Below are 133,734 nucleotides of genomic sequence, written 5' to 3' on the forward strand. Positions count from 1 at the left end.
TCCCTCAACCCCTGCCTCTACCCGAGCTTGGGGGCACATGGGCCCCAGATAGCTTGAATACAGTGTTAGTATATCCCACAGGCCCCGGGGCCTTCCGCCATTGTCTCCTGCCTCCAAGGTTGCCAGTGGCTCTCCAGACTAAACACCTCAGCCAGGAGATCAGGAGAGGGAGGAAGGGCTAGAAGGTATACAGTCATGCTCCTGCGCGGAATACTCCTTTCTGTAATGAACAGCCTGTTGCCAACTACCTCATCTTGGATGAACATAAAGGAATTGATTCACTGTCTGCCGCCTGTTATGTGGAAGAAGGTCCGACCACAACTCTGTCAAGTGCTTTCATAGACATGATCTCATTTTATCTACAGTAACCCAGTGAGGTGGATATTACTACCCCATTTTGCAGTTGGGCGAAAATGTGGTTAGGTAATTTGCCCCAAATTGGTGGCAGAATTTGGACCCAGGTTAGTCTGACTCCAAATAGTATACTTGACTCACTAACCCCACTTGGTTCTGAGCTGAGAACTGCACAAGTTCGGGAAAGTGTGTGCGGGGAGAACGGTTAAGGAAGTCTACGAGGCAGGTGAGGGCTTATGTTTGGGCTCCTGTTCAGTAAGAACAGGAATGAAAAAGATAGGAGGTAGGGTGTCAGAGTGAGCATGGCCCTGGCGTCTGCAGCTTGCACGTTGAGTTCGGGCCAGTGGGAAGACCCTTCTGTCTGGAAGAGAATACCCATCGGGAGCTCCAACCCTATGGCGGGAAAGGGAAGTGCCGGTGATATTGGAGGGGTAAGCCGAGCCCCAGCAAGCGGGCAAAGAAAACTTTGATTAGACATTAAAGTTTAAAGCTTCGTTGCAGTCGCATAAATGCAAATGCTCGGAAACTCAGGAGCAGACTAGACTAAAGGAATAAGGACGCTATCCTTGACCATACGCTTTTCAAGCCAAACCATAGGTATCTACTCGCAAAAATTCCCAAGAGCTGTCGCTTTAAGAAGCCCGACTCCTCGGCGTCACGTGACCCCATCGCGCCCAGATGGTTTTACAGCCCCTTCACAGAGGCCAACCGCTTGGCCGGAAGCCCCCGGGAGGGCGGGAACTTCGCAAGGCGCTCGCCGATTGGCTGTGCTCTTGGAGGGTGGGGCCTGCGCTCAGAGAGAGGGAATTAGGGTGAGCAGGGTGAGTGGGCGCAGCCGCCGCCGCCACCGCAGCCGTCTGGGTAGACACCTTCGCTGCGCCCGGAGCCCTCAGGTGAGCAGGCCCTCGCAGGGCCTCGCACTCTCGGTCCCGCTGTGGGCCGCGCACTCACCGGTCTTAGGGCCGGCTCCTCTGGGGGCCCGCCCCCTTCTCTGACCACGTGACCCAAGTTCGGTAACCCCTGACCTCTTCCACCCCACCCCGCCACTTCTGGATCGGGGATGAAGCGAGGCTTGGTGGGGGGATGCACACCCCCGAGGCCGGTGGCGGTCAGTTCCCACGCTCTTTCCCAGTGTGGCTAGTGGCTCTGAGGATGCAGAGAGGAGATTGGGGTGGAGGGAGACCTTGGTCAGAGCCTGGACTTTGTGCGTCTTAATGTGGACATCCAGTAGGGAAACTCCATCCGCGCTTCCCGCGTGGGCAGGACTTCATATTCTCATTTCACGGACAGGGAAACAGAAACTTCAGAATTATCCGTTGGCGGGTCTCCAACGCCAGGTCTTCGGGCTGGGAATGCAGGCCTTGTTCCCCACAGAGCCCACCACTCCTGATGATTCGGAACAAGAGTTGGTCCCTGCGCCCCACTTAGTGCTCGCTGGGTGGTCTTGGATAAGTCACTGAACATGAACCCCTCAGAGCTTTGATTTCCTTGACTGTGAAATTGACGTAGTACTTATATAATACATATAATACTTATTTCATTGTTAATGAGGATAAAATGAAGTATGAGCCATATAAAGCACTTAGCTTTGTGCCTCAGGCATTGCGTGTGTTTAGAAAAAAATCGCTGTTTTTTGTTCGTTTTTGCAGCAAGTGTTCATTGAGGGCGTATTATGTGCTGACAGTGTGCCCGTCGCTGGGGATGCAAAGGTGAGCAAACAGGCATGATGATCCTAGCTGGTGTGGAGCTGACTATCTAGTGGGGGAGGTAGGAGTTAATCGCAAAGTCACACAGATACGTAATTACAAACTGTGATAATTGCTTTGAAGGCAAAGTACCTGGACACTGGAGGTCTGAGGAGACTTCCCGGAGCAAGTGACATTTGAACTGTGACTTGAGGAAGCCTCTTAGGAGTCCACTAGACCTAGAGATTGGTAGTGAAGGAGGAGTGTTTCCAGTAGCGCAGTGTCGCAGTGTATGAACGTCCTGGTAGCAGGTGTTTTGCGGGGGGGAATGGCAAGAGGCCATGGTGGGAGTGCAGAACACAGGAGAGAAATGTTGCAGAAGTCGGTGGACATGCAGGACCTGGGAACCAGGTCTGTTCTCTATTCCAGAGCCAGTGTGGAGCCACTGGGAGGCATACGGGAGGCCAGGGTAGGATGCCCATTGGATCTAGGGACCTGGAGATCACTCGTGACCCAGTGAGCCTTGCCAGAGAGGAGGAGTGGGGCAGCCCCTGGGTGGGTCACCCTGGAGCTGGAGCCCTGCTGCCCATGGTGCTGATGCCTCACTCTGGCCCTTACGGGCCTGCCTTCTAATTGTGTCAGAGTCATTCATCGGCCACTGTTTTTGTTGGATTCTTACTCTGCCATATCTTGTGAACGGAAGAACAGGTTCCTGCCTTTGGGGAAGACCAGACACATGGGCAAAAAGCCCAGCTGCTGAAAGCCTGACAGTCCCCAGTGGCATAGGGTCAGGAAGACCTTACAGGCCTTCACCTTAGCAAAGAGGAGAGGGTGGGGGCTTGGAGTAAAGGGGGAGGCAGACCAGCCTGAGCGCTGGTGGAGGAGCACAAGGCAGGCGGGAAGACACTAGGCTGGTCTTCCTGGGAGGAGGGATCAGCTTGAACCGCTGTGGAGATTTGGGACCAAACACAGAATGTCAAGCCGGGGAGTTGAGAGTTTCTTTTAGAACCTGTGGGGAAGGACTGAAGGTTTTTGAGTAAGGGGGAAAGTACTGTTTTCATCAAGACTCAGTAGGTAGTGGTTGTAGCAAGAATCAGGGGGAGGAAGACATGACGTTTTTACTTGTAACTGACCATGGTTACATCTTCTGTTGTCCATCTGGGTACTGTTCTAGTCCCTGGCTTCCTCCTGCACCAGCTCATTCGTTCTCACAGCAACCCCGTGAGTTAGGGAGGGCGGGGGCGATTGCCTGTGTTCCCCAGGTTGGGACACCAGGGCTCAGGCTGACAGACCTCGGCCACGTTCACTCAGGAAGTGGTAGGGCACGGCTGGGGCCCAGTTCCGTGAACTGCCAAGGCCAGGCCCTTTCTCAGGCAACACTCCTGTCTGACCCGGCTCGTCTGTTTCTTGCACTTTGCCTCGGACGCTCAGAGCCTCCGTGGCGCCTTGTTGGGGGTTTCTGGAGCAAGAGCAGTGAGCCTGGCTCAGAAGGCCTTGAGGCAGGCTCCTGTGCTCGGAGGGGGCCTGGGTGGCTTTTCAGGCCTTCTCTCCCGACTCCCAGCTCCAGCGGAGCCATGTCCGAGCGGGAAGAGCGGCGGTTTGTGGAGATCCCTCGGGAGTCGGTCCGGCTCATGGCAGAGAGCACGGGCCTGGAGCTGAGCGACGAGGTGGCGGCCCTGCTCGCGGAGGACGTGTGCTACCGGCTCAGAGAGGCCACACAGGTCTGCTCCCCTTCCCTTCCCGCATGTTCCCGGCTCTCCCCTCCCCGTGGCCGCCCCCTCCTGCAGGGACGTATTACACAGGTATGGGTGCAGCCCCTACTCGGGCTTCGAGGCGAGGCAACAGAGGAGGCCTCGTCCCTGCCCTCTCCAGAGTTACCTTTGAGCCTGCGGGGCTTCCTGGCGAACGGTGCTGGCTGGGCATGGTCTCACGTGCCCATCTTCTTGACAGCCCTGCTGGGCAGGCCACACAAGGTCATGTTCCTATTTTGCATGCGAGAAACTGGGTCCTAGAGAGGGAACATCACCTCAAGGGCTGTTTGCACAAGACCAGCGCTGGAGTCCACACATTCTGGCCTCTGTGCTGGGGTCCTTTTTGCCTCCCAACTCTCTCTCTCCTCTGGGGGGACCCCATACCCCCTTCTCTCTGTCCCCTGACTTTGTTCCTCCCCTCTCAGAATAGCTCACAGTTCATGAAACACACCAAACGGCGGAAGCTGACCGTCGAGGATTTCAACAGGGCTCTCCGATGGAGCAGCGTGGAGGTGAGTTGAGCCCAGGCTGCGGAGGCCTCGGCTGGCACGACCCACCTCTCCTTGCCCTGCTCGGGGCTGGCACCACGGAGAGAGAGACACACGAAGACCCAGTGTGCGCACAAGGGAAGCTCATGGCCGCCACGGTGCTGGGGGGCCCGGAGGTTCGGGAAGCCTTCTTGGAAGAGCTGGGACTCGATGCAGGCTTTGAAGGGAGGCGTGCATTAGACTCCGCTAAGAGGGGAAGAGGGGGACGTTCTGGGTAAGGGAGGAGCCTCGGCACAAATGTGGATGTTAAAATGTCCTGCGTAGTTGTTGTGGGGGAGGGACTCGAAGGGAGGAGGTCAGGTTGGGAAGAGAGTAGTGTTGGGCCGCTTGGCTGGCTCGCTCAGTAGAGCACGTGGCTCCTAATCTCAGGGTTGGGAGTTTGAGCCCCACATCGGGCATGGAGCCTACTTTAAAAAAAAGGAGTCATGTTTTCAAAGTTGGGTGAGTGTGAGGACCAGCAGCAGAGGGCTGTGGGGCTCAGAGCCCATACAAATTGGGGTGGAGGGACCATGTTCTACTCCCTGACCCAGCGAGTGCTCGATGCTGCGGTCAGATTCCCAGCAATAGGCTTGAAGCCTGGGGCATCTCCCCTTTCTCGGGACTTTTGGGTTTGCCTTAGTGTAGACTCCCTGGCAGGATCTGTAGAGCACCTCTTCCCTCCCTGGATTCAGCCTGCCCTCTGGTCCTCTCTCTGCTCAGGCCGTGTGTGGTTATGGGTCCCAGGAGGCACTGCCCCTGCGCCCTGCCAGAGAGGGTGAGCTGTACTTCCCTGAGGACCGAGAGGTGAACCTGGTGGAGCTGGCCTTGGCCACCAACATCCCTAAAGGCTGTGCCGAGACAGCTGTGAGAGGTGACTGCCCAGGCCCTATGTGGGGCGGGGACAGAAACAGGGTCATCACAGGAGGGGCGATGGGCAGGCTGGTGGATGGAGCGGGACTCAGGGGTGGGTGGTGCTACCACAGGCAAAACCCCAGGCTCACCCATCTCTCTGCTCTGGTTCTAGTTCATGTCTCCTATCTAGACGGCAAAGGGAACCTGGCCCCACAAGGATCAGGTAAGGGGTGGTAGGGGGAATGGGCTCTGAGCTTTCCTTTCTTAGGAGCCGGCGTGAGGGGGGCACCCCATTTCTCTGATTCTTCATCTGACAAGTATTTACTGATAAATACTTATGGTCCTGAGGGGGCGCAGCCGCTGCCCAGAGGGCTTGGATTTGGAGATAGCAGCCCAGTCTTGGAACCAGTCACGTTGTGGGGTGTTGAATGCTGGCACACAAGTCTGGGCAGCTGGGGTCCCTGATGGGAGGGGTCCATGAGGGATTGGGGACAGAGCAGGAATCTGCCTCGTGGAGGACGGGTGGGAGGCAGAATACAGAGCACAGAGGTGGGGAGAGCGGGCAAGGTCAGGGCTGAGGTCAGGCTGCTCTGACAAGCTGATGGCTACGTGCTCTGGGAGTCCTGTCTGCATGGGCTCCTGGCGGGGAAGGGGGAGGGTGGAGGGAGGGTAGGGGGGGTGAGGGAGAGCAGGCAGGGGAGGCTGGGAGAGGGCTGGGCTCTCCACCGTGACCACCTCCTGCCCATCCGCGTACAGTGCCCAGCGCGGTGTCTTCGCTGACTGATGACCTGCTCAAGTACTACCAACAAGTGACCCGGGCTGTGCTGGGGGATGATCCGCAGCTGATGAAGGTGAGCGAGTGGGGCACAAAGACCAGCTTTCAGGTTCCCCGAAAACCCTTTCAGATGTCTGCTTCCTGTCCACTCCACACCGCCGGGCTAACGTGGCTGGAGGCTGCTGGCGGTGGCGATGTCATGCTCTCAGGCTGATCCTCCTCCAGGGCAGACTCTAACCGCTCTGGCAGGAACCCTTGTTCTTCTGGAACCGGCCACTCAGCTGGGGCATTTAGGGGACTCACGTGGTCAGTACCCCCACCCTTTAATTCTAGAGCCTACGCTTTAGGGTGACTGTTGACCTGTGGCCACGGGGCGGGGGGAAGGGGACAGGCACATGGCAGCTTTCATTTGCCTGGACTTGAGAGGGAGGAATGGGAAGTAGAGGCATCAGGTCAGGTGCCCGGCCGGCTCGGAGACCCTGCCGCTTTAGCCTGTGGGACTCCGCAGGGCCTGCGGGACGCGACCTGTGGTCCGTCCCCTTCTGTCCAGAATCAGGACAGCACTGGTTTGGTGGTCTGCTCATGCATGTGGCTTCTCCTAGAGGGCTTACATCCCCCACTTCTCCACGTGTCTGGCTGTCGCTGCCACTCCCACGGCAAAATTGGGAACATCGCTACCGTACATTCCTGCCTCAGGAGCACGGTTCTGCTTCTCCAGGAGCAGGGCAGGTGGCTGGATGGAGGGCCTGGGAGCGGAGCTCCTGCCTCGCCAGCATGTTGTATGCCTTCGTGATACCTGCTAAGGACCTTTATCCAGAAGAGTCTGGGGGTCACAGGTAGCAGAGATTCATGCCTAGGACAGTTTTTCTCATTTACATAACTTTCTTTCTGCTTACAAAAGTAAGACCAGTATTTCATTACAGAAGTATTGTAAAATAAAAGCATACAAACTGGTGAGGGTCTCTAATAGAAGCGCCTACCTTTTTTCCCCTATGTTTTAACTGTGATTACACTAGTATAAACCAAAGTATTATATTAAACATCTGGTTTTAGAACAGCTGCTTTTCTCCATTAAAAACGTGTCAGACAGGGCGCCTGGCTGGCTCAGTGGGTTAAGCCTCTGCCTTTGGCTCAGGTCATGATTTCAGGGTCCTGGGATCGAGTCCTGCATCTGGCTCTTTGCTGGGCAGGGGACCTCCTTCCCCCCCCCTCTCTGCCTGCCTCTCTGCCTACTTGTGATCTCTCTCTGTCAAATAGATAAATAAAATCTTAAAAAAAGAAAGCACAAATAATATTAAAAAAAAACCATGTTAAAACTTAGGTTGTATTCAGTTTCGTGTTGTCACAGACAGGGGTAGGAGTGGGTATGTTTGTCAGTGGGTATTTCTTTCTTTTTTTTAAGATTTTGTTCATTTATTGGTCTGAAAGAGAGGGAAGAAGCAGGGGGAGCAGCAGGCAGAGCAAGAAGCAGACTTCCCACTGAGCAGGGAGCCCAATGCGGGACTCGATTCCAGGACCCTAGGATCATGACCCGAGTTAAAGGCAGGCGCCCAACCAACTGAGATACCCAGGGGTCCCATGAGTGGCTATTTCTTACAGCAGGTTAAATTTACAGAAATACAGTTGCTGAATCAAAGAGTGAGAATGTTTACAATTTTACTTTAGAAATTCTCAACTGTCCTTTAAAAACTCTCCGTTTATCCCTGGGGCTGGTGGATCCAGGGCAGTCTGGCTCCTTCCTTTTCAGATCGCTCTCCAGGACCTGCAGACTAACTCCAAGATAGCGGCCCTCCTGCCTTACTTTGTCTATGTGGTCAGTGGGGTGAGTGAGCAGGCCGGGGAGGTGACCCAGCCCCGGGTAGGGCTGGTGGCGGGTGTCCGCAGAGCCGCTGCCCCCCCGCCCCCTCGTGTGCCCCTCAGCCGGGGTCTTCTGCAAACAGGTGAAATCTGTCAGCCACGACCTGGAACAGCTGCACCGGCTCCTCCAAGTGGCTCGGAGCCTGGTTCGGAACCCACACTTGTGCTTGGGGCCATACGTTCGCTCCCTGGTAGGCAGCGTCCTCTACTGCGTCCTGGAGCCGCTGGCTGCCTCCATCAACCCTCTGAATGACCACTGGACTCTTCGGGATGGCGCCGCCCTCCTGCTCAGCCACATCTTCTGGTAGCCACTGGGCCTAGCCCAACAGGGGGGCGCTGCCACAGCGCTGAGGGGGTTGTGGTGGTGGGGGGGTGGAAATGTTTGGCTTCAAGGCCCTATGTCGTGAGGTCAGGGAGCCTCTTTCCATTTAGAGCTTTCCGGTCACTGCGCTGTGGCACCCTGGGATTGTAGAAATGGATGGCAACTGTGCCAAGGGCTTGGTCCTTCAGCCCTTTGGGTAGTCTTCAGTCCCTGAACAACGAGCCACCTTGTTTGCTTACCTCAGTGTGCCAGGCACCGCCATTTTCTCTGTGTGTCCTGACTTGAGTCCAGTTGGGTGGTCCCGTGCCTCGTTCTCTTCTCTGACCCAATGCTGCGCCCGTAGGACCCACGGGGACCTGGTGAGCGGCCTTTATCAGCAGATCCTGCTCTCCCTGCAGAAGGTCTTGGCAGACCCGGTGCGGCCTCTCTGCTCTCATTACGGGGCTGTGGTGGGGCTGCATGCCCTTGGCTGGAAGGTGAGGACCCTGGCCTTTCCCCACAGACAGAGCCATAAGAGCTCCCATTTGTAAATAGAACAATGGTATTTGTGTGTCTTTTCTTATAAAAATGGTCCATGCTTGGCGTTTCCATGTATAGAATTCTTTCCTGAAGCCAGGCTAGTTGGTAGCCTGACTTTCTGTAGATGAGTGTCTTATGCTTTCAAAAGTCCTACGTAGGGACGCCTGGGTGGCCCAGTGGGTTAAAGCCTCTGCCTTCGGCTCAGGTCATGATCCCGGGGTCCTGGGATCGAGTCCCGCATCGGGCTCTCTGCTCAGCAGGGAGCCTGCTTCCCTCTCACTCTCTGCCTGCCTCTCTGTCTACTTGTGATCTCTCTGTCAAATAAATAAAATCTTTTATTAAAAAAAAAAAAGTTCTACGTGGCAAGTACTAATACATCTCCACTTCATGAATCCCTGCCCATACTGTGCTAATCATGTTAAGGAACTATCCCTCAAATCCTCTTGTACTGAGTATTTTTTTAAGCTTATTTATTTTTTGTAATCTCTATACCCACCATGGGGAACTCATGACCCCAAGATCAAGAGTTGCACACTCTACTCACTAAGCCAGCCAGGTGCCTCACTTTTTTTGTTTTTTAATGTGGATCATATGGTAAATATAATGATAGCTTTATTTCATCTTTTCTAAAGCTATTGCCTTTAATTTCTTTCTATTTTATTGCTAGGACTGCTAGTATCATTTTACATATAACGATAAGGGGCATCCTGTGTCATTTCCAATTTTTTTTTTTTAAGATTTTGAGAGAGACACAAAGAGATAGTGACAGAGAGCATGAGCACAGAGGAGAGGGAGAAGCAGGCTTCCCCCTGAGCCCAGGGAGCCAATGCGGGACTGGATCCCAGGACCCCGGGATCATGACCTTAGCTGAAGGCGGACACCTAACCGACTGAGCCACTCAGGTGCCCCGTGTCATTTCCAATTTTGAGAGAAGTGCTAATATCCTTCCCTTTTAGGCTGACATTTACCTTGTGTTTACTGGTAACCTTTCTCAGATAAATTACTTCATACTGCTTTATAGTCTTGATTTTATTTATGTGTAACTTTTATCAAATGCTTTTTCTGTATTTTTTGATTGATCCTAAGTTTTTGTGCTTTTATCTGTTCATGTGATTAATTGTATTTATGGATTAAAAAAAACTTATTTAGAGAGAACACTTGCACATTTGAGAGCAGGGCAGGGGGAGGGGGTAGGGGAGGGACAAGCCGACTCAAGCAGACCCTGCACTACATGACCCCAAGATCACCAAGTGGAAACGAAGAGCCCAACCAACTAAACCACGGAGGCTCCTGTTTATGGATTTTTAATAGTAAACCATCATGACATTTTTGTGTATAGACTCAATATAGTATAGACCTAAAGAAAACCTAAATCTTTTATTGGAATATAAGGCATTTTTTGTATACTTTTGGGCTTACTAAATTTTAAGATTTTGTTCTGTTTTCAGGGGTGAAATCAGTAACAAGTTTCTTCTCTTGTACTGTCCTTGTAGAGTTTTATTATCAGGGTTACACTGACTTCATAGACTGAGGCATGGTGGGAGCATTTCTTGTTTGTTCTTGTGAGATTGAGATGCTTTTTTCCTTGAATATCTGTAGACTGAATTTTAGCAATGATTTTATTTGTGGCTAGGTACCTACTATGGTTAGAGAATTATTCAAGTTTTTAATAGCTGAGCCAGCAGTTAAGTTCTATTTCTCGAGGAACTTGCCCATTTGTTAACATTGTCAAATCTTCAGGCTGTGGATGACCAGCTGGAGAACTCCCTCCCAGCAAAGTGCATAACGGAGGTCACCTCCTCTGTGAAGTCTTAACTTGATACATAATCAGAGACCAGGTCTCTGATCAGTTTTGGGGCAGGTGGTTTGAACTGAGTCCCAGTTTACATCTCAGCAAGAATAGCAGTTGCCTGCTGAGTCTATAGAGTAATAGTTGGCAAATTAAATCCGTCTGTTTCTAGCCCTAGGCATTACTCACATGCCCTCTTAGCCCCTGTCATACAGGTCAGTGACAGTTGGGTCACTTTATATTGTCTTTGTACCTGACCTTTATCGCCAGTGCTTAGCAAAGGTTTGGGTATAGAGTGGGTTCCAAATAAATGCTGGTTGAATATGCCAGGCTAAGAATTTCATATCGGAGATAGAAAGTAGGTCTTCTATGGGAAAGGGTACTTGAGAGGCCATAAGCAACAAAGAGGTGCCTACTGTGTTCCTTCTCTCCCAGGCGGTGGAACGAGTCCTGTACCCACACCTGTCCACTTACTGGACAAATCTGCAGGCTGTGCTAGATGATTATTCCGTCTCTAACGCCCAGGTTAAAGCAGATGGGCACAAGGTTTACGGAGCCATTCTGGTGAGTGCCTGCCCCTTCGGGCCTCTCTTCCCTGCTTGAGCTCAGCAGCTCGCTCACCTGCCTTACTTTGGAAAACTTAATGGGCCCCGGTTCCTCCTAGTTCTTGCCTATCCTGGTTCCTCTGCTCTTGCAGGTGGCTGTGGAGCGACTGCTGAAGATGAAGGCCCAGGCAGCAGAGCCCAACAAGAGCGGCCTAAGCGGCAGGGGGTGCCGGGGCTCGGATGATCTCCCCTGGGACAGCCTCCTTCTGCAGGAGTCTCCCTCCGGGGGCAGCTCGGAGCCAGGCTTTGGGTCTGTCCTCCCGCTGCCGCCAGGAGGCGCGGGGCCGGAGGACCCTTCCCCATCGGTGACCCTGGCGGACATCTACCGGGAGCTGTACGCCTTCTTCGGGGACAGCCTGGCCACCCGCTTTGGCACCGGGCAGCCCGCACCCAGCACTCCGCGGCCGCCCGGGGACAAGAAGGAGCCGGCGGCCGCCCCGGACTCGGTGCGCAAGATGCCGCAGTTGACCGCCAACGCCATGGTCAGCCCGCAGGGCGACGAGAGCCCCCGCGGCGGCGGCCCCGCGGCAGCCTCTGCGCCCGCCGCCTCCGAGAGCCGGCCGCTGCCGCGCGTGCACCGGGCGCGGGGGGCGCCCCGGCAGCAGGGGCCCGGCGCCGGCACCCGCGACGTCTTCCAGAAGAGCCGCTTCGCCCCGCGCGGCGCCCCCCACTTCCGTTTCATCATTGCCGGGCGGCAGGCCGGGAGGCGGTGCCGCGGGCGCCTCTTCCAGACGGCCTTCCCCGCGCCATACGGGCCCAGCCCGGCCTCGCGCTACGTGCAGAAGCTGCCCATGATCGGCCGCACCGGCCGCCCGGCCCGCCGCTGGGCGCTCTCGGACTACTCGCTGTACCTTCCGCTTTGAAGCGGCGCGTCCCCGCCCCCTCCTCTGTAAATAAAGCCCGGCGTCGGAAGTGACGTCTCCGCGCTCGCGTGCCGCGCCGGATGAGGCGGGGCTTGGGCGGTTGGCTTCCTGGTGGCGGGGGCGCCATGGCGCTACCCTGGCTGCAGCGCTTCGAGCTCTTGCTCTTCACCGCCGCCTTCCTGTGCGGAGCTGTGGCGGCCGCGACGCTGACCCGGACCCAGGTGCGGGGCGGGGCCGGGCCGGCCTGGGTGTCGGGGAGGTGGGGTGGGATGCTGGTGCTGCTGTCCGGGCCGGCCCGGTCCCGTCGTGCTGCCCTTCGGAGTCGGTGGGCCGGGTGAGGCCCGGCGGGCGCCGATCGTGCTCTGGCCTCTCAGGCCGGAGTTCTGCTTCACAGCCGTTTCCTCGCCGCAAGGACGAGTCCTCAGGAGTGACTGACAGCACCAGGCATAGTCCGGCCTGGTGGCTCCGGCTGTATAACCTTAGCCTAGTTCTGCAGCAGGATTCGGTCCAGGCCCTGCCTTCATCCTTTAAATCAGACACTGTTGTAACGAGCTCCGCTAGGAAATAAAGCCTAGGGTGGCGGAGATCCCGGGCTGCCGCAGGAATGCAGCCCAGTGTGTGTGAGTGACAAAACAGCCATGTAGAAAACCCCCGCCGAAAGCCCAAGGGTTTCCCCCCCCAGGCAGTCGTCTTCGTAGACACAGGTCGTGTAACCCTATGAATATGAAGTAGGCACTATTAGGTGGTGGGTTTTTTTAACGGATGGATGAGAAAACCTCGGAGATAGCTGAAGGTTACCCAAGCCCTGGTTTTACTTTAGGATTTCTGCAGAGGGGAGACCAGAACTTGTGAGGCATCTCCGAAGCTCACTGTCTTTTGTTATAACCACCGTCTATTTCCTGATCCTTCTGGCCACAGCAGGTTTGACTTCCCCAGCAGGCCCTCTCCATCACTACTGGCCCAGAAACAGGAACTGACAGTGCATCTAGAACTTCCTAGGGTGGCCCTCTCCTAGCTTATCCCTCACACCTGCTATAAGCCCGCGCTGAGGCGCTAACCAGACATCTGAGCAGCTTCTCTTCACAGGGCTCCTTCAGTGGCCGCTGTCCCCTGTATGGTGTGGCCACCCTGAATGGCTCCTCCCTGGCCTTAGGCCAACCCTCGGCCCCATCCCTCTGCTACTTTGTGGCAGGGGTCTCTGGCCTCCTGGCCCTCTACTGTCTCCTGCTTCTGCTCTTCTGGGTCTACAGCAGCTGCATTGAGGACTCCCACAGGTGACTGCCCTACCCTGAGGGCCGGGGGCTGAGCTGGGAGAAGTCCCATCTCACCAAGGCTGGTTCTCTGTCTCCTCATAGAGGCCCGATAGGGCTCTGCATAGCACTGGTCATCTCAGCTATAGCCATCTTCCTGGTCTTAGTGGCTGCCTGTATCCTTCGATTTGGCACCCGTTCTCTCTGCAAATCCATCGTCTCCCTGAACATTACAATTAGGTAATGGAAGAGGGAGGGAACCCTGGCTGGGGCTGACTGCCTTGAGTCCACGGAGGGGAGCCTCTGTGGAGAGAGACCCTCTCTCTGTCCCTGTCAGTTGCTCTCATCCTGAAGGGCACCTGGGCATGGGAGTGTCGGGTATGTTCCGCCCTTTCTCACCACTGTCTCTCTGACCTCACAGCTGCTCTGAAGCCCAGAAAATTCCATGGACACCCCCTGGAACCGCCCTGCAGTTTTACTCCAACCTACACAATGCTGAAGTGAGGTCCCGGGATGTGAAAGACTGGTTCGAAACCCAGGGATTCCCAGATTGCTATAAACACCTGTAGTTGTAAGGGTGCTTTCCAGTGAGAGGCTGTGAGGGGCTGAAGGGCTTTCAACCTGACAGCGAACAGAGAATGGTGGTTCGTGGGTGGAACTGGATTTGAGATGGCCACACTCCTCACACTCCTGTTCCTGTTTCCCACAGACCTCTTCTTGGGTGAATCTGGTATTGTGGTGTGTGGTCTTGGTGCTTCAGGGGGTGCAGTGGAAGTCCGAAGCCACCCCATACCGGCCTCTGGAGCGGGGTGACCCTGAGTGGAGCTCTGAGACAGATGCTCTGGTTGGGCCACGCCCTTCTCATTCCTGAAGAGGAACCAAAGAATGCTTCCTGCAGCCAAAGACTCTGCCCAAGTGCCTACAATCCTGCTGTCCCCTCCTGGCCCTGTTGATGCTGGGAGCCTGTTTTCCCTCCACGAGGGAAACATGATGATAGCCCCCTGCCTTCCTACAGCTCTTTTTGTACCAGAATATTATATTACTTTCTTCCTTCCTCTTGGTACTGAGTTCTTGGTGGTAAAGCACTGTAGACAGGTGGACGGGGGGAGGACAGAGCTCAACAGACATGGAACAAAAGGCAGAGGTTCTGTCAGTTGCCCTTTGGATGACTCCTCTTTTATTTGCTGTTCGTGAACCTTGGGCGCCCTTGTGTCGTGACCCGGATTGTCACCGTATCTCTAAGGTTCAGTGTTTAGTCCCCTCTGGGAGGGGTTGAGCGACCCACAATGGTTTCTTCACAAGCTGCGGTAGGCACCCACAGTATTGTCGAAGAGTTTTGTGTTGGGGAAGTGTCCAGCTTTGTCTAAGAGGAAGTAGAAGCGCCGGCCTTTGATCTTCAGAGGCAACATAGCAGGAACTTCACCACGGTGGGCCATGCAGGAAACCTGGTTCAAAGGGACGGTGAAGTGAGCACCCAAGCCAAAGGGGGCATGAGTGGTGAGGGTCACCTGCTTTCCTCCAGCCCGCAGCATCACTGAACGCACAGAACGGAGGGAGAAGAGAAGACCAGCACCGAGTACCAGGGTACCTGCAGGAAGACCAATGTTTGGGGTGAGGGATTTCTGTTAAAGAGCCAAGCAGCAACCTTAACAGTGCCCCGAATTAAAAAACAATGGCCATGACAGTCACATTTACCGAGTTCCTCTACCCGACTCTCGTGTTCCTCCTTCCTCCCCAACAGCTTTTGTGTACACCCCTGTTTTAAGGACAAGGAGACGGGTCCAGAGCGGTGTAACTGCTCAAGCTCGCAGTACCCCAGGCCTGTCCGAGGGCTTGGCTGGGGGGCCTCCAGGTCGGGAGCCCCGCACTGTCCTTGCTGGGGCAGGGAGGGTCGTGTCCAGCCAGCCCACGTCCCGGTGGTGGGAGGCCAGCCCACGCCTTACCGATGGCACCGCAGCCGACGGCCAGGCCGTAGCGCCAGAATGCAGAGCGCAGGTCCAGGCGGCCGCGCTCTGCGGGCTCCCCGTCTGGAGGCAGCGTGCGGGCTGGGGGTCGGGCCAAGGCTGCCACAGCCAGGGAGGCCCAGAAGACGCCCTGGCCGGCGCAGAACAGCCCGAGGACGGCGAAGAAGCGGCTCCGTTCATGCTGGAAGAGCAGGACGTCCCGAGGTGGAGCCGCGTCGTGCAGCGGCCGCAGTGCAAGGAACACCCAAGCAGACCACCGCCTCCCCAATGCAGCCATGAATCTGCGCAGCGCCGCTTCCGGGGAGGGACTTCCGGTCGGCAGCCCCACCCCCCGAGCTTAGCGGCCTTGCGCCTTCATCGGCCCCGCCCCGACCCCCCACTGCGGGCAGGGGCGAGGCAAAAACAATGTAGCACACCAGACACAAAATACAGTATCACTCTTTTATCTTAAAAAGTAGGGCGGGTTCTGGGGTTAAGTACACAAAGCACCTAAGTCCTTCGGGGAGTTTAGTGTCAGTTCTACAAAGTAGGCTTTGGCTTCCTGGCTCCAGTGAGGCTCAATCTTCCAGAAGTCTTCCAGAAGTCTTCCAGAAGGCAGGTGAGGAGAGGGATCCAGCAGCCCTTCCTCTGCGGTCACAGTCACGGGGTGGCCTTGGGGCCAGAGAGGAGGAGACAACAGCCACGACAAGAAGACATCAATATCCAAGGGCTATTTTACAAGGGCTTCTTCTGGGGCAGGTCTACCAATCACTTCATAAACGCCACTTCTGGGATCTCACCCTTGGCCTTAGGAAGAAAGAAAAGGTCAATAGAGCCAACCCCTTTCCCCCAACCCCCCTGGCTGGCTTGACCCTCTCAAGGCCCAGAAATCCCTGGTCTTTTTGCTGCCAAATTCCTGAAACTTACCTTGAGATGAGTAAAGGCCTGGGCAGATATGGTATAGTCCCAGTTATTGTCCTGAAGGCACCTTGAGTGGGGGAAGAACAGGCACCACAATCAGAACCAAAATGCACTCACCCTGCTCACTAAACGCCTCTTCACAATCCTTCCTAGAGAAACACTCACCGGTGTGTGCCAAAATTACATACATTCTTGCACTATGTATTACAAATGAAAAATAAGTAAAAATTCAAATGTCTATCACTGGTCTACTGGATACAAAGGATAAGCAGCTGTCAAAAAAAGTAATTTTTATAAATTACTAAGGTAATCTTTTTATAACAATAGGTAAGACATTCATGGGGTAAGCAAAAAAAAAAAAGTTGCAGAACTGTAAAATTGTTGCTATGCTGATTTAGGCATAGACCACATTTTTTTTACAGGCCATATTTATAAATTTGGGCTTTCAAAATATCAGGAGCACTCATTCACGCCCACCCGTACCTCCGTTTACCCCTACTCCTACACGTGCCCGGCACTTACTTCTGGGACCACTCCAGGTTCATGCCAGACTGGGTAGAGAACGCCTGCAGCATCTCCTGCTGCTCTGGGGACAGGGTGGGCACTGGGCTGGAGGAAGGGGTGGGTGCGGGCATGGCGAAGGCTCTCTGGATCTCGTCAGGGCTGGCGTTCCGCACAAACAGCTCGTCGTTTACGATGCACAGCCTTTGGGACAAAAAGCACTTTAGACAGCTGGACAGACAGCCAACCTCAACTTCCCAACATCATTTCTGTTCTCACGTTTGATACTTTTATAATACCTGACAGATTCTTTCAACGCCCCAAAGTTCCCGTCCCCACTCGTGGTCACGTTTTATCATTTACGCCCCTTCCCACAGAAACCGTGTGTGGGGGCAGACGCCAAACACACGGGAATTATACATTCCTCCCCAACTCAGGACAGTTCTTCTCCCCGTGGATCTTCTAGACAGAACAACGAAGTAAGTAGCTTATGCTAGTTTCCCGGTGACAAAACCTGCTCTTCGCTCAGACACCCAGACAGGCAGCGTGGCTCCCGAGCCCAGCTCACGGCCGTGAGAGCCGCCTCCTGATGCCCACTTGCCTTTCTGAAATTCTGAAAATATCCTGAGGACTTGTTCCCCTTTTGCGTCCCCCACCAGTTTCCACATGCTGGCCATGGGTCGGGACTGGGACCCCATGTGATAAGCCCAACTCTTACCCTGAGTTACTGGCAGGAACAGCCACAAACGTCCGGGTGAAGGCTCGCAAAGAATCCCGAGACTTTCCGTCCACTGTAACATCAACAACAACGACGACCCCTCAGAACCAGCTCCACACTAGGCTTACTAAAAGCTGCGCAATCCTGGTCTTACTCGATATGACTAAACTGAAGCAGACCAGACAGATGACCCCAGGCGTACAGGGGAGGAGAGGGGAAGAGGCGTGTCAGAGGCCAGGGCGAACCACCACCAGGTAGCCCAGCGGCCGGTGTCAGGCGCCCCCCCCACCGACTCCCCAGGGCGGAGCTCTTACTAAGCCCCTTCCCAAGAAAGAATTTGAAGCCTGCAGATACTGTAAGTTGTCCACACATCCATGGGCTCAAGGCTGGATGGAAGCCCAGACCTGCCTGACCCCAGAGTCTGTGTCCTCCTAATCCTCAGGCTTTTCCCATTTCCCAGACGGGAAAGACAGGTGAGGGGAGGCCTCATGAAGGTGGCTTGGGGGCAGAGGAGGAGGAGGTCAGGGACAGAGAGGGAAGGCAGCTGAGAGGGCCATGGAAAAAAATCTCGCTGTGGGAGACCCACTCTGCAAACTCAGGACCCCAAATATTCTTACCTTCTTTGAAGACCCCGTTGACAGAAAAACACAGCAACGTACTCTGAAAGAGAAAAGGCATCAGCCACCATGCGGGCTCCCGGCCAAAGCCCGAGGCCCCCAGGCCTCGTAAGTGCTCCTTCCTTCAGTTCTGGTTTTTGTGGGGAAGAAACAGATGCTTACCGTCTGCGCGCTTATGTCTACCACAAAGGAGTTGACGTCGTGCTGGGTTTTGGGCAGCTCATTGAGGAAGGCCACGACGTTAAGTCGTGTGTGCTTCAGCAGCCGGAACCGCAGGGCTGTGGGGGAGGAGAACCCAAGATCAGGGGCTGCCACTTGCGCTGGGCCCTGTGACGGAGTCCCGCCCCGCCCCGCCCCATTTCTCACACTGCTGTGCTCACGGCACGCACTTACTTGGGTCTTTGAGTTTCTTCACATTCCTGCTATCCTTGAAGTACTCGGCCAGGTTGCTTCTAGAGGATTAAGTGGAAAAGGAGGCCCGGGTCAGAGCAGCATGCGCGCCAGCAGGGGCTCGCGGGGGCTCCCGGGCGTGGTGCGGGGCAGGCAGCAGGTGGGGACACTCACCGGGCAGGGTTCTGGGGGGTGAAAGGAATGCTGAGGGAGCAGCAGGCCCCATCGTGGTAGGCATCCAGGAGCCGCTGCCGGTCCCCGGAGTCGTACACGGCATAGTACCTGGGCAGAACACAGAAGGGGAAGTCTGACTCCTGGGCTGGCTCCCCAGAGCGGGCTGTACTGTGCCCCGCCCACCGCTCCCCAGCCTCTGGGCCTGCGGTATACTTACTGCTGCAGGAAGTGCAGGACCAGACTCTTCAGGGTCTCTGTTCCAAAGTAGCTTCCCTGGAACCACACAGGTATCAGGACCGCGTAACTGATCCTTTCCTCCCCACCCTCGTCCTAACTGCCCCCTTCCTACCTTGCAGGGCGGCAACATTGTGGGGGCTTCGACATCAAAGGCAATTGGCGGGGGTAACTCATGGCCGTCCTGCAGGAAGAAGTGGAAGTCGGCCGCGTGAGCAGAGAGAAAAGGCTGGTTGAGTAATGAGGCGGGCGAACGCGGAACGAGGGCTCAGAGATCAAGTGTCAAGGACATGTGCAGAAGGTCCAGGAATCCAGAGAGGGGCAACTTTTGTCTACAGGCCTCTTTCTGAAAAGGATCATAGCCTTTGCCAGATTCTCAAAGGGCTCCATGTCTCCAGATTCCTGGTCATACAAACACATGAGAGGCGAGAGCTTCTTGCGCTCGTTAGTAAAACCAGAACGGGCCCCCGGGTGGCTCAGTGGGTTAAGCGGCTGCCTTCGGCTCAGGTCATGATCCGAGGGTCCTGGGATCGAGTCCCACATCGGGCTACTCTGTGGGGAGCCTGCTTCTCCCTCCTCCCTCTGCCTGCCACTCCCCCCGCTTATGCGTGGACGCTGTTAAATAAATAAACCAAATATTAAAAAAAAAAAAAAAAAAAAAAAAAGACAAAGGAAAGAACAAAGAGCTACAGACTTACCAGGCGTAATAACTTGGGAAATCGTTCTCGAATGGCGCTGTCAAAAACGGGACGCGAGTGAGTGACACTTCAGAGCCACCGTGCCTCCTGAGCTGCTCTAGGAGCAAATACTCCAATGCCCAAGGGACCGCCCACCCCATCCTGCTTGTCCTCTCACTCCTCCCCAGCCTCTGAGCCCTGGGGAAAGAGGCCCCACTCCCCACCTCACCCGGGGCACCCAGGAATGACCGCCTTGAAGACGGACTCTCTTCTTGCTGCCTGACCCGAGCGCCACGAGAGCAGCACTCCCAGCCCAGGCTTTAAGCCAGGACGTCCTTCCCCTCCCTGCCCCCCTTACCTTCCACCTACTCACCTGTGCAGCCCCGGGAGGAGGGAATGGGGTGGGAGCCCAGGGGCTCCGCTGCCTCAACAGGTATCCATCAGTTCTGCCCGGTCTGGCCGTGGCCAAGACCCGAACACACCACAGGGATGGCACAGGATGTTGGGGCAGGGAGATGAGCAAGGCGGGGGCAGGAAGAGGGGAGGTGAAGGAAGAAGACAGGGAAGGAAAAGAAGAGGAAGAGAGAGAAGGCAGGACGGGGCCAGAGCAAGGGCGAGCTGGGGAGACGGAGAGGAGCAGAAAGTAAGAAGACAGAGAAAGCAAAGCCAAGGCCAAAGAGCTGCAGACGGCAAGGAGGCATCCCCGAAACAAGGAAGACAAAGGGAAGAAGACACCCGACACAGCCTTCTCCTTTGGCTGCCCCTTGCCCCGTGGTCCAAGGTACAGACGGGAAACAGGTGCTTGCTGCAGCCGGAGGGCACATGCTGTTGGCCAGGTCTCAGTCTGGTACCTGGGTCCCGATCTCAGCTGGGCGTGGGAAGCGAAGCAGCCATGGGGGCAGGAGACCTCCCTCAGAAGGGGTGAGGGTTCAGGCCCCTGCAAAGTTGGGGGGGTGAGGGTCTGCGCCCCACCTCTGTTGGCCCCCAAGTTCTCTCCTGATGGCCCCTCTGCGACTGTGCCTGTCTTAGGTTGTTCCTTCCCTGAGGAATCTTACCCGTCTCTGGCTAACCAGCCATCCTCCGGGGCCAAGCAGGGTGACGTGAGGTGTGCGAGTGAGGGCGGGGCAGCGCCCCCCGAGAGGGTCAGTGCTCTGTCTCCTCAGTAGCCTATGCCCCCGTGGCCTCCACGCCCAGCGCCTGCCTTGGGCTTCCCTCGCCTGCTGGCGGGGCCCTGGCTCTGGTCACATGGCTTGGGGAACCCAGGTTTCTTCTCCAGGACGGGCCCGGCTCATAGCTCTGGGCAAGAGAGACGGAGTGCATGGCACCAGCTCCAAGAAGGCCTCAACCTCAGCATGAGGGGGAAAGCCCAAGCAACCACCTTGGGCATGTGGACCATGAGAAGAGTCCCTCTTGGCAGAATGACAAGAGGGCCCAGCACCAGACAAAGAGGGGAAGGCCCATCCACGGGAAGTCCCCGGAGGGACGCCATTCTCGGCCCAGGGATACCAGGCTCTTGGCACAAGGCAGCTCCACGTATGGGACACGTACGCAAGACACCCCCAGGTCACAGTAGAAAGCGGGAGATGCCCTTCCTGGAACAGCAGGGTGGGGAGACTCTAGAAAAGGCTGTGTTCGGGAAGAGGAAAGACCACAGAACAGCAAACAGGTAGTCAGGGGAGAAGGAAGGGAAGGAGACCTTGGGGCCAAGCTGGGACACACGGACAGACGAAGGGAGGAGCACGTGATCCTCCCAAAGGACACGTGGTTCAGCTCAGGGCTGCACATCTCCTGCAGACGGGCACTGGTCAGGGTGCATTATCTCAGCCTCCCGGGGGGTGAAGGTCCCCAGGAGGGGAGACAGAGGCTACAACTGACCTGATGTAGGTAGACTGGTCTCGGAAGGTGTCGCACAGTGGGTTTCCGTCGAGCCACAGCTCTTCCAGCTTCAGACCTTTTATCCTGTCCAACTCCCTCTCAGACTTCAACTGTGGAGAGCGGGGGAGCAAAGAGCGCTCAGGACACCCCGGTAAGGAGAGCCAGCGAGACCCCCAGCCCCGAATGTCCCTGCCCGAGCTTCTGGAGCCTCCTGCCGTCAGCCGGCGAGCCCTCCACTCACTCCGCCCGTGACACTACCAGGCCCTCAGGTCTCACCTCATTCCCGGAGAGGTTGAGGATCTTCAGGCTGGGTGCTTTCTGCACAAGGCTGGACATGTCATCCAGCCTGTACAGCCTGTTGTTGCTCAAGTTCAAGGACAAAAGCTGTGGGCAGGGAAAAGTTGAGAGGAAGCTCTGTTGACGAACCATTCAGAGACACACCTGCCTCCCGACCCCACCCTACCCACCCCAGCCGGCTTCTTCCTCCCATCTCAAAAGCCGACAAAGGCCTCACCTCAGGGATGTTCTCCTCAATGATTCGCAGCGTAGCCGCCATGCAGTTCCTGCGGTTCAGGACAACATCGATGTTCTGGGCCACCAAGTCTCCAGGAAGCAGAGAGGAAGGAAAGGCAAGTCTGAGAAGCTTTCCTTCCAGGCTGGAGCTCGTACCAAACCACTCTCAGACCCTCCCCACCCGACAGATCCCCCTCGGCCTCCACCTCCCTGAGGATGACGGCTACTGGCCCTACCTGGGTCTGAACGGAGCCCCTTGAGGTCAAGCGCTTGCTGGGAGCCATCATATCGTTTGCTCATGATTAGCTGCAGGGCAAGGAAAAGGGGCGGGGGGTCACTCGTGCTGTGTGGAGGGCTGGGGATGGGCGAAGTGGGAGGACCGGAGTGGAAACGCGTGACGGGAGCCTGCCTCACCTTTAGCTGCTCGACCTGTTCTGGCTTCAGTTCATTCTGTACCGAATGGGGAGGGGCAGAGGAGTTGATGATGATCGATATCTGGAGACGAGATGGGGAGAGCAGGGTGAATTCCAGAAAGGCCTGAGCTGGGGAGGGAGGGAATGCCCGGCTGAGACCAACCCCCAGGCAGGCCAGGCCCTTTAAACATACCCTTCTGTTTTCCTGATCCAAAATCTTATAGTTGACGGCCTTCAACGCAGAGGCAGTACTGGCATCTTCAACAAAAAACTGGGCCCGTGTGTTTTCATAGTGAAACTGCACGGAGAAGAAACAGAGGCGTGTGAGACTCGGAGCCCAGGGTCCCCCCAAGTCCAGCTGGCCCCTCGCCTTCCTTGGTGTCCCGCCAGCCACGAAGGCCTAATCTCACTCACCTCAATGGGGGTGAAAGGGACATTGCACTTGCTCTGAATCACGTTCAGGAGCCACGACTTGTCGTACTTTCTGCCATAGGGAATCTAGAGGACAGAGGAAAGGCAAGACCTGTACCGCAGGCTGACGGGCAGACCCACCCAGCGTACCTTTCGCACCTGCCAACTTTCACAAGATTTCCTGAAGAAAGGGCCAGTTAAAAGCTTTTTACTCAAGTCAGACACAGACTGCTTCCTCTCCTTTCTGTCCATTTAAACTCAGTATTCCTCAAGAAAATAAAACTTTTTGGGTCTAACAGGTCTAAGACATGATTGAGACCTGGCCCACCCCTCAGGGGCCTTAAGAGACCCCAAACCCCACATGTGGCTTGAGCCACGCGGAGACAGAGCAGTTCCTCCACTTCCCACCGAGTTAATCACGTTTTCCTTTAGCCGATGTCCCAATCCCCCTACCCCATCCTGCTTGTCACTTCGTCTCCTTTCCTGAACCTGCTCTTAGATGTTCTAGGAGAAAGGACAGACTACTGACTGTAGAGAAAACAGCAGAGAAGATTGACTTTGTCACGTGAAAAGTAAAGACCTTCACTCGGAGCCCAGCCCCCTCTCTCCCTTGCAGCATCTACTTCCCCGGACACTCACTGTAATGTTTTTTTTTTTTTTTTAGAGGTGGGGGAGGTGCAGAGGGTGAGAGAGAGAATCTCAAGCTGGCTCCACACCCAGCACGGAGACCAGGACACAGGACTCAATCTCGTGACCTCGAGATCATGACCTGAGCCAAAATCAGGGATCGCTTAGCTGACTGAACCACCCAGGCACCCGGACACTCACTGTAATCTTAAACCAGTTTCTTGAGGTCCCATCCTGGCTGGTGCCAGCTCCTCCTCTCTCTGGAAGAGTTCTGTCTCTCCGCACAGTAACATGAATGCGATCTCGATCGTGCCAACTGTCACCTCGACGGTTGGGTCGGGAAGGATAGGGGTTGCTGTGGGAAAGCAGAGAATAAAATGTCCACAAACACTAGGAATGTCTTCTCAACGGCTTCCCAAGCTGTTGTCAGGATTGCGGTTAAGACTGTTCAAGCATTAACCTGGCCCTGGCATCTCTCACTTCTAGAAGTGGGAAAAGAAAAGGTGTGGGCAGAAGAGAGCCAGATAAGTAAGTGGGTCACTAAAATCAAACCAGATCAACTGGTCACTTACTGTCGTATTCGGGGAACATCTTGGGCATCACTCATTGCCACATCTCTGTCATCTTCCTCCAGGCGGGAAGATCGAATGCCAGACCCTCCTCTTCCAGACCTACGGTTCCCTTCACCATACTTCCACCGGAAAGGACCCCGGCCTTTCTTTCTTCTTTGAGGGAAACTAACGCGGTCATCGTGCTCTGGGGTTAAAAACAACATCGATTAGAAAACATGTTGCTAGTCCGCCTACCCTGCTGTGGCGATCACAGCATCCAGCAGCCTGTGTTATCGAATGACATATACACCAACTATGAGCCCACTTCCACACAAACTTCTGTCTGTTGGGAGAGAGAACCCTCTCTGGGGCTTGGCAGCATGGGGGAAACATTACTGGAAGACAGCGTAGAGCTTTAGAAAAACGAGTCAGAAACTGAAACCTAGGGAGAGAAGAAGCAAGATGTGGAAGTGTGAGAAGAATGTGGACTCGGTGTGGAACCGTAAAGTCACATGAAATCTGCCTGCTCTTGGCCTCCCAAATCTATTACACCCCTCTCAAAATCTGGATGGTGACCTCTCTCACATCTCTTAAAACCAATCAATCATAATAGTTACATCAGCTTTCAGTAAACATGCTTCTTTCCTTTGCCTACAGAGTACAAATGTCGTATGGTTATAAATATAATCAATTTAAGGGCATCTTTAAAATTCTTGTTCTCAAACTGCCACACTGAAGTTTTGGGAGTGAGCTCTTTATTTCCTTGGCCAGAAATGCTTAAAAAAAATTTTTTTTTTTATTAGAGAGAGAGGGAGAGAGCGCACAAGCAAACGCATGCACAATTAGGTGGGGTGGGGCAGAGGTGGGGTGGTGGAGAGGGAGAAGCTATCTCCCCACTGAGCAGAGATCCCAACACTGGTCTCTATCTCAGGACGCTGGGATCATGACCTGAGTCAAAGGCAGATGCTGAACCAACTGAGGCACCCAGGCTCCCCCCAGAAATGCTTTTTTAACTGGAGACAACTCTTAAGATTCAGGTTCTAGTGGCAACTAGGGAGCTCAGCCAAGGGTCCTTGACTGCTCTCCAGGAACAGGACCCTCTGAATGCTGGTGTAGGAATGGCTTCCCCCAAAAAAGGTCCATGCAGGATGCCTGGGTGGCTCAGTCAATTAAATGGCTGCCTTCAGGTCAGTTCATGATCCCAGAGTCCTGGGATGGAGCCCCTCATCCGGACCTGCTTCTCCCTCTCCCTGATGCTCTGCCTACATGTGTTCTCTGTCTCTCTCAAATAAATAAAATCTTTAAGAAAGAAAAAAAGAATCGACTCCCAAGAAGGTGTGCCTCATGCCTAGCAGGCTGCAAACAATGAACCTTAAGAAATGACTACAGGAAGGAAAAAACCAAACAAACAGCTGAATAGCAGACAAGGCTAATATTCACCGACAACTTTCTCCAGGGCCAGGCACTAGGCTCCAGGAACTTGATAGGAATGATCTCATTTAACATACACAAGGGCAAACTTCGGAAATAAGAACAGTCGCTACCTTCTTAGGGAGATAGAAAGATGAGGCCTGGGAGTGGAATTCACTCAAGCTTGGTGAAGACAACTCAGAACTCAAACCTCAGCTGTCATGTGCTCCTAACCGCTTCTCTGGCCTGAAACCCTGCGCAGTGTTCGGACTAGCACAGCGAGTTGGTGTGGAGGTTTAAAATATTAAAGCCAAAGCCAAGGCCGCAGGGGAGGCGGGGCAAGAGACTGGACGCGGTGGAAAAGAGGACACAGGTAGCCGATGAGCACGGCACTGACTCACATTAAAGGAAGAGTCTGGCCGCCAAACTCAACTGACAGGCATCAACCATCCACAAAGTTCAAAGGAATCTCGCCGCCCCACTGCCCGGCCGCCCGCTCCGAGCCGAAGCTCCTCGCAACGCCAGGATTCCCGCGTCAAATCGCCCGGCTCCCAGCCCCGAGGGCGGCCAGGCCCGCGGGTGGCCTCGCCCCCGGCCCGCGCCGCCGCCGTCCCCCGCGGACGCCCGGCCTCTCGCGGCCTCCCGCCCCGGGGCTGCGGCCTACGCCGGCGCCGCCCACCGGGGGCCCCAGATCGCCTCGCTCCCCGCCCTGAGGCCAGCACTGACCGTTGTAGGACTTCCCCTCGTCCGCCATGGCACAGTGAGAAAGCAGGGCCGGCTCAGGCGCGGACCACAACGCCGCCAAACGACCGAACACTCACAAGCGCCCCGGCCGAAGCGCTCCTACGCCCGGCGCCACCGCATTTATTCTGCGAACTGCGTCGCGCGCCGCCGACGTCCCCCTGTGGTGGGCGGTGCCGCCGGAGGAGCGCAGCCGCCTGCGCGTGCGCACTCGGCGGGCGGCCGCGCTGGGGGCGGGGCCGGCCGATCCGCGTCCCGCCAGAGAGAGACCTGCGCTCTCCCTGTTGGACCAGGCCTGCCGCGCTGCCTGCTTTCTTCGGTCCGTCGCTACGCCAGCACCTCTGGGCTAGCGCTGGAGCAAAGAGCAAGCCCCTTGCTTGAGGTCTTTTGAGAGGAACAGGAAAGGGGGTCGCAGGAAGGGCTTCCGAGGAAGGGGAGCCCTGGGCTTTGGAGCGGTAGTGATGGTTCGGAGACCCCTAGCGGTGCACAGCCAGTATTGAAGTCTCAGCCCAGCCCTTTGCCAGCAACCCACAGAAGCTGTGCTTTCCTTGTCTATAAAATGGATTATCAGGGGAGAGAAAACTAAAACGTAAACTCCAAGAGAGCTGGAACCTTGACCAATTCGTGGCTCTTCGTCCTCCAGCTTCTGGCTCAGTACCCTGCCTGGCATGTACCAAGAACTCAGCACTTGTGAAATAAAATGAATTTCCGATCTATGCGTCCTCCCCAAGAAGAGCTGCCGAGTCAAACGAATCGACCATTTTTCCAGCTTTGGCAACCAACTATCTTCACAACCTCCCCACCCACCACCGAGGTGCTGTGCGAGAACTAAGCTTGCGTCAGTAGGGCACTGAGAATGCAAGCAAGACCACCTGCTGAACAGAAACCAGGGAGAGAGGAAATAGTACAATGCCTGGGCTAGAAAAGGCGAGTTCTCCTAGACTGCCCCCACGCACCTCCCCAAAGTTCTAGGGCCAGCTCTCAGGAGTACGGTGATGGTTCTCTCTGTAGCTTGAACCTCCTTTGGGGTGTGTGAGCCATGGGGGTACCCCAGGAACCTCAGAATGATGTGGTGGTGGCTCCTGGCCACGGAGTGTATTAACTTCCCTGGCGGGGCAGGAGGGGATTGTTCTGGGCAGGTGTCTCCTCCACTCTCCTGTGACTGGCTTGGATTTGGTGAGGGGCTTGGAGGGGACCAAGAGCCTCGGCTGGAGCTGGGAACGAGTTCTTCACCTTCTACTCCTGGCAGCAGGCAGAGCTTGTGCGTCATCCAGCTCAAGGAAAAACAGGGGCCAGCCGGCTGAAGCATGCAGCGGAAACAGGCACAGATACTGCTGGAGATGATCCTGAAAGTTGCCACCGATCAGGGCCCCATTCTGGGGTTGTGCTTCCCCCTCTGGAGGGAAGTTTCCAGGCTCATGAAGTACTGCTGCACCCAGGTGTTCCCTGCCCGGAGGCAGCTGTGTGCACAGGGCCCAAAGCTTGGCCCTCAGAGCCATCAGCCCAGCCTTTCAGTTCTGGTACTAGGCAGTGCACTCATTCCACTGGCTGCGAAGGCCCTTCGACGCTCCCACCCAGAAATGACGACATGGCTAGTGAGGCTGACAGTCTTGCTGTAATTGGGAGAAAATGGGCTGCAGCGCATTTGGCAGATTGAGTCACCAGCAGCCAAAGTTGGGGTTGTATAGGCAGCTGAGGGGCTCAGGGCCCCCTGCCTCACATGGTGGAGAGAGGAAGAAGAAAGAGGTCAAATTCTAACCCAGATGGGAAAGTTGGTCCCGGGGGGTGGCTTCACTTCCTCTCCTCCCTCTCAGGAAGGTGGGGAAGGCCATCATCTCCCCTTGCTGCCCAAGTTTCCTTTGGAAGAGGCTGGGGAGTTTCTAAAAATCTCCTACCTAGTGGAGACAACCTCCCCGACCGGCCCCCCAGCTGGCCTCTGCTCCCTTCCAGCCACTTCACAGCAGAGTACAAATCCAGAACTGTGTGTTTTGAGGGCCTGAGGGTGGTGAGGGGAGGACAGGGTGGCCAGAGGCAAAGGGGCAGGGGGCAGGGGCAGTGGCCATTCTCAGCAGTTCCAGGGAAACAGGGCCTTTCTCCCAAGCACCCTGCACAAGGCTCAGTGACAGCACTGGCCACCTGCCCTCCCAAAGGGGTTCCAAACCCCGATGGAGTGCCTCAGAGCGGAGAAGGTTCAGGCAAGGAAGACCACAAAGATGATGAAGAAGACAATGAGGATAAGGAAGATTTTGACCATGAGCCACCGGTTCGAGGTGACCGACTGGAAGTACTTGAGGATCTCTGAATGGGCGGCCTCAACATCCAGCTGGGCTCCGAGGACGTTCTCGTCGATTCTGGGGGTGGGGCGGAAGAAGAGGAAACAGAAGACCACGATTAAAAAGACTGCTGTTGAAGGAGATTTACCAACATGGAAAGAGGGTCGCGATAATGTGGGAGTGAGAAGTATTTCCATACAGTACGATCCCATTTTTGTGTATATATGCTTGTATATAGAAAGAGCTCTGGAAGGGTAGTGGGGATGAGGCTTGGCTCTGGTGTGAAGATCAGCTCTGCAACTTATTAGCTTGTGATTCTGAGCCGGTCATTTAATTTAACCTCCAGACTCATTTCCTTCCACTGCAAAGGAGGGAAAATGAGAATGAACCCAACGCTGCATCTGGGGTTGTTGTCGGCCTCAAATGGTTAACAAAATGCCCAGCCCACACTAAAAGCCCCCCACATGTCAGCTATTATAAATCTTCGCTTGTCAGTGTTTATTGATTTTTGTCTAATGAGTAACACTGCATTTGTAATATGGGAGAAAATGCTCACAGACCCCTGCAGTCAGGAAATCCTGGTTCTGAGTGAGACAGGAAGAAAAACTTAATGATACGGACAGGAAGTCAGGAGATAGGAAAAGCCCTACTATTAGGAGAACATGTTTCTCCCAGGAACGTCCATCTCTTGAGAGGGGCCTGAGGAAAAGAAAAGATTTCTTGGCTACCCGGAATAGGCAACAATCCTGAGAACCCAATACAAACCCGGGCTTTTGCAAAGGGAGGCCCCGGAAGCAGAGACTGCGGTGAGCTGTGAGGACAGAGAAGCGGGAGCCTGATAATCCAGTTGGAACAAGGAAAGCAAAGCCTGGGCCAGCGGCTGCAAGCCCCAGGCCCCCAGAAGGTAGTCATGAGGCCTGCGAACTACTCTGTCCAAGCGTAGGAGCCCCAAGGGTGCCTGGCTGGCTCGGTCAGAAGACCATGCCTTTCTGGGGGCACCTGGGTGATTCAGTCTGTTGAGCTTCTGACTTTTCGTTGTGGTTCAGGTCATGATCTCTAGGTCCTGGGGTCGAGCCCCAGGTCAGGCTCCATGTTCAGTGGCGTGTCTGCTGGGATTCTTTCTCTTCCTCGGCCCCCCTCTGCTCACATTCTCTCTCTCATGAATAAATCTTTTTTTTTTTTTTTTTAAGGTTTTATTTATTTTAGAGAGATGGCAGGGGGAGAGGGAGAGAGAGAATCTGAAGCAGATGCCCCCTCCGTGTGGAGCCCGATGCAGGGCTTGATCTCACAACACAAGATCATGACCAGAGCTGAAATCAAAAAGTCAGATACTTAACTGAGTGACCCAGGTGCCCCAAATAAATATATCTTAAAAAAAAAAAAAAAAGGAAGAGCATGCGACTCTTGATGTTGGGGTCATGAGTTCGAGCCCCATGTTAGATAGAGATTACTTAAATAAGTAAATAAACTTTAAAAAAGGCCCAAATATAGGAGTCTAGACTGTACGTGATGCCCTATTTGTATCCGAGTGGCTAACTGAAGTATCAGGTTTCCTACCTTTGGACTGTCATTTTATTTCTCATTATGGGTACAACTGACATTTCATATCCAAGAAAGCTCATCTTGACAATCATGAATGGCTTTGCTTAACAAAAACGTATACACAGTAAATGCAGTCTGGAGTAAGAAAGACTTTAAGTCAGAGTCCATGAATGTAAACTAATGGGAAAGGGGCGCCTAGGTGGCTCAGTGGGTTAAAGCCCTCTGCCTTCGGCTCAGGTCATGATCCCAGGGTCCTGGGATCAAGTCCCGCATTGGGCTCTCTGCTCGGCAGGGAGCCTGCTTTCTCTTCTCTCTCTCTCTGCCTGTCTCTCTGCCTACTTGTCATCTCTGTCTGTCAAATTAAAAAATAAATAAATAAATAAAATAATAAACTAATGGGAGGGAGCTCTGGGGAGGGAATTAGGGGTCCGTGGGACACTCAGAGATAGTAGTGGGGAGCAGAAGACAGATATGAGGGCCCACAAATGTGGCCTGAAAAGGAGAAGGGTGAAGAAAACAGGGAAAAAGTTAGCACGGTGAGGAGGCTGAAGGAATGTCTTATGGAAAGAAAGTAAAACTATAGAGGGAAGGAATCAAGCATTAAGAAGCTGGAGTCTGGAAGGGACGCCTAGGTGGCTCAGTTGGTTGAGCAGCTGCCTTCGGCTCGGGTCATGATCCCAGCGTCCTGGGATCGAGTCCCGAATCGGGCTCCTTGCTCGGCAGGGAGCCTGCTTCTCCCTCTGCCTCTGCCTGCCATTCTGTCTGCCTGTGCTCGCTCGCTCTCTCCCTCTCTCTCTCTGATAAATAAATAAAATCTTTAAAAAAAAAAAAAAGAAGAAGAAGAAGCTGGAGTCTGGGGTGCCTGGGTGGCTCGGTGGTTTAAAGCCTCTGCCTTCAGCTCAGGTCATGATCCCAGGGTCTTGGGATCAAGCCCCACATCAGGCTCTCTGCTCAGCGGGGAGCCTGCTTCCTCCTCTCTCTCTGCCTGCCTCTCTGCCTACTTATGATCTCTGTCTGTCAAATAAATAAATAAAATCTTTTAAAAAAAAAAAAAAGAAGAAGAAGAAGCTGGAGTCTCAGGGCGCCTGGGTAGCTCAGTGGGTTAAACATCTGCCTTTGGCCCGGGTCAAATCCCAGGATCCTGGGATCGACGCCCTGCATTGGGTTCCCTGCCTCTGCCTCTCCCCTGCTCATGCTCACTCTCTCGCTCTCAAATAAATTATTTTTTTTTTAAGATTTTATTTATTTATTTGACAGACAGAGACCATAAGTAGGCAGAGAGGCAGGCAGAGAGAGAGGAGGAAGCAGGCTCCCTGCTGAGCAGAGAGCCCGATGTGGGGCTCGATCCCAGGATCCTGGGATCATGACCTGAGCTGAAGGCAGAGGCTTTAAACCACCGAGCCACCCAGGCGCCCCTCAAATAAAATCTTAAAAAAAAAGAAGAAGCTGGAGTCTCAGGGTGCCTAGGTGGCACAGTCAGTTAGGTGTCCAACTCCTGACTTCTAGCTCAGGTCATGATCTCAGGGTTGTGAGACTGAGCCCCAAACTGGGCTCCTCGCTCAGCCTGGAGTCTGCTTGTCTCTTGCCCTCCCCCTCAGCACCTCCCTATCTCCCCTGCCCTTGTGCATGTGTGACCTCTTTCTAATAAATCAATCTTAAAAAAAAAAAAAAAAAAAAAACTAGCTGGAGTTTGCCTGACCGGCAAGGATAGATGCTCAGAGTGATGGAGAGGCATGAAAACCCAGAGGATGAGAAAGCTGAGTTTAAGTCAGGGAAGACGACAAAAGGGAGGTTGACTGGAGAAGGACGGTAAGCCCAGGAGCTGGAAAGACTATCTGACCGTGATTAGGAAAACTGGAATTTTAGCTTTCGGAGTGTCAATTTCCCAAAGGCTTCATAATGATTGATAGGAGTTGGGTCATATTCAGAGGATATGGAAGCTACTTTTAAGGGGCTCCATGTTGGGACACCTGGGTGCTCAGTGGGTTAAGCGTCTGCTTTTGGCTCAAGTAATGATCCCAGGACCCTAGGACAGAGTCCTATATTGGGCTCCTTGCTCAGCAGGAAGCCTGCTTCTCCCTCTGCCTGCAGCTCCCTCTGCTTGTGCTCTCTCAAATATACAAAATTAAAAAAAAAAAAAAAAAAAAAAAAAAAAAAAAAAAAAAGGAGCTCCACGTGGCCAGCTTTAGAAAATCTGACTCTATAATGAAAAATGATGATGGCTGGGGGCGCCTGGGTGGCTCAGTGCGTTAAGCCTCTGCCTTCAGCTCAGGTCATGATCTCAGGATCCTGGGATCGAGCCCTGCATCGGGCTCAGCGGGGAGACTGCTTCCCTTCCTCTCTCTCTGCCTGCCTCTCTGCCTACTTGTGATGTCTGTCAAATAAATAAAATCTTTAAAAAAAATTTAAACAAATAAATAAAATCTTTAAAAAAAATTTAAAAAGAAAAAAGAGAAAACGGTGATGGTAATGGATTACAGTACATCGGATACAAAAAAGAAATCCATTATTCCCAGTAATGTTTAAAGAGAGAAGGCTCCTGTTTTACAGAAGGGTGCAGCTAGTAAATGTAGAAGGGATGAATTAGAGGGGTGCCTCAGTGGTTCAGTGGGTTAAAGCCTCTGCCTTCGACTTGAGTCATGATCCCAGGGTCCTGGGATCAAGCCCCGCATTGGGCTCTCTGCTCAGCAGAAAGCCTGCTTCCCTTTCTCTCTCTGCCTGCCTCTCTGCCTAATTGTGATCTCTGTCAAATAAGTAAATAAAATCTTTAAAAAAAAAAAAAAAAAAAGAAGGGATGAATTAGAAAACTGCCACTTGGTCTCACACACAGTCACGCCTGTATCAGGCAAGGACTATCATGGGTCTAGGGAGGCGGACGTTCACAGGCATTCGAAGCGCCACTCTACAGATGACTTAGCCAGATGCTCACCGCATTAAACAAGTGACCAAACTTGCCATCGCCAATAAAGGAATAACCTCATCAAGTGCCCACTGGTAATAATCAGCTATGTAGCTGGCTAACAGTCTATAACCTAGATCCCATCATGAGGCAACACTGAGCTAACACACATGCAGGACCTTCTACAAGAGGCACTGGCCTCCTCCAAGAAAAGTCAGTGTCATGAGAAGCAAAACAGAAGGCAGACTAAAGAGACATATCAAATGACACGTGTGACCACTGCCTGGGTCTTAAATTCAAGGAAAAAAAGCTAAAAGCACTTGTTTTTAGAACAGCTGGGGAAATTTCAGTATGGACTAAACAGTGGGTAATGACAGAGAATTGTTTGTCATCTTAGGTATGATAGTGGCACTGTGGCTGTTCAGGAGAAAACCAATTCTGGAAGGGTGCCTGCTGAAGTCTTTAGGGATAAAAATGTCATGATCTTTGCACTTTCCGATGGTTCAGAGGAACAAAAAGGAGGGAAAGCAAATGTGAGAAAATATTAAGTGGGCAAATCTGAGTGAAAGGAACATAGTGTTCATTTGTATGATCCTTCCAACTTTTCTTCTAGTTAGAAATCCTGTAAGTTACAAATCGGGGTGCAAAGCGAAACAATGGAGTAACAGGTCAGCAGTTTTCATACCTCAGAAAAAAAATAAGAATCACGTGCTGAGCATCCCCAAAATGCAGATTCTCATGTCTTATATTCAGAAAGTTTAGAATGGGGCCCAGGAATCTACATATTGAAGACCTTTGGACTAAATCAGTGGTTTCTTTTTTTTTTTTTAAACACATCGTGCTTCTTTCTTTTTTTTTTTTTTCTTTAAAAAAGATCACAAGTAAGCAGAGAGGCAGCCAGAGAGAGAGAAAGGAAGAAGCAGGCTCCCCACTGAGCAGAGAGCCCAATGCGGGACTCGATCCCAGGACCCTGAGATCATGACCTGAGCCGAAGGCAGAGGCTTTAACCCACTGAGCCACCCAGGCACCCCTAAATCAATGGTTTCTAAAAAGGGTGTTCAAATCCAGATCCACTGGCATGCAGGAAGCAAAGAGAAGAATGTCTATTTAAAAAATTTCATCCTTGGGTGGCTCATTCAGTCAAGCGTCTGCCTTTGGCTCAGGTCATGATCTCCGGATCCTGGGATAGAGCCCAGCATCAGGCTCCCTGCTCAGAGGGGAGCCTGCTTCTCCCTCTCCCTCTGCTGCTCCCCTGACTCATGTGCACACACGAGCACATTCTCTCTCTCGCAAATAAAATCTTAAAAAAATAAGCAAATACAATAAAAAAAAAATTCATCCTTTCAAAATCTCCATTTCTTGTACACACAGTTGCCCACAATTTTTCTCTTTTGTTATTTCCCTTTTGTGTTTCAATCCCCTGTAAAACTGCTTCTGAGCCGTCCAACAGAAGTTGCTGCACTGATGCAATCACTCCCAGCCCCGCAGTCCCCTGGCTACCCTCCTCACCTCACACCTCCTTTTTCAGGGGCACCGAGAAACATCCACTCCTTTCGTCCTAAAATCCCCACCACCTCAGCTTCTAAAGACACATTTCTCTCCGCTTTCTTTTGTCATCTTTCTTAGCTGTCTTCCTCAGCCTCCTGGACAAATCCTTCCCCCTTCTCCCAGGACTCCTGGAGCCACAGGGATCTGTCCTGTCCTTTTTCTCACTTTACCCCTGTCTCGGGGTAGTCTCATCTATGTCCTCGGTTTCACCAGGAGGCCATTGACTCCCCCAAGTCCTTATCTCTAGCCCAGCCCTCTCTGCTGAGCCTCAGGCCACACAGCAAATGCCATTTGGAGGGCCCAGGGAGTCTGACAGTCAGCATGTCCCGAACAAAGCTCGTTCCCCTCCCCCAGCATCCATCTACTTCTCCCTGAGAATGTGGCACACAGGTCCTTTGTGATCTAGCTCTGCCTCTCCAGCTTCCTCCCTCCCCACTCCGCCTGCCTGCCTCCACTAAGTCTGCATTCCTGGAAGCCACCAAGCCCTTTTTCATTACTCAGCTGTTCTGGAATGGCCTTTCCTTTCCTTTGGCTGGCATTCCTCCTCAGGACTTAGTTTGCTATCTTTTATTTCTAGGAGAGGTACCTGGCCTGAGTTCCCTTACCTCCTTCTCTCTCTGCCCTTACCATACTGAAGTGTAACTGTCAGTGCATGTTTCTCCTACTAGCGCCGCAAGGACCGGAACGGTCTTTCACCCTCCTATCCCCAGATCCAGCAGGACTAGCTCAGAGCAGCACCAGATGTTTGCTAAACCCATAAAGAAATGAACACTAACACTGAAAGACTCTTTCAAGGAAGACTAGAATGTAAGGTTGCATGCAGATGCAGAGAATGTTAGCTACTTTTTTTCAGATTTTATTTATTTATTTGAGAGCAATCAAGAATGAGACAGATCACAGAGGGAGAGGAAGAAGGAGAAGCAGACTCACCAACTGAGCACGGAGCCCTATGCGGGGCTCGATCCCAGGACCCTGAGATCACGACCTGAACTGAAGGCAGACGCTTAACTGACTGAGCCACTCAGGTGCCCCTAATGTTAACTATTTAAAACACATAAAGGATGCAGAAAGAACCTAAGTAACTTTTTTTTGTTGTTTTTTAAGATTTTACTAATTTATCCATCAGGGAGAGAGCACAAGCAGGGGGAGCGGCAGGCAGAGGGAGAAGCAGGCTCCCTATTGAGCAAGGAGCCCCATGCGGGACTTGATCCCAGGATCCCGGGATCATGATCCAAGCTGAAGGCAGATGCCCAAATGATTAAGCTACCCAGACGTCCCAAACCCAAGTATCTTTTATGATTCCATTTCACAGAACCTATAACAATATTCTAATATACAAAGTACATCACAACCTGAGGAGCTACGGTGTTTACGGAACCAACCCAGTAAGGAGTTCCCTAGGTCTCAGCTGAACCAGGGAAGAATCGGTCTTTTGAAGCCTCTTGATTCCAGGACCATGATGGCTACACTCGTAGCACCTTAAAAAGGGCTGGTACTATAGTCGATGAATAAATAAACAAACAAACATCCTTTAAGTAGCAGGTGCCAAACTCCTCCCCCTCCCACATCTCGTCCCCCACCCTCCGCTCTGAGCGCTCCCTCCTACTGAACGGAGAACAGTGAACCAGTCTGAGGAATCGGGCACAGTCTGAGTCAATAACGGCCAAATGTCTCCGAAACGTCATGAGAGATATAGATATACAGATGCGAGAAACTCCGAGAACCCCGGGAAAGGGAAGTTCAAAGAAAACGACATCAAGAGACGTAATAGTCAACTGCTGAAAATCAAAGACAAAACAAACCCACACAAACAAAAAAACAAACATACAAAAAAACCCGGAAAAGCAGCCAGAGAAAAACACATTACATACAAAGCTGAAGTCATCACCACCTTCTCATTAAGAACAAGGAAGACCAAAGCTCAGTAGTGATACAGCTAAAGTGCCTGAAGAGTGAACCTGAAAACCAACCCAGAATTCTATATCCAGGGAAAACATCCTTCAAGAATGAAGGTGCAGGGGCGCCTGGGTGGCTCAGTGGGTTAAGCCTCTGCCTTTGGCTTGGGTCATGGTCTCAGGGTCCTGGGATCAAGGCCGCATCGGACTCTCTGCTCAGCGGGGAGCCTGCTTCCCCCTCTCTCTCTTTTCCTGCTGCTTAAAAAAAAAAAAAAGGAATGACGTTTAGCTAAAATACCAACAAAAAAATTTTTGAAAAAAATTTCCATTGTTCAAAAGATGATAGAGAAAGAGGAACAAAAGGACAAAAAAAAAAAAAAAAAAAAAACCCCAGGAAAAAAAGAAAGAGAAAGCAAATAGTAAAATGGTAAGCCTAAATCCAACCTTATTAAAAAGTACACTATTTTTAAAAAATTTATTTATTTGACAGAGAGAGAGAGAGATCACAAGCAGGCAGAGGCAGGCAGAGAGAGAGAGAGGAAGCAGGCTCCCTGCCGAGCAGATAGCCCGATGTGGGGCTCCATCCCAGAACCCTGAGATCATGACCTGAGACTGAGCTACCCAGGCGCCCCCAAAAGTACACTATTTTTATGAAATCACAGAAGACTCTGAGTAGCCAAAGCAATCTTGAGAAAGAACACAGCTGGAGGCATCACACGCCCTAATTTCAACCTATGCCACAAAACTAGAGTGAGTCACCAGGACAGCCTGGTACGGGCGCAAATACAGACACATAGATCAACGCAACAGGAGAGAGCACCCAGACATAAATCCACGCGTATGTGATCAATTAATCAGAGGAGGCAAGAATATAAACGGGGAAGACAGTCTCGGTGACAAATGTGTGGGGCGACTGCACAGCTACATGTGGAGAGTGACCCTGGACCACTTTCTTTCACCACATGCAAAAATTAATTCACGATGGATAAAAAACTTGAATGCAAGACCTGAAATCATAAAAATTCTAGATGAGAACACAGGTGGCAGGTTCCTTGACATCACTTAGCAATATTTTTGGACCTGACTCCACAGGCAAGGGCCACAAAAGCAAAAATAACAAATGCGAGTACATCAAACTAAAAAGCTTTGGCACAGAGAAGAAACTATCAACAAAGTTCTTTCTTACTGAACAGGAGAAAAGTTTGCAAGTCATTTATCTGATATGGGGCAAACATCCAAAATATATAAAGACTGCATATAGGGACACCTGGGTGGCTCAGTTGGTTGGACGACTGCCTTCGGCTCAGGTCATGATCCTGGAGTCCCGGGATCGAGTCCCGCATCGGGCTCCCAGCTGCATGGGGAGTCTGCTTCTCTCTCTGACCTTCTCCTCACTCATGCTCTCTCTCACTGTCTCTCTCTCAAGTAAGTAAATAAAATCTTAAAAAAAAAAAAAAAAAAAAAAAAAAGACTGCATATAACCCAACAGCAAACCAACAGAAAAACCAACAATCTAATTTAAAAATGGGCAGGAAATCTCTGAAGAGACATTTTTCCAAAGAAGACATCCAAATGGCCAAGAAGCACATCAGATGCTCAACACTGCTCATGATCACAGAAAAACAAATCCAAACCACAAAGAGATAGTCACCTCATACCTGTCAGAATGGCTATCATTAAAAACAAAACAGGGGAGATGCCTGGGTGGCTCAGTTGGTTGGACGACTGCCTTCGGCTCAGGTCATGATCCCGGAGTTCCGGGATCGAGTCCCGCATCGGGCTCCCAGCTGCATGGGGAGTCTGCTTCTCCCTCTGACCTTCTCCTCGCTCATGCTCTCTCTCACTGTCTCTCTCTCTCAAATAAATAAATAAAATCTTTAAAAAACAAAACAAAACAAAAAAGGGACACCTAGGTGGCTCAGGGGGTTAAGCCTCTGTCTTTGGCTCGGGTCATAATCTCAGGGTCCTGGAATCAAGTCCTGCATCGGGCTCTCTGCTCAGCAGGGAGTCTGCTCCCCCCCACCCTCTCTGCCTGCCTCTCTACTTGTCATCTTGCTCTCTGTCAAATAAAAATCTTAAAACAAAACAGGGGTACCTGGGTGGCTCAGTGGGTTAAGCCTCTGCCTTTGGCTTGGGTTGTGATCTCAGGGTCCTGGGATCGAGCCCCACATGTTGAGCTCTCTGTTCAGCAGGGAGCCTGCTCCTCTCTCTCTCTCTCTCTGCCTGCCTGTCTCCCTACTTGTGATTTCTGTCAAACAAATAAACAATATCTTAAAAAACTAAACAAAATAAAATAGCCAAAAAAAAAAATATATATATATATATGTATGTATGTATGTGCTGGTGAGGATGTGGAGAAAAGGAACCTTTGTGCACTGTTAGTGGGAATGCAAACTGATACAGCGACTCTGGGAAACAGTACGGAGGTTCCTCAAAAAATTAAAAATATAGCTATCACATGATCCACATGATCCAGTAATTCCATTTCTGGGCATTTATCCAAAGAAAAAGAAAACACTAACTCAGAAAGATAATATGCACCCCAATGTTCGCTGCAGCATTATCTACAATAGCCAAAACACAGAAGTGTAGGAGTCCACTGATAGAATGGATTTTTTTTTTTTTTAAGATTTTTTTTACTTATTTGACAGAGAGATAGAAAAGAAGCACAAACAGGCAGAGCGGCAGAAGCAGGCTCTCCGCTGAGCAGGGAGCCCAATGCTGGGCTCCATCCCAGGACCACCTGAGCCAATGGCAGCCTGAGCCATCCAGGTGCCCCATGATCCCTTTCTTAACATGTCATCCCACCATAATTCTCCATGTATATCTTATCACTACCTGAAAATTTCTTGTCAACTCTTTTATTTATTTTTTAAGATTTTATTTATTTATTTGACAGACAGAGATCACAAGTAGGCAGAGAGGCAGGCAGAGAGAGAGAGGAGGAAGCAGGCTCCCTGCTGAACAGAGAGCCCGACACGGGGCTCGATCCCAGGACCCTGAGATCATGACCTGAGCCGAAGGCAGCGGCTTAACCCACTGAGCCACCCAGGTGCCCCTTGTCAATTCTTTTAAACAGCTGTGCTCACCCACCCTCCTGAATCTCACCCCTACGCTATAGAGATGTCATGGTTCTACTCATCGGTGTATCCTCAGCACCTAGAACAGCACCTGACCAGAAACACACACTCCATGAACACTTGTTGAAGGAACCCCGTGGGTAGGCCGGATTCCCTCTGCTCTTTCGAAGGGCAGCAAGCTGTCCCTGGGGGCCTTTAGGATGTCACCCCACAGGAACAGAAGGCTCTTCTGCCCGGGGTAAAAGAGAGTCTCACCTCTGAATGGTTTCTTCCTGCTCCTTAACCATGTGTGCCAACTGCTGAAAGATGGAGCCCAGCTCGACAATTGTGGACTCGATGTTCTGCATGGTGTCTGCCCGGCTCTGGATGTAGGAATCCTTCAGGGGAGAGACAGCACCCATGAACTCTAGGAGCTTCCTCAGTGGAGGGCCTGCTTCTTCAGGACCCCTTCCCAGCGTGGCCACTCTACTCAAAGCACATTTCAAACACTTGCTAAGGATAGATGAGCATCTCCTCCCCAGTTCTGAGCCCAGGTACCTGCTCATCAATGAGCTGCAGCTGCTGGCTGGTCCGAGAGTCCATCATGTCAATGGCCACATCCCCGGAGGCACGAGACTCTGCCCCCAAAACCACAGCACTGCCCCCTGGGAAAAGAAAGAAAAGGCACTTTGTAGTGCTTGAAAGCAGGTTCAAAGCCCACATGCTCTGGGTTTGAATCCCAGCGCAGGCACTTCCTAGCCTTGTGACCCTGGACAAGTCATTTAATCTCACTGGGCCTCAGTTTCTTCCCCTTTAAATGATGCATAATAAGGGGCGCCTCAGTGGCTCAGTGGGTTAAAGCCTCTGCCTTCGGATTGGGTCATGATCTCAGGGTCCTGGGATCCAGCCCCACATCGGACTCTCTGCTCAGCGGGGAGTCTGCTTCCTCCTCTCTCTCTGTCTACTTGTGATCTCTGTCAGATAAATAAATAAAATCTTTTAAAAATAAATAAATAAATAAATAAATAAATAACTGGCGCATAATAATAGTGGCTTTCTCTGAGGTGGTGGTGAAAATTAAATCAGAGAATGTGAACGAATAATAAAAATGTTAGAGGCATTCTAGCGCACAGGACTGAAGTCAGCCCCGACAGTGAGAACGTGGGAGACTAAGTGTGGATCGTGAAAGCCAGCCGTGGGGTTTGACCTCTGAGAGAGAAATCCTGGCATCTCAAGGATGCCTGTCCATTCTACGCACACCCTGCCCTCGCGGGGTTAGAGGATGCCATCACAGACACAGTAACTGAGTCTTACCCCTCAGGGCTCCCTGCACTGCTGGTGACTTACCCAGGTGGTTGGGGGCCAAGGGCAGGGCTGACACAGGTGCCCGGGAGAACTGTTCCCGCCGATTCCTCTGCTGCTTCAGGTTCTGGGGTTGGGGAAGAAATGCAAAGGTCCCGAGGCCTCTGGGAAGCAGGCATGTTAGAGAGACCCTCCTGTCGGCCTATGACACTGTTACCCATACCCCTCCACTGTTCCTTCCCCATCTCCCTTGGGCCCTTACCCCGATTCCTATGCCTCCTACACAGATGCTTCTTACCTCTGTCCTCACTTCTAAAACTGATTTGAAGTCATTGGACATCGAGGCCAGTTTTGACTAGAACAAAAGGAGAGAGGGTTGGCCAAAGAAGACAGTCTCTTTCTCCCTTCTGCCTCCCCCTCCACCGACTCCAGGTCCCACCTGCAGGGAGACCACGATGGTGTTGGAATGGGTTTGCAGGTGCCGGCCGCTCTGGCTGCCCTTGGCCCTCACAAAGTCCTGAAGCTGGGCAATTTGTTTGTTGAGGCTGTTGATGTCCTACGGAGAGCCAAGAGAAAAACTGTTAACAAACGGGTCCTTGGCCAACATCTCTCCCTCATGGACAGCTCCAGTAAGGACGACAGGGTGGAAGTTACGAACGATGGGGAGGGTATTTCAAAGTCAGACCAGAAGGGGCTTCTGGGATGGTCCAAGCTCAGTCTCTGTGGAGTAGAGCCAGAAGAGGCAAAATCTGGTCTCATCCATTTCTAAATAACTGACTTTACCCCCTTCACCCTCTGACTCAACTCTACCTGCGAGGCCAGACACGTGACCAGAGAACTACTTCGAAGGCCATGATCTCACACCCAGTGCACGCTGGCCAGCAGAGCACCGTACGGCAGTCAGGAAAAGGGAAGAGTCAAAGACTCCGTGTGTCCCAGAAGCATCAACAAAACGCCTCTTATACACAGAACTCCTTTCAAAAGCCATTATAGCAAAAGAGTAAAAGCTGTGACTTGTCCAAGGTCACACATGATGAGGTAAAGTAGCACAGCCCGGCCTTCTACACCAGACCAAGGCATCCTCCACTCCCCAATCTGGCTTGTCAAGACAGAGACAAAGGAGATGGCTGGGGAGTAGCAGAGAAAGTCTGCCCAGGGGATAAGGGGGAGGAGGAGAGAGAAGAGGTCAGGAAAAGTGAGTTCAAGGCACACACTGAAGACAAACTAGATTAGGCAACTTCTAGAATTCCTCTAACAGTCCCCCCACTTAGCAATCCAGCCACAAGCATTCGAGAGCCACGGACGATATCCACAGCTGACTGGTCTGGCCCTTTGGAGCTGATACAACCTCCTTACAGCCCCACGTCCAAAACCGCACTCCACGGCTTCTCCCCATCAAATCTCGTCCCCCAGAGTTCTACCTCGGAAAAATGGTACCACTTCCCACGAAGGCACCCAGGCTGGAAGTTTCTAAGTCACATACTCATACCTCCTAAGCCCATCTCTCTGCCACAACATAACCACAGTCTACGGGTCACTTACCGGGCACCGAGCGCCTGTGTCTCTGTGCCACACAGCGCGCTAGGCAGCTTGCGACTTTCTTTGCCCTTACAGTCACCACAGAAGACAACTCCCAACTCCCTGCCAAAAGCTGTTCCCCCCTCTCCCTACTTTTCCCTTCTGGCAAATGGCACCACCAGTCGCCAGCTGCTCAGACCAGACGCAGGAGAGCCATCCCCATGTCCTCTCCTTCCCCTTAATCCATACGGAGCCTCTGCGGGAGCCCACAGAGAACCCGGCTGAGCCGGAACAGACTCTCACCTCCTTCCCCACGAAACCTGCCCTGGACCCTATTGTCACCTTCTCTTAACATTCGCCAAGAGCCTCCTAAGTGACTTTCCCCTTGCAGCCTGCCCTCGCCCATTCACCCTCGACACAGCGAGCAGAGTGAGCTTTTGAACCAGAAACGGAGCACATCACTGCTCTGCTTAAAATCTTCCAAGAGTTTTCCACTAAATTTAGAACACAAGCCAAACTCCTTCCCTGGCGGACGCAGACGTCACAGGCTCTGGCCCTGCGCATTTCCCTGACCTCACCCCTCCGAGTCTCCTCATTCACATTCGTTGCTGTAACCGCACTGCACTCCCTCTGTGTTTCCAAGGCGCGCTAAGGCGGCCGCCCTGCACAGCCTTTCCCTTTGCTAGTCCCACTTTCTGATAAGTGCTCCCGCCACATCTTTGGAAGATGCTTTTTCACCACCATTCGGGTCTCAATGCCCCTTCTCACGGGCCATCCTAGATCACCTCCATCTACTAAGACCCCAGCCGGAGGAACTCAATTTATTTCTTTAATAGGATTCACCACCCTGAAATTGTTTTTTCTATCTACTTGTCTAGTGTCTCTCCCTCTCCCTCCCCTCCCCCTCTCGCAAATAAATAAATAAATAAATAAGGAAGAAAGGAAAGGAGAGAGAGAAGAGGGAAACCCCCCAGGGCAGGTACCGCACCTGTCCTGCTCCTGCTCACTGCTGAATCCCCCAGAACCAGGCAGCTATAGGTCACTCAATAATGTGACTCCAAAAATAAACAACTGAATTCCCACAACCACCCTCCGAGGTAGGTGCTGCGACCATCATAAGGGAACCGAAGCTCAGAGTAGTTAGATGGCTTACCCAACGCTACACCATAGTTGGTGAACTTGGGATCTGAACTCTTCTGTCTGAAACCAGGCAGTGGTTCTTCAAAGCCTATGCAAGAGTGACCCAGTAGATGGTGGCATCCTCTCTCTACTCCCCCACAAGGCACCTCGTGAACACGGCTGCCCCCGGACAGCAGCAGAACCTCCTCCCTAGACTCTTTGCCCACCCGTGCTCCAGACTGGGTTTTTTTCCCCCTTTATGGTCATTCAACTTCAAGTTTCATGCTCTTAACATTGTGCTGGGAGAGGAAGGAATCACAACGGTACAGATTCTGCTATCCGGGGGCCTTCCAGATAGACTATGCTCCAGATTCTTAGCGTCCTTGTAACATCTGGCAGTCAGGGATTCCATGCTCCTTACCCAGGCCCACAAGGAGCTTCCCAACCAGCCACCGATCTACCTGCCCAGCCTCATCTCCTGTGACCAGCCAACCAGTCAACAAACACTGAGCACCTTCTCTACACCAGACACTAGTACGGGCATTTGGGATACATCTGTGAACAAGCAGGAAGAAAAATTAAAAAGTCTCTGTTCTTGTGGCACTTACAGTTTTTTCTTTTCTTTATTTGGGGGTGGGGGGATGAGGTAGATGGGAGGGAACAAAACCAATAAAGGTAAGTCAGTCAATGACAGAGAATGTTAGAAAGGATCCAGTGCTATAACCAGAAAAACAGCAAGGTAAGGAGATCACAGGTGCAAGCACTGATGTACTAACAGCACGCTCAGGGTAGGCTTCCCTGGGCAGGTAACAGCTCATCAAAGACTTCAACCTTCTCTGTTATAAGCTGGGCCACTGCACACACTGTTTCTTCTGTTGGAATGTTCTTCCACGGCCTGCAGGCAAGTCTTGAAACCAGTTCAGACTTCACTCCCTCTAGAAAATCTGCCCCAGGGTCCCCAGACCGTCTCATTCATCTTTTTGTAAGGTCTGGACCCCTTGCCTTCTCCTCACTGTAAGTCTGAGTTTGTGGGACTGGCTACCTTTTGGAGACAATAAGCCCTGAAGGCAGAAATCTTGCCTCGAGCTTTTGTACTGTGCTTTGTACACAGCTGATGGCCAACACATGAGCAGGATGTCTGGGGCTGGCTCTGGAAACTTGCTCTGGACCTCCGTGATAACGGCGACTTGCAGCGCGATCTGATGGGAACGCAGGATCCTGAGGGCCAGCAGCTCACCTGTTTGATGATGTAAGTCAGCTCCTCGATCTCCACCGCTTTATCATCGAAGAGGGACTTGCGCTTTGCCACTGCAGAGACAAAGGAGGCCACGACGGGGGAGGTCAGAGACCAGGCTCAGGGAGAACGGTTCCTCAGCCCTCTCTGGTTCACTGTCCCATCTCTGAAAGACCCCAAGAACACTCACAGATTGTCAGCTTCTCCAGCTTGGCAAATGTGTTGCTGAGGTCTTTCCCAATGCGCCTGGAAACGAGCATCAGTGAGGGCACCACGGGAAAGGGCAGGACAGGGCCTATTCCCACATTAGCTCCAGCAAAACTGAGCTGCGGCCCTCCCTCACAACCAAGGCCCCCCGAGGCAAGCCTACTGCTCCCGGACCCTGGAGCACCCCACCACGTAACCTCTCAACTTACTTGGCCATGAGGGTAAATTCACTGCGCTGCCGGACAGCACGCAGAGCCGGCTTGTTTGTCTGGATTCCATTCTGAAATACAACGTCAAGGAGTGACACTTTAGCTCCCCCTCCCCATTTCCAGCTCTCACTGCTTCTTAGGTATCAGCTACATTCTCCCAAGGACCTCCACCGGATGGTCCAAGTTTATCAGTAGCGGTCATTTAGAGATCAGATCTGAACCTGGGCAAATCTTGACTCCACCACTTATTAGCTGGGGTTTGGGGGAAGTGACTTAAACCATTCTGAATCTGTTTTCTCTTGCGTAAAAAGAAGACAATCCACACACCTCCTGTTGTTGCTGCTAAAATTAAACAGCATGAGGGCCATAAAGTATTTTAGTTAGATGCCTCAGACATTGTAAGCACTAAATAAATGATAGGCACCATTGCCATTTTAGTTCTCCGATCAGGAAATCAAAGAGGATAACTGGAAAGCTCTTGGAGATCATACAGAAAAGCAGTTGTTAAGACCTGAGCAGTAAAAATACTTAAAATTACAATCACTCAGGTCCCACTTTGATTCAAGATGTGTGGACTGAAAGGGAATCTAATTTGTAAAAAAGCATTCCAAAGTAATTTTGGTAAAAACTACTTATCAAAAAAAACTGTTTTAGGGGCGCCTGGGTGACTCAGTCAGTTGACCCTCTGCCTTCAGCTCAGGTCATGATCTCAGGGTCCTGGGATCAAGCCCTACATCCAGCTTCCTGCTCAGCAGGGAGTCTGCATCTCCCTCTGCCTCTGCCCCTCTGCCTCCCCCTGCCTGTGCTCTCTCGCTCACTCACACTCTCTCTCTGTGTCAAATAAATAAATAAATAAATAAAAGCAAGCTTAAAAAAAAAAAAAGGCTTTCATTTGATAGATGTAAAAACTGAGGCCCAGGGGCATCAGTTGGCTAAACCTCTGACTCTTTCTCTTTTCTTAAAGATTTATTTTATTTGACAGATAGACATCACAAGTATGCAGAGAGGCAGGCAGAGACAGAGTGGAGGAAGCAGGCTCGATGCAGGGGCTCGAGCCCGATGGGGGGGCCTCCGGCCCAGGAACCTGAGATCATGACCTGAGCCAAAGGCAGAGGCTTAACCCACTGAGCCACCCAGGCACCCTTAAATCTCTGACTCTCGATCGCAGTTCAGGTCTTGATCTCAGGGTTAGGAGTTCAAGCCGCACACTGGGATCCACACGGGACATGGAGCCTACTTTAAATCAAAAACAAAAAAGCCCTACACCTCCCTGCTCACCACCACCACCACCCCGCCCCCGCCAAAAAAACCCCTGAGACCCAACTAGACTAAGTTTCCTGTGGTCACAGAGCAAATTTATGGTAGGACTACTCCGGAACTAGAACTCAAAGTCCCTGTCTCTGAGCTAAAGGCTCTTTCTAGAACGTGTTCCTTACCCACTCCAAATATACTGCAGCCACCTCTCATCCTGAAATATTCCTTGGAAGATTAGCAACTCCTACCCTCTGGGGGAATTTCTCACAGAAAACTTTAGATACTTGCATCCAGATAGCTGACCCACCCCTTTTCTGTTGCTGAGTAGATCCTACAGCCCCTCCAAACCAGATCAGTTCTGCAAGAGGTCACCATCCCCCACCCCCAAATTATGTCTATCAACAGTGCTGGAGCACAGCCTCTCCCAGATTTCGCTAAGGCTCACTGCTGCCTTTTCCACTCCTGGTCCTTACCTGACGGCTCTGCAGGGACTTGCAGGCAGACAGGAACTCCTGGGTCCGATCCCGGCAGGACATGGTGTTGGGAGGGGGAGGGACCAGGGCCACTGGGGGGGGCAGAGGGGCGATGTCGCTGCTGCTACTGCCAGCAGTTGCAGGGGACAGGACCTGTGTCTTTGAGAGACCCAGGTAGACACCCTGATCCGTGTTCTTAGACCCGTAGCGTTTCCGCGGGATCATTGAGACGCATAACCTCGGACTGTTGTGGAGGGGAGAATGTCATTCCCCAGGCAGCCTCCTTCCCCACAAATCCCCCGCCCCCAACACACACACCCCAGTAAATCCTCGGGCCCCTTCTGCACTTGGCACGGACTTTCGCGCCCAAAGCCACCCGCAGATCCTGGGGCCGGCCCAAGGCGGACAGGTCCCCGCTCTCCAACCCAAATGGTCCCGCTCCTCACACTCTACCAACTTGGCTCCGGCGGCCAGAGCGCGGGCCGGGGGCCTTGAAGCAGGACAGGACCAGAGGCAGGTCCCGTGGCACCGAGGCGCCAGCCCGGCCTGTGCAACTGCCCCAGGCCCTAACCGGGCCCTCTCGTATCCGCGGATCCCTTCGACTCCTGAGGGAGAAACGGTGACCGACCTCCCGAGAGGGACCCACTTCGGTGGGCGGAGGGGGGCGAAAAAAAATCTCTAGGTGTTTATTTGAAACAGGAAGTCCCACCCCCGCCCAAGTCCCGCCTTCTGGAGGACTGCAGCCACTGATTAGGTAATGCCGACGTCTTTCTCAACAGGGACTTCTCTGATTGGACGGCGAAGTATTCCCTCACCCCGAGCCGGGCCGGCAGGACTGGCCCGCTCGCTCCAGGTTCCCTTCCCCCCTCCCGTCGCCGCCCCCGGAAAGCCGCAGCCCGGAGCGGACACGACGGCCAGACCCCTTCTAGAGCGAGTTCTACCTCCTGCCGCCGCCGCCGCTGCCACAGTCTCCCGGGTGGTCACCGCCTCCTCTCCAAGCCAGGTAGCCGCCGAAATCCGACCAGACTGGAAGCCGCCACGTCACCCACACGTAACCCCTCCCCCGGTGACGAGAGGGCGGTGCCACGCCTTTTGGAGCACAGGGACTCGAGAGACACGCCCCCCCACCCAAACGCAAGAGCGACCCCGCCCTCCCATTGGCTAGGCTGCTCGCGACCCCGCCCCCGAGGAACCAGAGCCGGGGCCCGGGAGGCAAGGCCAGCCCCAGGGGAGGAGCCTTAAAGAGCCCGCAGCCCCAGCAGAGAAGGTGCCCTGTGGGCCCGGAACCGGCGGCGGAGGCACTTGCACTCGGGCAGGTACACGTTAGAAACTTTATTCTCTGGAGGCTGGGGCAGACTGAGAGCAGGGCTGGGGTCACCCCTTCTCCGGCTCCTCCGGGATCCCCTCCCGGTTGCTCTTCTGTAACCCCAGCTTAGGATTCTGGGCTGACTGCCTCTTGACTGACCCCCGACGGCTGAACAGGGATAGCCGCCGCCACAGCACGGTGATCAAAAGGCTTTCATTGGACCTCCGATTCCCGCGGTCCTGCGGGTCCTCACCGATCCCTTCGAAGCCTGCGGGGATGACGAGGCCACTGAGCTCTGCTCTACCCTCCCCCGTCCAACCTCCTGGACGGTCCCCATCGGGGCAACCCCTTCTCCCATTCCCTGGGCCCCGTTGGTGTGTCTTGGGTCCCACCTTCGCCTTCCTCCGACTCGGTCTCCTTGGCCCGCTCATCGGAGGTCTGAAAGTCCTTGTCTTGGCAGCAGCCCATATCCCCGAGCGGCCCGGAACTCCGTGCCACCCACGCCAGCCCTCCAGCCTCTTGTGCCTGGCTTTTGTGACGTCAGATATCCCACTGCACCAGCGATGGGAGCAGTCACCCCTCTTTCCTTTCTCCCATCACAAAAGGCTCAGGGTCCTCGTGGGTGTTGAGCTGTTTATTTACAAAATGAGGGCAGGCTCTTCAGGGGCTGGTGGACCCAGGCCGCTGCTTTTTTCTTCGTCTGGTTTGGAGAGCCCCTTGGGTCCGCTCCAAATCAGGGAGCTTCCGCTTGGCAGCTGCCTCCAAGGAGGCCCAAAGTTCATCTGTCTCTGTGTCTTCCAGGGGTGCCTTTTTGGGCTCCTGGGGCTCTTGGGGCTCATCCTGGTGAGTGGGAGAAAACTTAGAGGAATGAGGGGTACAGTAACAGATGGACAGGGAAGGAGGATCTAGCTGGGAAATAATCACTTTTATTTCCTGCTCCCACCCACTATGCCCATCCACACTCCTGTGTCAACCCTTGGCAGTAATCCTGTTAGGACTGTTAACTATTAACACTCCTCGGAGAACTTAAGTAACTTGGCAGACAAGCGCAGTTCCAGGTCTGTGTTCCAGCTGCTGCTTTTTTCTCTCCCCAGGGAAATGCTCACATCTGTGCCCTTGCTCCCACATTCCTAGACCCAAATGCTTACCTCCCAGTTATCCCTGCCTGACAGGAGAAGGCAGTTCAGTTGAGACTTCAGATAAACCTGCAAAAGATCAGGGGTCTTGAGCCAAGCACACTGAAACAGAAATATGGATGGGGACACAAGGCGGCCAGATCTCACCTTATGCTCTAGGCCCCGTGGATTCCGGATCCTGTGTACCCTCAAGACTCTGTCCAAGCCACAGGAGGCTAGCAGGGGCTTTGAAGGGTGGCACTGTAATCCTCGGACACTGCCCGCCAACCCCTTCAGACAGCCCAGTAAGCGCCCTGGGGAAGGAGGGGGCACATCAGCACAAGCAGGCCAGCCAACAACCATTAAATATATATTTTTTTGTTTTTAAAGTTTTTATTTATTTGACACAGAGAGAGAGAGAGAGGGATCACAAATAGGCAGAGAGGCAGGCAGAGAGAGAGGGGGAAGCAGGCTCCCCGCTGAGCAGAGCCCAATACGGGGCTTGATCCCAGGACCCTGAGATCATGACCTGAGCTGAAGGCAGATGCTTAACCCACTGAGCCACCCATGTACCCCCCATTAAATGTTTTTTTTTTTTTTTTTTTTTTTTTTTTGAGAGAGGGAGTGAATGCTCATGTGCAGGTGGGGCAGAGAGACAGAGAGAGAATCTTAGGCTCCACGTCCAGTAGGGCCTGGGGCTCCAACTCACAACCCTGAGATCATGACCTGAGCCAAAATCAAGAGTTGGATGCTTAACCAAGCGGCCCACCCAGGTGCTCCAACTGTCTCAATCACTTTATGTTTCAATATTTATTCCTCAACATAGTGCTGGGACAGGAGTTATTATTGAGATCTCCATTTTACGTGTGAAGGACCTAGAAGTCACAAGGAGTTGAAGTAACTTGTCCAAGATCCTATAGCTTCTGGGGAAATCAGGATTTGAACCCAGGCAACAGGCTCCTGAATGAGGGCTCAACCACTCTAGCGCACCCCGAGACGGAATCCTGCCTTTCCTCCCACCCCTTGCCCTCCCGCAAGGCTCCCTGGTCCACTTACCTTGCCGAAGGTCGATTTCTGCCAGCTGCCCGTGAGTGTTCCCTACGATCACTGAACTGAGGAGGAGACCAGAGGCAGGTGGGGTCAGCAGGAACCTCCTGGAGTCCTCTCTGAGCACCCCCTCTTGTCCTCTCAATACTTACTTGGCCCCAGGAGTGAGGGTCATGGCCGTAAGTGGGTACTCTCCATAGGTGGCCTCTAGGACTGGCCGGCGCTGGGGGGAGGCTGGATCATAGACACGGACCTGGAAAACACAGGGGCATCACAAGAGCACGGCCCTCCAGCTTCTCCACATCGTTACCCCCTCCTTCACCCACCGCTTTCTTGTTTATGACCTACTCTTAGAGAAACTTTCTCATTTGAAATGTACCTCCCCTTCTCTGAATGTCAGTGGGGAGTGGGCAGAGGAGACCTGCTCAGGAGCATGGACGGACAGGACTGAGGGAAGAGGTCCCCCAGGCTGGGAGGGGGCAGCATTCCCATGGGCCACACGTGTGAGCATTCCATCCCTCTAGACTCCCATCTTGGGACGACAAAGTAAGCCAGTCCCACTGTCAGAGTACTGAATTTCAGAGAAATTTAGCCTAAACAACAGAGGAGAGAGGAAGCCCTCAGGGTGTGTTTTGAATGGAGCCATATCACCAAGATCAGATTTCCTTATGCAGGAGTAAAGGAAATGAGACAAATACACTGACCCAGTCCTGCCTGGGTCTTAGGACTTCAAATGAGGCCAGCTGTAAAGATCCCCAGTTAGACCCTCACTCCCTTCCTCCCTCCTATAAAGCCGAGGAACTGGAGGCCGGAGAGGCAAGTGTCAGGCCTGGGTCTCAAAGCAAACCAGAACCTGCATCAAGATCAGAATCCAGTTCTCTTGATGCCCAGTGTCCTCCCATCACACCTGTATCCTGTGTTCCTACAGTGAAAGGGGCACCATCTTCTGTCCTCCCTTCCAGCTGGGAAGCGAAGGAAGGCCCACAGTCCAGAACACACATCCTAGGAAGCACTAGACGGTCACTGGCTCAGCCACAGGACTGGGATGGATGGAGGAAATGCTGCCTCTGAGAACTCCGGGACGGAGCCCAGTGAGAACGGAAGCTGTGCCAAACGACGAGGGATGAGGACTGAGCCTGGACAGGGAGGCTGTTTCTCCAAGAGGCTGCTGGAGCCCAGGACGGGCCAGGGGCGAGATGGTGCCTCACCTGGTGGTACCCTGTGCAGGTGACAAGCTTCTGAGACTCAGGCAGGAACTGTATGTCCTGATCCCAGATGGGAACCCGCAGGTCAAGCCAGTCGTTCCGTACCTGGTCGGGGGTGGGTAGATGGGCGACAGGTTGTGGGAGGCTCATATGAGGCCCTTTCCTTCAGCCCTTCTGCATCATCCCCTAAAGCCCATCTGGTCGTCTCTGACTCAGTCAGTGGCCTCAGCCTCCCTGGACCTCAGCCCCAGCCCCTCCCACCCCCATCACTTACGTTCTTGGCCCTGAACACAGGCTCCTCAGACCCCTGTAGGTCCCACACCTTCAAAGCATTCTCTTTCCCGCCCGTGGCAATCAGATGGGGGTGTGCCGGGTCTTGGCGCATCCTACACACCCCAGGACCCACACTCAGTTCCAGGAGCTGAAAAGAACAGATGAGAGGGGAGATGAGAAGCAGTTCCAGAGATGATAATCTTCCCCCAAAGCCCTCACTTGGTTCCTACAACAAGTGATTCCTGGCCCCCATCTTCCCCAACCATCACCAGCAAGGCAAGGTCAGAGGCTTACTTACTGGGTCAGAGGATGCCTCTTTGTCATTGTCACGCCAGACGCGGACAATCCCAGACTCCACACATGTGATAAGGGTGCTGCAGGAAGAGAGAGGATAGAGTTAGGTTAAAAAAAAAAAAAAAAAAAGGTGTACAGGTCTTCTCTGGGCCCCAGTCAACCGACCCACCCCCAGATTCACATTAATGAGATTTTCTCCTTTTAGGTCTGTCATTTAATATCCTCGACGAAGGGAGGGGTTATCAGTTTTGGAAGTGAGGAGACTGTAGCTCCGAGAAATGACAAGATTTGCCCACACAACTAAACGTCAGAACCGGAGCTGGAAATAAAGTCTGTGACACTCCAAAGCAGAGGGCCTCTGCTATTCTGCAGCTACATCTGGAGGCACCCGGCTCTGCTGGTCTTTCTCAATCTTCATTGGGTCACCAGGAGTCAGGATCAGTAGTCCTGAAAAGACTGAAGTGGGACAGGTCTAAATTTAGGGTCTGGCCGAAGTCAACCACCAGCTTCTTCTCTCCAGTTCCCAGTTCAGGGCTCCAGACACTAAATGTTGATCTCTCCCTCCCACGAAGCCCAAGCAAGTTCCTCCCAGACTCTGGAGAGCCGGAGCCTATGTTCTTTCCCTCATCGGCCCACCTTCTCCACCTTGCTGCAGGCTGTGTCATTTGCCCGGGTTGTGGCGACAGCCTCCCAACTGCTCTTTCCAGTCCATTCTCCATACCCCTCCTTGCTCAAAATCCAATACCCCCACCACCTGCAAATCACAAGTGCAAATCTCAGCCTGGCTCTGAAAGCCTTTTCCATATCATCTCTACCTACCTTGCCCATTTGTATTAAAATGCATCCTCAGCTTCAACTTCCAAATGCTGTTTATCTTTCCCAAAATGTGGTGTAGCCCGACACCATCATGCCCAGGCAGTATCTTCTTTCTAGAATGCTCTTACCCCTTTCTCTTCCTGTCAAAATTCTGCCCATCCTTCATGGCCCTGTGCAAATGTCTCACCCACAGAACTTCTAGATCTCACATGTCAAACCACCACTAAACCTACACAGCCTATTCACAGCCTTCTCCATCTTTGAAAGAAAGCTAGGCCAGGGGGCACCTGGGTGGCTCACTCCTTGGGCGTCTGCCTTCAGCTGGGTCGTGATTCCAGGGTCCTGGGATCGAGCCCTGCGTTAGGCTCTCTGCTCTGGTGAAAGCCTGCTTCTCTCTCTCCCACTCTCTCTGTGTTCCCTCTCTCACTGTGTCTCTGTCAAATAAAATCTAAAAACAAAAAAACAAAAAACTAGGCCAGTTACCTAATCGCTAGCACCTTCCTGTCCTTTACCTTGGGAACTTCATATTGTTGGCTGTTGTTCGTGTCTGTTTTCAAACATACTCAACCCGGGGCGCCTGGGTGGCTCGGTGGGTTAAGCCGCTGCCTTCGGCTCGGGTCGTGATCTCGGGGTCCTGGGATCGAGTCCCGCATCGGGCGCTCTGCTCAGCAGGGAGCCTGCTTCTCTCAAACATACTCAACTGTTAAATGACTTGCTCAGGGTCATGCAAAAGGCTACGAAGCCAGGATGCAAAACTCTTGCGGATGCAAACTCCACGAAGGTTGGTACTTCATGTGTCTGGTTTACCTGCAGCCCTTGCATTTCGCCCAACGACTGTTACTCAGCAGGTGTTCAATAAATGCTTGTTATAGACAGGACGCAGGTCCCTGTCACCCAGCCCCGGCCCGTATCACCAGGGGTTGACCGTCATTATTCGGCTTTCCTGCGGGAGCCTCCATGCATTCATCGAGGGGTTCGGTCTTACCCGTCGACCTGGGCGAGGCCTCGGAACGTGCCCTCTCCGCCAGGGCAGTGCTTCTGGCCCTGGAATCGGCCTTCCTCCGTGCTGAAATACCTCACCGTTCTGTCGGCGCAACCCACCAGGATCTGCGAGCAAAGGAGAGCAGGATGGCGATCAAAGCGAGGCTGTCTCCTTTGGCTCCCCAGCTCGGGGCCGAACGGCGGCTGCTCACCTGAGTCTCGCCTCCCGCGCCCCAGCACAGGGCGCTCACCGCCTCCTCGCGCCGCGGCTGTCCCGCCGCCGTGAAGTTCGCCGCCTGTTTGCGCTGAAGGTTCACCCCTGCGGGAGGCGGGTATCAGTCGCGCCGCGGTCGCGAGCGGGGAATACCTCCCACTTCCCGACGCCGGGCCCAGCCACCCACCTTTCAGGATCCCGGTCTCCGTGCCCACCCACACATGATTCCAGCGTGCCCCTGCAGCCGCCATAACGGAGCCCAGCGGCCCACGGCTCGGACTTCCGGCGCAGTTATTACGTCATCCGCGCGCGCCGAGTCGTCTGGGGAGGAAACCCTCTCCGGGAGTTTAAGGAACCGGAAGAAGAGAACCTAGCTGGTTCGTTAGGTGGAGTTTGCAGCTTTTGGTGTCGCGGTCGTGAGTTTGAGACTCCAAGTTTCGTGTCGAGATGACTCAAAACAAAAACAAAAACAAAAACAAAACAAAGCAAGAACCTGGAAGAGTAAAGATCCCCTAACTGCGACAGCTGGTTTCGCTTTACGAAGACGAAATCTGGAGGTACTTGTGATCTGAAGACTAACTTGACAGTTTTGCTCTCGGAGTGGAAGCCGTCCTGACCGGACCGCGTCGCCTGGCAGAGCCAGGCCTAGTGCGTCTCCCCCCTCCATAGCAGCATGCACATCTGGTTTTCCGTACAAGAGAAGAAGGAAGAGCGCACTTCAGAAACAATTCAAATCACTAACGAGGCTCATGGCTTCAACCTCGAGTATAAAAGACACAAAAGGAAGAAAGATGGGGAAATTGAACCCGACGAACTTAAAACAGAAATCCGGAATGTGGAGGTGGGGGCGTCGTTTTTCTTTCCTCCTATTGAGGTTTGGGGATGGTAAAAATCAGCTCCAGCTGAGAGTAAAAGTCTGCAAAATTAAAACTATTCCTCCCAGGGACAAACGGCTACTATACAGTGTCATAAGAGCCCCTTCATTGAGTGACTGCTGTTTCCTTACAGAGAGATTTTTGTTCTCTGAAATTAGAGAACCAGAAACTGTTTGAGATTATATCAGTAAATAAGAAGATCCCACTCTTGCCTGCACAGAGAAGGAGCCTTGTTTTGCAGCTCAGCTGCAGAGCTGCTGGTGAGAGTTCTGAGCATCACATTCCACATTTATCTTAACGTTGTATTACCGAGGAAACAAGCGCCCTGGGTCTACTTCACAGTCCGCGCCTGAGACTGACCTCCTCGCGTCCCTCTGCCCTTGCAGACTATCACATTAAATTAAACCTAAATTCCCATTTGTCTTTAAAATCCTACATTTTGGGACATCTGGGTGGCTCAGTCGTTAAGCGGCTGTCTTTGGCTCTCAGGTCATGATCCTAGAGTCTTGGGATGGAGCCCCGCATCAGGCTCCCTGCTCAGTGGAAAGCCTGCTTCTCTCTTTACCAGTCCCCCTGCTTGTGTTCCTACTCTCGCTGTGTCTCCCTCTGTCAAATAAAATCTTAAAACAAAAATCCCACACTTAGGGGCGCCTGGGTGGCTCAGTGGTTTGGGCTGCTGCCTTCGGCTCGGGTCATGATCTCAGGGTCCTGGGATCGAGCCCCGCATCGGGCTCTCTGCTCCGCAGGAAGCCTGCTTCCCTCTCTCTCTCTCTCTCTCTGCCTGCCTCTCTGCCTACTTGTGATCTCTGTCTGTCAAATAAATAAATAAAATCTTAAAAAAAAAAAATCCCACACTTAAATCCTTTATTTTGTGACATATCCTCTGTTGTGCAGTTTCTCTCGTTATCGGCTTAGACTAGTCGGGGCGACCCAATGATTTGTTTATGGGATAAAATGGAAACCTAAGGGAAAAACGAACGAAGCACTCCCCACAACGCCAACAGTTTGTGAATCACAAGAAGTACACTTATTTCGAAAGAAGAGTAATGCCGGCGCGTAAAGTGCAATAGAAATCGTTACTCCAGGGGCGCCTGGGTGGCTCAGTGGGTTGAGCCTCTGCCTCGGGTCATGATGTCAGGGTCCTGAGATAGAGTCCCGCATGGGGCTCTTTGCTCAGCCGGGAGTCGGCTTCCCCTCACCTCTCTACCTACTTATGATCTGTGTCTGTCCAGTAAGTAAATGAAATACATTTTTAAAAAATTTCTATTTTAGGGGCGCCTAGGTGGCTCAATGGGTTAGGCCGCTGCCTCCGGCTGGAGTCATGATCTCGGTGTCTATTCAGCCGAGAGCCTGCTCCCCCCCTTGCTGCCTGCTTCTTCACTTACTGGTAATCTTTTTCTGCCAAATGAAATCTTCAAAGAAAGAAAGAAAAAGATCTGTTACAGCCTGTGGTAAAAACGCTCTTAGCTTCTTAATTTGCTTTCTATTTTTTGTACCAGAGTTAGTTCCCCCGAGGGGGGGTGCACCGTTCCTGGAAGTACTGCAATACCAGGTCGATGCGTGGAGTGGACGGAGCAAGCTCCTATTCCATCTCCTAATTCCAAAAATCCATTTAATATATTGTCCTCGGATAGAGGACGTATCAGATATTAAACTGATAAGAACAGATACTACACTTGATCTTAGCCAAAAGGCCGAGAAGCGATGCCAAGACAGCTCGCTCCCCGCAAGCCTTACCTTTAGTATAGCTTTTACGATTATGGTAACTTTGATGGCCTAAAGATTAGATCACTTTTCAATGTGCAGTACTTCTAAAATTCAATTTTCCATTATCTTACTTTATAATAACAGCTACATTTTTTTAAAAAAGGCCAAAATTTTGTTCTTTACGTCTTTGCCTCCTGGTTAGCTCTCGGTATGTTTTACATAAGCCCGCCCCTATACTGTTTTTACTTTTTGGGGATTGGTCCACATACAAGTCGGGTGGCAACGTGGGCGTGGCCTTTTCCCCCAGCGACTACCGCGTCTGTGTCAGAGCAGGTTACTCGCGGATGTGAGAAGAAGGTCGCTCTTAGTGGGTCGAAGACGGTGTGGCGGCTGCTAGCGCTCCTCTCCCGCGCCTTCATTTTTTGAGGCTGTGGCTCCCAGGCACAGGCTTTGGAGATCGAAGAACCGAATTGGTTCTTCACGCTAGTTCGTGACTTGACAACATGGGGCGCGTTGAACGGGGACTCACAGTCCAAGCGATTGCAACTTCCATCCCCAACACACTTCCACTTTGCGGTCTGCACCATCCCTCACCCACCGTGGGCTCTTCGCAGAGGGGAAAAGGGGCCCCGAGAAAGGCCTTTCGTATGGGAGAAAGAGGGTGCGGCCAGCGTGGATAAAACGTAAATGAAGCAGTTCTTTTGTAGGCTCCAAGCAGTCGGGCTGTATGGAAGGGATTGAGATCAGGCCAGGGCTGAGAAGGGACCTCGGTCCCGTTTACTTAGAAACTGTATTAATATAAATGTGGGACGATCTGTCCGATACCTCCTTAACAAACTCTACACCCCGCCTGGAAATAGAGACCGAATCTCTGAGTCGAAGGGACTGGGTGGGGACTTAGGTTCTCACTGATATATCGGCTTTTAATTAGCAAAATGTCTGTGATGGATGATTTTAGAGAACGGGGTTCTCAGCAGTGTGTCCCCGATGTTAATAAACAGAGGCAGTTTCACGGGTCCCCATAAGTAAACTCAGAGCCTCCAAGGAGGGGCTGCATTAAGAGGGCGTGGCCAGTAGAACAGTACCCCCAACCCAGAGGCCCAGGTCCTGGTTTTCAGGACCTCACAATGTATTACTTTGCATGGCAAAAAGTACGTTGCAGATCTGGTTAAATTAGGGTTTGGGAAAGGAGAGTTTATGCTGGATTATCTGGTGGGTGCCTGTGATCACAAAGGTCCTTATCAGGGATAGGAGGAGGCAGCGTCAGAGTGAGGCCGCATGGAAACATGGATGAGGCATTGCTGGCTTTGAAGATGGGAAGGGGGTCATCAGACGGATGTGGGCGGCCTTCCAGAAGCTGGAAAAGGTAAGGAAACAGATTCTTCTTGAGCCTCCAGAATGGAATGCAGCCCTGCCAACACAGCTTGATATTCGCCCTGTTGGATCCGTTTTGAACGTTTTGGACATCTGACTTCCACGACTGTAACATAACAAGTTGTTTAAAAAGTCTGTGATAATTTGTTACAACAGCAGTAGAAATACAGGGGCAAAAGCAAAATTGTTTCTTTTCTGAAAAATTTTTAAATTTATTTGAGGGAGAGGTCACAAGTAGGCAGAGAGGCTGACAGAGAGGGGAAAGCAGGCTCTGCGTGGAGCAGAGAGCTGGATGCCGGGCTCCATCCCAGAACCCCCAGTTGAAGGCAGAGGCTTAATCCACTGAGCCACCCAGGCGCCCCCAAATTGTTTATTTCAATCTCAACCTTCTTCAAATTCTGCAAGACCCAACCTGGGGCAGGCCACAGCCCCCTGAGTAGCCTTCACCTTCTGCCTAAGTTACAGAGCGGCCCAGAGCGCAGATTTTGGGGGTGGGCTTTGGGGGGTGGGGGGCAGTTCCCCAGGCGAGGCTGCAACACAACAGCCCTGTTCCTCTTCTGTAGCCAAGTGGGGAGTGTTTCCTTCACGGTGTCTGCTGTACTAGCCCTTCCTATCTAAGTCAGGACACTGATAGCACAGGTGCTATAAGATCAGAATTACATTCTCTCTTGGGAGGCTTTTTGTCCATTTGTTTATGCTTAATAAACAATGTTTATACAATGATAAAATCAGATGTGGCCCTTGCCTTCATGAATTCACAGTCTACTGGGGAAAAGAGGGGTTAGAATCCTGGAATCCACCAGGCAGGAGGAGGGGACTTGGGCGGGGGTGGCTCTGATGACAGAGGTGGAGGGAGTGGGGGAGTTCACAGAGAATGCCTTCATGACAGGCTTTGACGGACAGGCAAAGTGAGGCCAAGGGAAGAACATTCTTTCCATGTGCATACATTGTAAACATAGTTGATGCTTTATTTTCATGAAACCAATAGTGTAAAAATTGTCACATAATAATCAAAGGCTTATGATATTTCCCTCTCCCATTTTACATTCCCCCCCCCCTTTTTTTAAGATTTCATTTATTATTTGACAGCTTGAGATCACAAGTAGGCAGAGAGGCAGGCAGAAGGAGCGAGGGGGTGGTGAAGCAGGCTCCCTGCTGAGCAGAGAGCCCAGTGCGGGGCTTGATCCCAGGATCTGGAGATCATGACCTGAGCAGAGGCTTAACCCACTGAGCCACCCAGGTGCGCTGCCTTAGTTTCTTAAAAAACTTCTTTTAAAAAAAAAAAAAAAAAAAAAAAAAAGATTTGAAGCTGGGGGAGTTGGTAACAGAAGGTGAGGGTCTCATGCAGACTCCATGCCAAGCAGAGCCCATAGCCTGGCAGGGCCAATCCCAAGATCCCAAGACCAGGACCTGAGCCAAAATCAAGAGCCGGACACTCAACGGACTCCCAGGAGTCCCTAGGCTGCCCTAGAGTTCTGACACAGTATGCACACTTTTTTAAAATTTACCTATGGATGGGAATCCCTTTTTTCATCATTTGGTATCCATTCTTTCATTCTGAGATGTTCAATATGAAACTATTTCTGTCAACCAGAACTGCCTGTGGGATGGGGATGGAGGTTGGTAAGTGTGCAGACTTGAGGCTCCGGGTGTAGGCAACTATGCAACTGCTCTGGAGATTAACAACACACATAACCACCCCACACACACAACCAGAGCTTCTGCTTTGATAATTCCCTTTACTGTTCTTCATCCCCAAGGCCAGCCTGCCTAAGGACAATTAAAAAGCAAGACTTGGGGGCCCTGGGGTGGCTGTCAGGCCTTGGGAGTCCTGGGATCCAGCTTATGTTAGGTCAGCACCCAGTGGAGAGTCTGCTGAGATTCTCCCCCACCCCTGGCACACTGAAGTATCTTAAAAGAAAAAAAAAGTGAAGATTTGAAATTATCAGGTACATGTGGGGACAGTGAGATTATAAATTCTCAAGTGCCCATTCACATATCTTAACTCCCACTTCCTAAATGCCCAGATACAATGGCACACGTAGACAGAAAGTGGATATTCAGTGCAAATCACATTCATGTACGTGTTCACGGAGTACCCCACCAGATGTCCTGAATGAACAGAAGGGATTTCCCACTGAAAGAACAAATGCGAGGGGTGGCGGGGTGGTTGTCAATTAAGCATCAGCCTTAGGCTGGGTCCTGACTCCAGCTTCCTGCTCAGCAGGGGTTCTGCTTCTTCCCCTCCTTCACCCACCCCCAATATAAGCTGTGCTCTCTGAGATCTTAAAAAGCGGGTGTGTGTGTGTGTGTGTGTGTGTGTGTGTGTGTGTGTGTGTGTGTGCAGGGACAATGACCAGGTAGGATTATTGCACTCAAGGTGTATTTACGCCAACAGCATAGACAATGATTGGTCAAGCAAGGTAAGCCTTTTAGCAGTTGACAGAAAATACTTAATTTTATTTTTTTAAAAAAGATTTTATTTATTTATTTGACAGAGAGAAATCACAGGTAAGCAGAGAGGCAGGCAGAGAGAGGAGGAAGCAGGCTTCTCCTGGAGCAGAGAGCCTGATGCGGGGCTCGATCCCAGGACCCTGGGATCATGACCTGAGCCGAAAGCAGAGGCTTTAACCCACTGAGCCACCCAGGCGCCCCGACAGAAAATATTTAAAGATTTTATTTCTTTGGGGGACCTGGGGGGCTCAGTGGGTTAAAACCTCTGCCTACTGCTCAGGTCATGATCCCAAGGTCCTGGGATTGAGTTCAGCATCCAGGCCAGCATCAGGCTCCCTGCCCCCCTCTGCCTACTTGTGATCTGTCAAAAAAAAAAAAAAAAAAAAAGACACACACACACACCAAAGTACTGTATTATTAAAAAAATCTATATTTGTCAGAGACACAGCCAGAGAGGGAACACAAGCAGGGAGAGTGGGAGAGGGAGAAGCAGGCTTCCCGCTGAGCAGGAAGCCTGATTGGGAGCTTGATCCCAGGGTCCTGGGATCATGACCCGAGCTGAAAGCAGACATGTAATTGAGCCACCCAGGTATCCCCAGTTGACAAAATTTTAAGTAGGTTCCATGCCCAGTGTGAAGCCCAACACAGGCTTGATCTCAGGACCCCGATTCATCAAGCTGGATGCTTAAATTAACTATCCAGGGGCCCCTGAGTCACCTCCATAAAGGAACCCAGAGAATTCCAGAAAAAGGGCATGTAGCAATCCCGGGTTTCACTATAGGAACAGAAATGCAAGGGCTGTAGGCCTGATCCTACAGGAAAAGATGCCACGGAAACCATGCTGAAGTTTTGTGTGCAGAAAAGTGCAGCGAAACACCAAAATCTGACACGTTTTTTTAGTCTAAGGGATCCTTGATGGTCATGCCCCACCGGCTCCTAGTGCCTCAGGTAAGCCTGCTAAAGTCATCACCCAAACCCATTCCACACAGTATGGCATAGCAGTTGACGGTGGGGAACCGTAGATCTACTGAGGTTCCCTGAACAATGCTTCCCCCCAAGCCAGACCACAGTAGGCAACCTGCCACACTGAACAATGCTGACAAGGGCAAATTTCCCAAGATTACTTCCTTCTGCTCTGCCAGACACTCAAAACACATGAACAACAATAAATGTTAAACTTTTATTTAGAAAGGTTTAAACAACTGTATGCTCACTTCCACTAGGTTGTACAAAAAATGACCTGAAAACTTCCTTTTGATATCCCTGAAGAATTGGATTCCTGTAGAGGGGGAAGGAAAAAAAAAAAAAAAAAGGTGAAATTTTCTTTCTAGGTAATAATGTATGTAATATGTTCACCCTACCCTTTAAACTAGTTCACCTTAAAAAACCTTCCTCCAGGCATACCTTTTCTGCTTATCTTTCTCTATTAAATTCCAAACACCAACATTTAAATAGACACTAACCTAGAATACAGGCCTTGTTCTTTCTTCAGACCTGGAAAACAAATACATTCAACTTCAACAAGAGATTTATCACTCTTTCCCATATTTAGAACCCACTTATGATCCCTCAGACAGTTCCTTCTGGAACAAGTTTCCTCTTTTCCCCCAGCCAGCCCCAGTGGGTTCACCTTTACAGGCTCTGGGACTAGGACAGGAGGTAGGACATGTGACTGTTTCTTCACTGGGAAGTTCTAGTTTGGGCCACCCTGCACCTAGATTTACTCACCTCTGACTTCGACTGGAGCCCAGGAGAAAAATGGCTCAGGGTTCCTGCAAAAGAATAATTGAGAACTAAGCCTCTCAATCATCCCTAGGGGTCTCTGCTGCTTAGAGCAAAGGCTTTTTGAGTTTCAGCATGCATATTTTACAGTAACCACCAGGTAGTCCATGAACTTCCTACTGGCTTAAATGTCACTTGATAAAACTTTCCACTGCTGTCACTTCATTTTAAGACAAGCTCTCAGCTCAGAAAATACCTTTCAGTCACAGTGATCAGACTGGGGCGGTATTGAATTCATCACTGGTGAGGGGGAGCTTGTTGTGCAGGTGGTTCAGAATGGTCAGAGACAAGAGACAAGACTCCGCAGTAAGCCAGTCATGTCTTCTTATAGCTACCCAAGAAAAATGACACCCAACACACACACACCCCCACAGACCCCAAAACACCTGACAAATTTTATACAGCAGCTGAAAGACAGTGTTACAAAGGCATTTACCTCAAGTCACTCTTGGGCTCCACAAAACGTACTGGACCTGAAACAGTTAAGACCAGGATCAGTAATGCTTACCTCCAACAAAAATTGTTCCCACTTAAAATTACCATTCCTAGGAGAATCAGACTTCCGAGTCTCAACAGCAAGCCATCAGCCGAACGAGATTCCATGTAAGTCATCATGCATTTAAGGCCCTCAAAAGGCTATTTTTTTCTATCTGATATGTTCCACGTACTACATATATGAACAACTCACCTTTGAACTAGCAAGCAGGTTATTGGTAGCAGCACCTAGAAAAAGACGAAAGTGTAGGTGTATAAAAAGCCCTTCCACATAGCATCCCTCTGCTCCTGCCTTCACCAGTTTCTCAGGTGTTCACTTATTTTCATTGTGTAAGTCATAGTGAGCTAGTTTGATTCATCACAGAAACTGCCTATCTGGGGCATGAACCAGACATCAATCGACTAACCTGTTAACTCTGGAGGCTTTGGGGTAACACACAGGAACAAGCTGCTTCTGAATGAGAAAATTACAGAATTAGTAAAGGATCTAAAACAGCCCAGTCCATCCTAACTATGGTCAACAGATTTAAGCTAAAAAAATGCTACTGACAGGCATATGCTGTACCTCAGACAGTTCCTTATGGAACAAATTCTCATCCTCTCTCCCAGTTAGCCCCAGTGGGTTCACCATTACTGGCTCTGGGGCTATGACTGGGGTAAGACAGGATGCTTGCTCTCCTCACTGGCACATACTCTGCCAAGCCACAACCACTCAGGTTACAAGTACTCACCATCCTTAACACTTGCCAGGAGTTCAACGATGGGCAGAATCTTGAACATCTAGAGGAAATAGATCAAGGGACCCCTGGCTGGCTCAGTCTGTGCAACATGTGACCCCTGGGCTCGAGGTCATGAGTTTGATCCTCACGTTGGGAATGGAGTCTACATAAAATAAAAACATATCTCTGGTCACAACAAAAACAGCCACGATGATAAAAGCCATCCTTTGGATACTGATCTCCTATACATGCATATTTATCACAGTACTGTCGGAAGCTACTTACCGTATCACAGATAAATGTATCACCCTCAGGACAACCTGCAAAAGGGGAACAAACGGTTACCTAAAAATACAAAGTGGAATAAAGTTTCTTCGTTAACAAAAACTGCCATCAGAACTCTAACATGCTATTAATTGTCGCACCTCACAGAGGATCAGCATATCTATTCAAATCATCTGACAGTTGACATGGGTGAGGGAGAGCACACCCTCCCAAGAACTCTACTGTTGGGCTGCTCTCCCTCCACGGCAAAATCATTCCAAGAAGAACAAGCTGGAAGGAGCAAAAAGGCAACATGGCTCCACTGCCCATTTGCTCTCCTGGTTGTAGGCATAACCGAGAGGACACTCCAACCCCCCATTTCAACAGTTTAATTACCTGTATTCACCCAGGCAGACCATTGGGTTCCTCAGGCCTAGTGATGAGATGCTAGAGCAGAAAAGAAAGGCATGATGATGTACCCAGGAAGAGTCGCTCACAGACCCTGGAGTACTCCCGGCCCACTTCTCAGCAGGAAGATGACATCACTTTTTAAGTTCAGCCATATGCTTGTCTTTTTTATGTTCATCATTGAGTGGTCAGCACAATTTGGACGAGAGCAAACCCCACCAGACCCCATGCCCACCAGCACCTGCAGAAATCGCTTCATACCCACCTGGAGCATCACAGTGAGGCCTAGTTCGCAGGGATCAGGGGACAGGTCTTGTCTCGCCCTCAAACCTCTAAGTTCTTTAGAGCCGAACCGCATCTGAAAGAAACCGAGGAGCACCCCTCACTTAGTGCCGTACCTCGCAGTCCCTCTCACGTTCGTGCCCTAACACTTCCGGGCCGAAACCCCACACGTCTGCTGCAGGGCGGTGCTACTCAGTTTTTAGGTTTTCTCCACTGAGCCATCAGAAAGAGAGAGTTCAAGTTAAGTATCATCCCCGTAGCACCCCCCCGGGGGCCTGCGTCAGCTGCACAGCAGAGAAACAGCGGGAGAGGATGACCACGAACACCTACCCACGCAAGTCGGCTCTTCTCCATTCTGCGGCGTTCAAAGGTGCGCCCGAACCCTGCGGACAAAGGGACATTAAATCCACACCCGTGACTTCACGTTCGCTTTGTCTTCCGGAGCTGCGACTGTGCTGGGCTTGGGCTGGGCGAGGCCCGTCTCCTCAGAGAGTCTTTTCCTCACGGAGCTCAGTACAGGTCTGTGAAAAGGTTCTCATCACAGAGAGGGCCGCCGCCACGGCCCGCCGTCGCCATTTTGTCCTTTACAAAGCTCGGCGGCGGCTCCGCGAATTCAAGGCCATGGCCAAGATTTTAACCCTCCCGCGCCAACCAGTAAACCCAGCCTAACACCCTCAAGCGTGCTTCGCTCACTTGACTTAAAAAAATAATGCAGGGGGGGCGCCTGGGTGGCTCAGTGGGTTAAGCCGCTGCCTTCGGCTCAGGTCATGATCTCAGGTCCTGGGATCGAGTCCCGCATCGGGCTCTCTGCTCAGCAGGGAGCCTGCTTCCTTCTCTCTCTCTCTGCCTGCCTCTCAGTGTACTTGTAATTTCTCTCTGTCAAATAAATAAATAAAATCTTTAAAAAAAAAAATGGAGGAAAAGCACGCACTCACCGAACTCCGTGGAAAAATGAGACCGAAGGCCTCCCGCGAGATGCTTAAATACCACCTCGCAGAGGCCCACGGGACTTGTGGGAGGGACTATAGCGGACGCAGGCGTATAGAAAGAGGGCGCGCGGAGGAAAAAAAAAAAAAAGTGAGAGCGCGCGCGAGCCCGGGGAATTGTGGGTAGAGAATTCCAGGGAAAGCAGGAGTGCTGTGTGCACCCGCAGGAGCTGGGGCGGGAAAAAGACGCGCATGAGCTTTAGGGAAGGGCGCGGTCGGCTTTGTGGTTATGGTTGGGGTCTGGACCGCTACCTTTTTCTGGGACCAGGACGCCGAAGCCGAGGCTTCGCACCTGTGGTGGGCGACGCTCTGCTTCGGTCACCGGTGCCAGCACCCCCTGCCCCCCCCCACCCCCTATACCGGTGTGTAGGCTCTGCCTCCACAGATCCCGAACCTCCTGAAGCCTCGACCGGTGTCATCTCGGTCCCGCGCCTGCCGCCCAGCGTCCATTGCAGCGCTGGGGCGCAGGGTTTTTGCATAGCGGGTGGCTGTGGGGAGGTCCTTTGTATGGAGCCATTTTGGTAAAGTGAATCAGGCTGTAAGTGCTCCGTTTGAGCCTTCCGACAGGGTTCCGATTTTTCCTGAGCTGCCACCAGTGACCTGCTGTCTAGTCCGCTGTCGTTGGAAGCTTGGCTTGTAGTTGAGCCAATGTTCGCTATCCTTGGAAGCACCGTTTTAAGCACACTACACGACGTGATTACTTTAGTTCTCCCAAATCCCAAGAGAGCCCCATAACTAGCCCCATTTTATAGATACGGACCCTAGATGCAAGGAGTTCTTACAGAGGGGCTTGCAACTCTCACCTGATCCTCAAGGTGGTTCCAGTCACCTCTAGACCATTAGGACCAACTAGCTTGGTTCATCAGCAATTTGCGGTAAGTAGTCGGTATACTTGCCAGTTTCAGAAACATGGACTAAGCTCTGACTGTGTGCTCCTCTGTGTGACCTCACCTAACGCTGCAACCCGGGGAGGAAGCTATTAAGGTAATGTTACAGGTGAGGAACATGAGGTCTAGGGAGGTTAAGTAACTTGCTGCGTGTTACCCATTTAAGAGATAATCAGAGCCAAGCAGTCTGCAAATTCAGGCTGTCTGATTCCATGCCGGCACATCTGACCACTAGGCTTTACGACTCTCATCTTAGAGTTACTGCTCAAGGTAGTCAGGGAGCAGGCAAATGCACAGGAAACAAATGGAATGATCCCAGGGCTCTGTTTCTCAGTCTTTTTGTTTGTTTTGTTTTGTTTTGTTATCTCCCCTTCCCCAGGAGCCTTAAGAAGACATTTCTCTCTCCAGTCCCACTCATGAAATTTTAATACCACTGGTATGCTGTATATTTGCTTATGTACCATGGCCCTTTGAAGGGCCAGAAACCTCTTTAATATCTAAGATTTTTCCGTCTCTCCCCCTGCCAAATCAATTGTCACTCTCAGGGGCAACAGTGTCCCTATGTGTGTCCCAGGGTACCCTAACAAGTATTCACAACTGAGAGAATTCCAGTTTGAATACATTTAGGGACTGAAATAAATTTATTTATTCAGCAAATATTAATTGCTTGCTCAAATACATGGTTGAAAAATTATAACAAAGTATATAGAAGATGTGGGGGTAAATGACTGACTCAGTTGAAGGAGTCGCTGATTCTTGATCTTGGGGTCCTGAATTCAAGCCCCACGTTCAGTATAGAGATTACTTAAATAACTAAAAAAAGCCTGAAGTATTTTACATAGGTGTGTTTGTGTGTGTGTTTTGTGTATGAAACAGTTAAACTATGAACAATTCAGAAGGTCCACACTAGGCAGAAACAATATAGAGGGGTTGTGTGTGGAAATGGGAGTTGGGAAATGCTTTATGGAGTGCCTAGGCCTTGAAGAGTAGATTAAACAGACTACAGGGGTGGGGGTAGATGGGAATTCCAGTTAAAATTTGAGCACAGGGAGCACCTGCATGGCTCAGTCGTTAGGTGTCTGCCTTCTGCTCAGGTCATGATCCCAGGGTCCTGGCATCGAGCCTTAGGTGGGGCTCCTTGCTCAGCGGGGAGCCTGCTTCTCTCCCTCCTGCTGCTGCTCCCCCTGCTTGTGTTCCCTTTCTCGCTGTCTCTCTGTCAAATCAATCAATCAATAAAATCTTAAAAAAAAAATTGAGCACAGGCTTGGAGCTGGAGCAGAAAGGAAGTGTATGAGTGTAATTCATGAATGATGGGCTGGAGGGGAATCGTAGAATATAAAACTGGAAAAGATTTCCTGGGGAAGGCCAAATGAGGAGGGTCTGGAATGCAAAGATTATATGAACCGTAGATGATGAGGGGAAAAAGATGAAAGTTTTTGAGCAGGGAGGTGATAGGAAACTGAGAGAGAAGATGGAGACAAGGACATTAATTAGAGTGTCCGAGTAGTTTAGTCAACAGGGAAATGGATTCTGTACTAACAAGTGCACTGGCAATGGGAATGGAAAGAGGGGATTTAAGTCAGGGATCTCCAACTGACATATGTGCAGATTTGTAAATAATGCCCCTAAGTGATATGAACTGGTGGGGACAGTGGCAAACTAGGCCGCTTTTTAGCCCACTTGGTTGTCGCCTTGCTAAAATAGTGTCTCTGGGGGTGCCTGGTGGCTCAGTGGGTTAAAGCCTCTGCCTTTGGCTCAGGTCATGATTCTCAGGGTCCTGGGATGGAGCCCCGCATTGGGCTCTCTGCTCAGCAGGGAGCCTGCTTCCTCCTCTCTCTCTGCCTGCCTCTCTGCCTACTTGTGATCTCTCTGTCAAATAAATAAATAAAATCTTTAAAATAGTGTCTCTGTGTGAAAAATCTAACCAAGAGGATCCAAAAAATCCAGAACTGTTTATTAATTTGTCCATTTTATTATTTTTTTAATAAAAATAATTTTTTATTTTATCCGGCGCCCATGAGTAGGATTTTTGAAACAGAATTGGGGAGATTTTGTGTATGTCAAGGGGAGACTGAAGTTTGGTGGAAATAACGCAAGTTTCATTATCCACGGAATAAACACTGATTTTTTTTTCCTATGGATAAGAAAGGAGATTGTTCTGGAAATGAAGAATGTAGTAGTCACATGAAATGAAACTGTGTGTGTGTGTGTGTGTGTGTGTGTGTGTAAATACATTTACTTGGCCAGGATCAAAAGGCTTGGGTGTCAACTAATGAGAAATGGGAACAATGAGATGAAACAATTAGCGGAGGGTGTTAATGTTGTTATATTAACATCCAGGGCTCGTGGGTGGCTCAGTTGGTTAAGGCTCTGACTTCAGCTCCAGCCATGGTCTCACCGTCAGATGTGGAGCCCTGCCTCCAGCTGCCCGCTCAGTGGGGAGTGTGCTAGAGGTTCTCCGATTCTCTGCCTCTCCCTTTGTCCCTCCCTGCCCCGTGCTCTCTCTCAAATAAATAAACAAATCTTAGAAAAATATTAATATCCATTAACTGCTTCCCATGGCACCCGGGGAAGGTAGTATAGTAAGTGCTTTATGTGAAGTATTACCTCAGTTGGAAAATAATTTTTGGGTGCTTGGGGGGCTCAGTCAGTAGAGCGTGCGGTTGGGGGGTTGTGAATTCAAGCCCCACTTTGGGTGTGGAAACTACTTGGAAACAACGACAACAAAAATCTCATCCCTGGTGTACAGGTAAGAAAACTGGGGCACCTGGGTGGCTCAGTGGGTTAAAGCCTCTGCCTTCGGCTTAGGTCATGATCCCAGAGTCCTGGGATCGAGCCCGCATCGAGCCCCGCATCAGGCTCTCTGCTCAGCAGGGAGCCTGCTTCCTCTTCTCTCTCTCTCCCTCTCTGCATCTACTTGTGATCTCTCTCTGTCAAATAAATAAAACCTTTAGAAAAAAATGAAAGAAAACTGAGTATTAGATCGTTACTCACCCAGGGACACAGAGCTACTGTGGTTGAGCTGTGATTCAAACCTGGTCTCTACTTTTGACCCTGTTAAAATTTTTTTGCCTTTTTCCAAAAATTGGAGAGAGGCCAAAGTGATTGCTCAGCGTCCTTCTGATGCTGTAAAGTGAGCCAACACATCTTCGGGGTTATCTGATTTTCTAGGGAGTGTGTCCTTTTTTTCGACTTCCTATTTACTCTTGATTTGGTTATTTTATAATTCTGTGATATCCTTGTGTGACATTAGCCAGTTTTATTTTTTTATTAGCCAGTTTTATATCTACTTATGAGCAAATTCATATCAGCATTCTTGACTGATGGATTCGAAAATACTCCTTCCTAGAATTCTCCTTTGAACCAGTCTTAAATCTTATTTGTTCTCTCATTAGTAGGTTGCATAAAATCTTTCTTTTTAAAAGGTTTTATTTATTCATTTAACAGAGAGAGAGAGAGAGTGAGTGAGTGCATATGCAGGGAGAGAAGCGGAGGGAGACAGAGAAGCAGGATCTCTGCGGAGCAGAGAGCCTGATCTAGGGCTCCATCCCAGGACCCTGAGATCATGACCTGAGCTGAAGGCAGATGCTTAACCAACTGAGCCACCCAGGCACACCTTTCCTGTGGTTTTTACAACAAATTTTATCTGGCTCCCTGGATCTGGTTTCCTCCCTTTTAATCAATCCATTCTCTACCTTATAGCAGGGAGATCTTTCCAAATAAAACATTTGTGGTCAAGTCTCACTTCTCGGCTCATAATCCTTCAGTACCCTTTCATAGTCTTTAGGCTAAAGACCAGGCCATCAATATAGCTGTCAAGACCCTTGATTTCCTTGCCAGTTTCTTTCTTTTCTTTTTCTTTTTTTTTTTAAAGATGATTTATTTATTTATTTGACAGACAGAGATCACAAGTAGGCAGAGAGGCAGGCAGAGAGAGAGAGGAGGAAGCAGGCTCCCTGCTGAGCAGAGAGCCCGATGCGGGGCTCAATCCCAGGACCCTGGGATCATGACCTGGGCCGAAGGCAGCGGCTTAACCCACTGAGCCACCCAGGCGCCCCTTCTTTTTTTTTTTTTAAATCTCCTGTTCTCTCCCCAAGCCTGATTCCACCCTGCCGCCCATTGTAACTCTTTCAGGTTCAAGATCATGCCTGTGGAAATCATCGTTATATTCCTGTTGCCTGGCAGAATGCAAGACACTAAGAAGGACTCAATATTTTAGTTAATCTCCGTAAATTTCGAATGACCTTTTTCCAGCTCCAATTCATTGCGCTACAGGTGGAATGAACTCCTTGCTTAGGGGTCCGGCGAGTTCGCTCAGGGAGCAACCCTGCCCCCAGGTGGCTACGAGAGGTACTGCCTCCCTAAAGGGAGGAAGAGGTTATGCAAGTAACCACGGCTCTGCTAGGAATCGGGAGACCCGCCCGCAACCTCAGTGGAGAAACAATCAAAGTTTGAAACCAGAATTATCTGGATTGTGGTGAAGCATGACCTTGGGAAGCAATAGCCTGGTTTCAGGGAGATGAGGATGTTGAAAAGTATAACGACGGGCTCGAGTGCGGTGTTTGTCGACTCGAGGGAGGAAGGTTTGGGATGATGGAGGGTTGATACCGGTATTAGCGATTCTCGGCCTTTTGGCTAAGATCAAGTGTGGTATCTGTTCTTACCAGTTTAACATCTGATGCGTCCTCTATCTGAGAACAATGTATTCCACTGATTTTGGGAGTGGGAGCTGGAATGGGAGCTTGCTGTGTGTACTCCACGCATCATTTCCCTGGTCCCTGGGTGTTGAACAGGGTTGATGTACTTGGAGTTAGATGAACTTCACATCAGGTGTCCCGCCTGGGAAGAAGAGCTACCACAGTGGGAAGGACAAAGAGAAATCTCTGAAACTGCCCTTTTCTTCCCATTCTCTTCTTAACCCCTTGCACTCTGGCTCCGGTACTGGCCCCTCCACCAAGGACACTACTGATCTTACTCACTTAATCCCAGAAGATACTTTCATCTTTTATTTTTTTTTAAATAAAATATTTTTATTTTATTTTTTTTTTAAAGATTTATTTATTTATTTGATAGACAGAAATCACAAGGAGGCAGAGAGGCAGGCAGAGAGAGGAGGAAGCAGGCTCCCTGCCGAGCAGAGAGCCCGATGCGGGACTCGATCCCAGGACCCTGGGATCACGACCTGAGCCGAAGGCAGAGGCTTTAACCCACTGAGCCACCCAGGCGTCCCTTAAATAAAATATTTTTAAAAGATTTTATTTATTGGAGAGAGTGAGAAAGTGAGAGACAGAACATGGGCAGAGGGGAGGGTCAGAAGGAGAGGGAGAAGTAGATGTCTTGCAGAGCAGGGAACCCAATGCGGGGCTTGATCCCAGGAGCCTGGAATCATGACCTGAGCCGAAGTCAGACATTTAACCGACTGATCCGCCCAGACACCCCCTGCCCCCTTTTAAAGTAATCTCCACACCCAACGTGGGACTGGAACTCAGGACCCCAAGACCAAGAGTCACATGGCTCACCATGGCAGCAGTCAGGTGCCCCAATACGTTGTGCCTCTTGGCCTCTCAGTAGCATTTGACCCTGTTGACCTGCCTTTCTTTTCTTTTTCTTTTTTTTTTTTTTTAAGATTTTATTTATTTATTTTACAGAGAGAGATTACAAGTAGGCAGAGAGACAGGCAGAGAGAGAGAGGAGGAAGCAGGCTCCCTGCCGAGCAGAGAGCCCGATGTGGGACTCGATCCCAGCACCCTGAGATCATGACCTGAGCCGAAGGCAGCGGCTTAACCCACTGAGCCACCCAGGCGCCCTTGACCTGCCTTTCTTCCTGAAGTTGCTCTCCATCCTTGCTTTCTGATACCCGGCACTCTCCTGGGTCTCCTCTTGCTTCTTGGCCATTTTTCACGCTCTATCCCTACACGTTCTTCAGGGTTCTGCCCCAGTCCACTTGTTTTCTCACTCACTATGCTCTGCCTAGACCAACTTACCCAGAATCTTAGCCTCATTTACCATATACATATGCTGCCATGTCCCCAACATCGTCTCAACCCAGGATCTCCTGACTGCACACCTTTGTATCTAACAGTCTGCCGGACATCTTCACTGGGATGGCCCATAACCTGTTCAGCTTGTCCAAAACTGAATTCATCATCTTTTCCTACAAATCTGTTCCTTCTCCAATGGGCCCTCTCTTGCTCAGTGGTCTAAACCAGGTGTGGTCATTATCTCCAGTGTTGATAAACTGTAAGTGGTCTCCAGCCAAAGACTTCCAGGAATGTATTTGTATTGGAGCAACATGAGTTTATTGCTTGTTACAGGGAGGAGGAACACATACCATGGGAAACCACAGGGTATCTCAGTAGGAGGATGTTAGAACTTATTTTAGGATCTGGGCTTGTGTTAGGTGTTTGGGGGGAGGGTTTAAACAAGTGAGGCTTTACTTTGGATTCATTGCTTTTGGGAAGTGGCATCGTTTATTATTGGGTATCTTTTTTTTTTTTTTAAAGGATTTTATTTATTTATTTGACAGAGAGATCACAAGTAGGCAGAGAGGCAGGCAGAGAGAGAGGGAGAAGCAGATTCCCTGCCGAGCAGAGAGCCCAATGCGGGGCTCGATCCCAGGATTACAAGGCCATGACCCAAGCTAAAGGCAGAGGCTTAACCCACTGAGCCACCCAGGCACCCCATTATTCAGTATCTGAATAAGTCTTATCTAGAAGGAGGGAAGACAGTGGTCAGATGAGGCTAACCTATGATTGGTAAAGAAACAACAGTCACTCATATTAGCAGGATAGGGAGCTGCTTGGACTTTTGTGATTTGGGCAGTGTTCATGTTTTTTCTGTGTTCAGATGTTATTATAGAATGGGCTTATTTTGGGGCGCCTGGGTGGCTCAGTGGGTTAAAGCCTCTGCTTTCGGCTCAGGTCATGATCCCAGGGTCCTGGGATCGAGCCCTGCATCGGGCTCTCTGCTCAGCGGGGAGCCTGCTTCCTCCTCTCTCTGAATGCCTCTCTGCCTACTTGTAATCTCTGTCTGTCAAATAAATAAATAAAATCTTAAAAAAAAAAAAAAGAATGGGCTTATTTTGATTTGACCCATCATGATCAGAGTGGCCTTGTCTTATGTTGATATTCTGAAATTATGTTCAACAGGAGAACACCAAGGCCTTGGTGTAAGTGCCAGGCCAGCTTCTAGATATCAGCAGCTGCTTTTCTCCTTGTCAGTACCCTAGCTTAAGCCCTTCTCCCCAGGATTTCTGCTGCAGATTTCCAACCTGGTTTCCTGGGTCTGACTTTACCTCCTGCTCCTTCTTCTCTCTCTCCTTCTTCTTCTTCTAGTTTATTTTTAAGTAATCTCCAACCAACAGGGGGCTTGAACTCACAACCCCCAAATCCAGAGTCCTATGCTCTACTGACTGAGCCAGCCAGGAACCCCTGACTTTACCCCCTTCTAATCCATTCTCCATATTATAGCTGGGGTAGTCTTTTTCTCTCTCCTCCCTCCTGCCCTCCCTCCTTTCCATCCATCCTTCCTTCCTAAGATTTTTTATTTGAAGAGAGAGCTCAGAGGGAGAGAGGAGAGGCAAACTCCCCGCTGAGCAGAGAGCCCAACACAGGGTTTGATCCCAGGACCCTGAGACCGTGACCTGAGCCAAAGGCAAATGCTTAACTGATTGAGCCACCCAGGCACCCCAAGAATGATCCTTTTTTTTTTCTTTCTAAAAATATTTTATTTATCTATTTGAGAGAGAGAGAGAGAGAGCATGAGCAGGGGAGAGGGCCAGGGGAAGAAGGAGAAGCAGACTCGCTGCTGAGCAAGGAGCCAGACATGGGGCTCTATCCCAGCACCCTAGGATCATGACCTGAGCTGAAAGCAGACGCTCCACCCACCAAGCCAATCAGGTGCCCAGAGTGATCTTTTTTCTTTCCTTCCTTCTTTCTTTCTTTCTTTCTTTCTTTCTTTCTTTCTTTCTTTCTTCCTTCCTTTTTTTTTTTTTTAAGATTTTATTTATTTATTTAACAGAGAAAGAGAGAGATCACAAGTAGGCAGAGAGGCAGGCAGAGAGAGAGGGAGAAGCAGGCTCCCTGCTGAGCAGAGAGCCTGATGCAGGTCTTAATCCCAGGACCCCGAGATCATGACCTGAGCTGAAGGCAGAGGCTTAACCCACTGAACCACCCAGGCGCCCCATTTTTTTCAGTTTTAATGTCACTACTGCATTCCTTTCCTTGTGCTCCTTGACCCATTAACCACGTCCCCGAGGGCAGAAATCGCATCTGTATGATTTATTTTATAGAACAAGGCATCTGTTTTGTAGAACAAGGCATGACACTGGAATTCACTGAACGCCTGCACTGTGCTTTGAAGTAAGCTTCTGAAGAGGTTATTAGGAGAAATAGTCAACTGTAGACAGCTTCCTCGCCAAGGGCAGCTCTTGAGATGGAAGCAGTGTCTGCCTCCTCCTGGCAGCAAGAGGCACTGCCTCCGTTAGCGGAGAAGGGGCAGGCAAAGGAGCAGTGCTCTGCTGGGAGCTGGGACAAGGGCATTGACCTCTGGGAAAAATTCAATTTGAGAACAGAATGTCTCAATTCTGCCAGTGGGAAGGTCTCCCAGGGAAGGGTTAGACTGGTTTTTGGAAGAGTTGCGATGTGGAATTTTATCAGGGACAGCTTTAAGCCTGCTTTTATTGCCTTGAGTGAAAATTTGGGAAGCAAGGTCTGATGGGAAACTTAATTGTAGGTTGTTTTGTTTTTTTTGGTCCAAGATCATGAATAGCATGTGTTCTTATCATTTAATGTTTTGTAAATCCTCTACCTGAGGGTATTTTATGAAGTGGATTTTTGGAACAGGGAGATTGAGGGGAGGCTGGCTCCGTCCGTTCCACAGACCAATCTGAGAGCACAGTACCTCCGTGAATGGTATGGGTCTCCCTTTCGGGATAGCAGTCAGTTAAAATGCAGCCTGTCGGTACTCCATAGTGTCTTCTGGTTTTTGAAATAAAAAATTCAAGGTGAACCTGCTGTCTCCCCTCTCCCTTTCATGCTTTATTTGTGATGCACATTTTGTCTTTTCTGCCCTGGTTCTTTAAGATTTAGTCATTTGTAGTATTCTACTGAGAAATTTTCTACAAATTATTTTGTCCCCTGGTGATAGGCATTTTTTCAGATGACCAAATATTTGATGCTTTAACCAATGCTGCGTGAGATCTTTTTGTATGTTGCTTTGTGGACATGTCTGAGAGTTTCTCTGGGCTGTGAATCTAGAAGTGACATTTCTGGATAATAGCAAGGGTACTTTCAGTTGTATAGACTGTTGCAAACTGCCCACATATCCTGAATTGCAATTCTCTGCTATTCCTGCATAATCCCGTCCTTGCTGGCAAAATAACTGATAGTTTATTTTGAAGGTTAACAGTTGTTAATATAAATGGCAACTTAAAAAACTTGGGGGGGGGTACCTGGGAGGCTCAGTTGTTAGGTGTTTGCCTTCAACTCAAGTTATGATCAAGCTCCCTTCTCAGTGGAAGTCTGCTTCTCCCTCTCCTACTCCCCCTGCTTGTGTTCCCTCTCTCACTGTGTTTCTCCCTGTCAAATAAATAAAATTTTAAAATCTCAAAAAAATTTTTTTTCTAGTTGTTTGCTCCTGGCATGCAGAACAATTGTTTTGTGTCTAGTTTTCTTTTTCTTTTTTAAAAATTTATTTGACAGACAGAGATCACAAGTAGGCAGAGAGGCAGGCAGAGAGAGGAAGGAAAGCAGGCTCCCTGCTGAGCAGAGAGTCCAATGTGGGTCTCCCTCCCAGGACCCTGGGATCATGACCTGAGCTGAAGGCAGAGGCTTTAACCAACTGAGCCACGCAGGCGCCCCTTGTGTCTGGTTTTTATTGAACTCTTCTTCTAGTAATTTGTGGATTCAATTTGATTTTTCTTTTTTAAAAATATTTTATCTTTTAAGTAATCTTTCACACAACATGAGGCTTGAACCTACAACCCCGAGATCAAGAGTTTCTTGCTCTACTGACTGAGATAGCCAGGCACCCCTCAACTTGATTTTTCTGTACAGAATTTTCTGTAAGTAAGTAGAGAAAAACATTTAAGTGTCAATTTTTCTTGCAAATTGAATGTTAGTGGGTGCCTGGGTGGCTCAGTTGGATGGGCATCTGGCTTTGGCTCATGTCATGATCCTAGTGTCCTGGGATCAAGCCCCTGCATCGGGCTCCCTGCAGTGGGGAGCCTGCTTCTTCCTCTCCCACTCCCCCTGCTTGTGTTCTTTCTCTCTGTCAAGTAGATAAATAAAATCTTTTTGAAAAATTGAATGTTAATTACTTATAAAAGTGTTTTGTAAATTACTGGTAGTAAACTAAATGTGAGACCTGAAACCATAAAAAACTTGTAAGAGAACACAAACAGTAAGGTCTCTGACATCGGCCATAGCAACATTTCTTCTAGATAAGTCTCCTTAGACAAGGGAAATAAAAGCAAAAATAAACTACTGAGACCTCATCAAAATTAAAAGCTTCTATGCAGAAATGAAGGAAACAGTCAACAGAACTAAAAGGCAACCAACTGAGTGGGAGAAGAAATTTGCAAATGACATATCCAAAAAGGATTAGTATCCAAAATACATAAAGAACTTTACAAATTAACACCCCCCAAAACAAATAATTCAGTTAAAAATGGGCAGAAGATACAAACAGACATTTCTCCAAAGAAGACATTCAGATGGCCAACAGACACACGAAAAGATGCTCAGCATGACTCATCATGAGAGAAATGCAAATCAAAACTACAATGAGATACCCCTCACACCTGTCAGAGTGGCGGAAATCAGTAACAGAAGAAACAGCAAGTGTGGAAAGAAAAGGAACCCTCTTGCACTCTCAGGGGGGAATGGAAACTGATGGAGTCACGATGGAAAACATCATGGAGGTTCTGAAATTACCCTACAATCCAATTGCAGTGCTGGGTATTTACCCCTTGCCCCAACCATAAAAAAACTCTAATTCAGAGGGCTAGATGGAGTCCTAGGTTTATAGCAGCATTATTTACAGTAGCCAAATTATGGAAGCAGTTCAAGTGTCCATCGACAGATGAATGGATAAAGGAGATGTGGTCTGTACACACAATGGAATATTATTCAGGCATAAAAAAAGAATGAGGGGTGCCTGGGTGGCTCAGTGGGTTAAAGCCTCTGCCTTCGGCTCGGGTCATGACTCCCAGGGTCCTGGGATTGAGCCCCGCATCGGGCTCTCTGCTCCGCAGGGAGCCTGCTTCCCCCTCTCTCTCTGCCTGCCTCTCTGCCTACTTGTGATCTCTGTCTGTCAAATAAATAAATAAAATCTTTAAAAAAAAAAGAATGAAATCTTGCCACTTGCAACATTGTGGATGGAGCTACAGAGTATTATGCCAAGGGAAATAACTCAGAGAAAGACAAATACCATACGATTTTTTTTTTTTTTTAAGATTTTAATTTATTGGGCGCCTGGGTGGCTCAGTGGGTTAAGCCTCTGCTTTTGGTTCAGGTCATGATCTCAGAGTCCTGGGATCGAGGCCTGCATTGGGCTCTCTGCTCAGCAGGGAGCCTGCTCTCCCCGCCCCGCCCCCCCCCACTGCCTCTCTGCCTACTTGTGATCTGTCAAATAAATAAATAAAATCTTTAAAAAAAAAAAAGACTTATTTATTTGAGAGAGAGAATGTGACTGTTGTGGGGGGGGGGGCAAAGGGAGAGCAAGAAGCAGGCTCCCCACTGAGCAGGAAGCCTGATGTGCGGCTAGATCCTGGGACCCTGAGATCTTGACCTGAGCCTAAGTCAGATGCTTAATCAACTGAGCCACCCAGGTGCTCCAGACAGATACCAGAGGATTTCATTCATATGTGGAATTTAAGAAACAAGACAGATGAGCAAAGGGGGAAAAAACAGAGACAAACCAAGAAAACTCTTTTTTTTTTTTTTTTTTTAAGATTTTTATTTATTTATTTGACAGACAGAGATTACAAGTAAGCAGAGAGAGAGGAGGAAGCAGGCTCCCTGCTGAGAGAGAGCCCGATGTGGGGCTCGATCATGACCTGAGCCAAAGGCAGAGGCCTTAACCCACTGAGCCACCCAGGCGCCCCAAACCAAGAAAACTCTTAACTCTAGAGAACAAGCTGGTGGTTACCAGAGGGGAGGAAGATGGGGGAATGGGTGAAACAGGGGATGGCAATTGAGGAGTGCCCTTGTCTTTTTTTTTTTTTTTTTAAGATTTTATTTATTTATTTGACAGACAGAGAGAGCACAAGCAGAGGGGAGGGATAGAGCCAGAGGAAGAAAGCAGGCTCCCCACTGAGCAGGAAGCCTGATGCAGGACTTGATCCCATTTTTTTTTAGTATATGTGCTGCTGAAGCCAGCACAGGACTTGATCCCAGAACCCTGGGATCATGACCTGAGTCAAAGGCAGGCACTTAACTGACTGAGCCACCCAGGGGCCCAAGGACTGCCCTTGTCTGGTGAGCACTGGGCGATGCATGGAAGTGTTAAATCACTATATCATACAACTGAAACTAATATAACACTGTATGTTGGCTATATTGGAATTAAAAAAAAAATATTGGTACTACTGTTTTAAAGAAACTGGCTAATCAGTTCTAATGCTGCTTTCTAATTAGAGGATGAAAGGGAATCTTTGTTCTCAACTTGCTAGAAGATCCATTTCCTTTAACTTTTTTTTTTTTTTTAAGACTTATTTATTTATTTGACACAGAGAGAGACAGTGAGAGAGGGAACACAAGCAGGGGGAGTGGGAGAGGGAGAAGCAGGCTTCCCGCTGAGCAGGGGGAGCCCAATGTGGGACTCGATCCCAGGATGCTGGGATCATGACCTGAGCTGAAGGCAGACGCTTAACAACAGAGCCACCCAGGTACCCCTCCAATTTCCTTTCTAACTAACGCTCTTTTTTTTTTTTTTTTTTTAAAGATTTTATTTATTATGTGACAGAGAGAGAGCGAAAGAGGGAATACAAGCAGGGAGAGTGGGAGAGGGAGAAGCAGGCTTCCTGCCGAGCAGGGAACCTAATGCAGGGCTGGATCCTGGGACCCTGGGATCATGACCTGAGCCGAGCAGATACTTGATGACTGAGCCCCCCAGGAGTCCCACTAATGCACTCTAAACTGGGCCAGAAGCAGTAACTGTTTAACCAGCAGTTCCTCATAAAATCCCAACATAACGACTGGTATTTGAACCATAAAACTTGGAATTTTATGAGGAGAGAAAAGTTAACTACCGCATACCAAGAACAGTTTCAATTGATAGCACTAATAGAATCATCGATTAGATAGTAATCAAAAGTGTCTGTGTGTGTTTAAAGATTTTATTTATTTACTTGACAGAGAGAGACAGTGAGAGAGGAACACAAGCAGGGGGAGTGGGAGAGGGAGAAGCAGGCTTCCTGCTGAGCGGGGAACTCAGTGGAGGGCTCAATCCCAGGACCCTGGGATCATGCCCTGAGCTGAAGGCAGACGCTTAACGACTGAGCCACCCAGGCTCTCTGTTCTTTCTCATTAAAACCTCTTGCTTAGGGACGCCTGGGTGGCTCAGTTGGTTAAAGCCTCTGCCTTCGGGCAGAGTCCTGGGATCGAGCCCCACATCGGGCTCTCGGCTCTGCGGGGAGCCTGCTTCCTCCTCTCTCTTCCTGCCTCTCTGCCTAGTTGTGATTTCTCTCTGTCAAATAAATAAAATATTAAAAAAAAAAAACAAAACCTCTTGCTTAAACCAAATGAGTGGGACACTTTTTCTGGCTACTCTGGAATCTGTGCTCCCCAAGTTGCAATTCTGGGACCCCAATTTCACCTCCTTTTCTTGGTTGACATGACTACGATCTGTTTTCTGTTCAGAATATTGACACCACAGAATATGAGTTTCCACACCAAACAACTTTCTAATTCTGTGCCCCACACTGGAAGGCTTACCACTTCATTTGACTTGACATTAACCATCCTTGGTTTGCATAGACCCCACAGGTTAAGGGCTGAGTCCTACAAGAGTGCCCGCCGGCTACAGCAGACACCAATCTCAAGTTGTGGGTCCCAGGTTACCCACACTTCTGAGTTGGCTGTAAATCGGGGTTCTCACAAGCCCCTCTTCAGGTCTGAATTTGCTGTAACAGCTCACAGAACTCAGGGAAACACTTTACTTACTAGTACCAATTTATTATAAAGGATGCTATAAAGGAAACAAATGAACAGTCAGATGAAGAGGTACATAGGGTGACTTTGGAAGGATTCCAAGCAAAGGATCTTCTGATCCTGTGGACATGGGATGTGTCAACTTCCCTGTCCATGTTCATTAACCCGGAAGTTCTCCAAGCCCAATCGATTAGGGTTTTTGCAAAGGTTCCATGACGCAGGCATGATCATTGGCCTTTGGTGATCAACTCCATCTCCAGCCCCCTCCCCTTGCTGGAAGGTGGGCGATGGGACTGTCCTGCCTCTGTTTTTCTAGTGGGCAGTCCCCACCCCGAAGCTATCACCAAGATTGGCCTCCTTGGAAGGAAAGACTTTCTTATCACCCAGGAATTCCAAGGGATTTAGGAATTCAGTGTTAGGAACTAGGGACAAAGGCCATGTTTGTGTACTCTGTCTCTGTCTCTGTCTCTCTCTCTCTCTGCTTTTATCATATCGCAGTTAGCCATTTATAAAAAAGACAAGATTGGCCTTTCTACCTTATATCATAAATAAAGATCAATTAAAGATGGATTAAAGACTTAAATGTCAAAAACAAAACCTTACATTTTTGCATGGAAAGTGTTGATGAAAATCTTCCAGACCTTAAAGTAAAGAAAGACTTTTTTAGAGAAAAAATTTTTTTTGTTTATTTTTTAGTCATCTCTATACCCAACATGGGGATCTAACTTACAACCCTGAGACCAAGAGTTGCATGCTCTCCTGATTGACCCAGCCAGGGGCCCCAAGAAAGATTTTTAAAATAAGTCACCAAAAATAAAAACATGAAAGAAAACATCGATATGTTTTTTTTTCCCCCAAATCCAGATAACCTACCAAGACTGACAACAATTTTATGGTTAACTTTTGTTTATCAAAAGGTGCCTGAGTGCCCAGATCTTGGTTTTTAATACCTTTCTCCAATAAAAGAAACCAGGGCTCCTTGGAGAAGTGGCTGATTGTGGGGCTGGGGCTCTGGTGTACAAAGAAGATGAGCCCAGACCATTCTGTAGAGCCAGCACATAAGGAAGTGCTCAAAACAAGTGTGTCTGAGGGAGAGACAGGGGGACGGGGGAAGAGAAGTGTATTAAAGGAGCCAACCCGACAGAGCTCACAGTGGCCAAAGATGGAAAAATTTGAAGGAAGACCCCAATAATATAGTATTGAATTCTAAACCAAAGTATAAAATAAATATCCATGAGTCCGTACTGACATAAAGAAATGACTAGATAAATAAAGGAGATGAGACAAATCTCCTGTACAGAAAATCCCACATAATTCATGTAGATAGCGCCCCCTTGCCCACTCCACGGAGGGGGAGCTTAACTCCACACCTTGACTGTGGCTGTACTTAGTAATCTTCTTCCAAAGAACGTGATGAAAGAAAATTTTTTTTTAAAGATTTTATTTATTGGGGCGCCTAGGTGGCTCAATTGATTAAAAATGGCTGCCTTTGGCTCAAGTCATGATCCCAGGGTCCTGGGATCGAGCCCCGCATCGGGCTCTCTGCTCAGCAGGGAGCCTTCTTCCCTCTGCCTGCCTCTCTGCCTACCTGTTTTCTGTCTGTCAAATAAATAAATAAAATCTTTTTTTTAAAGATTTTATTTATTTGTTTGACAGAGAGAGATCACAAGTAGGCAGAGCAGCAGGCAGAGAGAGAGGGGAAGCAGGCTCCCTGCTGAGCAGAGAGTCCGATGACTTGAGCCGAAGGCAGAGACGTTAACCCACTGAGCAACCCAGATACCCCATAAATAAATAAAATATTTTTAAAAAGAATTAACTTAAAAAAATAAGATCTTATTTATTTATTTGAGAGAGAGAGAGAACAAGCCGTGGGGAGGGGCGGAGGGAGAGGGAGAGAAGCAGACTCATGTCTGAGCAGGAAGCCTGATGTGGGGCTCGATCCTAGCACCTGGACATCATGCCCTTAGCTGAAGGCATATGCTTCACGCAGGCACCTGACAGTAGAAAGTTCTGAAAGTCACAGGGGATGGGAAAATGATGTTACCCACCAGCATTGTGGGACTAGGATGGTAGAAGGATATGATGTTGGAGGGCTTTAGTCGTTTAAAGCTGAGTGAATCTCTTATTACCATTTTGCCTCTGGCATGAGATCAGTATTGTCTCTGATCAGATAGATACCTGATGTCTTCTATCCAAGAATAATATGTTAAAAATGCTTCTTTGTCTCTTCTGTAAATTGATCTGCTAGATCTCTGATGTTTTTCTCTTTTGATACTTGGTTGCATTAGAGAGAAAGGCTCCCAGCAGTGTTGTTCATTTGTCTGATTTACTTGAGTGCCAGATACTTTTCAGATGGTGTATTTATTTCTCTTCAAACAGGTGGCTTTAGTTGTATTTCCTTTACTCTTTCTGGCTTTTATCCCCCCTCCTTCTCTGCTTTCATTTCCACAGTGCTTTAACTTCCAAATGCTCAGGGCCTTACCTTCAGCCATGACCCAGTTTTCAAATGTCTGAACTCCCCAAAGCTAATGGATATTTTATTTAACTTACTTTTTTTTTTGGCATTGGGATTTAAAAAAAAAATTTTTTTAAAAGATTTTATTTATTTATTTGACAGACAGAGATCATAAGTAGGCAGAGAGGCAGGCAGAGAGAGAGAGGGAAGCAGGCTCCCTGCTGAGCAGAGAGCCCGATGCGGGACTCGATCCCAGGACCCTGAGATCATGACCTGAGCTGAAGGCAGCGGCTTAACCCATTGAGACACCCAGGTGCCCCCCCCCAATTTTTTTTTTTTATTAACATATAATGTAGGGGCACCTGGGTGGCTCAATGGGTTAAGCCTCTGCCTTCAGCTCAGGTCATGATCTCAGGGTCCTGGGATCAAGCCCCGAATCAGGCTCTCTGCTCAGCGGGGAGCCTGCTTCCCCCTCTCTCTCCGTCTGCCTCTCTGCCTACTTGTGATCTCTCTCTTTCTCTGTCAAATAATAAATAAACTATTAAAAAAACCCATATAATGTATTATTTGCCCCAGGGGTTACCTTACTTTTTTTAAAAAAAGATTTTACTTACTTACTTACTTACTTACTTAGAAAGAGAGAGAGAGAGGGAGAGAGGATAAGCAGGGGGAGGGGTGGAGGGAGAGGGAGAAGCAGACCCCCTGCTGAGCAGGGGGCTGGATGTGGGGCTCCATCCCAGGACCCTGAGCTGAAGGCAGACACTTCCAGCTGAGCCACCCAGGTGCTCCAGTGACTATTTCAGAAACAGAGCCTGGACGCTTTGTTTCTGGGTCTTTGGAATAATGCCTTGGGTTTTGGCAAAGTTGTAGAGTCTATTGGACAGACAGTCTCCTAGAGAATTTTAAACTGTCCTTCCACCTTGCTCTGACTTTGGAAATCCTTTTTGTATTTTGGCTCAGATCAAGTATAGTTGGCCCTTGAACAACACGGGGCAGTATCACATAGCTTATATGCAGATTAAAAAAAGTTTCCCTTTCTTTTCATTTCCTGAATCACGTTTTCTTTTCTCCAGTTTCATTGTAAGAATACAGGATATAATGCATATACCCTACAAAATATGTGTTAGCCGTTTACATTATTGGAGGGTTATTAGTGGTTAAGTTTTGGGGGAGTCAAAAGTTCCATGTAGGGTTTTGGCTGCGCCACTAATTCCTGCATTGTTCAAGGATCAACTGCCATCCTCATTTGCTGGCAAGCACGTGACATGAATTTTTGCAACGGGGGGTTAGAAAGGAATTCTCTCTGTACACTTGGCCCTCTGTATTTCAGGGCCCAACCCCCTGTCGGCCCGCCTGAGTGTAAAGTGCTGAAAACACATGGCCTCATGGGGCCTCTGGACCTTCGGACCCCTTTTATCTCCGCCTTGTTCCAGCCTTCTCTTGAAGGCTTAATTCTTCTTGACAAATGATCTACTCTGCACTCCTACGTAGATATTAAAATTTTATATGTATCAAAAGACACTGAAGGATCTGAGTCTCCCGAGCCACCTTCTGCCCCTCTTTCTCTCCACTCCTTCCCTTAGATCTATTACTTCACTTTGGTTGAACAAGCTATGGTTTGTTTTTCCTTCCTTCCCTCTCTTCTTTCTTCCTTCCCTCTTTACTTTTAAAGATTTTATTTTTTAAGTAATCACTACACCCATTCTGGGGCTCAAACTCACAACCCGGAGAGCGAGAGTCACGAGCTCCAAGGACTGAGCCAGCCAGGCGCCCCTGTTTTGCTTGCTTATGATAGCATACAGTGTTATTCACGTGTTCTTTCACTTCTCCCCATTTATCTTCGTCTGCTGCTTTTGTTGTTTCTAAGAAGGGAAATATTTGGGTTTGACTGGTGTAGTTCATCCCTGCATTTTCCAAACACCTGTGACGCGCCTACTTAAGCTACTTCTGTAAGTAGGCAGGGCCGTGGACATAGCACAAGGCCCCTGCCGCTTGTCCACAAGTGCGGACACTCAGAAAAGGAAATGTAATAAACAAACAGGGTATGTGTTGTAGCAGAGGTGGATGGAAAAAGAATTCTGTTGGAGAAGTTGAGAAAAACCGTCATCTGAGCTAGGTCTTGAATGAGCAGGAGCTTCTTGAGGTTGAGCAGAAGGGAAGGACACAGAATGGCAGGTGCCGAGATGCAGACGACTGACCCAGCTGGGCATGCTGTGGGACTGGCAGGTGTTCGAAGGCTGATGTCGCTGCGTGGCTAGTCCCCGTGGAAGGTGTGTGGGGAGGTGATAAACTTGGGGAGGTCAGTGGCGAGCTTCTTCACTGCACACAGAAGGAGTTAGCTTCTTCTGTCTGGAAGCATGGCGGGGGTTGGTGTGAGTGAGATGGTATGTTCCCAGAGATGTTATGTTGGACTGTCTTAAGCTTCTGACCCCAGCTCTCAACCTTGAGCTTTCACCCTGGAAATAAAGTCTGTTCAGCGCCTCTGGCTGGCACTTATCTGCCATGCCCAGGGCACCTTGGACTTACTATCATAGTTGCGCACTCCTCTGACATCCACCCTATACCCCCTGGCCTGCCTCCCTCTAGTTCTGGCTTTCCTAGGTGGGGGTGGGCTGTGGCATGCAGAACGGGAAAGGCAGAAGATGAGCCTTTCCACACCTTTGGCTCTCCTCTGGACCCCCTTTCTGTCTGCTGTTTCTTCAGATCTTGGCTTCTGCTTTCTTCCAAATACACAGCTATCTTGGCTTCCAGCCCAGGTGGAGAGGGAGAAAGAACTTGTTTCCTTCAGCTCTTTTCTGAAAATAACCCGGCTGGCACTGGTCAGGAACAATAAGTTCCCGGCGTCTGGGCCCCGTGCTGTTGATGTCCCGCAGTCCCTGTTACGAACCTGTTATTTTTTTCTTGCTGTGAACCTTGTCTCTATCCCACTTCCCCTCCATCCCAGGATCTCCGTGGAGGGAGGTTAGATGATTTTCAAGGCCTCCAAGGTTTAGAACAGTGAAGTGATGGGGGCGCGGGGGCGGGTGGGTCAGGGAACCCCGGGCACCCTGGGGAGATCGGGCTCCTCTGTGGGAGGCCCTGCAAAGTGGGGAAAAGTCGGTCTGTTGTAGGAAAATGGTGGATGTCTCTAACTGAGGCCCAACCTTGGAATGTTTGCTACAGGCCCGAGCTTGCCCAGCAGGCGCCCAAGGCTCTTCTGGATGTCGGATTCCTCGCCGCCCGACATCCTGGAGCCAGAAACTGGGGGTGGGGTAGGGTAAAACCGAGAGTGTCAGCTTCAACTCTCCTGTCCGAACAGATTCGTCTTAAAACATCATGAAGATCGGGTTAGAGTTCCTTTGGTCAAGTTAATAAAAACGCATTGTGGTGGGCGCCGAATAGTTGCAACGTGATGAACTGTCTGAACTGGACTCAGGATGAGTCTTGAAGGACGAGGAAGCCCTGCGGGGAAGCGGAGGTCTAGCGCCAAGTCCCAGAAGCTGGAGGAGACGCAGCAAGATCGGGGAAAGAGGGGAGCTCCGTGCCGCCGGCTCTGAGAGCGCCAGAGGCCATGCGAAGTGGGAACCACCACGCGGTGGCCTGAGCCCCAGGCCAGGGGCAGACGGAGGACCGCGTCCGGGTGCGCCCCCGCTTTCGGAGTGGGAGGGGAGGGGCCGGTCCCCCCGCGGCTCTGGACTGTCCCTCCAGGTCCCCTTCGCGGGGCGGGACAAATCAGACTCCGCCCACCGAAAAGCGGCTCAGCTCTCTGGGCTTTGGTCTGGAAGGAGCCGTAGGGGCCCAGAAAGAGCGATCCGGGCCGTTCCTCTTTAAGGGGCGGGCGGGGGCGGGGCTCCCCGGCCTCTTCCCGGAGGCTGCGCCCATTCCCGGGCAGACGCGGACGCAGTAGCCGAAGCTTGTGCGGGGCTCGCTGGTACCCGGAGCCGGTGCCGAAGCCGTGGTGAGGCCGGGAAGGTAGGGACAGGAGTCCAGCCACCACTTGACCGCAGGCTGCATCGTGTCGCCGGTTCCGCGGGCACCATGAGCCAGGACACAGAGGTGGACCTGAAGGAGGTGGAGCTGAACGAGCTGGAGCCCGAGAAGCAGCCGATGAACGCGCCGTCCGGGGCGGCCACGGCGGCGGTCGTGGCGGGCGGCGCGGAGAAGAACGGTCTGGTGAAGATCAAGGTGGCCGACGACGAGGCGGAGGCGGCGGCCGCGGCCAAGTTCACTGGCCTGTCCAAAGAGGAGCTGCTGAAGGTGGCGGGCAGCCCCGGCTGGGTGCGCACGCGCTGGGCGCTGCTGGTGCTCTTCTGGCTCGGCTGGCTCGGCATGCTCGCGGGCGCCGTGGTCATCATCGTGCAGGCCCCGCGCTGCCGCAAGCTGCCGGCGCAGAGCTGGTGGCACAAGGGCGCCCTCTACCGCATCGGCGACCTTCAGGCCTTCCAGGGCCCCGAGGGGGGCGACCTCGCCGGTGAGCTCCGTGCGCGGCGGGTTAAACCCGGAGTCCTGACCCCCTCCCTCCCCGCCCCGGAGTCGTCCCGCACCTTCCTCCCTCTCTTGGAGGAAAGCCGCCCTCACTCCCTCTTGGCGCGGGGTGTGGGTACCTGACTCAGCGGCTTCCCTTCCCCTGCGGCTCCGGAAGCCGGGCGCTGACGTTTCTCAAGTAATGTGCCGGGCATCTTACATCAGCACCCCTGGGTCTTGTGATGGAAGCGCACCCCCGACCCCACACTGAGTTCCCGGGAGAGGGGAGAATAGGGCGGATCAGGGGCCTCCCGGAGGGGCTTCACCTCAACCCTGCTTCCCGGTTTCAGGCCTGAAGGAACGTCTCGATTACCTGAGCACCCTGAAGGTGAAGGGCTTTGTGCTGGGCCCAATTCACAAGAACCAGAAGGATGACCTCGCGGGGACCAACTTGGAACAGATCGACCCCACTTTTGGCTCCAAGGAAGATTTTGACAGTCTCTTGCAGTCGGCCAAGAAAAAGAGTGGGTGTCCTGGAGTTGCCTGGGAAGCAGCTGAGAAGGGCTTGGCCTTCTGGCCATAGGAAGGACAGATTAGGAATTTTATTGGGTTAAAAAACTGACTGGGTCTGAGTTTTCCTAAGGCAGGTACGGGGGAAGTTTCTTAGGCTTTAGCCTAAAATTGTCATGTGGTTCGGAGACATAATTGCTTTGTGTCCAGCTCTTTTACTTCTTGGCTTCAGTGCCCTTGTTTGCAAAATGTAGGCTTTTTCTGATTCACTGGTTTATTTTTATTTTAAGTAGGCTCCATTCCCCATTGTGGGACTTGAGCTCATGACCCTGAGATCAAGACTCACATGCTTTACTGACTGAGCCAGCCAGGCGCCCCTAATTCAGTGGCTTTTAAACTTTCAGAGGAGCGGATCCTTTTGAGAAAAATAGCCACATGAAATCAAAGGGTACACTTTGGGGGTGGGGAGCCCAGGGCCCCATAACTCAGCCTTCTCCACTACAGTGTGTGCCTGCTGCCCTAGAAGATCTTAAGGCTGGGTTCAGATCTAAGCATGTGTGCCACATGATACATACCAAATAGTCTGCCGGCTTGCGTTTGTTGATTTCTAACTTTTCCCTCGCCCCAGAGTCTTTCTCATGACTCCGGTTTTCTCCATTGTTCCAGGCATCCGGGTCATTCTGGACCTCACTCCCAACTACCGGGGCCAGAACTCGTGGTTCCTCCCCACAGAGATTAACTCTGTGGCCGCCAAGATGAAGGTGAGTGTGTTGATGCTGCCGGCAGGGGCAAACTGGATGTTGGGGCTGTGTTGAGCCTCCTGGCAAGCCCTGTAAACGGAACCTGGCTCCAGCCGAGGGGACCCTGGGTCCTTGGAGCCAAACTGGCGCACTCCTCCCGCAGGCAGGATGGGTGGCCAACAGCGCCCCCCCCCTTTTGCTTGTTCCTTTTCTGACCAGTGATTTTTCTTGTTTCCTTGACTCTGATGGTAACAGTGCCAGGAAAGGAATTTCTCAGATGTCAATCTGGATTTGATTTTTCTTCCCTTTGGGAGAGGAAGCCCTTTCTCTGTGGGACTCCTGTTCTGTCTGGTTTCCCAGCTCTTGTTTGATGTGTTCTGGAGCAGAGCCCAGACTGAGCTTGTACGTGTCTGGGTCTGTGCCATGTGTTCTGTATGCGTTCTGAATTTCTCTGTGACCACACAGGGACCCTATCATCTCTTGTCTGTAAATGGAGAAGCTAAGGTTCAGAGGGGCTTGCTGTGTTTAGGGTTGGAGGTCCTAGATAGTCTCATTTCTGTGATCTGCCTTCCCTGAGTGAAGGTATAGGTGCAAAGACTGCCCAGCAGGCTGGGAATGGGACTTTGTCGTCTGAGCTCCTGGTGCCTGGGTTCTAGGACACTGACCAGGTCAGCAGGGGTGGAGTAAAAATGGACCAGACCCTGACCCTTTGTTGGCCCCTGTGACTCTGAGTTAGAATTCTTTACTCCTAGCATTTCCATAGGACCCTTGGTCATCCAGTTCAGCCCTTGCTAATTGCTGGAAGATGCTTTAAGAGTTATTGATGGAGGGGAGGGTGCGGGTGCGCCTGGCTGGCTCACTCAGGAGTGATTCTTGATCTCAGGGTGACTCTTGATCTCAGGGTCGTGAGTTTGAGCCCCACGTTGGTGGTGATAGAGTTTACTCTAAAAAAACCCAAACTCTTAAAAGTTATTAATGCAGGGATGTTTTTAGATGGTAAATGGTGTGGCGTGAGGTGTGGTAGCTTCAGATGAAAAGAGAGGCAGTAAAAAAAAATGAAAATGGAGGTGAGAGGAGAGAGCACAGGGCCGGGGGCTGTGGAGCTGGGGGCCCCGTGTTCTACATTGACCTGTTGCCTGGAATTCAGGCCTGGGCCTGTGCTGCAGAGCTGACTCCACTTTTCAGTGGAGACTTTCACTTTTAGACTGCCCCAGGGCTGTGCTTTGAATTATGCTCTTTCATCCTTGGCCTTGCTCTGACCTGCTGTCTTCCTTCTACCCTTCCCAGGCCTCAGGACGCTGGCAGAGGAGTAAGGACACTTGTGGGATCTTGGCTAGCATTTCGGGTCCCGTGTCCGCTGCTCTCGGACTGTGGTCTTGGGCATGCTTCCTTGCTGCTCTGGGAGTGTTGCCTCATTTCTGACCTGAGCATATAAGCATTCCGCACATTCTAAGGGTTAAATGAAGTTACGTTTACGAACGTACTTTTTCTCTTGGGCTTTTTCCTATAGGTGTCCAAAGGTGAACCTGTGCAATTGGCCCTGGGGAGGAACAGAGAAGTGAAATGCCGCAGCGTTAAGAATCAGTCATAGTTCAGAAGCGGGTGGGGTGGGGGTTAGGGACGAAGGCTAAACCTTTATGATAGAGGTGGTTAAGTGAGGCTGGTCAAGGCAAGTGACTCTCCCAAGGTCAAGGGGACGTGCATCCTGGACAGGGTTTGACGTGGGTGGAATTTTTTTTTTTTTAAAGATTTTGTTTATTTGACAGAGATCACAAATAGGCAGAGAGGCAGGCAGAGAGAGAGGGGTGAGCAGAGAGCCCGATGTGGGGCTCGATCCCAGGGCTCTGAGATCATGACGTGAGCTCACAGCAGAGGCTTAACCCACTGAGCCACCCAGGCGCCCCACATGGGGTGAATTTTGTAAGCCTTTGTCAGAGTATCAATACCTTTTCCCTGTTCTTTTGCCCCCTTCCCTGTAGGATGCTCTGAGTTTTTGGCTGCGGGCCGGTGTGGATGGGTTCCAGGTTCGGGACGTGGAGAGTCTGGAGGTGAGTCCCTTTCCATGTGAGAGGCAGAGCCTGGGTGAGAGCAGAGGGACTCTCGAGGGCTTGGTAGCATTCCCTTGTCCTTGACTTGGCTTTTTCTCCTCCAGGATGCACCTTTGTTCCTGGCCGAGTGGCAGAACATGACCAAGAGCTTCAGTGAAGATAGGTGAGGGCTAGACCTCTCCCGCCGGCTCTGCTGCATTCTGAGATGCTCCCGTTGAGGGCTAGGCCCCGGGACGAGGACTTCCCAGTCCAAAGAACCTTCTCCACCTTCATTCTTTTCTTGCTCTTTACCAACCTGGCCCCCCACCCCTGCTCTGTGCAGGCTGCTGATTGCCGGGACCGAGTCCTCTGACCTTCGGCAGATCCTGAGCCTGCTCGGGTCCACCAAGGACCTGTTGTTGACGAGCTCATACCTGTCAAGCTCTGGTTCCAGTGGGGAGCGCATGGAATTCTTGGTCACCCAGTATCTGAACGCCACTGAGGATCACTGGTGCAGCTGGAGCGTGAGTACCATGGTGTGGGGGGGAGGAGGCGCCAGCTGGTGGGCAGGGGTGGGGGCGCTCGGGGAGGCAGGGGTGTTGGCAGATGGAGGCAGAGGCGGGCTTTGGGGTTCACGTCCGTGCGTCCATTCCCGCAGCTGTCCCAGACAGGGTTCCTGGCTTCCCTCGTGCCGGCTCACCTCCGCCGTCTCTACCAGCTGCTGCTGTTCACCCTGCCCGGCACCCCGGTTTTCAACTACGGAGATGAGATTGGCCTGGAGGCAGCTGCCCTTCCTGGCCAGGTACGGCTTGACGCCTACCCCCCTGCACGCTGTGGGGAGGTTGTGTGGGTGGCAGCAAGCAGACGGGTGCCTTGTCTGAAACCGAGTCTGATCCCCGGTTAGTCCCCTGATCGGTTGCTGTGCGGCCTCGGCAGGTCATTTCCCTGCCGTCGCCTTGATCATCTATTCTGGGATATTGCGCTTCTTGTAGGATTCAGTGAGAGCCTATTTTAAGATGCGGTGGCTGAGCTGACCCCCGCTGGGTATTCGGGTGGGAGCCAGCCCTTGCCTGACCCCTCATTCGTTCATTCGTTCTCGCGTTCACGGGACTCTGTGCCCTCCAGCAACTCCTGGTTCAGGAGAGGGCCCAGAGGAGTCCGAGAAATGCAGGGCAGCCCTTGCTGTGGTCGGGGTAAGGGCACGAAGGCGCTGGCTTACCTTTAGCCATAGGCTTGGAGGTTGGTACCCCGGCTGATGTGCATGGAGCTGCCGTCTGGTTACTCCGCGGTTTTCTGGGGTCACTGCTCTGTGCCCCCCGCAGAGGATACAGCAGTGCACAGGAGAGCTGCAGGTGGTGAAGTTAGATAATAAAACAGAATGAAGGTGCCCGGTACTGCTCAGTGCTGTGCAAGAGAGAGCAGGGCCGGGGGCCTGGAGGACAGGGATGGGGGACGTTTTCTGTCGAGGGGCCATAGAAGATCCGGTGGGGCAGCAGAGCAGAGGCCGGAGGGCTGTGCGGGAGCTGGCTATGGCCGTCTGGGAAAAGAGCCCTCAAGGGTAGAGCCCTGTGTGGGCAGCGACCCGAGGCACGAGCCTGCCTTGCTTGTCCAGTCGAAGTCAGGCCACGGTCGGGCCACACTCGGGGACGGTGTGGGACAAGGAGAGGGAGGAGAAGGGAGAGCGGGCCCAGGCCTTTTCCAAGTCCTGTTTTCTCTGCTCAGCCTGCGAAGGCTCCATTCATGCTCTGGGATGAGTCCAGCTTCCCCAACACCTCAGGACTCGGAAGTACCAACATGAGTGTACAGGTAAGGGTTTTGGGTGGGCCAGGCCTGCTCAGCAGAGGGTGGGCAGGCGGCTTCTAGAAGCTTGCACCGAGGGGCGTCCTTCATCTTTTCCTGCTCTCCGTGGTCCTTTGCAGAGCCAGAGTGAAGACCACGGTTCCCTCCTCTCCCTGTTCCGGAGGCTGAGCGACCAACGGGGCAAGGAGCGCTCTCTGCTGCACGGAGACTTCCACGTGCTGTCCTCCCCTGAACCTGACCTCTTCGCCTACATCCGCCACTGGGACCAGAACGAGCGCTTCCTGGTGGTGCTCAACTTCGGGGGTGTGGGCCACACTGCCATGTTGGGGGCCTCTGGTGTGCCGGCCAGCGCCAGCCTGCCGGCCAGTGTCAACCTGCTGCTCAGCACCGATGTGGGCCGTGAGGAGGGCGTGTCTCTGGAATTGGAGCACCTGAACCTGAAGCCGTATGAAGGGCTGTTGCTCCGCTTCCCTTACGTGGCCTGACAGGACCCCCCTCCCCTCACCTGGGCCCTTCAGATCCTGGTTTCTTTTCCTGCTTTTTTTTTACTGTTACAGATTACAGATGAAACCCCAGATTAAAGTGTGTTCCGGCTTCAAATAAAAGCCACTCCCATCTGGTGAGGTCTTGCCTTCTCTCCACTTCTCTGTCGGGGCAGGGGCACCCCTCCCTGCTCCCCCTCCCCCTCCTGCCTTCCCCTCTGCCCCCATCCCCCCAGACCTGCCCATCCTGATCAGAGCCAGAGAGTTTCGTGCATCTGCTCTAGCCCAGGGAGGGAGGGGCCTTTCAAGCTCACAACAACATGGGGTCCAGGCTAGGACTAGCATCGGGCCGGGGGCCTCTCCTGGAGGTCTTGGGTCTTAACTGCTTTTTCCCCTTCTCCTCCTCAGCAATGGTCTCCAGCCAAATGTGGTCAGGTTTCCTTGTTTTTGCAGACTTGGCCTTTCAGGGAGGAAGAGGGAGAGGCGGGGGGGCTTGTTTTCCAAGAGGTACTTCTAAAGGATACTGGAGGGCATTCGTTCAACAGGACTCGCCTGTGTCCTTAGCACATTGACAGTTGTTTCCGGTGCTGGGGTTCCAGGAGGGAACAAAGTATAAAATCCCTCTCTCCTTGGGGCTTCTAGTTCAGTGCGGAGATGGAGGAGAAAGGTGAATGCCATTTAGAGGGCCGTGGATGGAGTGATGGGGAAACAGTAACAGGGGAGGGGGGGCGGGGCCCGGAGTGGAGGGAGTTTGGGGAGGGGCTGGAGGCATCCTCTCCTGGAAGGGGATGTTGAAATGGAAGGAGGGGGTTCCTTTGCCAGATACCTGGGGAAGGGGGCGTCCCGGGGCCCTTGGGCAAGGGTATGCCTTACTCAAGGATCAGGGTATGGGGTCTCATTGGCAGGGGTGAGGCAGATCACGAAGGTCCCAGTTAAGGCAGTCACAAAGAATTTGGCCAATAGCACAGTCTGAGGACACAGTCCCACATAACTGCCCTCACTTCAAACACCAGCTGCAAGTCACAGGCCTCAAACCATCCTCTGTGGATAGTTTGCTAGAATGACTTACAGAACTCAGGAAAGCCCCAAGATGATGGTTTTTTAATAGCGGAAGGATACATGTGCCACCAGAGGATGGGGTGTGTAGGGGGGAGTCTGGGGGGGGCTCGAGGAGTGAAGCTCTCAGAGGGTTGTCCTCTCCCCGTGGAGCACTGGACCCTGGTTTATGATGCCCAGTGTGGCCCAGCAGGGAAGCTTCCCTGAGCCTACATGGCCAACCTCGAGTCTCCACTTCCTCCCAGAGGTCGTGTGTCCCAAAGCACTTCTTGTAAGTCACACTGTTAGACTGACTGACGTCTGAGGGCTCCAGGTAAACACTCCTGTCAGGACATTTCAGGGGCTTAGATGTTGGCTAAGCTGAACTGCGCTCCACACACGGTCTGAGGGAGTGGGATGGCAGTTGGAGGGCTCCGAGCAGCCAGTGTGGTCCGGCTTTGATTTTCGAGGACTCCCGGGCTGTCCTGCTAGCTGGGAGGCTAGGTCGGGGGTGGTTAGGGCTGCAGTTTACTAGCCTTACGGGGGTAGCAGTAGTGGACGAGCTATGTGCACAGACTTTGCAGGTAGATCCATGGGATTTTCTGTAGGATCTTTCTCCGGCAGTCCTGATCCTTAGGTTGGCCTCACAGCCCTGGGGGTTAAGTTGGGCCCTCCCAGCTTTCTTAGGGAAAAGAACAGTTGATTCCTACAGGATGGAACTGGGCCTCTAAGGGGGTCCTAGTACAGGGGACAGGTCAAGAGACTAGATGCTCCAGTGAAGGCCTGATCCACGTTTGCTCACTTTGGTTTCCCTCACCCTGCACCCGAGCTAAGGCTGCAACGGCATACACTCTGGTGCCAAGGTCACAGTTCCCGTGAAGATGCCCTTGGCAGCCAGCCAGCTGGGCCTCGGTTCTTTCTGCCTTCGTCATCCCTTCTGCCTCCTACTTCCTACCGCCTCCGGGTTCTGGCCCTTGTCTGGTCTGGGCCGCTCCTCCCTGAGGCTCCGCTCCCAGGGGGCTGACTCCAGCCTCCCTGTTTCTCTCTCGCTCTGCCCTGGCCTCCCCTCTGGCCCGGGAGGCATCGCGGTATCACTTAAACATGGAACCTCATCCTGATTTCATGCTTTGCAATTTCCTGTAGACTTTCACTTTTTCGAAAGCCCTTTCCCTGTTACAGTGGGGTATTGAGTAGCCTAGGGGGGTTCCTGGATATAGAAAAGTCAGGATGATTATAAGGTTTTGGCCCAGTAGTGGGGAGACTGTTAGAGGAACAGGTTTAGTTTTTACAAAGATCATAAAATACACGACGTGAACTGTTTGAAGGCGTGTGTTCAGTGGCATTAAGTATATTCACGCTGGCCTGACCAACGCCACCATCCACCTCCAGAACACCATCATGTCGACCTAATGTACCCATTGAACAGAACTCCGTCCCTCTGTATTTTAAAATTTTTAAAAAAAGATTTTACTTATTGGAGCACAAGCAGGGGGAAAGGCAGGGGGAGAGGGAGAAGCAGACTCCCTGCTGAGCACGGATCCCCATATGGGTCCTGATCCCAGGACTCTGAGATCATGACCTGAGCCACCTAGGCACCCCCACCACCACCCCTGGCCCATATTCATTTTTATTTTTATTTTATTATTTTTAAAAGATTTAATTTATTTGACAGATCATAAGTAGGCAGAGAGGTAGGTGGGGGGTGGGGGGAAAGCAGGCTCCCTGCTGAGCAGAGAGCTCTATGTGGGGCTCGATTCCAGGACCCTGAGATCATGACCTGAGCTGAAGGCAGAACCTCAACCCACTGAGCCACTCAGGTGCTCCCATATTCGTTTTTAAAATAGAAAATGAAGAAACCAAACATTAAAGGAAGACACAGGAACTCCCAAAGATACTGGGGGACATCCTGGTCATGGTCAGACCTTGGTGCCATGGGGAACATGAGGAGATCAATGAGGGGCTCTGAGTCTGCAAGACCCGTGCCACGGGGGGCCTCACATTCACCCCTGTGTCATAGGAGGAAGGAAGTGAGAGGCAGATGTAGGCAGAAGCCCTCTCAGCCCCCCAACTACCCTGTGAAGGAGGAATTCTCACCCCTCCCCCATTATTATAGTCGAAGCAGGTGGCCAGGATGCAGAGTCCTCTGGAAAAATCTTAACATTCACTGTCCAGTGAATTGGAATCTCCAAGGGGGTGAGCCTGGGAGTTAATTTTTTTTTTTTTAAGATTTTATTTATTTATTTGACAGAGATCGCAAGCAGGCAGAGAGGCAGGCAGAGAGAGAGTGAGAGGAAGGGAAGCAGGCTCCCTAGTGAGCAGAGAGCCGGATGTGGGGCTCCATCCCAGGACCCTGGGATCATGACCTGAGCTAAAGGCAGAGGCTTTAACCCACTGAGCCACCCAGGCGCCCTGTGGGAGTTCATTTTTAACCCGCTTTCTCAAATGATTCCCACAGCACTTTGGGAATCACTAGATCAATGTTTTGCAAACTTGCTGAATTATATCTGAGGAGCAAAGAGGAGGGCCAAGAAGTCCCAGTTTTTCTCCTGAATGTCCTGTTCCAGCAGGATCTGGGAGAGGACATCAGAATCTCTGTAAGAAGCTGAGATAAGAACAGGACAGAACGTGGCTCTCACTGGTAGGGAGCGATATGATCAGGTTTGAGTTGCAAGAAGCTCACTCCGGCGCTGGTGTCGGGGAAGAAGAGGAAGGTGGCCAGGAGCCCTCTAAGAGGCTGCCCGAACAGCCCGGGGAGGATGCAGAACTGAAGGAGGCAGAGGCTGTGGGGTTGGAGAGGAGGGGATGGTTTGGAGAGATGTTTCAAGAGAAGAAGCTTCCGATTTCCTGAGTGCCTAGGAAGGATGGACTTGACATGAAGGAAGAAGGGAGCTGTGCAGTGATGCTGAGCTTCTGGCTCCGGTGGCTAGGAAGCAGCCCGGGGTCCTCGAGCTGGGTGGGGGAGGCAGGAAGAGAAGCAGCTGTAGGCAGGAAGGGGACCAGCTCTGCGTAGATATGCTTGGGTGTAGGTGTCCTTGGACTTGTGGGTGGAGGCTTCCGGCAGGGGAGGGTCTGCCGCTCAGCAGAGGGGTAGAGATGGGGTTCATACCGTGAGTGTGAAGGGCGCCCTGGGGAGCATGGGGGGGGAAGAGGGCGGAAGGGAGAGGTTGGAGCCCCGAAGCCTGGCACCATTTACAGGACAGACATGGAAGAGGGGCCCGGGAAGAGAACAGAGCCCTGGGGGTGTGCGGGTGGGAAGGCAGGACGAGGAGACCAGGCTGGTGTCAACTAGAGCAGAGCTGTCCCAGGTGGCCTTCAGTTTGGTGACGTCATTGGTGGTCTTCCGGCAGCCCCCTCCAGACCATTTCCAGGGGACGATGGGGAAATGGAGTTTTCTAATTCTAAGGGTAGGAGGGATTCGCACAAGTTTCTAGATAGTCTTAGTGGGTGCTCCTGGTTTTCTTCAGCAGCAGAGGAATTTATTGAAAGGCCATCAGGAACTGCCAGGAGGAGGGAGGACCAGACTTGGAAAATGGGCAGGAATCAAGTGCCAAGCAGCAGGAAGGACAATTGTCTTTTCACTGGAACAGCCTGAGAGGCTGCCACCAGGGGACACACTGCCAGTGTGTGTGCTGTTGGGCCCAAAGCCGTGGGCTGTGGGGATGGGGCGTGGGGGACACTGAAATTCAGACCCCAGGTCCCATGCCTGCCCAGAGGGGCACCCTTTCCCAGTTAACACTGGGGTGCTGGTTAACCTATGGTTAACCTAGGGGGAGTCCTGGATATAGAAGGGGTCAGGATGATTATAGGTTTTGGCCAGAGCAGGCAGAAGACAGGATGTACCTTGACTGAGGTGGGGAAGACTGCCGGAGGCACAGACTTAAAAGGAGAAATAAGCAGTTTGGCTTTGCTGCCTCTGAGATTGGACAGGCACCTGGTGGAAATGTCAGGATGTTAGCAGGGCGTACTGCCCCAGCATTAGCGCAGTGACCTGGGCTACAGATTTGAACCTGGGAGTCAGGGGTACAACTGGCATGGAGAGCCGCAGAATGGCAGGAGGAGACCAGAAGGGTAAGGGTAGAGAGGCCAGAGAAGAGGAGCAAGGGGCCAGAGCAGGTGAGAAGCCAGCAACAGACACCGAGAGCGAGGGGCAGCGAGGTGGATGGGAGGGGGTGCCCTGAAGACCAGGCACTGGGGAAACATTGGGTCCCACGCTGCTGGGGGGCCCAGTGGGAACACAGTGTCTAGGCTGTTACGTTTATCAGCATGGAGGCCTTTGGTGACCTTGATGAGAGCAGTTTTGGTGGAGGCTGCGGTAAAAGCCAACTGGAAGGGGCTCCGGAGGGTCCAGGGAGAGAATTCGGAGTCCGTGCCTGTAGACAGGGAGCTATTAAGGAAGAGACGGAAATGAGGGGGTAGCAGCAAGAAGAAGGGACCAGACGTCTTTGGTTTCTTAAAGATGGGAGCAGCGACCGTGCATTTGCTTAGGTGAAAAGGGAAAATGCCAGAGGGAGGACCCTGGAGGGGTGGATGCCTTGCGGGTGGGAAAGGGGGCAGGATCTAGGGTGAGGTTGTGGGGGGAGGAGGGCCTGCGATATCGCACTGTCACACGCGAGGCACGCAGACGAGGACGGAGTGGCGGGGTAGACGTGGTGGGAGTTTGTGAAATTCTACCCCCCAGATTGCTTTTTATTTTCTCGGTGAAATAGGAAACAAGGTCCTTGGCTGAGCGTGAGGACTGGGGCCTCCCCAGGGTGGGAGGTTTGAGGAGTGGGGACACGTATGAATAAACATCCAGGATGGTCCCATTCACAGCGTCTGGAGGGAGACTGACAGCAAGCACCTCATCTCCCGGTTAGATGTGCGGAATCTCGGGGACACCCCAGACCTCGGCAGTCAGCACCTGAATTTGCACGTTGGATCCCAGGTGACCCAGGCGAGCTCCAGGTGGACAAGCCCTGATGTAGGAGAGTGGGAAGGCCATGTAGATGGGCCGCCTGGCAGTGTAGACAATCCTTTTCGGACCTGCCTTTGTTCCTCTTGGTGCTAATGGAATGTCAGCACTTGGCCTTAAAAATTCCAGGTCCCAGGGCACCTGGGTGGCTCAGTGGGTTTAGCATCTGCTTTTGGCTCAGGTCATGATCCTAGGGTCTTGGGATCGAGTCCCGCATCAGGTTCCTTGCTCAGCAGGGACCCTGCTTCTCCCTCTGCCTACTGCTCCCCCTGCTTGTGCTCTCTCTCTCTCTGACAGATAAATAAATAAAAATCTTTTTTTAAAAAAAGATTTTATTTATTTATCTGACAGAGAGAGAGATCACAAGTAGGCAGAGAGGCAGGCAGAGAGAGAGGGGGAAGCAGGCTCCTGCTGAGCAGAGAGCCCGATGCGGGACTCAATCCCAGGACCCTGAGATCAGGATCCGAGCTGAAGGCACAGGCTTAACCCACTGAGCCACCTAGGCACCCCTAAATAAATAAAAATCTTAAAAAAAAAAAAAATCCAGGTCCGTCTAACTGGTGGAGATGAAAATAACCCTGGCTCAGCCTAAAAAGAAAAAAATGTTCCCTTTTTTTTTCTGAAGCCACGGAAATGAAAGCAGCTTCTTTCCTGCAGCTGAAAACCATCCTTGCAAATGTTACTGCTTACAAGAGAATCTTGTCAGACAATCACATGTAAGAGGCGGTTGCTTTGTCCTGTGAAAGTAACCTTTAACTTTTACAAAGCTTGTGATTCTGATCGCTTGTCTTCCTTAATAATGGGTTGCCCTGGCAATAATATTTAAATTCACTTCTCTGTTTTCTCGAAGGTATAAATACCTGTGAGTTTCTTTGTTAAGGCAGAAGGGGAGCATGGGGCACCTCCCTCTGGTCCCACACGCCCCACACGCCCCACACGCAGGAGATAATGGAATCCCGGTGATTGTGACTGTGAGGTCTTTACAACAGACTTCGAGGGTCTGGTCTCGTTCAAATGAACACCCAGGGGACAAGGGCACACCTTGTGGGGGTGGAGGGCAGGGGACGCGAGAGGTCCCCGTGTTAAGGATACCTTTGGGGAGAAGGCCAGGAAGCTGACTGAGGACGAGTACAAGGAGATGTGGGTGGCACCATGGGGCCCACTGGCTGATGGTGTCGGTCTACGAATGTGGCAGGACCTTTTCTCCAGCCATCCTTGGCTGTCCACACATGGGATCAGGGAAGCTGGATGGTGGGGTTCATCTGGGTAGTCTCTTTGCAGTGGAAACCCGGGGCCCGGGGGCCGTGGACAGCTGTGGCATGGATGAGAGATTGCCCGGTGCCGGCTTCTCAGGGGAGGAAGCTCGACGGCAGGGGAGGGGAGAAGCAGTGCCTCCCTCCAGGCAGCAGCTGAGCACTCTGGGATAGTAGGCTGAGGAGATCATGACATTGGCTCTGCCCCGTCTAAACCCATTAGCTCAGTTTCCTCATGTAGGAGATGATCTGAACTCTTTACTCACAAAACTTACGACACCAAATTGTGTGTGTGTGTGTGTGTGTGTGTGTGTATTTTCTCACACCAGCCAACTTCTCCTACAATTCAGTTCAATTCTTCTACAGTTCAATGCAATTCTGGCACTATCTACCAGGGTCCCTCTCAGATCCCACAGTTCTAAGGGCTCAGTCCCCCAGACTGCCATTCTTTGAGATGCCCGTCGTAAGTGCCAGGTTGTCCCCGGAAATTCTGACCAACGGGCTAACAATTCAAAGGGCTCCATGGGTTTCAGAATTCTCTAGGACGATGCACCCAACTCAGGAAAGTGCTTTCCTTACCATTAACAGTTTCTTATAAAAGTTACAACTCAGGAACGGATACATAGAAGAGATGTAAGGGGCAAGTTTCGGGGGGAGAGAAGGTGCCCAGGGAACGCCCATGCCCTCTGGGCGTACCACCCTCCCAGCACCTTGATGTGTAAGCAGTTCTGGAAGCTCCCTGTTCTCTGTCATTTAGGAGTGTTTATGGAGATGCCATCATGTAGGCATGACGGATCAAGTCCTCGGCCAGTAGTGATCGGAAGGAAATCTCCGGCTCTTCTCCCTTCCCTGAGGTCATGGGTGGGACTGAAAGTTGCAAGCCTCTTTTTAGGGGTTGGGTCCTCTGGCAACCAGCCCTCCTATCCCCCTCGAGCTCTGTAGGGTCCCTCCACACCAACGGTTTCATCGTTGTCATAAACTCTGATCCTGGTTCCTGACACAGAGCTCCCAAATCCCTCGGAATTTCCTGGGTGATAGGAATGCCTTTTTTTCTAATGTGATGGCTCTCGTTAGGCTCCTGGATAGCTTTGAGAGGGGCCTTAGGAGCTTGGAACTTTGAGCGCCCATTTCAGCTTCCAGGGAGAAGAGAGGGGCTAGAGGTTGAGTTAATAATCCACCACACTTACCTCCATAAAATCCCGGCAGTATGGGGTTCGAGGGGTCCCCAGTCAGTGAACACATTCTTGTGCTGGGAAGGGGGTGCACCCCACTTCCATGGGAACAGAAGGTCCTGACTCGGGACCCTCTGGACTTCACTGTTCCTCTGTCCATTCTTTATCGTCTCCATCATATAACCCGTAAATGTGTTTATCCAAGTTCCCTGAGCAAAGTATTGAACCAGAGGAGGGGGTTGTGGGAATTCCCAACTTGTAGCCAAATCAGACAGAAGTCTGGGTCCCCTCATGACCCACTACTTGAGATGGGTGGAATGAGGGGGAAGTCTCGTGGCCCTGAGCCCTTAGCCCGTGGGATCTGATGTTAACTACAGGTAGATAGTGTCAGAATCAGTTGTTGGACACCTGGCTGATGTTGGAGAATTAGCTGATGTGGAAGCAAACAAACAAACAAACAAACAACTGCTATTTGGTGTCAGAAATTTTGTGAGTAGAGTGTAAAGAAAACAGAATTTTTAGTGGGGCAAGAAAATTCCAGACAGAGGAACTAGAAGGAGTGAAAAGCATGAATGAGTGGGCTTGGGGCCTGTGTGAGGACCAGGGGAATTTCCGGGGCTGTCTAGGGTTCATGGGATGAGGGGGTCACAGAAGAGCCTGGATGGAAGGCTGCTGGAGGCTGATGGCCTTGCATTTTTATCTCAAGCTATTAGCCAGTTGTTAGCAAAAGATTGGCAGCATCGGATCTATGTTTTGGCAAAATCCCCTTGGCTGAAGCGTGGAGAATGAACGGGAATGGGATCAATTAAGTCAGGGGTTGGCAAACTACGGCTGGTTGGCCTGGTTTTGTACCCATTGTAAGTTAAGAATGAGTTTTGCATTTTTAAGTGGCTGGGAAAAAAAAAAATCAAAGGAAGAATAAGGTTTTGTGACACATGAATATTATATGCAATTCAAAGCTCAGTGTAATTTAAATAAAGTTTTGTTGGAACACGGCCATGTTCATTCACTTAGGTATTGTTTATGGCTGCTTTTTCCTACAATGGCACAACCAAACAGTTGTGACAGCGACTATAATATGTAAGTAACTGCATAATATCCTTAATATCCATAATATCCTTAATTTTGGTCCACAGAACCTAAAATATTTACTATCTGGCCCTTTATAGAAAAGGTTTGTTAACCCCCGAATTAACGGGTATTTTAAGCAGTTCAGGCACTGTTGCACTAGGGTGGTGATGGGCAGACAGGGAGCGCTGGACGAATTTAGGAACTGTTCAGGAGGTGGACTGACCAACTGGTACAGGGAATTGAGAAGGAGAAGGAGTCCAAGATGATGCACAGATTTCTGAATTGAGTGCTGCATGGATGGTGGTGCTAGCCAGGCCAGGAACACCGGGAGGGGGAGTAGAACTGGGGGGCGTACCGGGACCTGTAGGACCTACGGGGAGAGTGACGGTAGTTTTCAGGCTTATTTTGTGTGATAGTGTGATTCCTGGAGTTAGGCAGTTTGTGTGTGTTAAAGATGCAAAGAACAAAGGCATCACCTCAAAGTCTTTGGAGCTTGCGGCTGGTGTGGGACACCTGCCATTCCAAAGGCTTTGGTGCTGTAAAGGTAGGCGGTACCTTGTCTAAATGTCCAGCTGGATCAGTGTCTGTTCTGTACAATCAGAGCCCGGCTCCAAGAAATGAAACTGATGATTCCAAAAGCCTGGGGGGAGGCCCTGGGAGAACATGGGGGGGCTGGGCTGTCCCTCCATGCCAAGCACCCCCCCACCCCCCTGCCGTCTCTTACTTGTCTGGTGAAGCCGGCGTACAGGAGGACAGGCTTGCCCCAGCAGGTTTAGCCTGGTAGCCAAGTGAACTGGTCCTTCCCGGGCCTCGGGTTCCTGCCAAGATGTGGGGCAGTTGCTGAGGTGGCCAATGATCTACTCTATCTTTTGCCTTGGGGTCCTGCTCTCTGGGAAGAAACCCCTGGCAGGTATTAAGCGCCGAGTCTCGGCAGGGCAATTCCCTAGGTTGCCAGCAGATGGCGCTCAAGTGATACGGTGAGAACCGCGGGGTGGAGGGGAGGGGGCAGCCCGGACGACAAAGTCCTACCCGGTGCCCCTTCTCTAGGCCCGCTCCAACTTGGTAGGGGCAGGAGGTGGCATTCACAAAGCCACCTCATTCTTTCCTCACTTCCTGTTCACGTTGGAAACAGCCCTTGTTCCCAGGGCCAAGGAAGACACCTTCAGGGCAGGGTGGTGGGGGTGGGGGTTGCGGGGGTGGTTTGGGATGTTTGGGGTGGACTGACGCCATATCCAGCCACCTTCTCCTGTCAGCCTCAAGCCATTTCCTCCATCTTCTGGCAGCTGGCTTTGAAGGACTCTTGCTACAGAGGCTTGCAGGGCCCAGGCCCCATGTTTGGGATGCTGCCTTCGTGGACTGCAAGTCCTCCCCGACCCTCCTTTCGGCAAGATCCGCTTCTCCCCCCACAACACCCCCTCCCAGGCGGGGGTGGGGGATGGGCCTCTGGACTCGGTAAAGGCACGGCTGGAGGTGTAGGGAAATGTGTGGGTCCCGAACAGCCTCGAACTCTGGTAACACTGGTCATTGCTCGCAGAGCCTGGGAAGGGCTTTCTTCCTAATCTCTCCAGCCATCTTCCCTCTTCTGCCAGGAGCTCCTTCCCCTTGAGGAGACTGAAAATAAGAGACTTGCCTAGGGTTGCCTGGTGGGGGCCATGGGCAAGGTAGGACTCGCGCTTGCGACAAGGGACAAGTGTGAACCGCTAGCCCCATTCCTGATGGGAACACCAGCTCTGACCTCCCTCTCCTGGCTTCCGGATTCCAGAGCTCCTCTCCTCCTAAGGCTGCTGCTCGGCTTCCTCACTCTCTCTGCCACCAAGACTGCTTTTCCAGTGCCTTTGCCACAGGGCCGGGCATTGAACCCTAAAGGGGGCTCAGGGCTACAAGGGAGCAGTGGTGAAGAATGGGTGCTCCCAGCGTCTAGAGGTGACATAGTGTGGGAAGCTTTCCTTTTTCTGGGGTGCTGACTGCTGTGTGTGGGGGGGGTGACCTTCTATGCCCTCTCTGTAAAAAGTTCAGCCCACCCAGGACCTCATTCCTTTAACCAGCATTTCTCAAACTTTAGCCTGCATCAGCACACCCAGAGGGTTTGTTGAAGCACAGGCTGGGCTCGCTCGACCCCTAGAGTTTCTGGATCAGTAACCCTGGGGTGACTCCACTTAGAGATCTAACAAGTTCCTGAGTGATACTAATGCTACTGGTCAGGACGGTGGTGCCTTCAAGGATTAACTCGGGAGGTCTGGGTGGTCCAAACCCGGCACATTCTGGAGAAAGGTTTGGTCCTCGTCCAGGGTCCTGGGAGATCACCCCAGGCCCTTGGAATATCCCACCTGATAAGAGTTTCTTTGTTTACCTGAGGGCCCTGGGTCTCATGGTATCAGATTAGCCTCGGAGGGGCTGGACACTGAGTAACTAAGGCCAGCCAAGTGGGTCAGCCAGGCTTACATGAGCAATTTCCAGTAGAAACATTGGACATCAAGGCTCAGGTAAGCTTTGTGGTTGGTAATCTTTCATGCATATTGTCACACATGGAAGGCTTAAATGACTTCTTAAATGACCCCATGACTCCTGCTGGGAGAGGACAACTGGAAGCTTGCACCTGGTCTCTTTTAGACTCTGCCCTATGTGTTATTAGCGTTTGCTGATTTTTTTTTTTTTTCCCCTAAAGAGGGGGAGTCAGAGTATACAGAGAGAGCAGGGGAAGGACAGACGTGCCCAGTGTGGAGCCCAGCACAGGGCTCCGTCCCACAACCCAGAGATCATGACCAGAGCACAAATCAAGAGTTGGGATGCTTAACCGACTGAGCCACCCGGGCGCCCCTCCTTTGCTGATTTTAATTTATATTCTTTTACTGTAATAGATTTTAACCATGAGTGTAACAGCTCTGCTGAGTTAGGTGTGTTTTTCTAGCAAATCATTGAACCTAAGTGTGCTCCTGAGGACCCCGAGAACCACTACTCTGTGCTGTGGGGCTGACCTCTCGAAGATTCCTTTGCTTTAAGCTTTAGGGCCCCCTCACCCATGAGATGCCTAGAACCTGGCCTGAGGGTCCCCTTTATGGAGTGCTTTGGTCTGGACCCCAAGTGTCCCCTCTCCCTAGTCCACGGGTCAGGAGGCTGTGAATTGCCTGGAAGGCTGGGTGTTGCTTTGTAGGCTAACCCTGAATGGTCCTCCTGGGTCAGTGGGCCCTGGTCTCCCCATCTGTAAATGGAGCCTTGCAGCAGTTCTACTCTCTCTGGTTCTAGTAGGCCCCCAGAGCAGCCACATATGACAAAGCTGATAGAGCATATGCTGGGCTACGGGCAAGGGCAATGTATTTTACTTGGCCTCCCTACCGCCCATGAACGACCTACTCACCTGAGCCGGGGACCTTGGAGTGCTGGGGCCCACGGGTTTCAGGAGATCGAGACACTCAGTGCTGCCCCTGCTGGGACTGCCTGTTGCACAGTACTTGGGCCCTCTCTGTCCCATTCTGCCCTGGCCTAAGCCCAGGCCCACGATCCAACACAGGGAAGAAGGCCCCAGAGTGCCCTCTGGGTATGTGGCTTTATTCACAGACTCAGCACTTGCTGAGAATAAAAGGAAAGAACATCGGGGGTGGGGCCAGGCTGGGTCCGGAGATTAGGGCGGCTGGGAGGCCATGCACGGGTTGGACTGGGAGCTCACAGGAGAGGACCCGTCGGCTGGGCCAGGCCTGTGTGGGGCAGGCTGGACGCAGGCAGCATGCGGGAGACCTGGCTAGGCCTGCGTGGAGCAGTCCATCAGGTGGCGGCTGTGAGCCAGGGAGCGAGGGAGGGACCGAGGGTTTCTCTGGGGCAGAGGGTATGGGTGTGGGGCTGGACAGCAGGCACCCCTGCCCCTCATTCCCAGGGAAACGACAGAGTGGGACAGTCAGAACACCTGGAGCCTGGTCCTGCTCCTGTCTCGGGACTTGGTGTGTGACGGCAGCCAAGCTGGTCTCTTCTGGTGACATTGTCCTGCTGATGCTTGGACGTTTGCTGTGGGGACACTCTGGGGACATCTGTAGGGAGTTCAGACAACCCTGGAGAGTGTGCCTAGGACCCAGCTTGGGCGCGGCAGGGGTGGGGTGGGATGGAGTGGGGGGGTGGAGGTGAGGGTTGTGGGGGGGCTGTGCCCGGGGAGAGAGGGGATACCCAGTATCCAGCCAGGGGGTGCTGCCTTGGAGCCAAGCTTTCCTTTCAGTGGTTGGCATCAGCTCCCTGCTGTTGGCCCGGGGGGTGGGGGGGGTGGGGGTGGGGTGGGGCCCGGTACCATCTCCCACGGCCATCCCCCCATGGGGCCAGCCCCTGGGCCAGGGATGACTGAAATGTGAACCTACTTACTCCTGGCCTGGCCTGCTGGCTCCCCACGGATTTCCTGCCTGAAGGCAAACAAGGGATCTAAAAGCTTGGATCCTCCCCTCCCCTGCCTTCTTCCTGGTGACAGCCCATTCCCACCCAGCAGGGAACAGAAAAACCAGTTCCCCCGGTTCAGGTTCGTTCCCTGCTTGGGAATAGCAACAGTTTGGAAAGCTGGCAGGGTCTGTCTGGGCTGTCCAGGAAGGTGACCTACGGCTCTCCCCCGCCCCCTGGAAGCCTGGTGAGGACAGAGCAGGGCCCTGGGTCTGAGGTCGCAGCCCCTGCCTGCTTCCTTCCTGCTGGGCTGTCCCAGGGCCTGGGGTGGCGGGCCTGGATGCCGGCTAGGGGCCCTCAGCACTGGCGGGAGGGGGTGCGGTGCACAGAGCCCGGGCGCTTGGGGATCTTGCGCCAGCGACGCTTGTCCCAGCGGCAGAGCAGCAGCAGGCGGAAGGTGTCCCGGAAGGCTTTGTTGCAGAGCGCGTAGCACATGGGGTTGATGGTGCTGTTGACGTAGCACAGCCAGTAGCCCAGCTCCCACAGGGTCTCGGGAACACAGTTCTTGCAGAAGGTGGACACCAGCACCATGATGTTGTACGGCGTCCAGGTGACGATGAAGGCCAGCAGAATGGCGCTCAGGGTCCGAGCCGCCTTCTTCTCCTTGACCAGCGAGAAGGTCTTCCGCTTGGCCAGCTGCTCCTTCCCCCGGGGCTTCTGGCTCTTGCCCGCCCGCTCGCGCCCCTTCCGGGTTGGCCTCTTGACCGTGTTGGGGGAGCTCCGGGGGGGCTGCTTGGCCGGGGCCTGGGCCTCGGGGTCCACCATGGGCATCTTGATCACCACCTCGGAGCCGGGCTCCTCCCCCTCGGAGGACGTGAGGGACTCCATGGAGCCTTCATCCTCCTCCTCCTCTTCCTTCCAGCTGTAGGCCTGCAGCAGCCTGGGCGCCCGGCAGCAGCGGCAGCAGCGGCCCGGAGGGGTCTCTGGGGAGCCCTCCGTCCCCCGCTGGGACCGCTCAGAGCTGCTGCTGCTGCCGCCCCCCTTCCCGGGCGTCTCGGAGCCCTGCAGGGCTGCCAGCTCCCGGGCCCGGTTCTCCGTCTCCCGGTAGATGCGCCAGTAGAGCGTGCACATGACCGTGACCGGGAGGTAGAAGGCGGCCATGGCTGTGCCGAAGGTGATGATGGGCTGCGAGAGGAACTGGATGTAGCACTGCCCGGCCAGGACCGTCCGCTCCCCTACCAGGTACTGCCAGAAGAGGATGGCCGGAGCCCACAGGATGAAGGAGACCAGCCAGGCCAGGCCGATCATCAGGGCCGCCCGGCGGGGTGTGCGCTTGGCTCGATAGCTCAGGGGCCGGGTCACGGAGAAGTAGCGGTCGAAGCTGATGAGCAGCAGGTTCATGACGGAGGCGTTGCTGGCCACGTAGTCCAGGGCCAGCCAGAGGTCGCAGGCCAGGGTACCCAGAGCCCAGTGGCCCATGAGCAGGTACGTGGTATAGAGGTTCATGGAGAAGGTACCGATGATGAGGTCGGCACAGGCCAGGCTGAGCAGGAAGTAGTTGTTGACTGTCTTGAGCTCAGTGTTGACCTTGAAGGAGATGAGTACCAACAGGTTGCCTGTCACTGTGGCCAGGGACAGGAGGCCTGTGGTGATCCCAATGAAGGCCACTTGCCAGGGTCCTTTTCCCGGTGCCAGGACGGTGATGTTGGGGCTGACGGCGGGTGGGGCCGAGGTATTCATGGTGGTGGGCTGGGGTTGGGGGGGGACAGCCCCTTCCTCTAGTCGCGGTACAGGGCTTCCTCAGGGGGAGGTCATCACCTGGAACAAGAGGACACGAGCTTTGGTTGGGTTGCTGCTCGTCTCTGATAGCTTGGGGTGGAAGGTGCTGGGGACACGGCCTCTGCCTTCTTGGACCCTTAGCCGAGACATCATCCCTTCTCACCCGCGGCCACTCGCAGTCATTCATAAGGCACCTTCCCAGCCGTGAATGGATGTGCCGGCAGCCCTGGGGGGTGGGGATTTGGAATCCAGAGATGGAATCCTCCTCCTGGCTTCACCGTTCAGACTCCCAGCCTCAATTTTCTCATTGGGAAATTGCTACTAATTCCTGTCTTGCTTCACTCCTGTGGCAGGAGTCGGGAGACTGGCTTTGTATACAACACTGCCAAATTTTCAAAGCACTTCACTCAATTTTATTAAAGCTCTCATTTACTAGGTAGTTACTACATGCCAGACACAGGACTAAGCACTTAACTGAATTACCTAATTTAACTGTCGTACATCTCTAGGAGGAAGGTCTCTTAGGCTCCCCATTTCCCCGAGGCAGCCGTGGCTCCAAGCGGCCACTAGAGCAGGCCACAGCGACAGAGGAGGTGAGTATGGTTAGAACCCACGTCTCTCTTTTACTTTGAGCATGTGGAGCTCCAGCAGGATTCTTCCATCAAATAAGGCGAGATGGGAAGGCCGGGGCAAGGCTCTAGAGAAGATAAGGGGGAGGTTATGTTGCCGTGACTGCATGTTTCCCTGGGTGTATGTGTGCGAGCACGCGCATGTGTGTCTGTGTGTGACACAGAGATAGAGAGAGAGAGAGAAAGAGAGGAGGGAGGCAGAGTTTGGAGCTGGATCAACCCCTCTCGGAGGGCAGCTGGGTAAGTTGCTCTGGGTCTGAATGCTTGTCTGGAGGTAGAAAGTCTGGAGGGACAGGCTCCTGGGTGGCTCAGTCGGTTAAGCATCTGTCTTTGGCACAGGTTATGATCCCAGGGTCCTGGGATCGAGTCCCGAGTTGGGTTCCCTGCTCAGTGGGGAACATGCCTCTCCCTCTGCCTGCCACTCTGCCTGCTTATGCTCGCTCTTTCTCTGACAAAGAAACAAAATCTTAACAAAAAATGAAAAAGAGTCTGGAGTGAATGCAGGCCACGGTAGTGGGGCGCTGTTGGCAGGGAAACTGAGGGCCTCAGCTCCCAGCAGGGATCTGGCCCCTGATGAGGTGTGGGAGCCCCCTTCTGTCTCCCCACTCTCTCCCTGGGTCCAAGCTGAGTGAGGGGCAGCAAGGGGAAAAGGAAGATTCCCCCACATTTTTCTTGAAACTGGAGTCCAGCCCAGGCACTAAAGGACTAAAGGTGTGTAAAGGGAAAAGCCGGGTCTCTTAGCAACCTTAGCCGGAGAACCCCACCACTCAGCCACCATTTTGCTGTTTTTTGTTTTGGCAGGTCCCTTCCTGTCCCGGGCCTCAGGCATCCGTCTGTCCTTGGAAGACTGGGGTCTCTCCCCACATGCTGCTATGGTTTCAGGGGTTGTATCATTGGAAAAATTTCAAGGGACAGACATCGGGCACCGGGCTCTGGTGTTCCTCAGGAACTGGTCTCTGACAGAGAGATGAGGGCGCTGTGTGCCTGTGAGGAGGTCAGGGCATGACAGGCGGCTGTGACAGCCTGTGACCGAGGGTGTGTGGCTGAGGTCATCTCCACCGGTCACGGGGTCGGGGCGTGAGAGGGACTCTCAGGATGGCAGTCGGGAGTGTGACAGAAGGAGCGAGAAGGACCGTCGCTGTCAGCGTGTGCTTGTGCGTCTTGGGCCGTTTGCACGTCAGGAGGACACAGCACGTCATGGTGGAAGGGCCTGGACAGCCTGAGTCACATTGGCTCCGCTGGGACCCAGGCTGTACCATTTATTTCCAGGGTATGGGATCGCTGCTGGCGGTGTCATTGCTGGGTGCCTCAGTTTCCTCAGCTGGAAAACAGGAATGACACTAGTCCCTGGCGAATAAATCAAGGAATTGTGAGGCCGAAATGGGTCTATAGATGAAGAGTGCCTGAGGCAGGCCTGGCACCACAGGCCTGAACTTGGTTCCCAGCATGTGTGCCGGTGAGGGCTTCCTCCTACAAGGGTTTGCTCCTTTTACTTTTCTTTTCTTTTTTTTTTTTTTTTTAAGATTTATGTATTTGAGGGGCGCCTGGGTGGCTCAGTGGGTTAAAGCCTCTACCTTCGGCTCAGGTCATGATCCTGGGGTCCTGGGATTGAGTCCCATATCGGGGCTCAGTGGGGAGGCCTGAGTTCTCTCTGCCTGCCTCTCTGCCTACTTGTGATCTCTGTCTGTCAAATAAATAAATAAAATCTTAAAAAAAAGATTTATGCATTTGAGACAGAGAGGGAGAGAGGGAAGGGGGGGAGGGGCAGAGGGAGAGGAAGAAGCAGACTCCCCGATGAGCAGGGAGCCCAACATGGGGCTCCATCCCAGGACTCTGGGATTGTGACCTGAGCCGAAATCAAGAGTCGGCTGAGTGAGTTTCACTGATGGAGCCACCCAGGCACCCCAAGTGTCTGCTCCTTTGAATAAAAATTTCTTGGGGTGCCTAGCTGGCTCAGTCGGTGGAGCATGTGACTCTTGATCTTGGGGTCATGAGTTCAAGCCCCACGTTGGGTGTAGCGATTACTTAAATAAACTTAAAAGAAATTTTGAATACTATGACAATAGCAACTGCCAACGATAATGATCATTGTTACTATTCAGTGTTCCCTGAGTGGCAGTCGCTGCTGAAAGCACTTTTGTGCATTACTGCATTTAATCTTAACTGGGAAGCACGTGACCTAGGGGTCGCTCTTCTCTCCATTTCCCAGGTGAAAAACAGAGGTTGGGAAAAGCAAGATCAGGCAGGTAAGGTAGGAACCAAGATCTGAGCCCAAGCACTTCATTCCACTGAAACTGTATTTATAAAAACTGATGGCTGGCTTGGAGGCTATCATAGTTTGCCAATTGGAATTTTATCTGTCTTTTCTTTAAAAAAAAAAAAAAGATGTTATTTATTTATTTGACAGAGAGAGAGACAGCGAGAGAGGGGGCATAAGCAGGGGGAGTGGGAGAGGGAGAAGCAGACTCCCCACAGAGCAGGGAACCCGATGTAGGGCTGATCCCAGGACCCTGGGATCCCGACCTGAGCTGAAGGCAGATGCCTAATGACTGAGCCACTCAGGTGCCCTTGGAACTTCATCTCTTAAATTGTGGGTTTTTTTTTTTTGTTGTTGTTGTTGTTGTTTAGTAATCTCTACACCCAGTGTGGGGCTTGAACTCATGACCCTGATATCAAGAGTTGTGTGCCCTTCTGATTGAGCCAGCCAGGCGCCCTGCCAATTTGAATTTCAAAAATATTATGCTGAAATATTATTTGTCTTGGGGTGCCTGGGTGGCTCAGTGGGTTAAAGCCTGTGCCTTTGGCTCAGGTCATGATCCCAGCGTCCTGGGATGGAGCCCCACATCGGGCTCTCTGCTCAGCAGGGAGCCTGCTTCCCTTCCTCTCTCTCTGCCTGCCTCTCTGCCTGCTTGTGATCTCTGCCTGTCAAATAAATAAATAAAATAAAATAAAAAAAAGAAATATTACTTGTCTTGCTTACTGAAATTTTTTTTTTTTCTGAATTGTTTTTATTAAAGATTTTATTTATTTATTTGACAGACAGAGATCACAAGTAGGCAGAGAGGCAGGCAGGGAGAAAGGAGGAAGCAGGCTCCCTGCTGAGCAGAGAGCCCGATGTGGGGCTCAATCTCAGGACCCTGGGATCATGACCTGAGCCGAAGGCAGAGGCTTTAACCCACTGAGCCACCCAGGCGCCCCTTGCTTACTGAATTTTGTTGCATTATCTTCCCGTAACCAAAGGCAGGTGCTGGGCTGGAGGCTGGCATGGGACTGTGCCCACGGAGGCTTTCCCTGGGGAGGTACTGGTGGATGTCAGCAGCTGTGACACTGTTGCCCTGCACAACTCCTGCCCCTCTCATCTGAACTCAGTGCTCTTTAGTGCCCATTGCACAGATGGAGCAACTGAGGCCCAGAGAAAAGGGGGAAGAAGGCATGGTGTATCTCCAAAGTCTCTTGGCTCTTATCGGGTGCCGGCTCCATTTCCCAACCCCTCAACCTCCGGTGCTTTGGGGCAGCTCTGGAGCCCCCCGTAGTTCCCTGGGTCAAGATGGGAAAAGACTAAGTCAGAGTCAGACAAGATGAACTTGCTGACCTCAGAGGCCGCACCCCAAGCAGCTGCTGGGGCGTCCTGTCTGCCGGGGCGTGGTGTGGCCATCAGCTCTGCGTCAAGGCCTCCCATCTGTCTGGTCCCACACCACCACCCGGCTAGGCTTGGGGTTGTGGGGTGAGGGAGACAGTTTTGCCTCAGGTGTAAAGTCAGAGGTGCCCCCAAACTCAGAGTTCAAGAAAGTGGATATTTTAATGCAATATTTAAAAAGTTGATGGGGTGCCTGGCTGGCTCGATGACTCTGGATCTCGGGGTCGTGGGTTCGAGCCCCATGTTGGGTATAGAGAGTACCTTAAAAAAAAAAAAAAAAGGAAGCTGATGCACAACCATCCATCATGAATAAAATTTTAAAGAAAGGCAGGGTCCAATCTTGCACTTGCACAAACCATCCGATCACCCATGACTCACCCTGATCTTGGCCCTGGTTTCAATGAAACTTTATTTATAAAAACAGACGGCTCGCCTATGGGCTGTCTAGTTGCTGATTTTTTTTTTTTTTGTAAGTTGATTTTTAAAAACGTAACATTACAATATTATTTATCTCGATTAGTGAGTTTTTGTGTGTCTTCCCTCAAAACTGTCTCTTCCTAGCGGTGTGATCCTCAGCAACCGTTTAACCTGTCCTTCCTCGGCCACCATCTGCCAGCTGCTGGGGTTCACAGCATCCAAAGCACGTCTCTGGACTTATTTCTGGCTCCTCAGTCCCACCCACAGCCCAGCCCCCTCTTGCTGTCCAGACCCCAGCACAGCCCCGCTCCAGTCCTAGATTCCTCATTTGTTTTTTTTTAAATTTCTTCTCTTTTTAAAAATGTGTTTTTATTTATTATTATTACATATATATATATTTAAAGATTATTTACTCATTTATTTGAGAGAGAGAACAAGCAGGGAGAGGAGCAGAGGAAGAAGGAGGTGCAGATTCCCTGCTGAGCAGGGAGCCCAATGCGGGGTTCCATCCCAGGACCCCCGAGATCGTGACCTGAGCCGAAAGCAGACACTTGACTGGCTGAGCCACCCAGGTGCCCCAGCTTTGATGAGTTTTAAAAGGGCTTTCGGAATGGAGGATCTATGGGAAGTGGTCCTTGGAGGCAGTCCCCCTCCTTAAGGGCTAGAAATCCCTCCCACTAACTCATTTTTCTTTTAAAAATATTTTAAAAATTTATTTGTTTATTTATGAGAGAGAGAGAGAGAGAGAGAGCACACACACAGGTAGGCAGAGAGGCAGGCAGAGGCAGCGAGAGAAGCAGGCTCCCTGCCGATCGATCAAGGAGCCCGATGCGGGACTCGATCCCAGCCTGGGATCGTGACCTAAGCCGAAGGCAGTGGCTTAACCGACTGAGCCACCCAGGCGTTCCCCGCTCACTCATTTTAACAGCCACGCTGATAACCACCATCATGAATCACGTCCTGCATGCCAGACACTGGATGTATGCTATCATTTCCTGTACTCCATGGGGCACCCCAGCGGGGGTCTTATCTCTGTTTCACAGACGAAGACACTGAAGTTCGACTTGCTGATGGTCTCACAGTGGTGAGAAGTGGAGGACCTAGGATTCGGCCCCGGGGCTGCGGCTCCTAGGTCTGCGTTCTCCCCGCTTGGCAGACTCCTCTGTACCCCAACTAGGAGCTGGAGGGACTAAGGCCTCCCAGGAGAGCAGGGGCAAAGAGGAGGTAGTGGTTCTGGGGAACTGGACCCCGATTCTTCCACTGCCTGGATCTTCTGAGCTCTTGGGCTACTGCCCAAGGACAGAGTCATCAATAACTCTGCCTTTCCTCCCCAGTCAGAAGCAGAGGCCGCCCCCCAAACCTCTTTCAGACAGAGATTTGCTCAGGAGAACATTCCCAGGGGCCTGCTCTGGTCCCTGCGGTGTGACCTTGGGCAAGTCACTGTCTCAACCTGGTAATCCTTCTGTAGGCTGATGGTGTGTGAGGATGTGTGCATTGCTGAGCGGGAATAAGAAATGGTGGTGGGGTGCTGGTGGGGTGCCTGGGTGGCTCAGTCGTTGAGCAGCTGCCTTCGGCTCAGGTCATGGACCCAGGGTCCTGGGATCCAGCCCAGCATCGGGCTCTCTGCTCAGCGGGAAGCCTGCTCCTCCCTCTCCCACTCCCTCTGCTTGCGTTCCCTCTCTCGCTGTGTCTCTCTCTGTCAAAAAAATAAATAACATCTTAAAAAAAAATGGTGGGGGTGAGTCTCTCCTCTGTGGGTGTCACGTCTGGGGTACCAGAAGGAGGCGAGGAAGCAGGAGGCGCTTTTCTGCTCAGGACTGTGGCCTCCTGCTGAAGGCTGTTGGAGCTTTTAATAATATTATTAATATTATCATAACAACTGGCATTCACTGATTGTTTACCATATATCAGACCCAGCTCTAAGCTTTCTAGTTATGATTAAATTGACCTGCTACAACTCCTTGTGAAACAGGCTTTATTGTCCTCAATTTGCAAAAGGGGTGACACAGGTTTTGAGGCCTTAAGGACCTTAACTCTTTATTGCAACCAGGATGTAGACCTCTTGGACCCCTGCTTACTCTGATCTGCTCTTGTGGGAATGGCGGGCTCCCCAGCCTCCTCGCCCACCTTGGCTGACTTGGCCAACCCAGAGTTTGAGGTTTGAGTCAATGAAGAACCAGTCCTTCCTTTAGAATCTGGCCTGGGTTTGTGTATGTGTGTGTGCTTGTGCGCGCGCGCGTGTGTGAGTGTGTGTGTGTGTGTGACAGTGTCTGTTGTCGATCTGCGTGATGTGTGATGACAGCGCTATGGAAGGGGGAGGTCTAGCCGTAGCTCTCTGAGGAGCAGGGTAGGGGCTGCGTCTGCTCTCATTCGCTGCTTTATCCCAGTGCTTGGCACACGTAGTTTCTCCATAAATATTTTGTGGAACAAATAAGTGAGTTTGTACGTGGGGTCCTCCTGTTTCATCTCAGGCTCAGGAGCATGCCCCCTACTCCTTCTGGCTGTTGCTTACCCTCACCTGCCGGGTCCCTGTCTCCTGGGTGAGGCCCTGTCTGGCTTGAGAGCACAGGAGAGAAATGGCCAAGAGCATCCTCACCTGTTCAACGGACCAAGGAACCTCCTGACTCACCTGCTGCCGGGAAGCTGAGCACAGTGATAGGACAGGCGCGGGCGTGGGAGGGAACCTGTCAGTGCTGGGGAAGGAAGAAGTCAGCCTGGGCTTAAAGGGTTAAGGGATGAGGTCAGAGCCTCTAGAACAGCAGGCCAGACTACTGACCGCCAGAGCCTTGGATGGATCCCCAGGGGCTGGGGATCTGGCTGGCAAGAGGAAGGGGGAGGCCGGGAGCGATTGCTGGGGAGAGGGATTCCTGAACACTGGGGTTCCTGAATCTTACCCCTGGTCGAGTGGTGGAGAAGGGGAGAGGGAGAGTGAGGGGTTGCTGGGGAAGAGACTCAGGAGGGAGGAGCGAAGCCATCTTGTGGTTCTGGGCCTGGAAGCTGGCGGAGCCCTGACTGGAGAGAATGAGCAGTACTGGGGAGAGGGAGATACAAGGTAGGGTCCGTGCGGCTGGGCTTCTGGGGTTTCACATGTGCAGGGAGGGGGGCATTCTTCCGGCCGGGTCTTCTGACGGGTCCCTTCTGCTGGGCCCTTCATCCAGAAGCCAGCCTGTCACAGGCAGCTTTCTCCCCCTGGGTTAACTTTTCTCTAAAAGTAGCTCTTGACCCATTAAAGGTGCACAAAACTCCTACCTCCAATGCCTGGCCTTGGCAAGGAGGGGGCAAACACATGCAATTTACCACATTTTCAGGCTCAACAGTCACCACTGGGAATGCCAACTAGCCCTGGGGAGAGCAGGAGCCATCAGTTAAAGGCTTGTAAGTGCGCTGCCGAGCCGGAAGAGGAGCGTCAGCCCTAGAACCACTGCCAAACACACTCCCGGCTGATGGACTTTAACCAGTTCCCCGACTTGAGCCAAACCATGCCAGAGCCAGGCAGTCGGCAGGCTGGGCCCTAGACCTCACTCCGCCAGGTGGCATCATCAGAGCTCCACCCCTCATCCACCTCTCCACTTGCCCCCTGTTCTTCCATCCTTGAATTCTCCTCCCCATTTCCTTTCTTCTCTCTCCTTCCCTCCCCCATCCTTCTAGGCATCACCATGGCATCACAGCAGAGCAGAAACCCAGCAAGATAGTCACCCACCTCTCCCCGCCCGCCCTCCCCTCCGGAGCCCAAGCTCCTGCCTCCCAAGGCTTGCTGTTCCCCTCACCCCGTCATCTTTCTCGGGGAGGTGGGGGCGCAGTGTTGCCCTGAGGGTGGGGGGGGAATGGGGTCCCAGCCCAGGAGGAACCTTCGATGTCCCTTCTGGGACCATGAGCATGTCCCTTCTCCTTCCTCAGCCTCAGTCTCTTCATCTGTTCGATGAAGAGGTTCCTTTTTAGGGCTGACGTGACCTCTGCCTAATCCCTTCTTGACACTCCGGACGCCTCTTTGCCCTTGGGGATCTAGTTCTCAGACCTCCAGGCCCCAGCCCTGGAGACAAGAGTCACATCTTCCACAGCCCCGTTTCACCATCCCCTCCCCTCCCCACGTTCTGTATCACAGCAGCGATCATGGCTTGCCCAGTGGCTAAGGTCAGGGGGCAGAGAACTAACTCTTATCTGACAGTTCAGTGAGCAGCTGATTACTCAGGGATAGGAGACTGTCCGGCTACAGGAGACAATCTGACTCCTTCCGGCCAGTTGGGAGAGGGGGGTGGGTGGCTGGTGGTGGTTGGGTCAGCCTGGGTGGAGCTGTAGGTCTGTTTTGTGGCAAGAGGTGAGCCTCTCTTGCTAGCACCGAGAACCCCTTAGCAGCACTTGTCTGAATGACCGAATGGGAGCTGACCACCCCCTTCCCAGCTGCCGGCCCCGGGAGCTGGCGAATCTGCAGAATCAGAGCTGGTGGCCTCCAGCCCCTCCCTCCGTACATCGTGGGGTCTGGGGGCTCCTGGGATGAGTCCCTGCATGGGTGCCCATTAGTACCGATGCATTAAGAGGCTACAGGACTGAGACCTACTCTGAGGGAGCCCAAGATACTGTGGACATAGGGAGTGCTCTCTGGGCCCTTGCACACGTCAGGGCCACGTACCCTGACTGGTGTGGCCTTCCATGTGCCCATTTGTTCCCGGAGAGCCCTGGGGCTCTTGGCCTGGTCCCCTGCTGGCTTCTGGCCTAACACCCACCTTGGCATCCAGCTTGTCCGTCTGGCCAGCAACCTGGTTCAGTCCATCTTGGGGGGGTTGAAGGTGGATGGGGGTGGTAGGAGTCAGGGTTCCCTGAGGGAAAAGAGGAGGAGGTTCTGGGACGGGAACCCCGATGCTGGGGGGGGGCAACCTCCCACAGGATGCTGGTGGCAAAGGCTGCCCTCTGGCCCCCTGCCCTTTCCACTCTGTCTCTGGGATTCTGGGTCCTCTGCCTGCTAGGGGGCGGCTTAGTCCCTCTGGGCTCCAGGTCCAGTTTCCTAAGGGGAGGGGTCTCCATCTTCTCTGCCAGCTGAACCCCAGAAAAACATCGGGTGTATCTGTTCAAAGCCACGACACCGGGTGTTTGGAACAGCCACTGTCCAGTGCTGCAGAGCCCCCTTGGTCTCTAGACCCCTCCTCGGCCCCCTCCTCTCTCCGGAGTTCATCCCCATTTCTTAGTCCTCTGTCTCTGCTTTGCTCCCAGGACCTGCTCTTCCCGCCCCCATCTCGGTGGAGCCCCTCCCGAACCCTTCCAAATGTACTCACCATGGGACTGGAGAAGGGTCTGTAGGGTCCTCAGCCCCACTGCCTCCCCGGGGGCCGGCGGCGTCTCCAGGGACCCAAACACCTGGCTCCCGGGGGGGAGCTGCGCCCTGTGCTGGCAGCCGGAGAGGCACAGCCAGTGATTGGCATGTCCCACCCCCTGGCACGCCAGCCTTGGGGGGGAGGGAGGAGAGGAAAGAGAGGGAGGGAGGAAAGGGAGAAAAGGAAGGGAGGGGGAGCTGGAGGGAAGCCTCAGGCAGCGTCTGGGGTTGGACTGGGTCCTGGAGCATGCCCCCCTCCTCCACTAGGGCACCTAAGTCGAGCCCGGAGAGGGAGGAGGTAGGACATGGGGGAAATGAGCCCAGGAAGGCTAAAAGTCCAGAACGGGAGAGAAGGCGGATACAGGGAGACAAACACCCACACCCACTGCACACAGACTCAGCGGCACACGCGCGCGCGCACACACACACACACACACACACACACCCTCACAAAGGCACACTGTTTCCCCGGGGCTCCTTCCCCCACCCACCCTTAGAGCCCCCAACCGGTGCACACCATGTCCCGACACACACAGCCTAGCATTCACATGCTTGTTTCCCTCATACACGCCCTGTGCCCTGCACATGCCCACGCGCCCACCCACCCACCCAGCCCCACACCCTGCCCTTCCTCCCTGCTGCGAAGGAGCTAGCTAGATTCCTTCTGTTTGGAAATGACACATTGGGCCTCACGTGAGAGGCTCCAACTTGGAACAGACCCAGAGGGCTGGCGCACCCGCCCCAGGGGCTGGGCAGACGTGTCCGCGTGCTGGGCTGCGTGCTCTTGTGCCCGTCCCTGCTGCAGAGCCCGGGTGTGAGGCTATACAGGGGTCTGGTTGGAAGGGAGGAGCGGGGGGGGGGGGCGTGTGCTCACTACACGTGCTGAGTGTCCCCCCCACGCGAATGTCCCCGAATACCGTGCAACCTGTGTAAATGCAGGTGTCGCCCGTTGGTCTGGAACCAGGACGTGTGTGTACACGTGTATCTGTATTCGGTGTGTGTCTGAGTGTTGCCCAACTGTGGAACTTGCTAATTCTCCCTCCCTGCCTCCACCTCCCTGCCTGCTCCACCCCCACCTTCCACTTGGAAGACAGACAGACAGACAGGCAGACAGACAGCTCTCCTCCCAGCTTGTCAAATTCTGTCTCCCCTGACTCCCACTCAGGGCTCACAGGTGTGTTCCTGGGAAATGACAACCATGCCCTTATTCCCCACCCGCCTTAGTCCCACTGCTTGGTCAGTACCCCCCTGCCCCCCGCCGGCTTTTGGACTTCTGTGCTGAGTTTCCTCAGAGATAGAATTCTGGGGGCCCTTTGCATAGAGCCCAGGGTTCTGTGTGGCCCTCACTTGGCCCTAGAGACAGTCCCAGGGGGCGGGGAGGGGTGGGGGAACTGACCTGGGGAGGGAAGCTGGGGAGCCCTCTGCTGGGCTGCTGTGTCCTCTGCCCCACTGGGCCATGCCCAAGCTCTGGGGTGGAAGATAGAAGGACAAGGATCATCTATTAGTCCCATTATGCAGATAAAAAAACTGAAGATCAGAGGCGTGGTTAATACGTGAATGGACTCAGGTCCCTTGGCTCTGAGGGGTTGGGACCTGCCCCCCACTTTTCCCCTGCCCATTTCCCCACCAAACACCCCCTCTCAATCAGGAGGCCTGTGGATAACCCAGGGCTTCCTCAGGCTGCAGCCCAGTTGCCAATGGAGCCAGGTGGAACAGGCACGGGAGTCCCCGGGGCTTGGCCAGCAGCCATGGGACGCCAGCGGTGGGCACACGTGGCAGGTACATGAGGGGGATCTCTGCGTCTCAAAGCCAGCTGCGGGTAGAGCAAGCATCCAGGCCACCTCCCTCCTGAAGCAGAGGAGACACGGCAGCTTGGAGACAAGTCCCAGCAAACCCTTCCCACCCCAGGGCCGACCAGCAGGTCAGGGGTGGGGTCAGAACGCCACAGGTCCCTGTCCGTGGGCGCGGACTCGGGCTGCCCCCTGCTGGGCGGTCCTCGGGTTGCGCCTGCGGCTGGCGCGCGCGGTGGGGCTGCGTGTACTTGTGCGCGTACACGTGGCTGAGTGTGGGGGTGTTAGGCCTCCGCGCTCAACATCCATTTCCGAGTCTGAATCAGGCTCTCTCCTTGCCCCCTCCCCCCAGTCTCCTTGGTCTCCCTTTTCTCTTCTCCCACCGCCTCTGCACACGTCCCTTTAGAAATAAAAACACTTATTTTGTAGGCGGGGGTGGGGTGGAAGGGGGAGGGTGTCCAGCTTTCCCTTGCCTCTTCTTGAGTGCCCCTCTCTGTCCCAGGCGGTTTCCTCCTTAAGTCCGTGAAGCTGCGGAGGCAGGGGGATGATGTCCCCCCAAACCCTCCTCCCCCCCTGCCTGTATGACTCTTCTCCGCCCAGACTTGGCTCGGTCCCCTTACCAGATGGGGAAACTGAGGCAGGAAGGGAGGGAGGGCCTGGAGAAGCTCTCCCACCCGGCTCTCTCACCGCCCCCGCACCCGCGCCGGATTTAGCCGCAGGGAGGCTGGGAACATTGTCTTTATTTTAAGCCGCCGAGTGAGGCACGAACGCTGCTGCTCGCGACAAAGGGCTTGGCTAAGCAGCGGCAGGCGGCGCACGTGGGGGTCCAGCCCCACCCCCGCTCGACGCCCCCCAGCAACCCGGGAGCGGCCCGGCCTGACCTCAGCCACTTCTCGCTTCTGTCTGGCCGGCTGGGTCGCCGCCTGGCGCAGGACACCCGGGTCTCGGCTCCTGCGGGTTGCTATTTTTGGTCCCTTGACTGAGGAGTCACTCCTCCGGGCCACCGAGGGAGCGCGGGGCTGTCGGCGAGCGGGGCCGGGCCCCTCCCTCAGCCTCCTTCCGGGGAGGAGGAGACAAGCGGCCCTGGGTGCGAATCCGACTCTGCCTTCTTCCCCGCTGAACCGCCCCGAGCAAGTTAGGGCCCCTGTCTAGGTCTGTTTCTTTATCACCTGTTTCCGGTCACGGAAGTCAGGCGTTTGACCCTCAGTGGCGGGTTAAACGGGGCACTGTCGTTTCGCCACCGGTGAAGGCCATGATCGTCGTTATTTATAACCCGCATTGAGCACTTACTACGTGCCCGGCGCCGCTAAATGCTCTACATTCATTAACTGGTTTGCTTCTCCCCACAGCTCCCTGAGGGAGTTTCTATTATTATTCCCATTTTACAGATGAGTAGGTTTACAAGCGGTGCGTAAACCCGGGGCTCCGTGGCGGGTGCGGTCAGCGTGTCTCGGGCCACGCTGGGACTGGGGTCGCAATGGGGGTGCGCCGGCTGCAGCTCCAGGAATGGCAGAGACCTGCTGGGCGACCGCGTGGGTTGAAAGGCGGGGGCTCCTGGGGGAGGGCTGCGAGGGCTTGGGGACAGGAAGTGAGCGTGCTCGGGGAGTGTGCTGGTGCTCCGCGCCCGAAGCCCCTCCGTTTAAACCCTCCCCTCGGCTTGTACACCCCCAGAAGCTCAAAACCAGATACATTTGCCACTTGTCAGTGCCGCTTCCTCTGTCCTGGGAAGAGGCTGGAGTGGGCGATTCTTTTTGTTCCCACCGGACCACCGGACCTATGAAGTCGAACCGGTTGGGTCTCAGTGCCCTGAGGAATGGGTGTGGGTTGGAGGTCTCACCGGCCGTGGGAGGTGACCTCGGTTCTGAGCGGGGGGGGGGGCGGGGGGGACGGGGTCAGGGAAGGCAGCTGGTCATCCTGCCGGCCTCCCTCCTTGTCCACCCCCCACCGCTGCTCTAGGCCTTCAGCCTCTTTACTCCCTGACAATTGGGGCCCGGGAGAAAGTGGCTACAACAACAAGCGTCATCTTGGGACAGGAGATCGAGGTTTTCCGATCCCGTTCCGAAGTTAAGGCCTCTGTTCGAGAAACAATCTCCCTCTGCGCCCCGGACGCTTCACTTACCTGGCGGGGCAATTTGCAGGTACCTACAGGGCAGCGCCAGGGCCCCGGGCAGCCCAGCTCTACCCGCCCCGAAGCCTTGAGGTCGGCTTCCGGAGAATGGATGGGTTCCGGGAGACCCAGACTCTGGTTCCTTGCGCGGCCTGGACCTGGGCTGAGCGCCGCCTGGTCATTCTGGCGGCTGGAGCGATAGGGGCCGCGCCGGGATGTTGAATGTGGGAACAGAGGTGACGCATCTTGGACAAGTCTGTGAATCTCGGTTGCATGGGGCTCCGGGGGGGGGGGCAGCGTTCCTGTTGGGCGTCCCTAAGCGCTCTCTGTCCCGCCTATGAGGACAGGACCTCGGAGTCCAGGTCACTTGCTGCCGCCTAGGAGTTGGACGCACAGTGGACGAGCGGCCCAGACCGAGGGAGGGGGCACTTTCCCCAGCGCTATGGAGGCTGTGCTTCCCACTCAAATCTCTCCGGTCAAAAACGTTTTGGAAAATCTGATTAACGGTGTCGATTTTGCTCCGCCCGGTCAGCGGACACCAGGTTCCCAAGTTTGCAGCAACCGGTATATGCGCCCTAGCCTTGGACTTGACCCGATGTGAGACTGCTGGAGAAGTGGTGTAGAGCTTTGGGCGGGCGCGTCGGGCCGGATCCCCAGAGCTTCTCTCCAGCCCCCTCCCTTCCCATAGCTGAGTCCACGTGTCCGGCGAGTGAGCCGGGTGAGGCTGGACTGATGTCAGGGTCCCCTGTCCCTGGCTGGGCTAGATTGGCTTCCCTGCCTCCTAGCACCCCCTCCCCCCCGACCCCCGTGAGCTTGTACGCCTTGTCCTCGAGTCCCCGCCAGGACAGAGACCGAAGCTCAAAGCCCACAGTGGCGAGGAGTGGGACGTAGCAGGGCGAGAGGAGCCTAAGCCCGCTCTTTCTCCTGCTCACCTCCCCCGCGAGACCCTCGCCCCGGGCACGGGCCCAGCAAGTACGTCAGCTGGCAAGGCGCTGCCCACCCTCCCGGCCTGCGGGGTGGTAACCCTGGCGCGGCGGCTCTCCACAGTCCTCCGCCTCGGTGCCGCTGCTCTCGACCTACCGGAGGTACCCTCCGCCCCTCGCACCTCCGCCGCGCCCCCTAGCGGCCGGGCTACTGGTCCCGGAGGGGCGGGGCGAGAGGCTGGGCGGGGGCGGGGTTGTGCCTTCGCAGGGAGAGGAATAGTAGTACAAAGGCCTCTTTCTTGACCTACAGCGCAGGTCCTTCGTGTGCAGGGGTGGGTAGGGATGGTGCAGACCCCTCTCAGAAGTACCTTTCATTGCAGCACTTACCCTTGGCTAACGCATTCATGAGCGCTTTACGTGCACTTGTCTTATGTAAACTTCGTGATATCCCCACGGTGTGGGTGCTGTGATTTCCATTTTACAGATAGAAAACTGAGGCCCAGAGAAGTTAGGCTAACTTAGTCGGCCCTCTGGACTCCCTCACAGTTTGTGGATCTTGGTCCCAGCTTCCTACTAGTTGAGAATTCTTCTGGGCCCTTTATGAGGAGAGGTATCCCGGAAATTTGCTAAGCCAGTGTCCTTCCAACAGTTCTTCGTCCAGCTGCCCCGATTTAATTTAACAAATACGTAACTTTGTTCTCCATGTTTTACATTAAAAAAAAAAAAAAAGATTTATTTATTTGGGAGAGAGAGCGCCCGCGGGAGAGTGCATGAACGGGGGTGGAGAGAGTGGGGAAAGAGGCAGAGGGAGAAGGAGAAGCAGGCTCCCCGCTGAGCAGGAAGCTTTATGTAGGGCTTCAACCCAGGACCCTGAGATCATGATCTGAGCCAAAGGCAGATGCTTAACCCCTTAACCCACTGCCCCTCCCAGGCGCCCCTCAATGTTTTACATGTTTTAACCAATTTAATTTTTGTAATAACCCAACATAGTAGGTAGTATTATTATACCCATTTCACAGATAAGGAAACGGAGGTACTGAGAGGTTCAGTAATCTGTTTAAGGTCGCTCGGCTTGTGGGTGCCAGAGCTAGGCCAGTAGACTCCGATCATCGCCTTTGCCTCTATCCTGAAGTTCCCCCAAATGTCAGCATCAATGCATCCACATCGCCTTCCCCTTCTCCAACCTTCCCCCCACCCCGCTCCAATCCCTGACTGTAGGCAATCAGTCTTTCTGCTAGGGTCTCGGTCCCCCCCTTCCTCGCCCCCTTGGCGCCTCCGGCCAGCCTCAGCTGCTGAAGGCCTGACCCGGGCAGGGATTGATAGCTTTGGGCGACCTCGGAGGCCGCCTGTTTACTCCGCCCGTCGGCACACGCTGTGATTAACAGTGCACAATCGAGTTAGGGCCGGAGCTCCGCGGCTGTGGCTTGGGGAGGGGAGGGGCCTCCCAGCTAGAGTCGCCTCTCCCCGGGCCGCGTTAGGCGTTTGCAAGTAGCCGGAGACCCCCGGAAGACCGAGAGGGTGATGTGCCCGGCCAACGGGGTTAGGGCGCTTGTGTCCCTCAGGGGCTGGGGACAAATCTTCATTGTCTTTCTTGTCCTTGCCCTTTCCACCGAGGGCGGGAGGCTCCGAAGGGGAGGGGCTGGGTGCCTATTAGAAGAAGGAAAACCCTTCTAGCAAAATGGCGGCAGCACTGAGCGAGGAGTGGGAGGGAGCCAGGCTGTCTCTTCGTTGTGGAAGGTGGAAAGCAGCTCTGTCTGGACCTCTAGTGGCTTAGTTCTGTGGTGGGTATGTTTTCCTTCTAGGCCTGTGGTCCTCTTCTTGAGCATACGTCTAGCCTGCTTTAGCTTTCCGGCCATCACCAGCCAGGGGGGTGAGTGTGCAAGCCACCTGGGGTGAGGGAAGACAGGGATGAAAACCCAGGTGGGCAGCCCTTTATATGGGGATCCTTTGCTCCCTTACCCTACATTCCAGGGATAGGCTTCCAGAGTTTTGTTTTGTTTTTAAGATTTTATTTATTTGTCAGAAAGAGAGAGAGACAGAGAGCGAGAGCGAGTGAGCGCACAAGTAGGCGGAGAGACAGGCAGAGAGAGAAGCAGGTTCCCTGCTTGGGGAAAAGGATCTTGGACTCCATCCCAGGACCCTGGGATCATAACCTGAGCCGAAGGCAGATGCTTAACCCACCGAGCCACCCAGGTGTCCCTGGCTTCCAGAGTTTTAAACCAGTAGTCACTGTTTGAAAATGACACAGTGCAGCCTGGAGTAGTAAGTCCTACTTCCTGCAGGTTGATAATGCAACCCTATCCTAAGGCAACAGTCTGGAGTCTTTGCTCAGCAGTGTGCTAAACACAAGGAAGGGAATAGATAAAATCAAAGCGCAGAAGCCATGGGTTTGCTGAGCTAGCTAAGGAGATAAGATGATCTTGGGGAACGTACCATGGCAGACCAGAGCCCATGAACTTCCTGGGAATAGGAAGAAAGGTGAAGAAAAGTATAGGGATGCTCTGTGGGAACTGGTTCCACTGGGGACGGTATAGGGCTGGCTGGGAAGGATGGTCTGGTTCTGGATCTTCTGTAGGATGTCAGGGCACGGAACTGTTTGAGTCAGGTTGGGGACCCAATCTAGAATCTTGTGGGAGGGAAGGAGTCATGGCCTTTCTCCCAGCTTAAGTTTACCCATCTCTAAATGGGATGGGCATAGAGGTGAAGATGGACTAGATGGTCCCAAAGGACTCTCCCAGCTCTGATGTTCTTTGCAGAGGGAACACCTGGGGTTTAACTCAGTTCTGCCTGGCTCTGAGCCCTTGGCACATCACTCCCCTTCTCTGAGCTTTGGTTTCTCAGAAGTAAAAAAGGAGGTTAGGTTAGCCTAGCGTTCCTCAAAGTCTATTTTGCAAGACTTTAGTAGGTGTAAATGGTAAGAAAAAAGGCCTCCATGAGAAAACGGGAAATTAATTAGGCTTTTTTTTTTTTTACTGCAGGAACCTATCAGAACCTTCAAATGGCGAACATGAACAAAGAATCTCGGTGAGGCAGAGAAAACATGCAGATTCCTAACCCTATCTCACTGCAGATTTTTAAAAAAGATTTTATTTATTGGGGCGCCTGGGTGGCTCAGTGGGTTAAAGCCTCTGCCTTCAGCTCAGGTCATGATTCCAGAGTCCTGGGATTGAGCCCCGAGTTGGTGTCTCTGTTCAGCAGAGAGCCTGTTTCCTCCTCTCTCTCTGCCTGCCGCTCTGCCTACTTGTGATGTGTGTCAAATAAACAAATAAAATCTTTTTTTAAAAAAGATTTTATTTATTTATTTGAGAAAGAGACAGAATGAATGTGCAAGTGGAGAGGGGCAAAGAGAAAGAATCCGAGGCAGACTCCGATGCTGAGTGCAGAGCCGAATGCGGGGCTTGATCCCATGACTGCAAGATTGTAACCAGAGCTGAAACCAAAAGTCGGAGGCTTAACCGACAGTGCCACCCCGTTGCCTCGACAGAATTCTTTTTTTTTTATTTTACACATGAGCATCTCTTAGGACCGGCATCAGAAGAGCATACTTGAGTCACAAGAGCACTAGCCTACGTAGAAACCCTCCAGCTACCATGTGCAAAAATTCTAGGCCTTCTCTCCACCCTTCAGGCCTGGACCCTGTCCCCATCAAGGGCTCCTTTCCCTGGCTCCAAACTTTTCGGGACACTTCTCACCCCGGAGCCCCTTGCTCTACTTTCTTTAGTATGTCCTTCTTTGTGTCTGGCTTCCTGTGAATTTCCCTGACTCGGCCTTAGAGGGCTCAAATCAGTCCACTGCCTGCCCCTTCCCAGATTCTTTCTGGTTGCCAGATGATCTGAGGGGTGCCATCTGGCCTCTCCTGGTGGGGGTCAGTGTAATGGCTTCCCATAGCCCTGCATGTGGTTTCCTGGTTCCCAAGCCCAGGTCACAGCCCCAAGCTTCCCCTCACCCAGCCTCCAGCCTTCCAGGCCTCAGTCAACAGACCTCATTCCCTAGCTTACAAGGAGGAGTCTGGCCCCAAGGATCCTGGGTTCCAGCTCCAGACTCTGAACTTTGAACCTCATCTCCAGGCCCTGGTCCCGCTTCCCACCCATGACTCTCAGCCTTCCTCTCCAAAGCTCTTTGTGAGATTTGGGGTTCTACCTGGTTAACAGGTCACCCCTTCCCTGTCCCCAGCTGCATCTGCAACCCACTTGGTCTTTGGGCCCGACCGGAGTCAAAGGAGAGCCAGGGTGGTGGGAGAGAGTGATTGCACATATTGGCATCTCGAGGGGTGCTCTGCACCATGTTACATTAAAACTCCCCTCCCCAACACAAGCCTGGTCCAAGGCGAGGGAATCCTTTGGAGGCAAAAATATAGATTATGAACTAGAACATTCTAGTCAGGTAAGTGGTAGGAGGTAGGAAGTAGAGGCAAGGGCAGAGGTCAGGAGACCCTCCAGGGGAGGGTGGTGTAGGTTGGGAGGTGGGTAGAGGCAGAAGCCTGACTCAGCAGGTGGTCCTGGAATGAGGCTGGGGACAAGGGCCAGTCACGGGGGTCACGGGGCGAAAGGAGCCATTTTACAGATGTAAAGGCTGAGGCTCTGTGACTTGCTGAGGGCCACGCAGACACCCAAATTGTCTCTTTGTATTATGATCTCAGTTTACAGTTCTCAAAGTGCTCTCTCTTCATTACTTTCTCCTTCTAGAAATTCTCCCTTCCTTCCTCCTTCCTTCCTCTCTTTCTTTCTATTTATTTATTTTGGGGCGCCGGGTGGCTCAGATGGCTAGGTGTCTGCCTTCGGCTCAGGTCATGATCTCCAGGTCCTGGCGTCGAGCCCTGCGTCTGCCTCCCAGCTCAGCAGAGAGTCTGTTTCTCCCTCTGCCTCTCCCCCTGCTTGTGCTCTGTCTCTCTCTTTCTCTCAACTGAATAAATCAAATCTTAAGGAAAAAAGACCTATTTATTTTTTTGAGAGAGAGAGTGAGATGGGGGAAGGGAGGGGCAGAGGGAGGGGAGAAGCAGGGTCCCAGCTGAGAGGGGAGCCCGATGCCGGCGCGATCTCAGGACCCTGGAATCATGATGTGAGCTGAAGGCAGATGCTTAACTGACTTGAGCCACTCAGGCATCCCTAGAAATACTTTCTGTACTTGTCTCTGGGGACACCCCCTCTTGGTTCTCCTCCTCCCCTCCCTAGCTGTCGTTCCTCAGGTCCCTTCGCCAACGTTCCTCAGCTTCCCATTCTCTAAACTTTGAAGGTCTGGGCTGAGTCTTTGGACCTTCACACCTACTCTCAGGTGAACTGTTGCCACCCACACTCTGATGAGACCCAGATTTAAGTTTCCACCCCGGCCTCTCCTCTGAACACCCAGTATTTTCTTAACCGTAAAATGGGAGTGACGCTAGCTCGATCTCGTGGGGCTCTCACGCAGATTAAATGAGTTCAGCTTCGTGAACCGTTGGGAGGGCGCCGGGCTCAGCTTGCCCATGATGGCTGTAGCCACGATTATTGTTGTCACTGTTATTACTGCTGCCTGCCAGCTCCATTTAGAAATCTAGAATCATCTCAGACATGACTCATCTCAGCCCCCAAACCTGATCTTTCTGGAGCTTTGCCCATCTCAGTTGATGGCAACTCTGTCTTTCCAGTAGTTCAGGTCCCAAATCTTGTAGTGACCTTTGGTTCCATTCTTTCTCTCACATCCCAAGCCACATTTATTAGACAGTCCTGTTGTTTCTTCCTTACCTATATCCAGGGTGCGGCCACTGTGGTCTTGGCCAGTGCCGTTTCTTCTCTCTTCTACCTGGACTTCTCCGCCGTCTGTTCTCAGCACAGCATTCAGAAAGTAAGACAGGGCCGGAGTTAGCGTGAGGCAAGAGAGGCAAGTCAGACTGTTCTTCACCCTAGGCCCAGCCCCAGACCGCAGTCGGAGAATTGAAATCTTTCTGGGACGGTGGGAGGTGGGGCAGGACAGACGGCCCTTGATGGTTCAGGGGTAGCAACAGGCGCACAGGTCCCCCCCAGGGCAGTAGCAGCGGACAGGACATTGCTGGCCTGTAAAATGGAGGTTGTGGGTCTTGTCTTTGAGGAACTCAGGAAGATCAGTGAGAAAATGGACAGAAACCCTGTCTTTGGTGGTGGTGCGGGCTGGGCTGGCAGGCGGGAAAGCCGGAAGAGGGGCAGGGGCCCGGGGCCCGGGGCAGGGGGCAGTACTGCCTGGGGGAGGGGGCACTCACAGGGCTCCCTCTGGTGTGGATGGTCCCGAACCGGTCATCCGACCGACCGGGCAGGGTGAAGCAAGTGGAGAATCTGAAGGAGATGGATGGGTGGGTAGGAGTGATCCCAACAGAGGTCGGACCAGGTGATGGGGCACCTGGGTGGCTCAATGGGTTGGGCCGCTGCCTTCGGCTCAGGTCATGATCTTAGGGTCCTGGGATCGAGTCCCGCATCGGGCTCTCTGCTCAGCAGGGAGCCTGCTTCCTCCTCTCTCTCTCTGCCTGCCTCTCTGCCTACTTGTAATCTCTCTCTGTCAAATAAATTAAAAAAAAAAAAACAAAAAACAAAATGTCCAGCCTGGGGACAGGGTCTCAGGGGCAGCACCACGGCGGAGAAGCGGAGCCAAGGGCAGAGGGGCAGAACCAGGGACGGGGAAGCTCTGGGCTGGGAAGGCAGGTGAGGCTGAGAGGATGGGGGAGGGGTCAGAAGTCGGAGGGCCGGGTCAATGCTAAGGGGCAAGTCCAGGCCCGCCCAGAATAGGCCCAGGATCTAGAAACAGACATCTGGGTCAATGGGATTAGGGTATCCGTGTAAGAGTCCCGCGGGGGCGTATCTGCCCCGTCCCTGCAGAGCCTGGAGGGGATCATGCTCTCTTTCGCCCTCCTTTCTCGGGCCTGGGACAATGTGTGCTTGTTTTGGGGCGCATCTGGAGCCAGCCCGGGAGAGGCTCCGTGGGCCGGGATAGAGTCCCATTAGCCCAGGACCGGGCCAGAACAGGCCTTGGATTGATAGATGTGCCTCTAACCCTAACCTGACGGAGCAGCCACAGCTCGAATCCGCCTGCTCTCACCTCTCTGCAACCACTGCCAGAGCTCCGCCCCCCCCCCCCCCCCCCCAGGCTCAGAACTGGTATCAGGACCGGGAATCCTCAGTGCTGGTCCGGACCGCAGTTCAAGCCGTCAGCCTCCATCCCTCTTTCTCTGGGTCTCCCCAGGGCCATTAATACTGGGGTTCTGGCCAGCCCGAGAGAGGCAGGCAGGTGAGAGAGGGGCCCCGGGGTCTGACGACCGAGACCAGATCTTAGTGACTCCTGGGGCTGTGTTTTGCCTCGCCAGGCCTCATCCCTGGGGTTGGGGTGGGGCGCAGATCACAGAAGAGCAGAGTCTGGGTGGGAAACTTAGGTTAGTTGGACGTCCTGAACAAGAGGCCAGGTGGGTATAAAGCGGTTCTTCGCTGCCCCTGCAGCCGGGCTGTGGCCGGGAGCACAGAGGCTTGCTGCCTCCGTGTTCATCTCCCCCTTCATTTTCAGATGTTTGCACCTGTCTCAGAGGGAAAGAGTTTCAGAGCCTCCTGATTGGCTCCCCTCCCTGTTGTCCCTTCTTCGCTGCGAGGGTAGACTGATGGAGGGGTTGCAAGTGTGTGTGTGTGTTTTGGGGGGGGGGTGTGGGCCGACGCATATGGTTTTTCATTGTAACTCTAAGGACAGACTTACAGGGAGCAGAGAGAAGTGGAGAGGAAGGTGGGCGCATGGTGTGTGTGTGTGTGTGTGTGTGTGTGTGTGTGTACTCATGCATGAATTCTACGGACAAGCCAATTTCTGGGTTCAAGAATAGGCTCCATTACTTCTTAGCTTTGTCTTACCTTCCTCAAGGACAATAATAACCCTTCCTGAGGATAATAATAGTACTTACCTTATGGATCACTGAGCATTTTGATATGTGTAATGACATTACAGCGTCAAACAGAGTAGATTTCCTGTCCTGCACCTCCCCTGTGTTCCACCTGTTCAACCCTCCTTGCTCCTCCAGACCTCTGGAGATCACAAGTAGGCAGAGAGACAGGCAGAGAGAGAGAGAGAGGGAAGCAGGCTCCCTGCTGAGCAGAGACCCTGATGCAGGGCTCGATCCCAGGACCCTGGGATCATGATCTGAGTCAAAGGCAGAGGCTTTGACCCATTGAACCAGCCATGCACCCCATTTTCATGTTTTTTAATGCCACTGAAAATGACACTGTTTTTAAAATTTTAATTTCCAGTTGTTAATTGCTAGTGCATAGAAGTGCAATTCTTTTTCTTTTCTTTTTATTTTTTTAAAAGATTTTATTTATTTATTTGACAGAAAGAGAGAGAAAGACAGTGCGAGAGGGAACACAAGCAGGGGGAGTGGGAGAGGGAGAAGCAGGCTTCCTATAGAGCAGGGAGCCTGATATGGGGCTTGATCCCAGGACCCCGGGATCATGACCTGAGCCGAAGAAGGCAGACGCTTAATTGACTGAGCCACCCAGGTACCCCTAGAACTGCAATTCTTTAAAAATATTAACCTATACCCCACAACCTTGCTAAGCTCATGTTTTAGTTGTGGTCGCATTTGTGTAGATTCTATTGGATTTCCCGCATAGATGATCACTGCATGATTGACAATTGGCTGATGTAGAGTGGCCACTGTGGGTGGGCCGGAGAGGAGCAATGGGAGAAGGTGGACATAGTTGCTTAAAAAAAAAAAAGAAGTTAAAAAAAAAAAAGATTTACCTATTTATTTAATCGAGAGAGACCGAGAGAGAGAGTGCGTGTGGGCTTGTGTGTCCATGAGAGCCGGGGGAGAGGCAGGGGGAGAGGGAGAAGGAGAGAAGCAGACTCCTTGTTGAGCGTGGAGCCCATCGCAGGGCTGGATCCCAGGACCCTGAGATCATGACCTGAGCTGAAACCAAGAGCGGGCTGCTTAATGGGCAGAGCCACTCAGGTGTCTCTGGGCATAGTTACTTTTTTAATGAATGAAATGGGCTTAGGTGGGTCCAGCTAGGAGCAGGGATCCAGGGGAGGTGTTTCTCTGGAACCACAAGTCCAGAAGAGGTCCCTCCGGTCCTCCCCTGGCTGTCATTTCTCCAGCCCTCCTCTTGTGGTCCATATCCAGGAGATTCAAGGTCTCCTTCTTTTACTTGCTGCCCCTGTGCAGTCCTTGAGAGGCCTGGAGTGAGACCATCTGCTGCTCCTGTGCCTTCTGCCCCAATTCCCATTCCAAGCAGGGTTCAGGAGTAGCCCTGGGGGATTATTTTTAGGTGTCTGTACTCAGCTCTTCCCCTTTATGTCCAAACTGCCTACTGTTTCCAAGAGCCAAGAATCCCAGGAAGGAATCCAGGGGACTCACCCTGTGAGAGCAGGATCCCGGAGGCTCAGCAGGCAAGAGGCCTGGATTCTGACCTTGGCTCCACCAGAGTCCCCTTGAATGACCCCAGGTAGCCTCTCCCAGGAGCCTGGATTTTTTTTGGTGAAACAGGGCTGGATCGAGGAGCTATGAGCCGCCTGTGGGGTGAGGGCAGGGGAGGCTAGGGGAGGGTGCCGCCACCTTCTCCCCTCGTCCTGTGCCGTGTTGGGCAGTGGCTGGCCCAGAGTCTCTGGCAAGAGGACAGTGATGGGTCAGGCAGCCACAGGGTCTGCTCCACAAACAAGGAGAGGCAAGGAGGGGTAGAACTCAGCAGTCAGGCTCCCCAGCGGGCTCGGAATTCTGCCTGTGTCCTGCTGAGACCGCTCTGCCTATGGGGAGCAGGAACACCTTGGTGAGGCCACTGGGGCTTTTGGGTGCCCTAACTCTGCCTGCTAGCCTGCTCCCTCTTTTCGCATTCCCTGCAGGGCCAAATGCCTGCACTGGCCTTGGCTGAAAGGAAGGTGGGAAACAAATGGTTTGGGAACCAGGGAGCCTGGGATCTGGTCCCTATTTGCATCTGCTATGTGACTGTAAACAACTTCCCAACCCATCTTTCCCCTGAGCACCAGACTGCACGTCCAGCTTCCTACTCAAAGTTTTCATTTGGCTGTCTAAAAGGCCCTTCAACTGTTCGATGGTCAAGGGACTCTTGATTTCTATCTCCAAGTCTGCTCATCTTCTAGGTCTCTCCATCCTGGCATGTGGTGTTTGGAACAAGCCAGTTGCTCAGGTGCAAGTGTCTCGATGCCTCCCGGTCCCTTCTTTCCCTACATTCAGAATATGAATCGGGATGCTCTTCGAAACACGTTCAGAGTCAGGCTCTCTCTGCATCTCCACAACCACTCTAGGCTCTTTCCACCTTTGCCGGTACCACTGCCGTCGATTCTGGTCTGGTCTTCCCATTTCTGCTCTTGTTCCTGGAACTCTGTACCCCGCCTATTCTCCACGAGGCAACCAAAGTGATTTTTAATTTTTTTTAATTATTCTTTTAAGTTTTTAATTCCGGTCAGTTAGCATACAGTGTTCTGTTAGTTTCGGGTGTAGGATATAGTGACTGAACACTTCCTATATCGCCTGGTGTTCATCACAACAATTACACTCCTTCAGTCCCTCCTAGCTTCCCCATTACCCCGCCCTAAAGTGATCATTTATTTATTTATTTAAAAAAAAAAGATTTCTTTCTTTATTTATTTAAGAGAAAGAGAGAGTGCAAGCACAAACACCGGGAGAAGGAGAAGCAAGCTCCCCTCTGAGCAGGGAGCCTGATGCAGGGCTTGATCCCAGGACCCTGGGATCATGACCTGAGCTGAAGGCAGATACTTAACCAGGTGAGCCACCCAGGCGCTTCCTCCCCCATCGAAGTGATCTTTTAAAGCTAAAACTCAGATCATTTCACATTCTGTTTAAAACCACGCAGTGACATCTCACCATGC

The 133,734-nt window shown here is 52.3% G+C and overlaps 9 protein-coding genes, 2 long non-coding RNA genes and 11 other non-coding genes across 34 annotated transcripts; 6 read left to right on the forward strand and 16 right to left on the reverse strand.

The window, feature by feature from the left end:
* The first annotated feature begins 1,112 nt into the window (after positions 1-1,112).
* Positions 1,113-11,948, forward strand: TAF6L (TATA-box binding protein associated factor 6 like). Of its 3 annotated transcripts, none has more exons than XM_059144871.1 (12): positions 1,113-1,247; positions 2,004-2,063; positions 3,601-3,760; positions 4,216-4,302; positions 5,038-5,188; positions 5,342-5,392; positions 5,926-6,020; positions 7,692-7,766; positions 7,885-8,105; positions 8,467-8,599; positions 10,867-10,995; positions 11,129-11,948. In XM_059144871.1, the coding sequence occupies exons 2-12, from the start codon at positions 2,056-2,058 to the stop codon at positions 11,897-11,899; spliced, it is 1,881 nt and encodes a 626-aa protein (XP_059000854.1). In that variant the 5' UTR covers positions 1,113-1,247; positions 2,004-2,055; the 3' UTR covers positions 11,900-11,948. The 3 variants fall into 3 exon arrangements, with proteins under 3 accessions (XP_059000854.1, XP_059000865.1, XP_059000861.1); XM_059144882.1 differs by having other exon boundaries at positions 7,692-7,757; XM_059144878.1 differs by lacking the exon at positions 1,113-1,247 and adding an exon at positions 1,361-1,462.
* A 13-nt stretch (positions 11,949-11,961) lies between these two features.
* On the forward strand, positions 11,962-14,203 carry TMEM179B (transmembrane protein 179B). Of its 2 annotated transcripts, none has more exons than XM_059144901.1 (5): positions 11,962-12,120; positions 12,986-13,173; positions 13,255-13,389; positions 13,571-13,649; positions 13,859-14,203. In XM_059144901.1, the coding sequence occupies exons 1-5, from the start codon at positions 11,980-11,982 to the stop codon at positions 14,018-14,020; spliced, it is 705 nt and encodes a 234-aa protein (XP_059000884.1). In that variant the 5' UTR covers positions 11,962-11,979; the 3' UTR covers positions 14,021-14,203. The 2 variants fall into 2 exon arrangements, with proteins under 2 accessions (XP_059000884.1, XP_059000886.1); XM_059144903.1 differs by having other exon boundaries at positions 13,571-13,675; positions 13,859-13,982.
* Positions 14,204-14,294: 91 nt separating this feature from the next.
* On the reverse strand, positions 14,295-15,432 carry TMEM223 (transmembrane protein 223). The gene is made up of 2 exons (XM_059144904.1): positions 15,093-15,432; positions 14,295-14,737 (listed from the first exon to the last, which is right to left on the reverse strand). Exons 1-2 carry the CDS (start codon positions 15,388-15,390, stop codon positions 14,445-14,447), a joined length of 591 nt encoding a protein of 196 aa, XP_059000887.1. The 5' UTR covers positions 15,391-15,432; the 3' UTR covers positions 14,295-14,444.
* Positions 15,433-15,540: 108 nt separating this feature from the next.
* Positions 15,541-26,034, reverse strand: NXF1 (nuclear RNA export factor 1). Of its 2 annotated transcripts, XM_059144889.1 has the most exons (21): positions 25,851-26,028; positions 23,736-23,919; positions 23,365-23,518; positions 22,540-22,623; positions 22,319-22,423; positions 22,127-22,207; positions 21,949-22,018; positions 21,714-21,802; positions 21,476-21,583; positions 21,200-21,309; positions 19,346-19,382; positions 18,763-18,831; positions 18,631-18,686; positions 18,414-18,521; positions 18,243-18,301; positions 18,012-18,127; positions 17,850-17,892; positions 17,233-17,305; positions 16,536-16,718; positions 16,020-16,080; positions 15,541-15,899 (listed from the first exon to the last, which is right to left on the reverse strand). In XM_059144889.1, the coding sequence occupies exons 1-21, from the start codon at positions 25,876-25,878 to the stop codon at positions 15,861-15,863; spliced, it is 1,857 nt and encodes a 618-aa protein (XP_059000872.1). In that variant the 5' UTR covers positions 25,879-26,028; the 3' UTR covers positions 15,541-15,860. The 2 variants fall into 2 exon arrangements, 1 of the variants encoding a protein (XP_059000872.1); XR_009347166.1 differs by lacking the exons at positions 15,541-15,899; positions 16,020-16,080; positions 16,536-16,718; ... (5 more) ...; positions 18,631-18,686; positions 18,763-18,831 and having other exon boundaries at positions 19,353-19,382; positions 19,698-21,309; positions 25,851-26,034.
* A 1,427-nt stretch (positions 26,035-27,461) lies between these two features.
* On the reverse strand, positions 27,462-47,460 carry STX5 (syntaxin 5). Of its 3 annotated transcripts, none has more exons than XM_059144898.1 (11): positions 47,333-47,460; positions 46,398-46,646; positions 44,671-44,741; positions 44,445-44,500; positions 44,258-44,328; positions 40,823-40,939; positions 40,682-40,738; positions 40,429-40,510; positions 39,640-39,746; positions 39,358-39,479; positions 27,462-28,216 (listed from the first exon to the last, which is right to left on the reverse strand). In XM_059144898.1, exons 2-11 carry the CDS (start codon positions 46,620-46,622, stop codon positions 28,057-28,059), a joined length of 1,068 nt encoding a protein of 355 aa, XP_059000881.1. In that variant the 5' UTR covers positions 46,623-46,646; positions 47,333-47,460; the 3' UTR covers positions 27,462-28,056. The 3 variants fall into 3 exon arrangements, with proteins under 3 accessions (XP_059000881.1, XP_059000883.1, XP_059000882.1); XM_059144900.1 differs by lacking the exon at positions 47,333-47,460 and adding an exon at positions 46,855-47,014 and having other exon boundaries at positions 46,398-46,641; XM_059144899.1 differs by lacking the exon at positions 47,333-47,460 and adding an exon at positions 46,844-47,014 and having other exon boundaries at positions 46,398-46,641.
* LOC131814265 (uncharacterized) lies at positions 46,499-52,969 on the forward strand. 2 transcript variants are annotated; one of them, XR_009347237.1, is made up of 4 exons: positions 46,499-46,646; positions 47,333-47,713; positions 50,828-50,956; positions 51,843-52,969. It is a non-coding gene; the product is annotated as an uncharacterized LOC131814265 (long non-coding RNA). The 2 variants fall into 2 exon arrangements; XR_009347235.1 differs by lacking the exon at positions 50,828-50,956 and having other exon boundaries at positions 51,843-52,967.
* Positions 47,717-48,281, reverse strand: TEX54 (testis expressed 54). The gene is made up of 2 exons (XM_059144905.1): positions 48,096-48,281; positions 47,717-47,971 (listed from the first exon to the last, which is right to left on the reverse strand). The coding sequence occupies exons 1-2, from the start codon at positions 48,169-48,171 to the stop codon at positions 47,772-47,774; spliced, it is 276 nt and encodes a 91-aa protein (XP_059000888.1). The 5' UTR covers positions 48,172-48,281; the 3' UTR covers positions 47,717-47,771.
* Positions 48,323-53,968, reverse strand: WDR74 (WD repeat domain 74). Its single transcript, XM_059144897.1, has 11 exons — positions 53,836-53,968; positions 53,647-53,753; positions 53,439-53,560; positions 51,642-51,717; positions 51,345-51,491; positions 51,074-51,175; positions 50,018-50,118; positions 49,875-49,930; positions 48,987-49,132; positions 48,852-48,908; positions 48,323-48,543 (listed from the first exon to the last, which is right to left on the reverse strand). Exons 1-11 carry the CDS (start codon positions 53,897-53,899, stop codon positions 48,364-48,366), a joined length of 1,158 nt encoding a protein of 385 aa, XP_059000880.1. The 5' UTR covers positions 53,900-53,968; the 3' UTR covers positions 48,323-48,363.
* Positions 53,969-56,038: 2,070 nt separating this feature from the next.
* LOC131822754 (U2 spliceosomal RNA) lies at positions 56,039-56,229 on the reverse strand. Its single transcript, XR_009350310.1, has one exon. It is a non-coding gene; the product is annotated as a U2 spliceosomal RNA (small nuclear RNA).
* Positions 56,230-61,224: 4,995 nt separating this feature from the next.
* LOC131814276 (uncharacterized) lies at positions 61,225-64,786 on the reverse strand. Its single transcript, XR_009347239.1, has 11 exons — positions 64,339-64,786; positions 63,992-64,084; positions 63,715-63,765; positions 63,340-63,374; positions 63,067-63,217; positions 62,743-62,789; positions 62,529-62,563; positions 62,277-62,313; positions 61,787-61,830; positions 61,522-61,552; positions 61,225-61,337 (listed from the first exon to the last, which is right to left on the reverse strand). It is a non-coding gene; the product is annotated as an uncharacterized LOC131814276 (long non-coding RNA).
* Positions 61,623-61,747, reverse strand: LOC131823000 (small nucleolar RNA SNORD22). The gene has a single exon (XR_009350452.1). It is a non-coding gene; the product is annotated as a small nucleolar RNA SNORD22 (small nucleolar RNA).
* Positions 62,020-62,088, reverse strand: LOC131822997 (small nucleolar RNA SNORD31). Its single transcript, XR_009350449.1, has one exon. It is a non-coding gene; the product is annotated as a small nucleolar RNA SNORD31 (small nucleolar RNA).
* Positions 62,390-62,459, reverse strand: LOC131822996 (small nucleolar RNA SNORD30). Its single transcript, XR_009350448.1, has one exon. It is a non-coding gene; the product is annotated as a small nucleolar RNA SNORD30 (small nucleolar RNA).
* LOC131822990 (small nucleolar RNA SNORD29) lies at positions 62,636-62,702 on the reverse strand. The gene has a single exon (XR_009350442.1). It is a non-coding gene; the product is annotated as a small nucleolar RNA SNORD29 (small nucleolar RNA).
* LOC131823001 (small nucleolar RNA SNORD22) lies at positions 62,897-63,023 on the reverse strand. Its single transcript, XR_009350453.1, has one exon. It is a non-coding gene; the product is annotated as a small nucleolar RNA SNORD22 (small nucleolar RNA).
* On the reverse strand, positions 63,443-63,517 carry LOC131822993 (small nucleolar RNA SNORD28). Its single transcript, XR_009350445.1, has one exon. It is a non-coding gene; the product is annotated as a small nucleolar RNA SNORD28 (small nucleolar RNA).
* LOC131822994 (small nucleolar RNA SNORD27) lies at positions 63,839-63,912 on the reverse strand. The gene has a single exon (XR_009350446.1). It is a non-coding gene; the product is annotated as a small nucleolar RNA SNORD27 (small nucleolar RNA).
* Positions 64,196-64,268, reverse strand: LOC131822995 (small nucleolar RNA SNORD26). Its single transcript, XR_009350447.1, has one exon. It is a non-coding gene; the product is annotated as a small nucleolar RNA SNORD26 (small nucleolar RNA).
* A 5,710-nt stretch (positions 64,787-70,496) lies between the features above and the next one.
* On the forward strand, positions 70,497-70,690 carry LOC131822756 (U2 spliceosomal RNA). Its single transcript, XR_009350312.1, has one exon. It is a non-coding gene; the product is annotated as a U2 spliceosomal RNA (small nuclear RNA).
* A 3,930-nt stretch (positions 70,691-74,620) lies between these two features.
* On the forward strand, positions 74,621-74,804 carry LOC131822767 (U2 spliceosomal RNA). Its single transcript, XR_009350314.1, has one exon. It is a non-coding gene; the product is annotated as a U2 spliceosomal RNA (small nuclear RNA).
* Positions 74,805-86,332: 11,528 nt separating this feature from the next.
* Positions 86,333-92,632, forward strand: SLC3A2 (solute carrier family 3 member 2). The gene is made up of 9 exons (XM_059144926.1): positions 86,333-86,939; positions 87,283-87,456; positions 88,109-88,203; positions 90,162-90,230; positions 90,335-90,393; positions 90,553-90,733; positions 90,868-91,011; positions 91,932-92,015; positions 92,129-92,632. The coding sequence occupies exons 1-9, from the start codon at positions 86,507-86,509 to the stop codon at positions 92,492-92,494; spliced, it is 1,605 nt and encodes a 534-aa protein (XP_059000909.1). The 5' UTR covers positions 86,333-86,506; the 3' UTR covers positions 92,495-92,632.
* A 12,853-nt stretch (positions 92,633-105,485) lies between these two features.
* CHRM1 (cholinergic receptor muscarinic 1) lies at positions 105,486-118,671 on the reverse strand. Of its 6 annotated transcripts, none has more exons than XM_059144963.1 (4): positions 118,053-118,636; positions 117,507-117,599; positions 108,586-108,799; positions 105,486-108,141 (listed from the first exon to the last, which is right to left on the reverse strand). In XM_059144963.1, the coding sequence occupies exon 4, from the start codon at positions 108,061-108,063 to the stop codon at positions 106,681-106,683; it is 1,383 nt and encodes a 460-aa protein (XP_059000946.1). In that variant the 5' UTR covers positions 108,064-108,141; positions 108,586-108,799; positions 117,507-117,599; positions 118,053-118,636; the 3' UTR covers positions 105,486-106,680. The 6 variants fall into 6 exon arrangements, 4 of the variants coding, with proteins under 4 accessions (XP_059000946.1, XP_059000934.1, XP_059000923.1 ...); XM_059144951.1 differs by lacking the exon at positions 108,586-108,799 and adding an exon at positions 115,415-115,478; XR_009347243.1 differs by lacking the exons at positions 105,486-108,141; positions 108,586-108,799 and adding exons at positions 112,512-112,629; positions 115,415-115,478 and having other exon boundaries at positions 118,053-118,671.
* Between the last annotated feature and the right edge of the window lie 15,063 nt (positions 118,672-133,734).

This window comes from Mustela lutreola, chromosome 1 (assembly GCF_030435805.1).
Source record: "Mustela lutreola isolate mMusLut2 chromosome 1, mMusLut2.pri, whole genome shotgun sequence".
Classification (NCBI taxonomy): Eukaryota; Metazoa; Chordata; class Mammalia; order Carnivora; family Mustelidae; genus Mustela; species Mustela lutreola.

Coding starts and splice junctions, on each gene's coding strand:
- TEX54 (XM_059144905.1), bottom strand. CDS start 48,171: ATGGGCTGCTGCCAAGACAAGGACTTTCAGACCTCCGATGAGCGGGCC. Junction 47,972..48,095: donor CGAGTCGGAGGAAGGCGAAG/GTGGGACCCAAG, acceptor TCATCCCCGCAG/GCTTCGAAGGGATCGGTGAG.
- SLC3A2 (XM_059144926.1), top strand. CDS start 86,507: ATGAGCCAGGACACAGAGGTGGACCTGAAGGAGGTGGAGCTGAACGAG. Junction 86,940..87,282: donor CGAGGGGGGCGACCTCGCCG/GTGAGCTCCGTG, acceptor TCCCGGTTTCAG/GCCTGAAGGAACGTCTCGAT. Junction 90,734..90,867: donor ATCACTGGTGCAGCTGGAGC/GTGAGTACCATG, acceptor CCATTCCCGCAG/CTGTCCCAGACAGGGTTCCT.
- TAF6L (XM_059144871.1), top strand. Junction 3,761..4,215: donor GGCTCAGAGAGGCCACACAG/GTCTGCTCCCCT, acceptor CTCCCCTCTCAG/AATAGCTCACAGTTCATGAA. Junction 5,393..5,925: donor CCTGGCCCCACAAGGATCAG/GTAAGGGGTGGT, acceptor ATCCGCGTACAG/TGCCCAGCGCGGTGTCTTCG.
- TMEM223 (XM_059144904.1), bottom strand. CDS start 15,390: ATGGCTGCATTGGGGAGGCGGTGGTCTGCTTGGGTGTTCCTTGCACTG. Junction 14,738..15,092: donor CGTCGGCTGCGGTGCCATCG/GTAAGGCGTGGG, acceptor GTCTTCCTGCAG/GTACCCTGGTACTCGGTGCT.
- CHRM1 (XM_059144972.1), bottom strand. CDS start 108,063: ATGAATACCTCGGCCCCACCCGCCGTCAGCCCCAACATCACCGTCCTG.
- TMEM179B (XM_059144901.1), top strand. CDS start 11,980: ATGAGGCGGGGCTTGGGCGGTTGGCTTCCTGGTGGCGGGGGCGCCATG. Junction 12,121..12,985: donor CGACGCTGACCCGGACCCAG/GTGCGGGGCGGG, acceptor TTCTCTTCACAG/GGCTCCTTCAGTGGCCGCTG. Junction 13,650..13,858: donor CCAACCTACACAATGCTGAA/GTGAGGTCCCGG, acceptor TGTTTCCCACAG/ACCTCTTCTTGGGTGAATCT.
- WDR74 (XM_059144897.1), bottom strand. CDS start 53,899: ATGGCGGCTGCAGGGGCACGCTGGAATCATGTGTGGGTGGGCACGGAG. Junction 51,718..53,438: donor GGCCTCGCCCAGGTCGACGG/GTAAGACCGAAC, acceptor CTCTTCCTGCAG/CACCCTTATCACATGTGTGG. Junction 48,909..48,986: donor CACGGGGCCTAGAGCATAAG/GTGAGATCTGGC, acceptor GATCTTTTGCAG/GTTTATCTGAAGTCTCAACT.
- STX5 (XM_059144898.1), bottom strand. CDS start 46,622: ATGATCCCGCGGAAACGCTACGGGTCTAAGAACACGGATCAGGGTGTC. Junction 39,747..40,428: donor CTTGGCCCCCAACCACCTGG/GTAAGTCACCAG, acceptor TTCTTTTCCCAG/GGGGCAGTGCTGTGGTTTTG. Junction 39,480..39,639: donor TGCAGCTCATTGATGAGCAG/GTACCTGGGCTC, acceptor TCTCCCCTGAAG/GATTCCTACATCCAGAGCCG.
- NXF1 (XM_059144889.1), bottom strand. CDS start 25,878: ATGGCGGACGAGGGGAAGTCCTACAACG. Junction 19,383..21,199: donor GACCAGTCTACCTACATCAG/GTCAGTTGTAGC, acceptor CGTTTTTGACAG/CGCCATTCGAGAACGATTTC. Junction 16,719..17,232: donor GTTCCTGCCAGTAACTCAGG/GTAAGAGTTGGG, acceptor TTTGTCCCAAAG/GCTGTGCATCGTAAACGACG.